This window comes from Amborella trichopoda, chromosome 13 (assembly GCF_054954075.1).
Source record: "Amborella trichopoda isolate Santa Cruz 75 chromosome 13, AtrichopodaSantaCruz75HAP2 v2.0, whole genome shotgun sequence".
In the NCBI taxonomy this organism is placed as follows: Eukaryota; Viridiplantae; Streptophyta; class Magnoliopsida; order Amborellales; family Amborellaceae; genus Amborella; species Amborella trichopoda.
This window is the reverse complement of record NC_142348.1, coordinates 4,608,698-4,730,593: the sequence shown is the minus strand read 5'-3', so window position 1 is coordinate 4,730,593 and position 121,896 is coordinate 4,608,698. Positions and strand designations below refer to the sequence as shown.

Sequence of the window (121,896 nt, the reverse complement as noted above, 5' to 3'; positions counted from 1 at the left end):
ATTAATCATCTTGATATGGGGATGAATGGATATAAAAAATAAATAGGATTTTAAGTCTAAAAAACATAATAGGATTCTAAGTCTCAAAAGTAGTGCATCTTGTAACACATTATCTGAATCATCATTTTTCAAAAATTTAAAGTGTTCATACATGACTAGCACCACTTTTGGAGTTTTAAAGTTCATAATTAGCAGTTGAAATACATTTTAAGGCATTGTAAGAGTTTCTAGCACCTGAACTAAGTACCAACAAGGTTTGGCAGTGCACCTTACTTTTATTGTTTAATGCAAGTGCCTTGTATAAACCACACCCTACCTTGTTAGTGTTCCTTTGAGACATATACTAATTTCACATTCAAATTTTGTTTTAAATATTTCATATTTCATAAGGATAAATTTGTATTTCTCCTCACTATCCCAACACTCTTTTACAATTATATAAAACAAAATTGAGTTTTGAGATGCATTATATATGTAATAATTTAATGGAGTTTTGTCTTAGTTGATGAGTAACATGTGCTCAATGGTTCATTTTAAAGGGAATTGATGATTCACTTATTGTAGGAGTTAGCTGTAGTAAAATAAAATGGAAAAGTACACAAAGAGACCATTTACCTTACTTATAAAAATATTACAATTACTCTTGTCCATCAAATTTCAAATCAAGCGATCATAAGAGTTCCGGGACAGATTCAATGCTCCAAAAAATAATTTCTCAAACTGTGTGACACACTCCAGACCATCAAATTTGACATCTAATAACAACTAATAATTGTAACCTCATTATACTAAAGATAAATGGTCTCGTAGTATACCATCTTAAATAAAATTATAAAAAATAAGCAAATCACTTTTAAAAATTAAGTCGGGGGCTAAATCAACAAACCTTTTAACGGGGTGGTCACTTTCAAAAACTCATTTAAAGTACTTCAAATATTTTGTTAGAAAATTTCATAATTGCCCTTATTTTGATTTTGGAATTCTGAACAATTTAGTAATTTGGCCACTTAAGATATTTAAGGAAGATGACTTAAATACGTATTGGTTTTAAATCCAAAATATGTATAATTTTAAAATATTATTTAAAACAACTTATTGATGAAGCAATTACCTTTAAAAAATCATTTCACATCTTAAAATATTTTGATAGATATACCTAAATTGCCCATATTCCTAGTTTGTAATATGAGCAAGTGAGAAAATTTTTGGCAATTGATTAGTTGAGGCGAATAAGTTAAATGCCTCCATTTTTTATGGGATCCAAAATCAAAAAATATTTTTCCAGTAAAAATCTATTTAGGGTTTGGATATACCCAAACTACCTTGTTTCGAGTTTGCAATTTGAACAAATGAAGAAATTTTGGCAATGGGGCCACTTAAGTTACTCAAGGCGAATAACTAAAACCTTTGCTTTTTATAGAGTCCAAACTCAAACTATGTTTGTTAGGAAAATCTATCTGGGGTAAGAACCCGGGACGATGTTAATCATGTCTTTTGACTAATGCAACTTAAGTGAGCAAAAATAAATGTCCCACATATTATAGGTTCCAAAAGGGAATAAGCTTTTAAAATAAAAGGCATTTAATAATGTGATTGGAACTTGAAACAAAGTTATTTAATCATATGATGGATTAAGAACCTGCAATAGGGCCTATTTGAGTATTTTTTTCTAATTATTCAGTTAGATAGTTGATCTAAGGGAAATTATCGAAAATATCATTTTTTCTAGATTATTAGAAATAAACCCTAATTTTTTGACACTTTATTCGTATCCATTTTCACTAATGTTTACAAATTTTTGACAAAATGCCCTCTACAGTAATCTTAGATATGTGAAAGCATCACAATTTTAGTATAACCGTATTTAAAGCGTCGTGATGGGTTTTTCAACTATAATGGTTCTAATTAAACCGAGAAGGGCATCACAGTGATGTGAAATTTGTGATACTTAAGGTATTTAAAGCGTCGAGATGGGTTTTTCAACTATAATGGTTCTAATTAAACGAGAAGGGTATCGCGGTGATGCGAGATCTGTGATAGTTAAGGTAATCATCATAGTTAAGTACTATGATGGTTTTAATGTTGCCCATCATCACGACCCTAATAAAGCTGTGACGACTTAAGCCTCACACCAACCGCTTTTGAACCCTCCACGACCATCGTGGTTATGAGTTAACGGTGATGCCCTCATGGACCTATTACTTTCATGAATGATATTTTAGTAAAAAAAAAAACTGTGACAGGTGGTGAGAAGGGATGGATGGGGTTTTGAAAATTTTGGGATTTTTTTATAATAACCTGAAAAAAAAGGAGATATTTTATTGTTTTATATAATTTCCCTTGATTTAATCACCCCATCCATTCATTTTAAAGAATTACAAAAACAATGTAATAATGAGCGTCAATCAACTCCTTTAAATCGTTTTTCATCAACCTATTTAGAATAATTACAAAGAATATTGCATCTAACAAAGTCTGAAAAAATATCCAGTGCCATCTAATACTTGGTTTTTAAAAGGGGAAAATTTCTCCATACCCGCTATTTGTAGGTTTCATTTCACAATATATTGTCTGTGAAATATATTACTGGCGTAGTACCTTACTGCGTAATACATTATCTGCAACTGGATTGTCACTGTTTGGGTAGTATTTAGATGCAACCTAGGCAATACATGGATTGTCACTGTTTGGGTAGTATTTAAATGAACTTCAAAATACATTGTTATTATTTGGCTATGTTCAGAAGAAATATGGGAAATGCATTACCAACATTTTTTTTTTCTTTTTTGGCTTTATACCCAAACAATGGTTGGACGTACAATCCCTATTAGTATGTAGCTTAAATTTTTTCCGTATTAGTATGTAACTTAAACTTTATAATTGCCTTTGCGTCTTAACACTTTGGAATAACATACTTTTATTATGATAAGCCATCATATTTTTTATGTTTTATACCCAAAACATGGTTGGGCGTACAATCCTTATTAGTATGTAGCTTAAATTTAGTCCCTATTAGTATGTAGCTTAAACTTTATAATTGCCTTTGCGCCTTAACACTTTGGAATAACATACTTTTATTATGATAAGCCATCACATTTTTTATGTTTTATTTTCTTGTGCTAAAGCCTTTCAATCATCTTTATCCAGAAAAACTTCCATGAGCAAATTCAAAAGAAAAAAAAAAAAACTGGAGAAATTTGCCTAGTAACACTTTATGACTAAATGAGATTTATTGGAGGAGAAATTATGTTAGTGCATTGGAAGAGAAATTATGTTAGGGTATTGGAGGAGATTGAAGATGTAAATTAATTTTAAAAAGTTATGAAAAAAAAAAAAAACAATTAAAGCACATTGATTTGGCGATTATGAATGAACTCAAGTATTTCGAATTTATCAACAAAAATAAATAAACAGATTGATTTTAACTGACAACCCAAATTTGTTTATTTTTTTTGGAACAATAGCCTACAATTGTGGTTGCATAACCCAACAAATAAATATTGGATATCTAGCAATAAACAATAATTAAAAAATAAATATTGGATATCTAGCAATAAACAATAACTACAACTATAGTTGAAGAACATGATTCTGCCGGTTTTAGCGCTGATAGGTTTTAGCAGCTAGTTAAAGAAAATGGGGTTGTTATGTGATTTTTGAGGTTTAAATATATATGCCATTCGGTTAGCAAAGGAGCGATTGGTTGGTTTGCAAAAGAGCGATTGGTTGTAGAAGATGGAGCTGCAGCTTTGATTTTTGAGGTTTAAATATATGTGCCATTCGGTTTGCAAAGGAGCTGAGTTGCCGCATTTTAGGTACGAGTTGAAGATTTTTTTTAGTTTATTAGGAGGTGAATCATTAGATTTTTGGGGCTAGGTAGAAACACACCTTGAAAGATTTCCTTGATTACGGAAGCTAAAGATTTGCCCAGATTACGATTTTTCATCATTTTTGGGGAAATCTTGAGTAATTTTTTTTTCATTTTCTTATTACTAAAGTGTACCTAAACAAATGGAAATGTCATATTTTTGGGTAATCTGTTTTCATATAATAGATTTATATGTTCCCAAATAGCCCTTAAGTTTTAAAAGATATATTGGGCATAAAAGTTATAGATTTTATTTTTTTTTAACCCTGAGCTAATTTAAATATATTTTTTCAGGTAAAATAAATTTAAAAAGATATAAATTTTTTAAAAGCCATCATCCCAAACATCTAGAGAGAAAAGAGCTTCATAGAATTGTAGGAGGCATAAAAGTGTTTGGAGAAATATGAGAGGAGAAAAATTGTGAAAGACATTGAAAAGATAGAAAAAAATACTTTTGGGATATATAAGTGAAAAGAGAAAGGATCTAGGTTAAGAAATAATATATTATGTATTTTAATTTAGTTTAGGTTAAAAAATAGGTTAAAGGATAGGTTTAAGTAGCGTAGAATATATCGTTCGAAAATTTGATTTATCCAAGGAACAGCCCTAATTGCATGCGTTGTAGAGGGAGAGAGAAACGGCCTCGGGGCAGACAGAAAGCCATTGAGCTGGCCTGCAATCAATTACAGGAGCCGAAGAGAGAAAGGGGGTGGAATTTTCCTTTGGAAGAGTAGAGAGAGCGGAGTGTGGAACACTCCAGAGAGAGAAGAGTGAGCAACCTTTTATTCGGTATAAGTATAAATAGAGAGAGAATACTGTAATCTTCCGCTCGTGCTGCCATTGGAGTAGAGCTAAGTTTGCCATTTGAGTAGAGCCAAGTTCAATGATGGAAAACACGCCCCCCTACACAGAGCTCTATGCTCTGTTACATATATCGCCAGAAGCTTCAGACGAAGAGATACGAAAAGCATACAGGCAATGGGCTCAGATTTATCACCCAGACAAGTACCAGTCTTCCGAGGTATCCTCCGTTCACTGTAATTTGTATGATATTGTAATGTTGGGTTTTTCTATTTGCATGTAAGAACAAATGGAAGAAGACGTTGGGTTTTGTTATTTGCTAAAAGCAAGTGGAAAAAGAGATCGCTTTTACTAATACAGAAGAAAAATAATGATGGGTTCGTTTTCTTATCAAACAAAAACTGAAGAAATGATAATGTAAAAGGAAGGGATTGGATGATTGGACTTTGGTTTTTATGTAAAATGATGGGTTCTTTTTTTATTGTTATGTCTTTGTTATCAGTTCTGATTCTGATTGCACGCTTTGTTATTATTGTTGGTACTTTTATGTTGTTATTGTTGCTTGTAGGCATAATCGACAATGCGTGGGTTCGGATATTTGCTCATGTGCTTACATCTTTTGCAATGCTTTTAGATGCTCATTTGTGCTTGTATGAGTTCATGTGTTGAAGTGCATAAATGCTAACCTGTTCAAGCTCCACTTAGTGTTTTTTGTATTAGATTCTACCCAAGTTCTATGGATTACTTGTTTAGTGTCATCTCTAGTATTTAGATGTCTTATCACTGGTCTGATGTGATGGTATTAAGAAATGAGCCTGCAAAAATGGTCATTGATTTGAGTTATTTCCTTGGTTTCAGATGAAAGATATAGCTACTGAGAATTTTCAACGAATTCGCCATGCTTATGAAATTTTATGCGATGAACATAAAAGGCAAATATACGATATTTATGGAATGGAAGGAGTAACTTCAGGTTTGGAGCTTGGACCAAAGTTGAATAAACCTGAAGAAATCAAGGAGGAGTTTGAAAGATTAAAACGTCGACGAGAAGAAGAAAAGGCATCCGCTCATGTTCAGCCTTCTGGTTCTATACTTGTAAATTTGTCTTTGCCACAGTTTCTAAATGGTGGTGGCATCTTGAGAGGGTACCCACCTTTCCATTTTGTTTTCTTTTGCAAGAGCCGTTTACTTCTTTTGGATATGTGGTGATAATTATTTGAAAGTAATGTTTCATCATGAACTTTGGTTTCTATGCTGATTTGATTACATCGAGCATATAAAAATGAAATTGGTCACATGGAAGTATGGATGTGGTCTTCTGTTATCATACTCGGTATTAGTTGCTTATGTTCTTTAGTTGTTTTGTGATGATATTTGCATGTGAGAACTTGGTTATGCATCAATGCTAGTTGTAAACGACAAAGTGCTATGTTGCTATATAAGCTTTTTATCTTCAAGTGTTTGCTTGAATTGTTTCTTCAACTTGAGAGAATTCTCTTTAATTTACCTTCCTAGGGAGTGCCTAGTGTTCTGGTTCTTTGCAGGCTAACAGTTTCTCTCCCATTATCAGAAAAACTATCGGTTTCAATCTCTTCCCAATCCATCATATGACAGAATAACAATGACTGCAAAGTGCAGTCTCAAATATATAAGACAAATATTGTTTCCCAAGGTGGAAACGTGGCAGTCAACAATTTCTCTCTCATAATCAAAAAAAAAACTACAAGTTTTTTTCTCTCACACATCCATCATATGACAGAATGGGAATGGCGAGCGAAGTGCAATCTCGAATATCCAAGAGAAACACTGTTGCCTTAGGTGGAAACTTGGCGGTCAGTGGAAATTCCGGTGGAGGAGGTGCAACGGCTGTTCTCAGGCACCAGGCTTCTTCGGTTGCTTCCATAGAATTCATGGCTTCTGCTGGTTTACGTTCCCTTCTCGGGATACAAACATCTCGGTATGGAATTTTGTTTTAGGCCTGAATAATACGATCCATAGCATCATCATAACCCCATGGTATGAAGTTATCACCATCTTATCAAGGAATTGGACAGTGATGGAGGGGATCGGGTTCCACTATAAAGTTCAATTCATGAAATGTTCTTCCGTATTTTTCTTGTCATCACTGCCCAAACAATTGATTGGATGATGATAAACCATACGTTCATGTTTGCTAGTATAAAATACATGGATCATATATTATCCTTTTTTTTAGTTTTTTTTTTTTGTTTGATGGAGTGTATTTTTCCTTTCTCTTACAAGTTATATTGCATACGTAGTATATATAGTACAAATTGGTTTATCCAAAATAGGTAGCCTATGTAGGTATACAGCAAACAGCTGGAGTTTCACTTTATGTTTCCTACAATAGTCGGTGGGAATTAATCATAGCTCCCAATGACTGAACATTCATCTGGGTGCAATTTGTCTTCACCATCCATTGTTGAAAATAGATGGTGGATGCCCAGATGATATCATATGCCACTCTCAAGTCATGTAAATTAAAGATAAAGGTACAGAATGTTGTCAGATTCTGTGGAAATTTTTTAAATTTGTGCATTTGGTTAAACTGTTTATTTGTTGTGTTGTTGATTCAGTCATGTATCACTTCACTCAACTGCTACGAGTGGGATCACAGTTTCTCTGAGAGATGGTTCAATCAATCTTTCGAACACCTGGACTCGTCAACTATCTGAGACATCCACTGGAAATGTAAGGTTTCTTAATGTAGCACCTGGACTTAGTTTCAATAATTTTTCCATTTTATTCCGTTGATGGTTTGTAAATAATTAATGTACTTTTAACCCTCATTTGATAAAATATCATATCAAAGAATGCACATCTGCTGCATGCTTGATTAGGTATATTTATATGCGTGTATCATGTGCATGCTTGTGGAGAGATCTTGTGGAGAGTTTTTTTTCCCCCCTCCAACTGTACTGTTTTTTAACCTTGTCAAGTATGAAGGAAGCTTTAAACGAACCTATTTTGCATGTAACATGCGAAATATGGCAAGAATATGTTGTGAGCTTTCCTTTATATTTGGGTCAGGTTAATCGACAATGTTACTTGTGAAATAGTTGACTCCTTTTCTTTCCAGATACAACTCATTTTTGGAGTAGAACCAACTATAGCTGTTGGATGGCAAAGGAAGGAAGAGAAAAATTCGGCTGCTGGGGAGTTGAAGGTAGGAGATCTAGTGTTGAGCTTAATGAGTCCTTGTGAATTGTGATCACTTAAACAAATATTATGTGTTTTCTTTTTATCTTCAATCTTAAATAACCTTCTAAGCCCATCATGTACGGTGCAATATTATGGTTCCCCATACATATCGAAGCTCAAATTATCAAAAAAAGAAATAAAAAAGATGTGGAGGCTCTTAGCCACCAACAGATGGTGCTGTACCTAGATATTTGATTTATCAGGTACACATGTATAATGACGGCGATGTTGACATTGTTGAGGAGTTTCCTCAAGATTATGAACTTGAATATGAAGATACTTTGGCCACCATGGAAATTTGACAGTCTTTGACTTGTTTGCCTTGGCTTCACATTATGAGTGATTTCCTTGCCTACTAGTTATGAAGAAAGATTTTTTGTTTCGTGACTTGTACAAGGAAATATATTTGTGTCGTTACAAGTGATAAATTTATTTGTCATGTATGCTCAAGGTTATGTGGTTATGCCAGCCATGTGTTCTTTGTAATTGAGCTGAATTTTTTTTCTTTGGTTCTGTAGTTTGGTACTGGTTCTTTTGGAGCATCTGGACATTATACTCGTCACTTCTCTGCCAAATCTCATGGTAGAATCGCTGGTAGAATTGGAAGGTTGGTGATTGCACTTTACTTGATATCCAAGTCACTGAGTTCATGAATTATGGCTATCAAAATAAGTAGTGTTTTGGTAGAAGTATGATGGGTGATGTTTGGTTTGAAACCCATGTTAATGTTGTTTGGGAAATTATGCTAATATCCCCTAATTTTGCGGTGTTAGAATAATGTCCTGCATATGTTACATTTTAGACTAATGTCCCTTTTTTCATGTTTTTCTATTTTTTCTCAAAATACCCATGTTCAGAACTATTAGTTCTAAACCGCTCATTGTAAGGAATCAAAGCAGTCAGAACTAATAGTTCCAGTCTTCCAGAACTCATTGTTAGGAATCAAATGGGCTTAGACTACTAGTTCCGAAATTGCTCATTGCAAGGAATCAAAGTGGTCCAGAACTATTAGCTCCTTACTGCTTATTGTAAGGAATCAAAGTGGTTTGGACTGTTAGTTCCAAATCACTCATGTAAGGAATCAAAGTGGACCGGACCTAATGGTTCCTGATCCATTTGATTCATTACAAAAAATATTAGATCAAAGCTCCTGATCAATTTGACTCCCTATAAAAAGAATAGATCAAAGGGATCTAGAACTATTAGTTTCGAATTACTAACTGGAATTTCATTGAGCATTCTGGTACTAATAGTTCCAAACCACTTGTAAAAGATAAAAAAAGAAAAAAGGACATGGAAAGTGTTATTTTTTTAAATATTGCTAATTATAAGGGATATTAGCTTAAAATCCTATGTTTTTTATCACCATCTTAGCTTGGGACTTGGCCATATTTTGAGCCGAATTGTCTTGTAAGAGGCATTTCAATAATACGAAATGCGTGATAAAAAAAAGAAGAAGATTTGGCTGAGTTACGAGATTGAAATATCGCTGTCATTGGGTCATCCGGATCAATTTGTGGGACTCATTTGGATTTCTGTATATTGTTATCAATTGCTGAATTCTATGCACTTTTGCATTTTTTCCTGATACATATAAAGATGATTATCATGGGTAAGAGCTTGTGAACCATTTGGTCATATTGGAAATAAGCAATTGCCTACCATGGTTGCTTTATGCTAGCTATTTTTTTGAAGAAATTTGGGGTACATTGACGCCTAATATTGTTGAATGTGATAAAGCTGTGATGAGAAAGTTATTTTATGTTTGCTAGATTCAGTCTCTTGATTTTGGTAGTTGCTGGTCCACAAGTAGATTTTATCTTTGAGTCTTCAGTTCCAAGTCTACTAACTTAATGGTAATCGCCTATTTCGACATAGCACATTTGCATGTTGGTCAAGTTAAACCTATGCTTCCCATGAGGCCTCATTGCTGAGCATTCGTAGATGCCTGTGGATATTAGGTCTTCAATTTTAGGCGTTTCTATGTTCTTTAACTTGCTATAGACTTCCAACATATAGGTCAACATGGTGACAACATTAGCATTATTATTTTCATTAACAAAATTTAAACTTAAAACTTAGTATTTTTTGTTTGTATATGGGCTTTCCTATGGAGGCATTTGTTAAAATATTGAGTCATCCTCCTTAATGTCTTAAAATTTTGCCCTGTTCTTTCCTTCGTAGATATACTTGCTTATGTTTGCTCTTACTCTTTATAATGTTGTCTCCTTAATAGAAGTTTATTGCCATTGTATTTTATCAGTTGCATTACTCATGTGTCTCACATGACATCCCTCATGCTGCAGTACTGCTCTTGAATTTGAAGTGGGAGGTGGCAGAAAAATTTCGGATTATAGCACAGTGCGGATGGTTTATACTATAGGCATTCAGGTGACGTTATTTTATCATTTATGTAAGTCCAAATGGATTTTGTTATCATGCATCTTCTCTTCTGTATGAATCCAATTTTTGTTGCATGGGTTGTTGATTATCTTGTGCATTTCCTTCTTTCTTTCTTTTTCTTATATGTGAGATATGCCTACTGTATTAAGAACCAAAAGGTTCATTTTGTCAAACAACGTAAACTTTGGATTGGAAAACTATCAACTACATGGTTTGATTATATGCTTATGGTTACCCGGAACATGTTATACACAGTTGTCTCTTTGTATGCTGAGATTAGTTCTCTGTGCTATTTTTAGGGCATCTTTTGGAGATTCGAATTACATCGTGGAGGCCAAAAACTCATTGTTCCTGTAAGTTTTTTTTTCTAAATATATTTTTGATTTTTTATTTTTTTGGGCATTTTATGTATGTTCTTTGTTTAGATTTCCTGCTAACCTTGTGTTAAACTGCCATTGATTTTTATTTATCGACAAGCAATATATATATATATATATATATATATATATATATATATATGTATGTGTGTGTGTGTGTGTGTGTATAGTTTGCATATGCTGTCAACATTAAAACAATCAAAGTAAGGTGCACCTCCAAACTGTATCAAAAGATGTAATTTTGGTGTTGGAAATTCTTAGGATGGACTGAAATCTATTTTCACATCTAATTATGATATTTAAAACTCCAAAAATGATGCAGATAGAGCAAATATATAAACACTTGAAAATCTTGAAAATGAACGGTCCTGATAATGTGTTTCAAGATGCATTATTTAGAACTTGATAATCCTTTTTTTTCCATATACATATGATGCACTATTTTAGGACTTGAGATCCTTTTCATTCCATATACATGCGTATCGAGGTTGAGATGATCAATTGGAGGGTTTTATAGCGTTGGAATGACCTTTTTTGATGTGTGTTCGAGGCGTGCCTCACTTCTACAGAATAAGGTTGAAAATTTATATAAACTTTTTCATACACACACACACATAGCCTACAAGCCTTGGAACAGTAGAGGCCCGACAATCTAGATTGCAGCTCTCAGTTTTGACGACCTGTGTTGCTTGTTAGATTTTTTTTTTTCTTTTTTTGTAGCCACAGTCATTGGAACATTATAGACCTGACGACTTGAACTGAAGCTTGCAGAAATAAACAGCCTGTTGCGTGCTAGATTTTTGCTTTTTCTTCTTTTTTTTTTTGGGGAAAGTAGGATACCAATCGTCAGCAAGTTTTATACACATGCATATTCACTTGAATTAAATTAAAGAAATGGAGTGCCATTTTTGGTGAATGTAGGTCATATGGATTGCCTCGTGTCCTTCACTTTGGTCAGTCCTACAAGATGAGGTACCATGGTGCATGTTGTTCGTAGACGACATAGTTTTGATCGATGAGACCTGAAACGACGTCAACACAAAGTTAGAATTTTGGAGGGATGCTCTAGAAAACAGAGGTTTTAAAATTAGCCGGACTAAGACAGAGTATATGGAATGCAAGTTTAGTAATAATAGGAGTAGAGATGAGGAAGTAGTTAAGATTGACGACCATGAAGTACCAAAAGACCCTACTATTGATATCTTGGGTTGATAATCCAGGAAAATGGGGAAATTGAAGATGTTGCACACAGAATTAGAGCTAGGTGGGCAAAGTGGATATGTGCAATTGGAATTTTATGTGATCACCGCATACCAATGAAGCTGAAGGGAAAGTTTTATAAGACAACTGTGAGACCAGCTTTGCTATATGGGGCGGGATGTTGAGCGCACAAAAAACAATATACTCATAGAATGAGTGTAGCGGAGAGGAGGATGTTGAGATAGATGAGTGGCAAGACAAGAAGGGATAAAATTCGAACTGAATGCATTTGGGAAAATTTAGGCTTTGACACCAATAGGTGATAAGATGAGAGGGAGTAGACTTAGGTGGGTTGGTCATGTGTGACGCTGACCCAGTACAACACATGTTAGGAGGTGCGAGTTAGTTCAAGTGGAATTCAAGTGGAAGGATTGAAAAGGGCAAGGGGAAGGCCCAAAAGGATGTGGTTGGAAGTAGTCCGAAAAGATATGAGGGCTTATGGCTTCGCTGAGGGTATGGCCTTAAATAGAGCAAAATGGCGAATCAAGATTCGTGTAGTCGACCCAAATTAATTGGAAAAAGGCTATGATGATGATGTTGATGATATATATATATATATATAGGGTGAGGTTTTTATAAGTGGCCCCCTTAATCTATACAAGTAAGAGGCACCTTTAAATTTTGCCAGAAAATGGAGTTATAGTGTCGGAGACCTTACAATTGCTTGAAAATCCATGTTTAACCCTAATTATTAAGTTTGAAATTCCAAAAATGGTGCAGATCAAGCACATTTATAAACACTTGTTACAAGATGTGTTATTTTTAAGTTTTGAAATTCTTTTTTTCTTTATATCCTTACATCGCGAAGTTTTGATGATCAAATAGAAGGTTTTCCAATTTCGAAACACTCTTTTCTACTGATTTTAAGGTGCCCTTACTTTTCTTTTTATCCTTACATCGCGAGGTTGAGATGATCAAATAGATTTCCAATTTTGAAACACTTTTTCTATTGATTTTTAAGGTATGCTTTACTTCTATAGTATAAGGTTGCAACCTTTACCTTGTATAAACTTTCTCTATATATGCACACACACGCACACACCCCTTACTTCAATGTATATATGGGCCTTGAAGCATATGGAATAGTATCAAGTAGGGCTTTAAAGGTGTTGGGTTTCGGTTAGGATTACCCCAACTGGATCTGATCCGACAAGGTCTAGCTTAGGATTACCACAACTGGATCCGATCCGACAAGGTCTAGGTTAGAATTGGACCTAACCTGTTTGATCAGGTCAGGTCAGGGTCATAAATTATATTTAGTATGATTGATATATAAATCTATGTTTTATATAATTTTAAAAATATGATATTATAATATATAGTAAATACAATTATATATATATATATATATATATATATGTATATATATATATATATGTATAGGGTTTTTCTAGAGTTAACAGCTCCTCCAAATGCAATGGTTCAAGTTAGAAGGGGTTGTGATGGGTGTATTTATCAAAACAAGCATTACTTTTTTATTAAAAAATTATTTAAATAGGTAACTTTACCATCAAGCAAGGGAAAATTTGAAATTTTCACAAAAGTACAATGGCATTTTAGAAGTTACTGTCCTGAAACTTAATTTGTAGAGTGCCCTTGTCCTTTAGTTAAAATTTCAACTTTACCCCTTATAGAGATGACAAAAGTACCCTTTGTTTTATAGTAATATTTACAAAATTGCCCCATAAAAGTAACTTTTTTTAAAAAATAGACTACAAAATTAATAAATCAACCCTTCAAAACTCTCTCTATCTTGACCCTTTGTAATTTGAAGGGTTGTGAAGTTTAGATTATCCCATATATATATATATATATATATATATATATATATATATATATATGTATACAGAGGCTAATCTTTCAGGTTGAGACCACCGGTCCTGCAACTTTTATTGCTTTGATAAAAATATTTAAATGTTTGAAATGCTGCTCGATACTTTCAGAAAATATTAAAACATCATCAATATAAACTATCATGAATTTCATATAAGGATTAAAAATATTAGTCATAATATTTTGGAATTCTGATGGAGCATTCTTCAGCCCAAAGGGCATCACGTTCCATTCATATTGTCCGAAGGGGACATTGAAGGCAGTTTTATATTTATCTTTTTCTGCAATTTGGATTTGCCAGTATCCAGGCTTTAAATCAAATTTAGAAATATACGATACCAAAGTACACCAAGATCTATTCTGAGCAACTATTTTCTACTATATTTAGTAGTTAGTACACAAACTTTACGAGTAAATAAACAACTAAACAGATAAGCAGTAATACGGGAGATATATCAATAACAAACCAATTAACGTATGTAACGTTTCAAACTTTTAAACAGAGTATTAATTTAACTTGCATAAGGTAAAAATAATATACTCACATAAGACACTTGCAATAACTAGAAGAGAACTTCCACTCTTCTGGGCAGTAGCTCGGTAGAGTGTTCAGGTTACAATCACACATTAAGAAACTTTACAATCTCGCAAAAGAAACTCGGTGTGGCTAGATACACCACCCGATATACAACCCGATATACAGTAGTAAGGTTACAGTGAAGTGGCAGAGAGTGAATAGTGAAATTACATAGAGTGAATAGTTACAGAGAGTGAATAGTGAAATTACAGAGGGTGAATAGTGAAATTACAGAGAGTGAATACTGAAATTACAGAAAGGGTATCGTGAGATTTCAGAAAGATATCGGAGAGCTGACTGAGAGTTGATTATATAGAAAGTGGTTTGCAGTTAGAGTGGTTGTTGCAGACATAGTAAGAAAACTTGAAACGGAGAGAGAGAGAACTGAGAGGTATCTTTTAGAAGAGTAGAGATTCGGGAATAGCCTGAAATATCAGAGAGAGTTCTGAGAAAACTTTAAAGAGCAGAGCGGAGAGGGTTGCAAAGTGGAGCTATGATAGCAGAGAGTGAGATCTGGGAGAGCTTGAAGAACAGAGAGATATTTGAGAGAGCTTTGAAGAGCATAGATATCTTTGAGAGGGATAGATAATATAGCTTTGAAGAGCAGAGAGATATTTGCAAGAACTGTGTGCTGAAAGAGCTAAGAGCCACCTGAGAGAGCTAAGAGTTGAGAGACTGAGAGAGAGCTGAGCTAAGAGAGCTTAAAGCTGAGAGAGAGCTGGGAGACTAAGAGAGAGCTGAGCTAAGAGAGCTTAGAGCTGAGAGATTGAGAGAGAGCTGAGCTAAGAGAGCTTAGAGCTGAGAGAGAGCTGAGAGACTGAGAGAGAGCTATACTAAGAGAGCTTAGAGCTGAGAGAGAGCTGAGAGACTAAGAGAGAGCCATACTAAGAGAGCTTAGAGCTGAGAGAGAGCTGAGAGACTGAGAGAGAGCTATACTAAGAGAGCTTAGAGCTGAGAGACTGAGAGAGAGCTATACTAAGAGAGCTTAGAGCTGAGAGAGAGCTGAGAGACTGAGAGAGAGCTGAGAGATTGAGAGAGAGCTGAGAGACTGAGAGAGAGCTGAGAGCACTGGGGGAGATCACTAGTGGTCACTGGGGGAGAGCACTTTCGGATGCTTGCCACTTCATCCCTCCCTCCTTATAGGCGTCGGACTTCAAAGATTATTAATCTTCTTCATAAAGATGTCAGCAGCACAGTGAAAGGTGAGGTGACAAAATGGTGTCGGCAGCACAGTGAAAAGCCGAGGTAACAAAAAGGTGACTGCAGCACAGTGAAAAGTTGAGGTGACAAAAAGGTGTCGGCAGCACAGTGAAAAGCTGAGGTGACAAAAAGGTGTCGGCGACATCTGGTAATAGTAAAAGGCTGTCGGTGGTCAAAAGGTCTTTTGGCAGCATTTATTCGGGCTTATGAAAAATGAGGTCGCGGTTGTTGGAGCTCACAATCTTCATTTTCTGGTGTATAATCTTCCTCATTTTGTGTAGAGGCAGACATGGCTTCCTCTTCTTCATCAAAGATTTGTAAGAGCTTCTTTTTGAGTTCCTCCTTACTAGCTGCAGGGTGCTGTTGGCGCATTTTGTATATATAACTGGACATATTTATCTCTGTTTCTGGAGATGGGACCGGGATTTCTTCATTTTAATATTTTCAGGATCTAGGGCTTTGTTCTCATAGACGTCCCACCACTTTATATATATCTATCTTCCCAGGTTGGGAATGTATTCCCAATTATGAGTATAGTCATCAGATATTTGGTAAGACCATTTCATAATCCAGGGTATTTAGTATACAGCCATAAAGTACATATGTATATCTATTTTTGTATTATTATTGTTGTATTCAATAAATTTCCTTTGAGAAGCCTGTATTTTTGGGGGCAATATTTCTGTCCTTGATCCCCAAATTTGGAACCAATTTTTGAACCAATTGGGGAATCCCCTATTGACGGTATTTTTATTTGAAGGAACCATGTATGGGAGTTATTGTTATTTTGGAAATAAAAGACCTCGTGCCTTACTTTTATATAGTCAGAATATCTGAAATATTTATTATTAAATCCTTCAGTCTGTAACCTTCTGGGTTTTATCGGGTCCTTGCCCCACTCCTCATATGATATTATTTTCCATATTTGGAATTTGGAGTAGGCAATTATATTAGTATTTTTCCTATAGAAATTGACCAATGTAATTGATCCTGTTTCTAAAAAGATGGCTTCAAACCATTCTCGGGTTTTATCATTATTGGATGGATGGAGGTGTTTATCCAGATAAATATTTGCTATTTCATATGGGTCTCTATTTTTATGAATATCCTCTATTATTATTGTAGCTATAAAGGAGGTTTCTATGAACCTCGTCTTTTCTCCACCCGAGCTATTAAATATTGGGATTGCCTCAGGTGAGAAAGTTATTTCTTGCGCATGCTTTATAGCTAGCTGATTTGGGGTTATTGGTGAGGTCATTAGAGTTTTTCTTGGTATTGGAACTATGTCCATTTTCCCCTTTCCCTTACTTGGTATTATTCTCCTGTCCTCTCTCCTGTCCCCCCTGCAAAAACTCACAGGTTAAAAAGTCAGGAAGATAATTTGTATGTCCATTAACATGTTCAATATCAAATTCAAAAGAGGATAAAATGCCTTGTCATCTTGCAAAAATCTGTTTTGAGACAAGGTTTTTAACATCTTTATTGAGAATATCTTTGGCTGCTTTGCAATCCGTTTGTATAAGAAACTTTTGATTGAGTAAATCACTTTGAAACTTGGTAACATAGTGAACAGTGGCTAAAAGTTCTTTTTTAACCGTAGAGTAGTTTTGTTGTGTCTGGTTCCATATACGGGAAGTAAAACGAACCAACTCTTCTTTATTTGAAAGCTTTTGTTTCAGTATTCCTCCCAATCCAATTTCAGAGGCATCACACTCGATTATTTTAAAAGCAGTAGGATTTGAGAGTGTAAGACAAGGTAGTTCTTTAGCTTTTATTTTTATTTTCTTTATAGCCAGTGTATGCTCGTCTATCCACTTTGGTGGATTCTTTTTTAACCTTTGGAATAAAGGCTTAGCATCAAAGGCTAGATCTTTATAGAAGTCTGCAATATAATTAAGGCACCCCAGAAATCGTTGAAGGTCAGTTTTGTCAAGAATTACATCTGGGAATTTATCAGCGAATTCAATAGCTCTATCAATAGGGATTATACTGCCTTGGAAGACATTATGTCCTAAGAATCGTATTTTTGTTAGACAAAGGCTAATCTTTCTGGCTGAGACCACCAGTCTTGCAGCTTTTATTGCTTTGATAAAAATATTTAAATGTTTGAAATGTTGCTCAATACTTTCAGAAAATATTAAGACATCATCATTATAAACTATCATGAATTTCATATAAGGATTAAAAATATCATTCATAATATTTCGGAATTCTGATGGAGCATTCTTCAACCCAAAGGGCATCACGTTCCATTCATATTGTCCTAAGGGGACATTGAAGGCAGTTTTATATTTATCTTTTTCTGCAATCTGGATTTGCCAGTATCCAGACTTTAGATCAAATTTAGAAAATATACAAGCATTTACTAATCTATCAAGAAGATCCTTTTTATTAGGGATTGGATACCTTATCCACCGTAACACTTTATTGAGAGGTTTGTAGTTTATTACCAGACGAGGACCCCTCTTTCTTTTTCTGATGCTTTCTCCACATAGAATGCTGACAACTCCAAGGAGAAGAGCTTTTCCTGATAAGATTTTTTAGCAGTAGATCATCAATTTCTTTTTTGCATAGGCTTGGCTTTAGTGGGTATCTTTTCTTCATGAAAATCATCTTCATAAGGAAGATTTATAATATGCTTTTTGCTTTCCCAAAAGGCGTTTGGCAATTCAGCACATATTCCACTTTCTATTTTATTTTTAATATTCGATTATCTTTTTTTTTCTGGGATTGACAATTTGTCTTCAATTATTTTATATTTTAGTTCTTCTTTGAGATATAAGAATTTTTCTTTATTTGAAATTGTTTCCTTGATACTATTTACTTCTCTGACTTTGGGTTTTTCAATAAACTCAAACTTTACATTATGGCCTTCAATATTAGCTTCAATTGCTGAGCTATCTATTCTTAATGGATATAACATATTTAGAAATGGAGTTCCCAATATTACTGATTGGCTTAGTCCTTTGACCATGATGAAAGGAAGCTCAAAACAATTTCAATTATTGCAGACTGCAGTATTAGAAAGTTTATAATTTATGGTTAGTCTGCTACCATTTGCTGTATTCAGAATTTGTGTTGTTTTCGTAAAATATTTGGTAGGTACTAATCCTTCATTTATGCAATTTAGATCAGCTCTTGAGTCTATTAATGCTAGGGTTTGAAAGCTGTATTCTTTATGTACTATTATTTTTACTAATGTAAACCATTTTTGAGTGATTATTTTATCGAGTAGGTTTACATAATTACCTGTTTGTATTGTGCTTGAAGATTCTAGTTCCTCCTCTACAGGAGATAAAGGGTTTTTATATTTATTTATAATATTATCAAATTCTAATTCTTCATCAGAATTTTCAGGGCTATTTTCTTGATGGTTAGAGACTAGTTCTAAATTCTGTATTCTATTTTTTAAACTTATTAATTCGTTTCTTACTTCATTTATTTCTTGCTTTAGTTCGGATGTGGATGGTTCTCTATGGATATTATTTTTATCTTCAACCATCCTTAGGATTTTGGCAAAATTATAGTCTTCCTGTGTGCGAACAAGTGGAGGAGGCTTTTTATTTGCTTTTGTTATATTAATGTATTGTATTTGAGCTTCTTTCTTAGCTTCAGGATCTGTTATTTTATCTATAATATCAATGATTAAATTTTCTTCTTTAGATAGCATATTATAAAAGAATTGCTACTATCTTCTGAATCTGAACTGCCAAGGATTAAATTTTCATCCTCTAATTCTCCAACCAGTTGATCTGTGTCAGAACCAGATAGACTATCAGACGATTCTTCATCTATTTGTAATATGTGAAATATTTGGCTTTTAATATTGTCTTCTATTTGTAAGGCCCTTATTTTCTTTTTTATTCGGCATTTATTTTTGAAATGTCCTACCTTTCCACAGTTATAACAGACAGGTAATTTTCTCTTCCCTTTGTACTTTTTAAATTTATTCTTGGGAGAGAATTTTTCTCGAACAATTGTCTTTTTGGGATTTGATTTGTATTTCTTATACCTATTTTTTCTTGTATTTGTGTCTTTAGTCATGGGCAGAGTATTATATCTGAACTGTTCACAGAAGTCTCCTAATTCTTTCCTGCCAGTCATTTTTTGTTTTTCTAGTTGCCTTTTTAATTTTAAGTTTGTACAGAGGGCAAGACCTTCTGCACATATTTATGCAGATAGTTCTCCTAATGTATATAAGGCATATGGGATTATTCCTCCATGTTTATTTTTCAATCTTGTCTTGACCTTCTCGGCAAAAAGATGGGGTCAACCAGCTATGACTTTTTCTTTCCAATGATCTGATTTGCTATCTTCTATGAAAAGGAGCCGAGAAAAGAATACATCCTTATACCTTTTATAATGTGATAATGTTGGGCATCTTAGATTAGAGAGGAGATCTTCTGACCTGGCATCAAGTAGTGCAGTACTCCCAACAAAATGAAGGGTAATCGTATATGTTAGGGTGTTTACTGCATCACTTTCACTATTAACTATATCTTGGCCGAACTCATTTTTTATTGTCCATTGCCTTGTGGCAGCCAATATTTCTCTTTTTGTATTTTCATCTATATGAAAATTCCACCATCCTCTTAGCCATCCTGTAAAACCACAAATTATGGCCTTTGCTATTTCCTGATCATGATTTCCACTTACTTTTCACGCTGTTGCGTACATAGTCATATGTTTCATAGCATCCAGTATTTGATTATCCGACATTCCATCTATATTCCAATTAACTATTGTTCTCCCTGGATATGACACAGTACTAGTGATTAGATCTTCTTAAAATAGGATGTCTACAGAGGTAGGCCTTGGGTAGTACATTATGGTCTAAGAAGTTGGCCTAACCTTTCTGTCGTAGTCTATTCTATTTACATTCAGGCTTTCAGTTTTAAAGGCTTCCTCCATTTGTTGAATTTCCATATTAGTTAACTCTTCTTCTTGTAATACCATGGCATCTTGCTCAAAAACCTTTTCTTTTCCTTTATGCTTAGCTTGGCTAACTTTTTTACCAATTCGTCTATTAATTCTTGATTTTCTTCCCTCTTCTTTATGCTATCCAAGCTGAATTGTTCCTTACTGAGCTCTGGAGGAGGTTTAAATAATACAACCTTTTCTTATTTATAATTATTTTTTCCTGGGTCTTATTTGGAGATTTTCCTATCATATTTTCAATCCTTGTTGTTTGTTTCCCAATGGTTTGTAGGCATAGATTAGTATAGTTATTTTGTTCTATTATATGGGGTGTTACATCTATTTTATGTGTATGATGTTCAGTTTCCTTTGGAATTATTTTATAAGGAGAGGTTTTGGTTTCTGGCTTTTCTTTTAATGCCCCTTTTAGCTGAAGGCTTTTTTCAGGAGGATGAATACTCTGTATTTCTTCTCCTTCATTTGTATAGAAAGTTTGGTATTGGTTTTCTATTGCATTTATACCAAACTCCGGTATTGGTATATCTTTTTCTTTCAGGGTACATCTTAGGCAATCAAAGAATCCTATGTTCTGTTTATTTTTCTTTATAAATTATTAAATCTTTTATGAAAGGCATCAAGCAATTCTTAAGGGAATTCTGCTAAATACTAATTTCTTGTTTCTCTATTTTCTTCCAATAGGAAGTCATTCTTAAGTCCTTCTATATCTATTCTAAATTTTTCTTCTTTTTGAAGAGTAAGTACATTAAAATCTAGATCAGATGGTGTGGGTTCATTATCAGATGAACTTGGTTCATAGACTCTGTATACGGGTCTTTGGATATTACTATTTGTTCTTGCTAGCCCATCTAGTATAGGTTTCTGTGGTATGGATGAGGTAGAGTGTCTTGAAGGTACAGTATGTCTAGAGGGTAACCGAACCGGTTCTTCAGATAGATTTATTCTGGTGCGTCTATTTGTATTAAATTGTATTTCGATATCTCCATCAGGATATTCAATAATCTGGTCAGCTTCTCTATTGGCTGGGACTCTAGACTGTTGGTTCTCATTATGTAGGGACCAGCTTTCTGGAAGTGTTATTTGTGACCAACTTATAGACTTAGGTATGACCGTATTTGATTTTTCCACATTTGTCTGGAAAAATACTGTTTGTCCTTTAGTGTCCATATGAAGAGCATTCGGACATAAAGTGCTCATTACCTTATAGCATATTCTATATGCCAATTCTATATTTTGTGATCCAGGGTTCATATCAAACCCTTGGATTTTTAAATTTAAGGTGAGAACCTTTAGAAGGTTAGGGTCTGTTAAAGAGACGGAAAAGTTTGGAAAACAGTTAAAATATATAAGACCATTATACAAACTAGACTCTACTATTCCTTAAAGAGAATCTGTAAACTTATTATGGCGATCATCCCTAAGACATAACAAGATTGAGTTATTTAATCCTAACCTAGTTAGAGGTTTAATTGCTATTTGTATAAGACCTATGTGTAGATATTTATAATCCTTAGCCTTATGATTTTGGATTAGTCTATTAGAGAGTGACTGGAAGCTTTCCTGATTACTAGTTACAGACATACTTTGCTCTACTGTCTTAATAGCGAACTAGACTTAAATTCAAAAGTTCCTTTTTTATAAATATCTGTAATTGGTACTTTAGGAATATTCCAATTCTGTGTTTGTCTTTCTATATTTTCTATGGTTACTTCCTCTTTATTTTTTACTCGTAGTGTCCTATTGGATGAAGAGGCTGTTCTGCTGGACAAAGTCCTGATAAGTCGACCCTTGCCAGTTACCTGGACCTGACCTGACTTGGGAAGGTCTAGGCTGGATCTAGGTCTGGGCCAAGATCTAAATGGGGTTGCCTCCAGGTCAAGAGGAGCTAGACCTGGCCTACTGGGTCCAGATCCAGACCTAGGTCAGCTGCCCATTTGAACTAAGTGTAGGTGTGGCAGTCTAGATTGACGCTCACAGAAATGAATTGATAATGTGACATGTTATAAATTTTTTTTCTCTAAAAAAAAAAAGGAGTTCGAAGAACTCCGAATTTTACACAAGTGCACGCCTCATCGAGGTGCGCCGCATAAAATAAAAAGATTTTCATACACACAAAAAATGTAGGTCAAAATTTGTCCTCCATTTTCTTTTCACATCTAATGACTTGGAGTGTTGTTATTTTTCATCCGAAAAGTATTGTCGCGCATTGCATAAATGTCCTACACACACAAGCGATTGCCTAGGTGACCACGTGAATTTATAGTTGATTTACTAGGAAACATGCATTGGTTGCTGATTGCTTTTTTTTATAATTCGTGACTATTGATTTTTCTTTTTATCAACAAAACAAGCTGATGTACTTTTAGTTGGAAAGAGAATAAATTAAAAAGGGGTTGAATAAATGAGTCGCTTGCTGGAGTTGTTCTAAAATACATGGAGAATGTGATGCATCATAATGGTTATTAGTATTCTTTGAACTTTGTATATTATGATGCCACTGTTAAGGTTTTAGATGGCATGTTGTAATTATGGGTGCATAGATCCACTTTCCAATCTTCCATAAGTTGTGGCTTCTCTAAAAGGTCAGATAAGAATATATTTATAGTGACAGCTTTTTGTACCTACTTCTCAAATGTAGATTAAAATCCACAATTTACCTTGAGACACAGCCATAGATCTTTGTATACCTCCACTATTAGCAATAGTGCTTAAACCTTGGAGTTTCTGAATTTTGTCTGATGTTTGTCCTCACTGTGCTGAACTTTCTGTAGTAAATACTGTTGCTTGTTAATCGTTTTAGAAACAAATCTAGATTAACCTAAATCATGGGAAGTTACTCTATTTTGGAAACTTTAGGCTGAACATGTAAAAAAGAAAAAGACAAAAAAAAGTGGTTGAATAATTTAGGAATTCAATGTCAATATTTGTGAAGTTCTGGAACCTCCAAAAAATCATAGTGCTTCAAAGTTGTATGAAAACTGCAGATATTGGAAACCAATGGTTTTGAGGGCAAAAGAAAAGGTTTTTGCCTTTCAAAATCTATTTGCCGATTTTAGGGGGAAAGTTGTACATGGGCTGCATGTCACCTTTAAGGCTTCTTTTTGTCCTTCAGGATTTAGGACAAAATGGTTCTGAAGAGAAAATTAAAATACCACCTTACCTCAATGCAAATTAGCACAATTAAATTTGGCCAAAGAGCGTTATTATGGACTCTTTAACCAAAGACAGTTTACTTCAGCCTGGACCTGGATGTGTCTCAAAGAAAGGCGGAGAATTTTTGAGGCACTTCAGTCTGGGAACCAGCCAATATTCTTTGGCATCTTCTGCAGAAGCAACACAATAGGCACGGTCATAGAAACCACCCTTGGAACAACAGTATATTGATTGTTCTAAATCTTGAGTTAGCTCACCAATTTTTGGCTTCTCTCTCATGCCATCATTTGATCTTCATTACCACCCACAACTTTGGTACTCCTTGTTGCCCTCCTTTGATACTATTTTCCCATCCCTATAGTTAACATAGAAGCCATCTATTCTGCCTTTGTGCTCTTTCCATTTCTTTCACAATTTTCTTACCAATGTTTCTGGCTTTAATCGTACTTCTTTAGTTATTACGATTGTGTCTCAACGTCTGCAACTCTAATTTGCCCTACCCCTAGTATTTCTTTCCATCAGAGCAGAAGAGACCCCCTGATCTGCTACTATTTTGACCTTCATCTTAGAGGTTAAAGAAAATCAGTTATCATGTTCCTAGGTTCCTTGAGTCACTTCTCTTGCCTCTTCAATTTCCTCAGACTCCGAACCTCCTGAATATCTTGTCTTCATTAGTCTCATCTAAACCCCTTCTTGTCCTTTCTTTTTAGCCCATTCATCCATACACATGGACAAATAAACTACCACTGTTATTTATGTTCGTACCACTGACCGTTTCATTCTGAACACTTTCACCTCGATGACTTCTCTCTTGCATCACTGCTCAAAGCCACACTATTTACCCCATCTTGTCTAAGTCTTCCGCCACAAGTTCTAAGAGTTATCTCCTACCCTTCTTATACTGATTAAGTCCTACGTCATTTTAATAGTAACTTTAGAGAATATCTGCCGTACCCCATCCCCTGAGGTCATTCAGGGACCGCTCTTAGACATTCAAATTCTATGGACTGACTTAAGAAAAATATGTATGATTCACTCTTCTTATGTGATTAGATCGCTCAGGCTTCTCTAATTCCTCACCTGGAACCTCTTATTGGAGAAGCTTATGGATTTTGGCTTCATGGTTGTATGTTGTGATGAGGATCTTACTTGGTATTGATTATGAAATGGGTTGGCAACAAATACTGGTAAGATCCTTGGTCGTTTGAGGCAATAATCAATCAAGATACAAGCAGAACTGTTGAGGAGTTTGTAAAGATAAAAAATTTTAGTCAGATGTTTACTGACCCATGAGCTTCGATTTGGTGGTTGGTGGGCGACATTTCATTTTCTTGGAGATTCAAAAGTAAGAAGGTTTTGCTTGAAGCCCTTCCATTGCAATAAAGTTTAGCTCTGTCATCTATTTAAAAAAAAAAAAAGATTTAGTTAAATTTCAAGCAAAGGTATTTACATGAGCTACTTTATTTTCTTTATTTTTAAATTGATGAAGTGTGGGCTTATGTCTTCTAATCTCTAATTAAACCAATTTCCTCATACTAGTTCATCTTGACATTTATAATATAGTCATTACATGGATATTGGTGGAATAAGCTTTGTTTTCCACATTGTGTCCTTTATTTACTAAGTTATATATATATATATATATATATATATATATATATATATATATATATATATGGGAGTGGATTCTGTCAGCCCACGGGCTGACTGCTACAGTGTCAGCCAATGGCCCAGATTCAATCTGGGCTGATCTGACGGTTACAATTTCATTTTGTATTTGAATTTCTTTTTTACAAATCCAAATCACTTGAAATTTGGAACGTCTATTCTTCAAAAATAGAAGAATCTAATAAAAATATAAAGCAAATAATTCGCAAAATATAAATTGATCAAAATACCCCCGAAAATTTCGGGGGTATTTTGATCAATTTATATTTTGCGAATTATTTGCTTTATATTTTTATTAGATTCTTCTATTTTTGAAGAATAGACGTTCCAAATTTCAAGTGATTTGGATTTGTATAAAAAAAATACCGTCAAATCGGTCTAGATTCAATCTGAGCCATTGAATGACACTGTAGCTATCAGCCCTTGGGCTGACCGGATCTTTTCCCTATATATATATATATATATATATATATATAGGAAAAAGTTTATATAAGGATGCTACCCTTATAATGTAGAACTATGGATGCCCCGAAAAAATTCATCGGAAAAGGTAGTTTTAACGTTGAAAAACCCTTTGATTGATCATCTTGACATCGAGATGTATGATTATGAAAAATAAAAAGATTTTAAGTCTCAGAAATAGTGCATTTTACAACATATTATCTACACCGTCCATTTTCAATATTTTCATATGTTTATAGATCTACTTGATTTTAACCATTTTTGAAATTTAAAATTTTATAATTAGATATAAAAATAGATTTTGAGATAATCCTGATAACATTTTACATCAAAATTATATACCATGATAAAATTTGAAGGGCATTGTTCCTCTGCACCGACGGAGGCGTTTGTATGCCAACTGCACCCATATATATATATATATATATATATATATATATATATAGAAAAAGCTGAGATTAGCTCACTAGCTCATATGAACATCTGAGCCCAACGACCCAGAGTGCTAAGTTGATCTGACGATCATGGATGTCCAGTAGTGTTTGAATTTTATTTATTTCTCTACAAATCCAAATCACTTGAAATTTTAGGCTTGTGTTTATAAAAAAATAGGTGAATCTTCGAAAAATATCAAAAAAAAAAATTTACATGAAATAAATTGACCAAAATACCCCTGAAAAGTTTCGGGGGGTATTTTTGCCTTTTTTTTAGGGAATAATTTTTTTTATATTTTTATTAGGTCCACCTTGATGAGAAGAACACACACCTAAAAATTTCAAGTGATTTGGATTTGTAAAAAAGGAAAATTCAAGTACTACCGGACATCCGTGATCGCCATATCGGCCCAGATTCAGTTTGGGCCATTGGGCTCATATGAGCTACTGCGCTAATCCCAGCCTTTTCTTATATATATATATATATTTATATATATAGGAAAATGACTCTGTGAGCCAGTGGGCTCACAAGTAAAAATGAGCCCAACGGCCCGGATTGAATCTGGGCCGATCTGACCATCATGGATGCCCGATAGTGTTTGAATTTTAATTTTTTTCTACAAATCCAAATCACTTGAAATTTTAGGCATGTGTTCTTCAAAAATAGGTGAATCTTCGAAAAATATCAAAAAAATATTTTACATGAAAAAATTGACTAAAATACCCCCGTAAAGTTTTGGGTGTATTTTGATCAATTTTGTTTTTGCGGATTTTTTTTTTTATATTTTTATTAGTTGCGGCTTGATGAGAAGATCATACGCTTAAAATTTCAAGTGATTTTGATTTGTAGAAAAAAATTAAAATTAAAATACTACCGGACATCCATGATCGTCAGATCGTTAAATCTAGGCCATTGGGCTCATTTTTTCTTGTGAGCCCACTGGTTCACAAGATCATTTTCTATATATATATATATATATATATATATATATATATATATATGGGTAATGATTTCATGCAACAGTTGTATAGTAATATAATGCAACAATCTTCAAAAACCATGTTAGGACCATTTGTTTGATCGAAATTTTAAAATACACACTCTTTTCATTCTAATGAACAGTCACCAAAAAAAAAAAAATGAAACACAACCTAGAAAGTATTTTTTTAGCCTAATTAACATGGGCTGTCCATTTTTATAAGATGCTTAGATCTAGGCCTTAGAAGAATTTTTTCTTTTCCAAATTTTTTTATATGGTTTTATTATCATTAGATGAACAATGTTAAAAGGGAAAAAAATGATTTTGAGTTTGTAAAGGCTAAGATCTTGAAATTCACCAAATGAATTGTCTAGATTTGTTGCTGGAAGGGACTCATTTTGACCATATCTAGGATTTGAAATGATTTTTTTTTTTTTGGGATTGATTATTAAGATGAAGAGAGTGTGTGCAAAATTTTCGGTCATACAAATACCACAAACATGGTTTTTTAGAAGTGTGGTTGCATTATATTATGATACAACCGTTGCATTAGATCACTGCCCTACATATATAGCCCACTAGCTCATATGAACATATGAGCCCAACGACGGTCACGACCTCATTTCGTGTGTGAATTTTATTTATTTTTGTACAAATCCAAATCACTTAAAATTTTAGCCGTGTGTTCTTTTCATCAAGACGCGCCTAATAAAAATATAAAAAAAATTATCCGCAAAAAAAATAAATGACCAAAATACTGTCGAAAACTTTTCGGGGGTATTTTGGTCAATTTATTTCATGTAGAATATTTTTTTGATATTTTTCAAAGATTCAACTATTTTTGGTTAACACACCAAAAATTTCAAGTGATATGGATTTGTAGAAAAAAATTAAAATTTAAACACTATCGGACATTCGTGATCGTCAGATCGGCTTAGATTCAATCTAGGCCGTTGGGCTCATATGTTCATATGAGCTAGTGGGCTAATCCCAGCTTTTTCTTATATATATATATTGGGAGAGTTTGAGGTCAGCCTGCTAGCTAACAACTACAGTTGCCCAACAGCCCATATTGAATCCGGGCCAGTCCAATAGTCACGATTGAATTTTAAATTTTAATTTTTATGTACTCTTGGAAAATAGGCGAACCTAATAGAAATATTAAAGCAATAATTTGTAAAAAAATAAATTGACTAAAATACCTTTGAAAGCTACAAGGGTATTTTGATCAATTTATTTTTTGCGAATAACTTTTTCAATATTTTTATAGGGTGTACCTTGATGGGAAAAATGGATGTTCCAAATTTCAAGTGATTCCTATTTGTAGAAAAAAGATTAAAATTCAAATACGAAATACAATTGTGAACGTAAAATTGGCTAGATTCAACCTGGGCCATTGGGCTTACGCTATTCCATCAGCTAGTTTTATATATATATATATATATATATATATATATATATAAAATTGAATCTGGGCAAATTTGACGGTCACGATCTTATTTCGAATATAATTTTAATATTTTTTCAATAAATCCAAATTACATGAAATTTGAGGTGTCCATTCTTCTCATCACGGCACACCTTCTAAAAATATTTTAAAAAATAACTCACAACAAATAAGTTGACCAAAATACCCATGAAATGTTTAATGGGTATTTTGGTCAAATTGTTTTTTGTAAACTTTTTTTTTGATATTTTTATTCGATTCTCATATTTTTAAGAAATAAACGCTCCAAATTTCAAGTGATTTGGATTTGTAAGAAAAAAATTAAAATTAAAATACAAAATGAAATCGTGACTATTAGATCAGCCTAGATTCAACTTGGGCCGTTGGGCTATACTGTAGCCGTCAGCTAGTGGGCTGACAGGATCTTATATATATATATATATATATATATATATATATATATATATATATATTCATTAAGTAACTTCAAAGGAACTTGTTACCGTTCCTGCCTAGGTGTTGCTTGATCTTTACAAACCAAACGCCTGCAATTTGTCCTATTTAGAGTTGAGTTTCTGTGTAGTTTCCCTATGTTTATGCCATGCAACTGTTTTTCTGTTTATACTCAAGATCTCCATTCTGACACACTTTATGGTTGTGAGCAGGTGTTGCTTTCAAGGCATTTGAATCTATTTTTTGCAACTGGAGCATTGATGATGCCTTCCTCGCTTTATTTCTTTTTGAAGGTATATAACTCGCTTGCCTAGCTGTAGTGATTGGAATCATGGTAGTCTGATTACATGATGGATGTGTTGATAGATTGATACCCACCAGTGCACGTAATGACCTAGTGGTGGATACAGTCTCTCACTCAATCACCATCCATCATTTCATTGGATGGTGATGACCCCAATGGACAATGGTTTTCCATGGTCCAAAGATTATAGATAGGGGGCTTTACCTCAATTCCACATGTTATGATGCACTTTAAAATTTACCCTTGTATGTGGTATTTTTATGTTATATGGCAGACTTTGGTTGTCAAACCGTATTATCTTAGGAGGGAGAGAAGAAAAGCTCTAGAAAAATGCCAAAGTACTTCAGCTCAGGTAAAATAGATTAGTTCTAAATAATACTTGGCCTTTTACTTCAAGGATACCTATTACTGTTATTATGCATGTCTCTTTTTCTTTTTCTTTTGTTTTCCCCCAAACTTGCATTTCCATGGAAAATGTTGCGTCACAATTTCGCTCCTGATTAGAAAAACTTTATTGTTCAAACTTCAAACTAATGATAGTGAACTGGGTGGTGTTGTATGTGCATGAAAACCATGTTGATCTGCCTAACATATCTATGTAAAAGACTCTTTTCTGGTCTGCATTTCATGTCACATATTAAAAACTTTATTCTTTTTTAGATTTTATGGACATTTTTCACATTTGTCTATAAGAAAACTTTGAGGTTTCCTGATTTGATTATATTTTTATGCTTTGCTATGCCATAGAAGCAGTTCCACAGACAATGACGAGAAAGTCCTGGAGTAACTTCTGACATTTCTCCCTTTTTGTATCTTTCCATGGATAATGACCATAAACTCCCACTCCCTTATGAATCAAAATGACCCAAAATACCTGCTTTCTTATGTATGAATTTTGGAGGATGACAAATTATTCATGTCAAAATGACTCAAGATTTTTTACAAGAAAATATTCATTACCGCTTCAAAAAATGATACGGACATATTAAGTATTGGTTATCTTCAGGTTAAGGAGGCGAAGGTTGCAGCTGAAAAAGCTCAGCAATTGTTGCAAAATGTTGCCATTAGAAAGAAAAATAAGCAGTCAGAAACAGGGGGTTTGGTTATTACAAAAGCAATATATGGGAACCTCAAAGCTTCCAAGAAAAGGAGCGAGCAAGGTGGGGAAGAAGATGATGAGTTGGTCTCACAAGTTATTGATGTCACCTTGCCTCTTAACTTTTTGGTGACTGATAATGGGCAGCTCAAGGTATGCTCTCCTCTTTCCCTTCAACTATTGTGAATTTATCTTAGAAATTACTGCATGGATGGGTTTATTTAGGAGGAGCATGTCTTCCAAGCAAGCTTAAATATGTAGGGGATTGCTTCCTTTAGTGTTTCTGTAACATATGAACTTTTCTCTCTAATCATTGGGTCCTCTATTTCCCTATTTTTTCCAAGTATACTATAATCCAATGGACTAGGAACACAATTACCTGTTGAGTCATCACACTCACATTGAAATGGTGGAATGTTATAAGGAGTAACCAAGTTTGGGGCCATTGTCAGGATTGGACTCAAGGCATACGTGGCCAGGGGATGCTTCCCTATTGGTCTACCAAAAAAAAACACACACACACACACACACATTGAGGCCATGTTCTGGATGGTTCCACTCTCTCTCTCTCACCATCCATCATTGCAATGGACAGTGGGGACCAATAGCAAAAGTATACTTGTTTGAATTCCTTAGTTCATTGTATCCCAAGTTTGAATCTTACCACTGCACTACCCAAAAGATAAAAAAACATAAAATATGCTGTTATTGTCATTTCTTATTTTAAAGCTTCTTATTTGTTTTTTATTGCATTTGCTTAGCTTCACGAGGGCATAAAGAAGTCCGGTATCATGGGGTTCTGTGATCCGTGCCCAGGAGACCCGAAGCAACTGCGAGTGGAGTACACTTACAAAGGAGATAACTATGAGGTTTGTAACATCAATACCTCTTATTTAGAAAAGCTTTTATTCAAGGGAAAGTATACCATACACCAGTGGTGCATTGTATATGGTACACAATGGGTTATGGTTAATATCCATAATGACCGTGATGCCCTTGTTATGTGCCGTTGCCCATATATAGGTGGTGTATGATATACCTATTTGCTTAAATAGAACATACTAAATCTGAATAAGATCAAGGATTTCTATTAGGATGGCAGATCATTTTACAAATAATTGGAATTATTTTAGATCCTCAGGACCCCAACTTAACTTCCAACTTTTGAGCTCACAGGTTTTGTTCTTCAATTCTTCTTATGCCCCTACCGTCGGTGCATTGCATGAAATTTAGGATTGAGGAGAGTTTTAATGTTTAGGTGGTTCTTGACAAAACATTTGCTCGAGAAAGAATCGATGTGGCTCGGTTGGACGAACTATCCCCTACCCCCTACCCCCAGCTCAACCTAGGGGAAATGCCAATGCTATTATTATATTATTTTTATTGAATTTTGGCTGGTTCAGCCGATCCAGATTGCCGACTTGGCCAATCTGGGTCACTACATCCAGACAATCCAGGTTTTTAAACACTGGAAAATAATGTTTTTCATTTTCTTATCTGCAGGTGATTGTTGATGACTATGGAGAACTGTTTATACCACAAGAGCATCATATGGTGTGAATGGTGTTTCGAGGATCACTTACCAAAAAAGAGTGTTGTTTCGAATAAGGCCTTTGAACACTTGTAGGTTGCCTCAACAAATTTTGCATGCTAGGGCATGTTGGAGAGGGCCCTTAGATATATATTCTAGTTTATTTCGATTAGAAAAAGAATAAATCTAAATTCTTCTTAAATGAAAATTTAGGCAGATATTTAGTGAGAGGACATCGCAGAACCATCCCCTCTGTTGATGTCAAACGGTTGAGGGCTTTATATACCATTAGGGCAAGTGGGATTTTACCCCTTAGGGGTATTAGTGTTACTACAGTTCTATAATACATGTAATACACAGAATGGGCTTGTAGTTTGAGGAATCTTTCAAGTTGGGATTTGTACTTTTTTTATTAAAAAGAAAGTAATATTAAAGAAATGAACTTGAGTTCTTGAAAGTCTAGATCCACCATTCAATTAAATGGATTGCCTATGTGGTAAATGGTTAATGTGCTTTATCTGTTTTTATGCGTTTTGTTATAAATTATTATTATTATTTTATTTTTATTCTGCTCTCTAGGTTGATGCGTAAAGTTTGGAGTTCAGCAAACCCCATCTAGGTGGTATCGACTAAAGCTATAATGTAAACCCTTTTATTTTTTAGGGTAATTCAATGGGGAAGACATGCTTTATCCGTTTTTTCAAGTAGATTAGGAGTGTTTAACTTTTTGAAGGTATTTCTAAGGTGGTATTAGTGGTGAAAAGTCTTATTTCAATAGGGATTGGGCCTTTACTTTTTGGTGAGAAAGGAGTCAGAGACCTCCCCAAAGAACTCGGTAAACTACTGCAAAGGCTCAAGCCATTTCTGTAATATAAACCCTTTAGTTTATAAGATGTTTCCGTTTTATAGGAAATCTTTCCATGTTTCCTTACCCTACTGCATAAAAACATATGTACTTCCCTTTATCCAACCGTCCATTTTGAATGGATAGTTGAGATGGTCTCAATCACAATGCTTCATCTCTGCATTATTTTATTTTTAATTTTTTTTTCCTAAAAATTAGTTTGACACCAAATTTTTGGCATTCACTCCTCTCTTAAACAAGCACTTGTAAAAAATATAAAAATAAAATAAAATGATCAAAATACCCCTGAAAGTTTCAAGGGGTACTTTGGTTATTATATTTTATTAAAACATTCTTTTTAATATTTTTTTTAGGTGTGCACCATTGAAAAGATGACGCGTAAAATTTCTTATTCATACAATTTTTAGAAAAAAAAAAACGAAATAAGATACATTGAGGCATCAAACTAGTCAAATTAGATCAAACGGTTATCTAAATTGGACGGTTGGATGGGGAAGAAGTATATATGTTCTATGTAATGGGCGGTTGGATGGGGACGAAGTATATATGATTTATGTAAGGGAAGTATGGAAACCTTTTCCTTGTTAGTTAGTACTCAATTTTTGTGCTTCCAATGCAATATCTTTTTTAGTACGTGCAATGATTAGTGCATTAGGTTTTCTGCATGCTGAGCAGGGTACTTCATCTAACTGGAATCTTCAATAATGTGGGGAGTTTTCCCATGGGGTTTGAACCAAAATATGCCCAATTAAATTCTCCACCTTCTCATTAACAAAATTTGATAGAAATAAACCCCAAGTTGGACAGACTCTCAATAGAAACTGACCTTAAATGTTTCAAAGGATTTATTTATGTCATTTTGCCCTAAATTTGTTTCCCGTTCTTCATAATTTCAGGGAAACCTGCCAAACCCATTTGGGCCTATGAAAATCCTTCTACCTTGGTATGTGTGAAAATGCTTAGGTAAAATTATTTTAATACGCAAGAACTCTTCCATACGATTAGGTGCAAGAGTTTTTCACACCAATTGATCGTAATGTATTTTTTCACACTAAATATCAGCCAATTAATGTGAAAAAATTTCTACACCTAATCTTTTTATGTGATGATGCTTCCACAAAAATATTTTCACACGTACCAATCATGCCATTTAATGAAGGAGAACATTTTTAGGACAATAACAAGAAGAGATAATTTGAAGAAACCCAAGCCTTGAGAACCCGTGTGCCTAAGCCCTAGAACTAGAATGTAAACCCCTCTTTTTGCTTTTTATATTTGTAAATTGGATGTAAATCGTAATAGGTTTCTCAAGAGTATCCTGTACACAAGTGTATACATTTTTCTTGCGAATTTGTACTGTGATTGTGTGTCTATGGTTTGTTGCCTTGATTGGACTCCCTTTCATAAAAATATATTCAAAACGCACTTCCCCCACACGTTAAATGTCAAGCACTAAACACCGGCTGCCCACTATGAGCTACTCAACAAAAATAAAGAATTGTGCTTCAGTAGGACTTGGCGTTTCCCTTTCTTGTACTTGCCCCTTTAAACATCTATGTTAGATTTAGTTGAAACAAAAATAGCCTCATTTATCATTTTCATCAAAGCTTTTCTCAACTAATTGGTGTCAACTACACAAATACTGGTTCGCCATTCTACTCTAAGAACTATACACTCAGTGAAGCCATAAGTCCCTATATTTTTTATTACTACTTTAAACTATGTCTTTTTGGGCCTACATCTTGTCTTTTTAGAGCTTTTCACTTGAATTAACTCGCATCTCGTAATAGGTGTTGTATTGGATCTGAGCCGTACATAACCAGTCCACCTAAGTCTACTCTATCTCATCTTATCGCCTATTGGTACCAAACTTCAATTTTTTTGAATGTATTCATTTCGAATTATATCCATTCTTGTCTTGCCACTCATCCTAATTACACCTATATTTTCCTAAAAAGATTGAGGGTAATCATAGTGCCACTCATCTTAATTACACCTATATTTTCCTAAAAAGATTGAGGGTAATCATAGTAATTGGTAAAAGGGAAAAATGGAGTTTTGAGATGCACCTTGTATAAGGGATCAAAGTGGTATCATACTCGTCCCTTTTGAGGTCACCCTGTTATGCATTACGAGAATGGTTGACATCATACTTATCCCTCTTGGGGGTCATTTAGTAAATGAAATTTCTTTAACTTTCAAAAAAAAAAAGAAAAAAAAAAAAGGTCGGTGGCTTACGTGAGAGAGGAATGCCCTATTGTAAGCATGACCTTCACGAAAGTTTATATAAGGTATCAACCTCGTATTGTAGAAATAAAGTACATTTAAAGAATCCATCGCAAAGATCGTTTAGACATTGGAAAACCCATCAAATTGCTCATATCAACCTCAAGAGGTATAAATATGAAAAAAAATAAATTTCAAATCCTAAATATAGTATATTTTGTAACATATTATCTGGATTGTCTATTTTCAGGATTTTTAAGTATTTATAGATATGGTTGATCAAAACTATTTTTGGCAAAATTTTATAGTTAGATGACAAAATACATTTTTAGGTCATCCTAATAAAATTTGACACCAGGATTACATCTCTCGACAAAGTTTAGAAGTGCGTCTTACTTAGATTGTGTAAGGTTACAACCTTATGCAAATCATGCCCAAATATATATACTGAGATAATCGGGTACAAATTCCTAGCACCTATTGCACTCCTTTCTATCTTTAAAGCCAAACAATATTATCTTTCAGCAGCCTCATCATACTATCTATTTACTCGCTCAAGTAAAATCTCATTTAGGAATAACTTTAGGACCCCATATTTTGGGAGTGTAACCTCTTCAACCCCTAGATTAACCTCAAGCAAAGAAATTTCCTTGCACCCTCTATGCGTTGAGAAGAATATTGCCTCAAGATTGAATGGAGAAAGTCTAATTTTTAGAGGGTGAAATCTGTGTTAGGAAACTTAAAATTCAGCTTTTTCTTTGAGAATAATAAATCCTAGGGATTTCCAAAATTCAAATTAAAAAAATCCTCTCTTCTTACCGAGGGAATAGATATACTATGCTCTCTTAAGAGCATGGTATACGCGCTCATAAAAAAAGTAGTGCCTACCTGTCTTTTTCAATCCCAAGCCTAACCCTGAGAGAGAGAAGATAAATACAATAAAAAGGGAAAAACTCATTATTAGAGCAAATAAAATTTTAGAGGGGGAAAATGGTGGGGGAGTCCTGCTTACTAAAACCCCTTGCCAAAAGAAAGGCCTAATAAACAAAAAAAGGTGGTGGAAGTAGAAGTAAAAAAAGAGGAGGAGAACCAAAGAAGATAAGCGGAGCAGCAGGAGAAAGTGCTCCCCTTATCTGTGTAACTCTCCCATGTTATTCACCCCCTTAATCAATATCTCACGAAAAACACCTTTCTCTCTTGTATCCCCATGTTGCCTTTACAAGGAGCTATCGCGTAGCGAAATATGTATATAGCTTTCGGACCAAATATCGAACTTTTGGTTTGTATGTGCGAAGAACTGGGAAACAAGCAAATAAGCCAGCACCATAGATACAAAAATTAAAAGTCGTTCATCTCGCCTCACAGGAGAGCCAAAAAAAAAAAAGCTACCAAGCCAAGGCTCATACATAGGGAAAGCAAAGAAACTAATGTTACATAGACGAAACATAAGTTTAGAGATATTCAATAGTTTGAACCTGAGACCTAGTGCATGTGATAGCCAAAACTTGTAATAAATGAAGAAATATACTTATTTGATCAATTATAAGAAACTATTATATTATTAAAAAAGACTAATCTATGCTGGTGAAGCATCATATCGAGCATCTGCACATTGATTCGATTTTGAGGATTGCCCCATGCTGTCCTTCACAAACAATGACTCAAAACTCAGTGTATCTGGCTCAGACTCGAGCTGGTTACTTGGACTTGGTAGGCTCAAGTCTAGAACCAAACCCATGAAAATCAGCCAGAGTCGGAGTTTCCCAACTGCGACAAATAGTCGCACAAGGAGCTCACAAAATGGAACAAGAGAACAAGGGTGGAAGTGCCTCCAATGAGGAGGAAAAGTGCCCAAAAGCAATCAAAGTTGAGACTACCATCATTGCTTTCATCAGATGTAATTGGTCAGAGGATAGCCACTTCCTTTCCAAAAGCATAATCTCTCCACTTTCTTTCATCTCCAAGATAGCTTTAGAAATATCAGTGGCAAGAGGGGATCCTATGGGAAAGGCCTGAAACATGTACAACTGTGTAGTTGTCATATAAAAAAAATGCAGTTATTCATGCTTGTAATGCTGAATAAAAAATGGGCAATCAAAGAATGAAGCAAAACAATGTCCTAGGGTGAGATTCAAGCATTGCAGTTGAAAATAGTGATTGTTTAGGTTAGAAAAGGCCCCTATGTCTCACCTCTGTTTAGCTAACAAATCAGCCTTGGCATTTTTCCCATCTCAACCCAATATTCTTCAAAGTCTAAGGTGCATGCCTCCCTCTCCCTCTCTCTCATGCATGCCTCTCTATTCAGAGTTAAAAACTGAACACCTCTCTGTATCTTATGCACGTCTCTCAACTCACTCTTTCCTCGACATTCCAAAATAGATTCAACCACGCACATACACTGCTAATATGTGATAAGATGCTAACAAAGAATAATAACAAAAAATTGACCAGATGTTTGAAACTGTACAAATTACACACTTATATACTTTGCCAATGCCACCATCTAACCATTAACCCCATTTAATATCCTCCACCCCCTTCTCTCTCTCTCTCTATATATATATATATAAAATGTAAGGTACTACAAAACACCTATAGGCAAAAATGAAGAGTGATTCTACTTACCTTCATCATTATCCAAACTTCATCGTATGGTCATAATTGTCCGGTAGTATTTTAATTTTCATTTTTTTTAACTAATCGGAATGATTTGAAATTTGGAGTGTGTGTACATCTTAGTGAGACGCACCTAATAAAAATATTTAAAAAAATAATTCACAAAATATAAATTGATCAATTATAGGGGTATTTTGATCAATTTATATTTTGTGAATTATTTTTTTTCATATTTTTATTAGGTGTGCCTCACTAGGATGTACACACACTCCAAATTTCAAGTAATTTGGCTTTGGAGGAAAAAAAATAAAAATTGAAACGCTACCTAACTACGGTAACCGTGCGATGAAGTTTGGATGGTGATGAGGGTAAACGAGATCACTGTTCATTTTCGCTTAGAGGCGTTGGAAAAAGTTATATATATATATATATATGAAAAATATGAGATTAACCCACTAGCTCATATGAACATATGAGCCCAACGGCTCAGATTGAATTTGGGCCGATCTAATGATCACGGATGTCCCGTACCGTTTGAATTTTAGTTTTTTATCTACAAATCCAAATCACTTAAAATTGTAGGTGTATATTTTTCTCATCAAGTTGCACTTAATAAAAATATAAAAATAATTATCCGTTAAAAATAAAATGATCAACATACCCCCTAAAACATTTCGACGATATTTTGGTCAATGTTTTTCATATAAAATATTTATTTGATATTATTCAAAAGTTCACCTATTTTTGATGAACACACACCTAAAATTTCAAGTGATTTGGATTATAGAAAAAACACTAAAATTCAAATACTACCGGACATTCGTGATCGTCAGATCTGGGACGTTGAACTCATATATTCATATGAGCTAATGGGCTTATCTCATCTTTCCCCATATATATATATATATATATATATATATATATATATATATATATGAGATAATCTAAACTTCACAACCCTTCAAATTACAAAAAGTTCAAGATAAAAAGAGGTGTGAAAGATGAATTTATTAATTTTATAATTTATTTTTTAAAAAAGTTACCTTTCTGGTGCACTTTTGTAAATATTACTACAAGACTAAAGATACTTTTGTCATCTTCATGAGGGGTAAAGTTGAAATTTTAATTAAAAGACAAAGGCACTCTACAAACAAAATTCCAAGACACTAACTTCTAAAATGCCATTGTATTTTTGTGAAAATTTCAAATTTGTCCTTGTTTAATAGTAAGTTACCTATTTAAATAATTTTTTAATAAAAAAATAATGATTGTTTTAATAAATACACCAATCACAATCCCTTTTGTATTTTGAAAGGTTGTTAACTATAGACAAACTCATATATATATATATATATATATCCATGACTGTTTTGCCTAAAAATCACCACAGACCTATAGGAGCCGTGGCGGTCCCCGTATAGTAGTTGCGTCAATTTTACGTGAAAAAAATATTGTCACGGACATGCTATAACTGTGACGGTCTTTAATCCACACCGTCCGAAAAAATCAAACAGCGCCGAACCTATGGGCGAAAATACTGCTTCGATAACAATCTCAACCACCAGCCCAGATTAAATATAGGCTCGATCCAATGGTCACGATTTCATTATATATTTGAATTTTCTTTTTTTTTTCTAGAAATCCAAATCACTTAAAATTTTGAAAAAACTAGGATAATCAAATAAAATAATAATAATAGTAATAATAATAGTAATAATAATAATTAAATAATTAAATAAATTAACCAAAATACCCTCAACTTTTTACAGGTATTTTGATTAATTTATATTTTATGAATTATTTTTTTATATTTTTATTAAGTGTGCTTGATGAGAAGATTGAATACCTAAAATTTCATGTGATTTGAATTTGTAAAAATAAAAATAAAAATTCAAATACGAAATAAGATCGTGATCGTCAGATCAGTCCAGATTCAATTTGGGCTGTTGGCTGAGATTGTGATCTAAACAACATGGCTGACTCTATCATTAAATATATCAAAACTTTCACCCACATTACAAAAGAAATCACACCAACAATGCAGCACAAAACTGTCAAAATTACTTCGTATCATATACATATGGGGGTTGGAGGCAAGGGGTTCAATCTACTTGATAGATTGCACCTGCATTAGCATTAACTCCATCTTATTATATCAGGCAAAATAATAAGAGACAAATTAAACTTGGATATACAAATAAATAAGGGAAACGCATCATACAACAATGGAGTAAAGTAAATGGTTACGAGATGGGGCATCAAAAGTCCGCGACGAGTCAATGATGGAGAACAACTGTACCCATGTGAATATCCCAATGTGCCCCTTATTGTTAATCTCCACCGTCTTGCCTTGACAATGGATGTTGGATGCCATTTTGGGTATTATATCCCGCACAAAATTGGTGTATGATAATGATTCTTCCCAAAGAAACAACCATATCATTTAGAGACCTGACCGGAGCAGGAACAATACCAGTTGGGTTTTTTAAAGCCCGATTCATGGCGAGGAAAAAGTGGGCTTCAAAATAAGTTCACCATTTGAGGGATCAAAGTATCCATCAACTTCTGCCCATGAGTACTCTCTCACTGAAACAGGCTTGCTGAGAAGCTTCACCCCTTGTTTCCAATATTTCCGAGCTTAAAAAGAAAGAAGAATTTCTCTAAGCCTCAAAATGAATCACCACAAATAAAAACATACACCAAGTAAAAAGAACGTTTGACTTTGCTAGAGCTGTTTGTGCCTCCATTGTTCATCGTCTCTTTCATATATTTCTTTATGGCCTAAATTAATTTTTCCAGATGTTTCTTAGAGAGGAACTGCTTGGAAGATTTTCAAATTTCAGTTTTTATCAAAAGTTCTCAAAAAATATCATAAAATTTGAAAATAAAAAGGATTCTATTATGCCACTATAAATTTCTATTTGAAAACCCAAAAATAAAGGGAAAAAATATAACATTTACCCCACATTTCTCAATTATGTTCTTCAATCAACTTATATTATCCTTACATTTTATAACTAAAACTATGTTTTTTAAGTTTGTAACATATTTCCCTCTTAATACCATGTTTATATTTAGGCATAGAATGTTATCAAAATAATCGGAGTCAATGGACTCCAAAGAATCTGTAAATAGTGATGAAAACATTAAAAAAATAAAAAAGAATTGCATGATCTTGCAGATTTTAGAAAAATTTCTACGTGCCTAGATTGCCATTAGAAATGAGCCCAAAGGTGGTTCACCTGGTCCAGTTGATATGACAATTGTGTTGCTTGAATCCATGACCCAATCAATCCAAAGTGCAAATCCATGACAAATTCCATTCTTGTTGAATTGAATCTGCATAAGTTGGATATCAAACTTAGGATATAACAAATTCAGTAGTTTATGACCGATGTATGAATAGAACCATAACGAAAAATAGGATTCAATCAGATACCTTGGTTTGCCCTGAACATTTTCTAATTGGCTCTAAGAAATTGAATTCCATAACTGTAAACACCTCAGCGAGTTCCTGAAAAGTACCCCACGTTGCAATTTCAACAAGGAGTTCCAAAGAGAGGCTTTCACCATTTCAAAGAAATTCATCACAAAATAAAAGTGAAAACTGAGCCTCAAATGTCTTCAGTAGTCTTTTTTAAGCAAAATTTTCTCAATCTAGAATTCTCTCAAACGACATTGTAGTCTTAATACCCTAAACCTTAATTTTACCTCAGTCTCGCCGCATTGCCAAATAAAAAAAGGAAGCCAGGGACCTTCCTCTGGCGCAGGTAAATCACCACAACCTCCTAAAGTCTTATTTACAACTGAATGATCAAACCCTTCAATGCTTCCAAGACATCGACGGCTTCTCCATAAATCCTGTATAATAAGGCCAGCCACAATACACTAAGAAATGCAAAATCAAAGGAAAAATATCAGGACAGCACCAGGAGCTCAAGCATTTATCATGCAGGTGGTCCAAAGAATTGAAATACCATCCTTATTTTTCCAAAACAAAACTTTCAGACTGGGTAGAACAAGGATAAGTAACTCACTGGAAGAAACATTGCACATGCTTTTAGGATTCCTTTACAGGGCATGATCACAGCATCTTTGGATAATATTGGATCCAATGTAGTCCTTTCCTTCCTTCACAAAAGAAGAAAAAATTCAATGCAAAATTATTTCCTCCCTGGCATTTGTAGAGCCAATGATAGAACCCAAAGGCAGTAGATAATATAAATAAAGCTAATCAACTTAGGAAGCAAGGTTCTTAATGCAACACATGCTCTTCTTTGCCAGTTCATGAGACTAATTTTTCTATATTCCACTTACTTCTCTATAAGCATGGAAATTTTTTCCACAATTGACATCATATTCAAGGGAAGGGAATCCCATTCTTGTTACGAATAGAACCTAAAAATTTGAGTCTTCATCTCATTTATCTCCAAGATAAGACGTAGAACAATGTTGGTCAATAAATGAATTGATGCTCTATATAAAATTATAGCCAAAGTTCATGACAATAGGAAAACTCATGCCTCTCATCAAAAGACCAAGATAAGCATTTCCATCGAAAAACATCAAAATTTGGTTCATGCCCATGGTGTCTCACAAGCAAATTGTATTCTACAATTCATAACGGTGAGCTGGTAGTCATCTACAAATTGATTTCGAAAAGACTCATAAGCATGTGGTCTACCATTATCTGGAATAATAATAAATGGATGAAATTGTGTAGAGTCCAGTCATGGGATTGTTATTTGTTCCCACTTGTTTGCTTTTTGCACCCTTGTTTCTGCTATTACCACTCAAATTTCCACTCATGTACATGCGCAAACAACAAAAACATGGGTGCAAACAACAGTTGCTTGCCAAGAGAACTGCATACTTTTTGTCCATAACTGATGGATTCTCCAGAAAATGCTTCATAGAATAGAAAGGCTCAAAACTTTCATGCTTGAATATTGGTTATTAATAAGAGAGATGCGCCTTTATTTACCAAAAGCGTAAATTCTGCCAAGGAAGACTCCCTTCATTTCCATTATAGAAAGGTTCAGCAACTAACAAGTCAACCTGCCAAGGACAATGTGAATTAACATCCACTCTCATTGTGAGAATCCAAATATTATAACATATTTCTAGGATCACCAGGATCTATCAAGAGAAATAGTCAAGGATGGAGAAGGACTAACACAAAACGGTACTGCGCAATGAACATTAGGCAATGGCCAACAACTTGGGAATGATCTTCAAATAATACAGATAAAATGACACAATTATAGATGTCTTTAAGGAATAGAAAAGTTTTAATAAATTAAGATGATACAAACTTGGAATCATTCATGCCCCTTTGAATAATGAACTATTACTTCTACGAATAAATATGAGACTAGAAACAAATGACGGGTTTCACTCCCTAACAACTTGATGTACAGATCCTTCCCATATATGCATGGTCATCTATCAAAAGAAGTGGAGGAACATTTGTTTCAGAGGACTCCAGGAATTGTGTAATTACATTTACAAGAGTAGCATATTTAAATTTCTAACAACTTTGACCGACCCACTTAACACGGATGGAATTACCTTTCTCTGATCAGTATCATCCATTGTCAGGCTAGAGGCCCTTTTGCCAAGAACTTTGACACGATCGATATCAATGCCATTAGCCTTTGCAACAGCATGTAAGTATTGGCTACCCTTCATGTGAAGTCCAGGAAGCATTGAAAGAACATTTGAACTTGTTGAAAGCGAGGCAGTAAGAATTGTCCAGAACACACTATCATCTGCAACAACACATAATGGGGAATTCTTTTTCTGCAACTGCATGAAAATCCACATCGGCTATTATGCAGGAGCTACACTGAATATAGAAAAATAAAAAACGGATACTGAACAGAATTTGGTATGAATATCAATAAACAATAACACTATTGAAACCAAGAGAAAAAAAAAAAATATGGAGAGCAAATTTAGAATAGTACGTTACTAGAAAATGGGAGCAATTGCAGCAAGAAAATATAATCCTCAGTAGTTAACCAATCTTCTCTAATCATTACTTCATTTTGCTCTTTCCCCCACCCCCTCCCCCCCCCACAAAAAAAATAAAGCCAAAAAAAAAAAAAAGGATGCATCACAGGAATATAAAAGAATCAGACAACATTTTGGAACAAATAAAATGGAATCCATCATATGATGATTTAATATACTCACTGCCTTTGTTGCAGTAGTTAACATGGAAAGTCTCCAATCTTGGTCACCATATATTGCAATCCTTTCCGGTGAGAGTACTAATGAATTGTCTCTAATATGAAAATTGCAAGGCCCCAACTCTTTACTTGGTACACTAATTTTCCTGAGATTATACCGAAAGCTAGTTTTTTCATGAATGGCTTGAATAAGAACTTGCTCATTCTTGGATACAGGCATACCCATCCTTGGACAGACCCAAACACACTGTTTCCAATGATCACACCAATCAGAAGCACCAGGAAAACCTCTGAGAACTTCTGGATTGTCACAAGATGAATTTATCCACGAGGGCGCTGTCGAATAGAAGATTGTTCCATCAGAATCTAACTGAAGCACCCACCTGAAAATAGGAAAAAATAAATCTGGCTTCTTATCATAAAGTATTGATAGAAGAAGCAGCTCCAGCTTTGTCAATAAGTGACCTTACCACGAAATAACGGCATGAACATTGCCGTCACAATTCACTTTTATCTTCACCTCATTCTCTGCATAGCTGTCAGGCCTTCTCCAAAAATCAAAAGTAAAAATCTTGTACGGTTCTGAAAGCTGGATCGGTATAGAATTGATAGTTAATAGAGAACCCACTTCCTTGAACAACAGATTCACCTCAGTTTTAGTTTCATTACTCACCGCTTTGATATCTTTAGATAATGGACTGCAATGAAATGGGTATTGTTGTGGTTTGACATAGATAGCTGTCTCTAATCCAGTGGGAACTAGATGAATATCATCTGAGGCAAGGGCTTCATTACTGTATAAATCATGCATCTTGTGTAGAAATGCACATTCAACTAACTGACAACACAAAAAGTAAGAATATAAAGTTATGAAGTCAAACTAAGAAAAAGTGTGCAACTGTGTAACTGAAACCAAAACGCACACAGAGAGGGACTTATATCAAGGGAAGCACAAGGATTAAAAGATAAATAAATAACCAATGTACTCTAATTGTAGTTCTAGTACACCTGGCCATAGATAGTAGCTCGGTATGGAACAGTTTGGGGATTTGATGTTAACAATGTATCATGCGCATGTTGCAGAGTTGGTATTAGTCCCTCACCAAGTAATTCTGAGTCCAATATCTCACTAACCTGTGCACATGATATGCATATTTGCTCATTAGCTAATCAAAATTCATTATAGTATACCTTGGTAAGGAATGAATTTCCGACTTTGAGTTTCATCATCAAATTTCCAAACATGGCCCTTGGCCGAGACGAGTAATGCAGCCAAGTCCAAGTGGACTCACCCGTGTCACGTACAACCAGAAAAAGGTCAAAAAAATGGTAAATGTTTTTTTAGAAATAGTTAAATATATGGATAAAATAAAAGAGGTAACAGAAAGCATTCAAAGACAAAAAAGATGAAAAATATCCATAAAATATGGATTATCAAAAAAATTTGATTTAGATTTTGAATATTTCAGAAAAATATTTTAAAAAAGGAAAACATAAGAAAGTTCTCAAATCACCTTAAAAACTACCAAAATCATCTAAATACTTATTACAAACATAGCGTGTCCCGATTTTTCTACATTTTTTCTATTTTTTATAATTTTTACAACATTTACAAGTGTGGGGTGAATTGCAATGGAACTTGCCCCTACTCGGCCTTGACCATAGGGCGAGTCCAACTAACTCACTTGAGTCCGAGTGGATTCATGTTAGTCTGGAATGCTGATACCACCCATGTCACAATTTTTTTCCCGCACATTGTGATTTAATGAATGCCATAAAAACAAATGTGATTCACCAGAAAAAGAAAATGCAATAACCAAGTTCAAATTTACACAAGACGCAAAGGCCAATCTTCCTTACTAATATATTTGCACGTAAACGGATGTCTACACCAACTTCCAATTCATCGGAACGTTTGTGAATAACACGTATTTGATTCTCCATACCGTTGGCACGCAATACTTTCTTCATCAATTTCACCATTGGAAGATAAGCTTCACAAGCTGTTACCATTCCATGTGTTGAGCTAAATTCTGATTTGTCCAATTCATGCATTGCCTTTGATGCCATCATCGACAGCAAACCAGTTCCTGCTCTGTGCCAACATTGCTTGAGTTAATGAATAGGGTATCACAAAACAACGATAACAGCGTTTCAACAAAGTATGCTATGAAGTGAAGAATCTCACAAGGGTACTGTAAACATTATCTTTATACAGAGGACACATAAATATCGTAGGAAAAACTGTTTTGTCGAAAAAAGGTCCTTGAATTGCGAAATCAAGATTAGTAATCTTTGCTAAAGAAATGTAGTAAACTTGAATGAACTACTCCTACTCATGTGAGTGGAATGCCAAACAGAATTACATTGCAAACAAATGAAAATTGATAATAAAGAATATAATTAACAATCAAACATATGCATTTAAACTTTAAACAATCCACACACCACAGTAATATTAATGGTGGGAGTGATGTTATTCACAGTTAACCAAGTTGATAGAAGTCTAATAGATACTAATCAGAAAAGCAAATTTTCATTGTAGATAAACAAGAGAATGCATGTTTTCTATTTTCAGGAAAATTCCAAGCGATTTCTAGACTGCCCATGTTTTATGCCTAGAGAAAAACACCAAGAAAACCCATAAAGAGAAAGAAGAATATGAGTCACAAAAACTAAGCGTACAGAGAAAACACTTTACAAAACACACCATAGAGAGAGAGAGTACCCAATATCGAGAACATGGCAAGGCCTGGTAATGGTCTTCTTGATAGCTTCATGAAAAGCCCTGTTCCTACGAGAATCGTTGAGCATATCGAGATACGAAGTCGAAGAAAGGAGAGACTTTGGTTCTTCTTCCTCTTCAGCTTCTGAAACAACAACCCACTCTATGTTTCCACTCAAAGGATCCATTTTTAGCTGGAAAACCCGCTTGCTTTCATGACCCATCTTCAAGGTCTTATTGTGGTAGCTTCTTCTGAAAGACACAGATGAAAATAACTTTCCCCAAGCAGGAGAAAAAACCTTCTGATGGAAAGTTACCAAAGCCATGAAAGAGAGAGAATGGGAACAATGGTTAACGGCATGCCGAGAGCCATTGTTTAGAGAGAGAAAGTTGGGGGTGGAGGTATGAGAGTGGGAAAAGGGAAGATGGAATGGGTCAAATGGAGGTCGGTCTTTTTGAGGAGCATTTTGTCGAGAGAGAAAGTTAGGGTACCAAAGAATGAGAAGGGGGCTGTAGATCTTGAGCCTACAGGGCAGTAGCAGGCCATTATACCCTGTAACAGGGGCCACGATAATATCAGATAGGAGATTTGAGGGCGGCAACCGGAAAGTTTCTCGTTAAACTTTAAAAATGGTTAAAATCAAGTAGATCTATGCACATATGAAAATCACGAAAATTGATTGTCTAGATAATGTGTCGTAAGATGCATTATTTTTGAGATTTAATATTTATTTTTATTTATTTTTTATTTTTTTCATATTCATATATCTCATTATCTTGATGATCAATTAGAGGGTTTTTCAACATTAAGCAAACCTTTTTTGATGAATTTTTGTGCAGATATGTAATTCTACATTTTAAGGTGGCAACCTTATATAAATTTTTTCTTTTATAAAAAATTTCCCATTTTATAGAAATTTAAAGCTAGAAATTAAAATAATATTTTTTTTCTTTAAATTTTTTTAAAAAAAATATGTAAAAATTCTAATTTTTTAAAAGGTACAGTTGGCATGCAGATGCATATGTCGCTGTAAAGATAAGGTGCACCTTCAATTTTTATCATGGTATATAATTTTGATGTAAAATGTTTTTAGGATTATCTCAATATCTATTTTTATATCTAATTATAAATTTTTAAATTTCAAAAATGGTTAAAATCAAATAGATCTATAAACATATGAAAATCTTGAAAATGGACGGTGTAGATGATAGTTGTAAAATGCACTATTTATGAGACTTAAAATATTTTTATTTTTCATGATCATACATTTCGATGTCGAGATGATCAATCAAAGGGTTTTTCAACATTAAAACTACCTTTTTCGATGGTTTTTTAGGTGCATATATAGTTCCACATTATAAGGTTGCACCTTTATATAAACTTTTTCCCTTTTTAAAAGGATGAAGTTGTTATTAGGCCTAGGCTTTACGAAAATAAAATAAACCCTCACATCAAATCTTCATCCAAAAAGCACTTTCGGCATCCAAAATCTTTATGATGGCTCTAAAATTAATTTCCAATATCGACAATAAATTTGAAACACCAAAAAATAGTATAAGATCTTGCGGATATGTTAACAATTATTTTTAGGACAAAATTGATGGTTTGGATGATTTGTTGCAATATATACTAATTTTAGAATTTAAAATCTTAATTTTTTGCACAACCATAATGTTCAAGCTGAGATGATTAATTTAAAAGTTATTCAACACTTGAATTGCAATTTTTTATGAGTTGTGAGGTGAGGCTTTACTTATTTTGATAGGGTTGTAGCCCCATCAAGCTATTTTTCCTTTTTATAAAGATATTAAAATAATCATAGTTTTTTAAATTAATATAAATATTTTTTGGAAAGTCTCTGTTACATATCACGTGGATGGTGGAAGGGTGTACAAAGCACACCCGACTAAATATTGCTACATCCAATTGCCACAAAAGAGTTTTGTAGTTTATTTTGAAATTTTTATTTAAAAATAATAGTTATCTAGAATTTAGTTATAGATATATTTTTATGGGAAAAGTTTATATAGAGCCGAGGCTTTAAACCATCAAATTGGAGTCTACTTCAAAAATTTCACTAGTTTTGATGCCCAAATATCCTCAAATTGATCATCTCGACATCAAGATGCATGGATATGAGAAAAAAATAGACTTCAAGTTTTGGAAATAGTGTATTTTATAACACATTTTTAGACCAACAATTTTCAAGATTTTAAAGTTTTCATACACCTGTCGATCTGGACTATTTTTGAAGCTTTAAACTTTATAAATAAAGGTGAAAATATATTTTAAGGCTATCACAAAGATTTTCAATATTGAAACCATATTTCTGAACATTATTTGAAGGCAAGCTCTAATTTGATTGTTTAGAGCCTAGGCAGTATACAAACCACATCCTATTTTTATATGGTGAATCAAAACAATATTATAAAAATATTTTGAGCAAAATAGTTGACCAAAAATACCCTTTAATCATTTCAAGGGTATTCTAGTTGACTTTTTTTGTATAAAATAGTTTTTATTATTTTAATTTTATGTGCTGTATAAAATTCACCTATACTCAAATTTTTAAATAAATATTATTTTTTAATAAAAATAAAATAAAATATAGAAATTTTGCTGGCCATTGGATGAGAGTAGGTTAATCTGAAGCATTCAGGTGTCCATAACATGTGGGCACAATATCATCCCATATATTTTTTTATTTTTCAAAATAAAATGAAAAATACTTCTTCTCCATATTCATAGTTTTAATGCCTTCATTTTCAAACTTTAACATTCCTCCTTGTCATTCATTCAGATATTTCCTTCACTGTTCACATCGTTCATAGTTTATTGAAATCTTTCTGTATTCCCAAAAATAAAAAGTTCAAGGTTAAAGTAAGGTGCATCTCAAAAATCCTCTTTAGAAGGGAGTGTTTCAATGTTGAAGTAAGGGTTTTTTTTGCAACATAACAACCTCTTTTGAGGTTTGATCCACCCCACCAATTTAATTTTTTAAATACTAATCTAGTATAAACCTATATTTCATGATTAAGCTAACCTAAGGTATGACTTCGGGGAAATTTAATTACATATCACCTCCCTTATTTAAACTTTTTTAATAATACCCTTGTTTAAATTATACATGTCTATTTGAACCATATGATATAAATAGATGTAGTTTCAGTCATAATGTCACAAGTTTTCCTCTATCTGTAAGATCTTATTAGACAAATTTGAGTAATGTGTTTTTTATTACTTTTTATAGACCACATTTACACTAATTTTGGAACGTGCCATAGGAGCACTGTAAAAAGTGCTGAGAAATTACTTATGATAAAATAAAGTGACTAAAATACCCCTAAAAGTCATATTTATTATTAATATTGTAAGTTAAAATCATGCAAAGTGCATATTTTTTGGATACTATATTAGGGATTGTACACAATGAGACCATTTACCTTTGTTACAAATGGGTCACAATTACTTCTGGCCATTATATGTCACATTTGATAGCTTGGAGTGCATCACGAAATTTGAGATTTTTTTTAAAAAAATTTGAGTCTAATAATAATACTCTTATAACCACCCAATTTAAAATTTAACAGACAATAGTGATTGTAACTTCTTTATATCAAAAGTTAATATTTGTATACTTGCTTAATATAGTAAAGTATAAATAACATATGTTATATATTTAGGTGCATTTTATATAATATTGCAAGCTTACTTTGTATAGATATAGCTGTAGTGCTCTATACCATCTATTTTAGTTAAGTTATACGTATTTTATGATCATATAAAAAAATAACACTTATTTTAAGAGAGCATTAAGTATACACCATTCAAACAAAATAGACGATGTGGGATTATCGTAATCTTATTTCTACAAGTAAAGTTGTTACTTTAATTAAATTTTGTTCCTATTTGTTTTATGATTGTAAATTATATAATATTGCAACTTTACTTGTAGAAGTAAAATTGTGATGTTATGTACCATTCATTTTAATTGAACTACATAGATTTGACATATTTTTTATAACAATACCAAAAAATGACATGTATTTTAAGATAGTATCTTACCTACACCATCCAAGCGGCATGTCTTAGGACAATGTCATATCCAACTAACAAGTCCTTTAAAACGATACAAAAAAGTGACATGTCTTTTAAGATAGAAGAACGTCGGTCAAACAAGGATAGACGGAATCAAACCGTAACTTTTCAATAACAACCCCATACATTTTAACTATTTAAAAAATTTCATCTATTTGATATAATACGGTATAGGAAAAGCATATAATAGATAAAATACATAACAGGATCGTTTATCTTTGGTATAAGGTGGTCACAGTTAATCTTGACCATTGGATGTGAAATTGGGTGGATGCATTTATTTCATTGACTAAGCTCAAAGTTCAAAACAAATTTTATTGAACTTCGTGACACATCCAAACAATCAGATTTCACATTGAATAGTTATAAGTAATGGTGTCTTCCTTGTACCAAAGGTAGATAGTCTCAATATATACAATCCCCTATAGTATATGCAAATATTTTATTTAATATTTTTTTGGAATATCAAATCCATGATTGGTCGATCTGGAATTAGCCAATAGTAGGCGGGTGATGTAGCCCATTGGTCAATGTGGTTTAGTTCTAGCCTCTCTGCCCTTGTATAAATTATACATGGCTCCCATCTCTAAGGTATCCGATCTAAATAGACGGTTGGGATATTTTCAATCACAATAGCACATCTTATTCTTTAATCGTTTGATCACATTTGAACGACTATGAATAGTCTATTTTTAATTAATATTTATAAATAGTCTTGACATAAAATTTGTGACATGCTTCTGTTCTTGCGAGTGCACCCAAAAAATATACATTAGTATCTCCAATAAAATAAAGCGACTAACTCCTTAAAGTTATGGAGGTATAATATTTTATATTTTATTTTATTAAAAACATTTTCGTACATTCTTTTTAAATGCACCAATAAGAATAAGGCACATCCCAAATTTTGTCTATTGTTAAGATAATCTATGAAAGCTATAAACATAGAAAAATTAGGCTACCAGATATAGCTAATTGGCAGTCAGATCACACGACTGCAAGAGGGGACATGTACATGGTTGATCATGGGTAGATACCCATCGAAAGTGCCCTTATTTGTAGGAGTTTTTAGACCCTCAATTTTTTTGAAGGGATAGATTTGAGAATCATAAAATGATTTTTTTTTTTTAAAAATAATCATCTAGTAATGTTTATGTAGTTCTAAAAATTTTAGATAAAAAAATAATTCTGTCTAAATAAGTGTTTTGGGTGAGGGAGTAGATACACAATATGTTCCCACAATAACCTAATGGACCCGTTTCCTATGAGGCCAAGCCTGCATACATAGAAATAAGGGCCTCTTAATAAATCTATTTTTGAGATGGATTTTAAGATTTAATTTTTAGGACATGTAATCTCTAACACAGAGATCATGAATATGAAAAAATAAATAAATTTTAAAAACTAAAAATAATAATTCTAGTAAGAAAACATTTGGACCGTTAGTTTCCCTTGTTTTTAGATGAAATACCAACTTGAATCCATCTTTAGGATTGATGCTTTACACTTTATGGACTCCATATGTAGAAATGTGATCCAGCCCGTATAAAACCATTTTCCTAACATAATATAAATTCTTAAAGGAAAAGTTTATATAAGGTTACAACTTTAAAATGTAGAATTACAGATGCACCTCAAAAATCCATCAGAAAAAGTTGTTTTAATGTTGAAAAACCCTCATCTCGATATCGAGATGAATGAATACAAAAAACAAGACTTAGAGTCTCAAAAATAATACATCTTGCAACACATTATCTAGACCGTCCATTTTTAAGATTTTTATATATTTATAGATCTACTTGATTTTAACCATATATTGAGTTTACAATTTTATAATTAGACATAATAATAAATTTTTAAATAATCTTAAAAATATTTTACACCAATAAAATTTAAAAAAACGCCTTAATTAAATTATTTAAGGTTGCAACCTTTTAGAAACCACACCCATTCCTAAATCCAAAATCTATAACACTAAAAAAGGATCCCGGAAGGGATAACTCATACAAATCTATGTGTCCGTAGAATCTGTCCTAATTAATTGCCCTTTTTCGTTTTTTGAAGTTTATACCCTTTTCTTTTTTGTTTTTCCTTTTACGCGGGACTAGCTTCTTCTTCCCTGTAAACCCTACCAAAACCCATGCTCTGCTCTTCCACTATAAGAAGCCTTTTAAATCACAAACCCTAGAATTTTCCTTCTTCTCCTTAACCAGAGGCCATGATAATGTGCTGTTATTTCATTGTGTTCAAAACCCTAGAAATTGCAATGCACTTGAAGTGGGGAAAAAAGCAAAAAGATCAGTCTTTTCTAGTTGGATCTTTTTGAAAATGAATCCGAGTAGTCCTGGACGCTTAACTAGCCGTTTCTCCTCTCCTAATTTTTTTAAAGCTTCGTCCTTTGTAGGGCCTGAAAGTGAGTAATGGAGGTATTCTTGTGCTGGTCCTGAAAGTGAGTAAAACCATGGTTTTTCGCCGCCTGGTTTTGGTGAGATACAATTTTGTGGTTAGTAATTATTTTCTGAACCTTAATCCTTATTCTTTTGCATTCGTGGGTTTTGTTCCTAAACCCAGAATAGTTACAGCATATACTGGAACTCAGAGATTGATAGAGTTTAGCTCTTATTCTTTGAAAACCAATTCTAACCCGTTGAATTTATCAACTGATATAGACAAAGAGTTATTGATCAAAATAATTGAAGAAGAGCATTGGGATGACCCAAGAATCAAGGTTCTATTAGGTTCAGTTTTAGCACCAATTCATTTAAGTCATTTTTTAGTAAAATTAAGAGATGAGGCACCATTAGCACTCAAACTTTTCAACTGGTTCAGCAATCAAACTGGGTTTCAGCATACTATTGAATCTCGCTGTATAATTGTTCACATATTATTTAAGGCTAGAATGTACCGCAATGCCCATGAGAATATCAGGACTATGCTCACTCTGAACCCTATCCAACTATCAGATATTGATGTCTTTGATATATTAAGATCAACCCAAAGAATGATTGGTACAAACCCAATGGTTTTTGATGCTTTTTTTGGAGTTCTAATAGAAGAAGGCTTACTGGAAGAGGCAACTGACTGCTATTATAGGATGCGGAAGTTCAGGATTTATCCCAAGGCTCGATCGTGCAGTAATCTTCTCTATAAGCTTTCAAAATCATCTAGAGGTGATATGTCGAGAAAGATATTTGTGGATATGATTGCTGCTCGAATAACTCCCACCGTTTTTACTTATAACATAGTTATTGATGTTATGTGCAAAGAGGGGGATTTAAGGACTGCAAGAGCCATGTTATTGCAGATGAAAGAAATGGGTTGTTCCCCTGATATTGTCACTTACAACACCTTAATTAATGGCTATGGGAAATTGGGTCAATTGGTAGAAGCGACCCATGCTTTTAGTGAGTTGAAGGAGGTGGGCATTAAGCCGGATGCAATAACTTACAATGCCCTTATAGACTGTCATTGCAAATATAATGAGTTGTGCAAAGCTTTTGGTTTTTTTGGTGAGATGAGGAGGAATGGGGTGAAACCCAATGTGGTTACTTTTAGCACCTTAATTGATGCTTTGTGCAAGGAAGGGATGATGAGAGAAGCGATTAAGTTCTTTGTGGATATGAGAGTATTTGGACTTCTTCCTAATGAATTTACTTATACTTGTTTGATAGATGGGTATTGTAAAGCAGGTAATCTGTTTGAAGCCCTAAAATTGGTTGATGAAATGGTTCTAGTTGGGCTTAATCTGAACGTGGTGACATATGCTGCCTTAGTCGATAGGCTATGTAAGGAGGGAAAGGTACTAGAAGCCGAAGAAGTTTTTAGGGCAATGCTCAAGTCCAATGTGGCTCCTAATTGTCTAATTTATACTTCCCTCATTTATGGGCATTTCAAGAATAAGAATATGGAGTTGGCTATGAAACTTTTCAATGAAATGAGAGGAAAAGGCATGAAGCCTGATGTGTCATCCTATGGAACAGTTATATGGGGACTCTCTGAACATGGGGAGCTAGAAGAAGCTATGATTACTTTGGGATCAATGGAAGAGATCAATCTGAAGCCTAATGAAGTAATTTATACCTCTCTTATGGATGCATTTTTTAAGGCTAAAAAGGCCCAAGAGGCTTTGAAACTTCTACACAAGATGTTAGATTTGGGCATCGTTCCATCCATTGTAACTTATGGTGCATTGATTGATGGGTTGTGCAAGGAAGGTTCAATTAGGGAAGCAACGTACCATTTTGAGAGGATGAAAGATTTGGGTTTGGTGCCAAACGCCCTTGCATACACTGCTCTCATCGATGGGCTTTGCAAAAGTAACTGCTTGGAAGAAGCTGAAAAGCTATTTCAGGAAATGATGGAGAAAGGTGTAGCTCCTGATAAAGTGGCTTATACTTCTCTGGTGCATGGCAATGTGAAGCACGGAAATCTTCAGGGGGCTTTTAGCCTTCGTGATAGAATGATTGAAAATGGTATTGAGGTGGATCTTCATACATACACATCCTTGATATGGGGACTCTGTGAAGAGGATCTAATGGAAGAAGCAAAGGGTTTGCTGGGTGAGATGATTGGCAAGGGTGTTAGTCCAGATATATTCGTTTATAATTGCCTGATAAACAAATATTGCAAACTAGGGAATATGGTGGAAGTCTATGAGTTGCAGGGTGAAATGAGGAGGAGGGGATTGGTTCCTAGTAATGGTGGTTCTACTATGCCTGATGAAGGGATGGGGTAATGTCTACTTCATGATCTGTGTTGAGGTGCCTACTCAATCGAACTTAATCTCGCGTCTTGCTTATTTTATTTTATTTTCTCTTTTATAGCAATCTCTCTCTCTCTCTCTCTCTCTTTCTCTCCCTCTCTCTTTCTCTCCCTCTCTCTTTCTATCTGTCTCTTTCCCCCCTCTCCTTTTGTTTTGTGTTTCTTAAACTTTCTATAACTAGTGCTTTGAGACAAAAAATGGGACTGGGTGTTTCCTTGGCATACTCTTGATTTTACATTAAATAATTATTATTTGCAGGTTTTGGTTAATACGCACGTGAGTGGTATGTTGGCATTTTTGTGTTGAGCAAATTCGGTTCAGCTTTGAGGGACAAAATCTACCCTTGTTCAACTGGCACATACATTCATGGGATGATAGCCTCTTCTCAGGTACTTCCCTGATTTTCCTATAGATGAACTTGTTTTAACTTGCTTCACTGATCCTGAAATTCTATCCACTGTGTTTGGATTAGATTTGAATCATTAACTGTATCTCAACATCCTCATCATCATCATCATCTGCATCTGAGCCTTATCCCAACAATTTTGGGTTGGCTATATGAATCAGCTGTATCTCAACATCCTTGTTTTAAAAAGTTGACTATTTTTTTATTTTTAACTATGGAAAAGGACATATTTTCTTTTCAATATAAAAACTAAGCTTCTATTTTGTAGCCAGGCATGGTTGAAGGCCTTCATCACAACCATCGTCAAGGATACAAATTCTGAAAAGAAATTGCATTCTTCATTGGAAGCTTTTGGCTGCTTTCACTAGTTCTATTATGTGTTAACAGAAATGCAATTGTGATGATGATTATTTCTCTCACAAACTTGCATTCTCGCCATGGTTGCATATGTTTTGTACAGGTTATGTGTAGCTTAAGGTGTGCTTTTCAGTTTATATAATCACGTTGCGTGTTTCTTGTTTGGAAAGTATTCCACAATTCATTGGAGTAGCATGTAGTACTGTCTGCACTCCATAGGGACATCACCATTTTTCCCCAATGACAGATGGTTGAGATTAACTGTACATCGTGCATGTTCCATTAGGTCTAAAAAATGGTTAACTCCATTGTTTGTCTCAGGAATGAATGGAGGACGCGCCTTTGGAGTTTGTTGTAGCTTTTCACCTTGGCATGTGTGTTATATCAAATTTGGCTACATAATTTTCAAGCCGACGTTTAGCATTGTAAACTTTTTGGATAATTGTAAAAAATTTAATATTCAAAATAATATTTCAAACTCTAGAAAGCTGCAGTCGAGGGCCAGAAGTAAAATTTTGCCGCTTCAGATTGAATATTGGATAGACAAAGATTATGTTTTTGAAATTTCAGAACAGAAACATTGGTAATTTTCATGAATTTTATTTTATATTTGGACTTTTTTTTTTCCCTATTTACAGTAAATGTGGACCAAATTTCGGCTAATTTTGGTATGGGATTCATTTCATTTTGTTCTTATACACACTAAAACATGTCATGTTGGTAGTTGGTGTTCATGTTCTACATATGTATTGGGCCTTTTCAAATTCCTGTTTATTCTTGTATCTCTACTCTGGTCGAGCCCATTCTTCTATTGGATCAAAATTTTGTGTTTCCCGACTTTCATGCCTCTAGATGAATGACGGAACAGATTTTCTTATGAGCAGCATTTTTTTTTTTCCTTTTCTGCTTGTATTGTAAAGAATTTCATTAAGTGAGAGAAATAATTGAATATTGCAGTGTGAAGAATTGACTATTGCAGTGTTTTTATTCCTAGCTGTTTAATTTCTGGACATTAGGATAGGTTAAGAGAGAGTGGCTCCCAGTAAACTCGAACAAGAATGCTAGTAGGTCTTTGCTTGGTCTTTTATTGGATAACCTTATGGACCTGAACTTGCCTTCCTAGTTGTTGTGAAAATTAATTGCAAAGAGAGACAATTGAGTCATTCTTAGGGCCCCAATAATTAAAGAGAGGTGTGATTAAGTTGTGATCTTGCTAATTAAAATGGCCAAGTTTTGAAGGAAAGAGTTACAAGAGGAATGTTATGAGTCCGTTTCACTTCGGCGAATCAGCTGAAGTCTTTGGCTTTAGCTCCAAGGGGAAGTGAAGCGAATCGCACCCCTGGTATTTTGAAAAAGTTGCTAGTATTTCAAATATAAATATTTATAATTTGGTAAATCATCTCTAAAATATAGAGATTTTTGGAAAAAGTTCATTTTAGTCAAAATTTTTGAAAATCGACTTTATACATGGAAATATTTTAAAGACTTATGTTTTAAATTTTAAATTTTTATTTTTAAAAAAAATTCTCTCAAAGAATTATTCTGAAGAGCCGAAGCACTTCTCTTTTCCAGCCATAGCGAAGAGCCATCCAAAGCATTGAATATGAAGACAATGTTACTACCCCCTCCCCTCCTCTTCTGTTTCATTCTCATTATTCTTTGGTTGCAGTGAGGAAAAATTGAAATGGCAGTCCACGGAAGATTTAGTTTATAGCGGAACGATGAATACTAAAACAACCAAGTTAATAGTGAAAAATGAAAAGAGAAAAATGAGGGAGGCAGGTTAATATGTCTTCCATCTTGAGGACTGTTGCCTGCTTTTTTAGGCCTAAAAAGTAAATTCTATGAAATGGAGAGAGATGAAAAATCTAAAGCTAATGGGCTAATGAAGTTAGTGTGGTTTGGTTGACTCTGACCCCAAAATCGCTCCTCATCTGGCCCAGGTAATTTAATTAAAGAAAAAAAAACATATATCTGCATTCTAAGACTGGTCTAATTCTTCCCTCACCACTGAACACAGACTGATCATTTCATGAATGATTATTGTCCATCTTGAGGCTTGGAAATAACAAATTAATTGTTCCTGGATGGCATGAAACTGATGAATGGGTCTAGTGGCTGAGTTCTCACAAGAGTCATAGCTAGTCAATTTGAAATATGCCCTATGTCTGCTCTTTACTATTTAGGATACTATTCCTTAGCTGTTTAATCACTGTAACGGACCGTAGCCCGGTGCTGGTCCTGCCTAAGCAGGGCCCCGGAAGGGGTGGCCTGGAAATGGTCCTAACCTTTGGCTAATGCACAAAGTGGCTGCTCTCAGGACTCAAAACCCACACTCTTGCGCTGGCTACCCGAGCCTTTTACCATCACATCAAGTGACGGCACTGTAATGTTATTAATTGCTCGCCATGTTATTAAGTCCAAATTACATAGAATTACAAAATAGATATTTATTTGAGAACATACTTTGTGAATGAGTCGTTCAAGGCTTTGGGTTTTCCCATCCAGTTGATCTTATTTGGACGGAAATTGGAAAATTTTCAATTTGAGCCTGACTAACTTCAGCCCAAGTGAACCATCTCAACTGATCATTCCTCTCTGGAATATGGAATAATGGTCTTTAGTCTGTTGAATGTATTTCTTCTCATTGTCAAAGAGTATTATCAATTTATCATATATGAAACTTTAACTTGGAGGAATTTGGGTATATCCCCTGAAGAATATGGCTTGTGTTAAATGAGTTTCTTACTGATAGTCAGCAATGGGACCACTTATTGACATTTATTGAGCAACCAAGCTAAGGATATCATTAAGGGGACTTCTAGGAAGCTAAAAGTGCAGCCAAGTTTTAGGTCACTTCCATATTTTCTGTCCTGGTTAATTGAGCTACTTTATTGAGACTTAGGATCGCTTTGCTTATAACAATAGAGTATTTGTCCTCTTATTTATTCAGATGTTAGAAGCTAGAATGATTGGAATGTTTAATTGCTTTTGGGCGAGACAGATTTTTATCTACAAGTATTGTAATTGGCCATATGTTTACAGTTTTTTAAATTGCCCCTTATTGTTGGATGGCTTCTTTTCACTTAGGATTATATTTTTATTCCTCTTCGTGCTTCCTCTTTTGACATACAACATATTGTTATCCATATTGACAATTTTGCTGGCGCTTCCTTGTTATTCCTGTTGAACAAATTGCAACTGTCAAGATCTTTGTAGGAGTAATGAACATTATCCGTAGGTATGCTGGACTTTTCAGGTAGCTAATATACTAATTTTGATTAGAAACTGAAACTGATTTTTTTATGATGACAATAAAAAAAGTACTTTGGGTTAGTTGAGCAACTGTATATAAACGATGGTATGGTAAATTCCAAGGTTTTCAGTGCTTATTGATACTTCTCGTTGCTATTATTTCCTTACAGTGAATCACATGCTGAATGTGGGGCAAAACTTGTTGCAAAAAGGTGCTCCAGGAGTCCCAGAATAGGTATTGCTTCTTGAGTGCATCGGCATGTCATTTTCTCCCTTGTCTGAATGTTATGTCCATAGACTTTGTTGGTTACTTCATTTCAAAGCAGAAAATAAGTGACTTGCAGTAATTTCTCCAAAAACTTTGCTTTCCTCAAGCAGGTAAAGTAGAGTGGTTCCCTTTTCTCCAAGTGAACCAGCTCAACTGATCATTCCCCTCTGGGAATATGGAATGATAGCCTTGTCTCTGTTTAATGAACTTCTTCTCATGGTCAAAGAAATATTATCATGTATGGAACTTTATCCCCTGAAGAATATCATTTATTGTAAATGAGTTTCTTACTAATGGTCCAACTAGAGGACCACAACATATTGATATGTATGGAGATTCCAACCAAGCTAGGGATATCATTAAGGAGAGTAGGGGGAAAAAACATAAACAGCTAAGAGTGCTGCCAAGCTTTAGGTCACTTCCATATTGGTTCGTGTCCTGATTGGTTGAGCTGCTATAATTGGAACTAGGGATTGCTTTGTTGAGAAACATATAATGCATGTTATCTTATTTTATGCATATGGTCAAAACTAGAATCATGGGAATGTTTAATTGTTTTTGGGAGAAACAGGTTTTTGTTTATAAATATGGTTGTAGTCATAGGTCAATAGTTTCTTAAATTACCCCTTGTTGCCATCTTTTTCACATTGCCTTCTCTGTTTTTATTCCTCTTTGTGCTCTCTCTTTTGATGTACACCATATTGTTATCTAATTCGACATTCCACAAGCAGTTCCTTGTTATTCCTACTGAGCACATTGCGACTGATCTTTGGACCTAATGGACATTATATTATAGGTATGATGAAACCTTTTGGACAGTTAGTATACTATTTTTTTAGGAAGTCATTTTTTTAAAATGATTATGAGAAAATACTTCAGGTTAGTTGGGCAACTGTATATAGAGGGCACTATGACAAATTCCAAGGTTTTTGGTGTTTTTGAGAGTTTTCATTGCTGTTGTTTCCTTGCTGTGAATCACATGCTGAATGTGGGGCAAAATTTGTTGAAAAAAGATGCACCTGGAGCCCCAGAATATACGTGTTGATTATGCATCAGCATGTTCATATTCTTCGTTCTTCCTTCTCTGAAATTTATGTCCATGGATTTTTGTTGGTTAGTTCATTTTCAAGCCAGACAATAATTGACCGATAGTAACTTGTCTGAGAACCTTGCTTCCTCAAGCAGGTAAATTAGGGTGATTGAAGAATAGTGAAGGCTTTGATGCAATATTTAAAACTGTTTTTCTTTTCATGGATAATAAATTTCCAAAATGACCCTTGTGGTGGTTAGTGGTAATTTTTAATCTAAAACAAACATCTTCCAATAAAGTTTGTATTTAGAAAACCTGGATGACCCATGTGGTTTATAATTGGGCCTTGTTCTTCTCATCCCTGGAACACCTCTAATCGGTTCAACATTTCATTTGTTGCTTCCACAAAATGATGTTCTTGGTGAGTCCTTTAGGTGATGAGTCCAAGTCTCTCGGATCCTAAGATCAGGAGTTAAGAGCTAGTTGAAAGCCATAATTATGTTGAAAGCCAAAATTATTTCCTACTTTTATTTTTTGATAATTATAATAGTGGACTACTGATGGAACAAAAGTTTTTTTTTTTTTTTTGAATAAGGAACAGAAGGTTTATCCTTTTCACACTTATTTAGTCTAGACATAATATTAATTTGGACTTTCATTGTTAATATATTCTTCATGCATAAATTAGTAATTTTAAAATTTCATATTCAAGAAAGGATTCCATAAAGATCTATTAATAACGAGAAGGAAGTATGGTTTCCATTGTCCTGGATTGAAGCGTAATTCCCCCAAATAGAATTAAAAGATCTATTCTTGCTTCCACTAAATTTCAGTCCAAAACTTCCACTAAGCATCATTAGATAGGGTTCATCTATGTACTTGGCAAGTAAAAAAGGGGCTCGATCCTTTTAAGCTTTCCTGTTAGACTACAACTTAAATATTTGAAAACTTCAGGAGAAAATAGTCATTGTTCTTTTTGGATACTTGGACTAGAGATTAGGGATTAGGTTCAAAAATGCTAAAATCTCAATGACACACCTTCTGCTGGAGAGAGAGAGAGAGTCTTTTCAAGTATATTTACACGTTCGGTCATCTTCCAGGTTGGGCTCCCATCAACCTCCTATGAACAGTGTTGATCCCCTCCATCTCCATCACCTATCTCTTCCCTATATTACAAGTTAGCTCAGCCTCCAATTTGTGAATACCAAAGACAGGACTTGGACCAAAAGGTTTGCTTTTTTTGCACCCCCGACCCCAATGGAACAGGACATTGCAAATGTGGATGACATTCTCATCCGTCTCTTGGAAAATTTGTGCAGGTGGAGAAAAATGAAGTATGTCTTTAGGACCACTGGGGTTCATAGAAGAAAGTTACTGGACAAATTGAAGCCATTAAGCATGGGCCAATGAACTCAACAAGACCTGTACTCGATGAACCATGAATTTCTTGCAAGTAAATGATTTGCTCTGATGGTGGAAGAGAACATGGGGGTGCTACCATTTGGTTTTGTCCAAAAACTTTGGTATCTATCATCACACAGCAACTGATTGTCTTCTTTGCCAGCCATACAGTTGACGAGAAAAGGGCTCAGCCGCTTTAGATAAATGCAAAATGCTGCTTATTTTGGTATTTTGCATTACTAAGGGTGGAAAGTGTGTGACTCCGCCTCTCAAACCACTGACTATTGACCAAGACCACTATCACAGACATTTCACCCCAGAGTTCGTTCTAGAAATGCTCCTGAATGCAAAAACTGTTCCAAGTTCAAAGCCTATCGCAGAACTACCCCAGGAGAAAAGGTTTCAATTTGACTGTCCAAAATCTACTTTCAAAACTCTGGACAAAAATATTGCTCAAGAAATCCATATTCAAAGTCTGAAAATTTGTTATACGCATTCTCATACACTGCTCTTTCATGCTAAGTTTAAATAAATGGTTCAACTACCCCATGAATTGCTGATACGAACCAAACTTGGAAAGATTGATGTTTGGATTATCTAAATAAAAGATACAAAGAAAATGAAATCATACAGGGTTTTGAAGCTATAATTTAGTCCGAACACCTGTATTGAACCTTGGGGTTTCAAATTGTCATGTTGTTGAATACCTTTTGCAGGAAATAATTAGTTAAATCTCTTGACTCCTAGACAGGCTCTCCATCTCAGCATACTTACAAGTTCTAGTTTGGCCACAATGCCCAAGTCCACAGTCTCAACCATTAGGCATCTTACTTCAGTGGAGATGAAATAACGATGCGAAAGGGGATTATTACAATAATGCAAGGCATTGCTGCAAACCAAACTGTTATTCTTGATGAAGCGCAAATGGCCAGATGAAGGAGAAAATTCAGGGGAGATAGTTGAGGCAGGTGTCTGATATGGCATCTAGGGTGCAGCTTGACAGTGTTATCTATTAACTATGATAATTATGACCTGGACAACAAGGTCGATTCTACAATATTTCTATATGACTGAGGACAAGGTCAATTTGAAGGGGGAGGGAATGTTGTGATGTCACCTTATTTCTTTCATTTTCTACTGGTATTTCAATTTAGGAGATTAAGAGGATATAAAGTTATGACCGATTACTTCGGGAGATAGGAAAGATAAGGTTTGGTAGTTTAGAAGGAACTAAACAAAGATTTCCTTTGGGTTGTCATTCGATTAGTTTGCTTTCTATTTCTTTGGCAGAAATTGGATCATAAAAGATACCTTATGAACTCATTTGAGAGGACAATGAAGATCTTATTTTCTAGGCTTTAGGGTTTAACCCATTGGAGGTCTTCTGTCCCCCTTGAAGTGGGCTCGTCTCTCATTTCTTCTACTATTATCGTTTACTTTTAGTTCGAAAACTCCTTATCATATTGCCACGAAAGGACATATATAATAGGGATCAAGCTTAAGGGTGCCTGCAAAATGGTCCATAATTTTCACTTTTCTCCTTTTGGAACTTTTAATCGAACTTTTATTAATAATTTTTCAATTGAATTGTAACTGAACATGTAACTAAGAATTTGCAATTGCCTTAAATTACAAAGTCATAAGTGGTGGAATAAGACATTAACACAACTTTTTAACAAAGAAATCGATTTTTGGGAAATTTTAAGATACATACAAAATATCTCCAACATGAGGAGATCTTCTCTTTACCTTTCTTTGCAAGATATTTTTAATACTGTAGTTTGTGCTCAAATGCGTCGTCAGTTTTGCAAGAAACCTAGAAGTTACGAAGTTATACTAAAAAATATAGATTACTATGGTAAAATATCACTAAAATGCTAGACCACTTGATAAAATTACTAAGAAAATGATTGAGGTGGTCAAATTAACCGATTTAGCATTAGAATGTTCAGCATGTACTTTTTTTTTTTTTTTCACTCGAGTACCTCAAAAACTTGTTTTGCATAGATTGATCGGGTCCTTAACTTTCAACAAATAGGGGCATTTAAGTAATTTGACTCTTTTGAATGGCCTATCAAATATTCTAAATATCCCTTAATGAATTTGGAACAAATATTTATTTTGGATTCCTAACACATAACAAGCGGGGCTAGAACTATCATTTGCTCCGAGCTATTTAATCTGATCATCAACAACCCTATCATCATCATCTAAACTTCATCCTAATTATTTGGGGTCGGTTACGTAATGTTGTTTTGCCATTTTTCTCTATCAAATGTTGTACCATCAATTAGATCAAAAGCCACTGTATGTTTTTTCACTATACTAATCTGACAATATTAGCCCTTCATGTTGAGGATAGGATCCGGGAACTCACTTTTTTTTAATTGGAAATCCTAATTGCAAGTTCTTAACCTTGAACTCATTGGGGGTATTTATACAATTTTACTCAAACCACTTAGGTAATTTTCATTGGGCTTGACCAGGAATATGGAAAAGTGGATATATCTTTCAACTCAAAGATTGGTGCATGCTGTTGTAGAATTGGGATAATTCAATCACCCGTTTTGAACAAATCGGGATATCTCAAATCCCACCAGATGTGGTGAGCACTATACCACAATGATTTGAATACTCAAATAATATGCTCAAGATGTAATAACAAGTGCAATATAATTGGAAAAAATAAAAAAAAACAATAAAACAAGCAATATAAAAAATCATCAAAGCACAATACAAAATAAAGTAAAGAGGGACACACACATATACGTGGTTCATCCAAGATCGATTATATCTATGGGCAAGATGACAAATGTGTATTCACTACCAAGAGGAAAACTTACAAGATTGGGGCTATGTAGAGTTACCTCATACAATATCAAAGAAAGCTCAAACAAAAGAACTTCTTACCACAAAACCATATACAATCGACTCCTTCCTTCGATTCACTGATGCCGCAAAGAAATACCAATAAAATGGCTCAACTTGAACCCAAATGGTGGCACTAGGGTTTTGTAGCAAAAAAAACTCCAAATTCTCTCTCTCTCTACGTTTTCCCCTTTTGTTTTCTTCTCACACCTTTTTTCACTCAACTCAAATGAGTTATAAAGCCTTATGAGAAAAACTATTTTCATTATAACTAAAATAACCCTCATCATAATGAAAATACCATGGGGTTATGATTTGGCATCACATCCCAACAATCTGCACCTTGATGCAAAATCACACCTTTGCCTTTTTCCAAACCATCACTTATTTCCGTTCTTGGGACCTAGAAAAGTTAGACTCCATTCTAATTTCTCTACTTGGATGGTCTTTGTAAGCATATCCGCAAAGTTGTCTTCGATCTTAATCTTGACCAAACAAACTCTTCTATACTTGCCGGATATAGTGATATTAAACTAATATGTGCCTTGACCTCTTATGGTGAACCAGATTCTTGGCCCAATGGATAACACTCATATTGTCACAAAATAGTTTCATTAGCTTGCACACAATTCCAATCTCACCTATCAATCCTTGAAGCCACACGACTTCTTTCGATGCCTCCGTTGCCGCCTTGTATCTGGCTTCGGTAGTTGACAATGCTACCGTGTCTTGGAGCCTTGACATTCAACTAACCAGTCCATTTGCAAATCGAAAAACAAATGCGGTAGTCGACCTACCTCTATTAAGACCACCAGCAAAATTTGCATCCACAAAACCTTGCATTTACGTTAAGTCCTGGCCAAATGTGATTGCATAACTAGTTGTACCTCTTAAGTACCGAAGCACCCATTTTGGTGTTTCCCAATGAACCTTTCCGGGGTTTGCCATAACCCTTTTCGATCTTGTACATACCATGACAAACATTAAACTTCCAATTGCATTTGTATAAGGAACCTTAGCCATACTTCTTCTTTCTTCTTCCGTCTTTGGACTTTGCATTGAAGACAATTTAAAGTGAGGTGCTAGGGGTGTCTTTACCAACTTTGCATCTTTCATGCCAAAATTTTCAAGTACCTTTTTTATGTTACCCTTTGGAGATAATGACAAAATTCTATTTTGTCTATCTCTTTCAATTTCAATCCCAAGGATTTACCTTGCGGGCCGAAGATCCTTCATCTCAAATCTTTTGCTCAAAGAAGTATTGAGCTCATCAATTTTGCCTTATCTTCGCACACCAAAAGCATGTCATCCATATATAAGACTAAAATCAAGCATGTACTATTATCAAAGAATTGTAAATAGATACAATGGTCATACTTACTTCTTGTGTACCCAAGGCTCATTATGAACATATCAAATGTTCTATATCATTGTCTTAATGCTTGCTTGAGCCCATATAAGGACTTCTTCAATTTGCATACAAGTCATTCTTTGCCCTTCTCTATGAAGCTTTCTGGTTGTTGCAAGTACACCTCATCTTCAAGTTCTCCATGCAAAAAAGGTGTCTTCACATCCATTTGCTCAAGCTCTAAATCATGCATAGCAATTAACCCATGCATCAAGCGAATTGAGACCAACTTGACTACCGGTGTAAAAATTTCATCAAAATCAATGCCTTGTTTTTGCGAAAAATCTTTTGCCATCAATGTTGTCCTATATCTTTCAAGCGTGCTATCGAGTCCCTTCTTTATATTGAGCACCCATTTACAACCAATGACCTTTCTACCTTTTGGTAGCTCTACCAAATCTTGATTCTTTGAAGGGCCAATATCTATTTTTTTATAGCTCTTTTCCAATGCTCAGTACCATTGTTATCCATGACTTCACGAAATGATGTTGGCTCTTCATTTTCGGCTATCAAAGCATGTAAAATATTTGGATCTACATAATCTCTGTGCCAGCCGAATGCACGAGTTTCTTTAGTAGAGGGCCTATTTGCCAAAGGTACAACTTCATCATGATGGCCATGTAGTTCTTTATCTTGACTTCTTAGTTCTTCATGCTCTTCGCTATGATCAATAGGTATATTTTCATGAGGCATAGTTGTACTTAATGGAAGTATTTCAGGGTTGCTTTCAAATTCTTGGTTCTCTTGTTGCACTTCACGACTGGTGATTTTTTTTTAGGTAATTGGATCCCATAACTGGTACCCCTTCACACCCTTGCTATAACCCACAAAGATGTACTTCTTTTATCTTGGATCCAATTTGTTCATTTGGCAACTTGGAATAAGTGCATATGCATTAGAACCAAAAAATTTTAAATCGGAGTAGTCACTGGGATTTTCATACCATATCTCATTAGGAGTTTTGCTTCCCAATGCTATCGAAGGTGATCGGTTGATAAAATAACAAGTTATTGATACGACTTCCATCCATAATTCTTGTTCTAGGCCAGCATTGCTTAACATGCACCTCGCATGCTCCATCAAAGTGCGATTCATCATCTCGGCCACACCATTTTGTTGAGGATTGTAGGCATTTGTGTAATGCTTAGTAATTCCCTCGATGTTGCAAAAATTTTCGAATTCATTTGATACAAGCTCTCCACCGTTATTGGTTCGAAGAACTTTGATGTGATGCCCCGTAGATTTTTCAACTTCTGTTTTAAAATTCTTGAATGCACGAAACACATTACTTTTGGACTTGAGAGTTTTGACCCATACTTTTCTTGAGAATTCATCAACAAATGAAACAAAATATAATGCACCGCCATAAGATGTAGTTGGTGAAGGGCCCTATACATCCGAGTGAATGTAATCAAGTTTGCACTTGCTTCTATGCTTCTCGATCTTGAAAGGTTATCTATGTTGTTTCCCATAGACACAATGTTCACAAAATTCGGATCCATCAATTTTTAAGTGTGGGAATAAAATTCCTCTTCATCAAGACCTCCATACCTTTATCACTCATATACCCCAATCTTCTATCCCATAAGTGAAATGAAACTTCCTCACCTTCGACCACGAAATTCACTTCATCATCTATTAGTGTGCTTTCGAATAACTTGTACAAGCTCTTAACTAGGATTCCTTTCGTCACAATTAGAGCACATTTTGATACTTTGATAACTCCACCTTGACCAATGAACTTATAACCTTTTGAATCTAGATAAGAGAGGGAAATTAAGTTATTTGTTAGTTCTGGCACATGCCTAACATCATTAATTGCCCGAACAGTCTCATCAAATATCTTTAAGCGAATCGAACCCATTCCAACCACCGTGCTAGTGGAATTATTACCCATGGATACCGATCCTCTTTCACATGACTCATATGAGTCAAATTATGATGTATGTCGGAACATATGATGGGTGTCTCCACTATCAATGATCCAATTTTGATAGAATATTGAATTATATGCCACCATCAATACTTTATCTTTAATGAACCCGGATGTAGACTCTTCAACTTAATTTGCTTCATTTTTAGATTCACTTGGCTTTTCACCTCCCGCATTAGAAACTTTGGAAAAATTCATCTCATTTTTTTAAAACAATTCTTCCTTATATGATCGGGCTTCCCACAATGCGAATACACATTCTTGTTATTGGGCCCTCTAGATTTTGATCGAAATCTTGAATGACCTCTTGAATGATTACTCGATGAATCACCCCGTTCATTCGATCAACCTCTTACCACAAGAGCTTCCGTCTTCGATTCAACCGAACTTCCCAAATATACCTTCTTTTGAAGTTCATCGGCAAGTAGGGCACCACACACCGAGCTCAAATCGAGAGAGTCCTCTTTACTACAACTCAATGTAGTAATAAGGTTATTATAGGATTCTGACATTAAACAAAATAAGGTGACTGCCTTATCTTCATCGTCCATTTTCGTACCAATACTTTCAAGTTGACAAATGATGTTATTAAACTCATTCAAGTGTTCTGATATATTTGTACGTTCTTTCATTCTCAAGGAATACAATATTTTTTTAAGAAAATTCGGTTTGTGAGAGATTTTGTTTGATACAAACTTTTCAATTTTTCCCACAAATCTTTTGCTGTTTTTTCGCCAACAATATTAAACAAAACTTCATTCGCTAAACACAATCGAATAGTGACTTGTTCCTTCATATCGGGTTCATCCTAATCATCATCGATCATATTTACCGGTTTCTTATCTTTTACAAGTAATGCTTTGTGTTGGCATTGACGTACCAATAAATCTTGCATTTTTAATTTCAAAATTATCTTTCCCATTAAATTTTTCTACCTCAAACTTGTGAGATGTCATTTTTTCAAAAATACTACACTAATTCCTTTAACATCAATATCATGCAAATTAATTGGACAGTGTAGATTTTATATAATTCTCGAAAGCGGAGGATTGGCATGATTGATTAGAAATAATTGGACGGTGTAGATTATAGCATCTTAATAAGGATAAACACGTAAATAATTTAAATGATCAGGGGCAATTTCGGCCTATTTCACAACACAAATTAGGGGGTTTCCGTAATTTATCTCCCGCGAACATAAAAAGGAGGTAGGATATTTTCGTTATTTAGAATCAGAGTTAGGAGCACTTAGGTCATATCTCCATATAAATTTCCGGACGAAGCGTTTTTGGTGAAAGGAGAGCGATGGAAGGGTGTTTGTTCTGTAAAATTGCCCGATCTTCCACTTCTACCCCTCTCCTCTACTCTGTCGGTCATACGCCTCTCTTTCTCTCTCTAAATTTTGGGAACCCCCTTCTCTCTCTAAAATTTGAAAACCACATATATATATATATAAATATATAAACCCTCTCTCAATCTCTAAATTTTGAAAACCCTGTCACTCTCTCTCTAAATTTTCAAAACCCTGTCACTCTCTCTCTAAATTTTGAAAACCCTGTCACTCTCTCTTTAAATTTGAAAACCGCCCCCCTCATCCCCCTCTCTCTCTGGAGTTCTAATATATGGAATTCTCATTTTACAGGATGATAGGGTCGTTGCTTTTCATGATAACAACCCCTCGGCATTTTGGTAAATCATATATTTTTGGTTTTGAAATCTTGTTTTTAGTCAGAAGAAACGTTTCGCTTGACATTAGGGAATAACCTAATACTTCCGTTGCGTTACTATTCTAGCTCTGAAAACTGCGGATTTATTCAACAGATGCATTGAATTTGATCCAAATCTTTCCTTTGTTGAATATAGTCAGTATCTAATTTCGTATAGCTAGTAGTTTTTCTTATTGAATTTGAGTTTTTTTCACTTGATTTAAATGGGTTTTTCGATACATATTGAGGATTTAGCTAGATTTCTTTGATAAGTATACAAATTGCTTCATGTTAGGAAATTGCAGATGTTGGGTTAACTTGTAAATGACAATCACAGAAGTGTTATTGTGGCTATGATCCTCTCCTTTTACATTATCAAATTTTGGTTTCATATTTCGTTGTTTGAAAGCTCATTTTCCATGAGCAATCTATTGTTTTTTCTTATTAAATTGCTTTGTTTTGATTTTCTCTTCCCTTTTCGACTTTGTTCTTAGTATAGTCCGTTAATTGAGTTCATCTGTCTTTTAATGATCAGGATTGGGGGAAATGTATTACCTTGATGCTTGGAAATAATAATTTAATTGTTCTTAAATGGCATGAAACTGATCTTTCTCAAGAGTTACAGCTAGTCAATTTGAAATTGGCCTATTTGTACTCTCCACTACTTCTTTCTCAAGAGTTACAGCTCGTCAATTTGAAAGTGGCCTATTTGTACTCTCCACTACTTAGATACCTAGCTGTGTAATGTTATTAATCGCTTGCCATGTTATTAATTGCTAGCGGACGCCAAATAGTTGGGATAAGGCTCAAATGACGATGATGTATTTAAAGTCTGAAGTATACATAGTTATAAAATGATATTTATTAGAGAACATACCTATTAGATTAATTCAAGGGTTTGGGCTTTCCGTCCATTGGATCTTTATTAAAGTGGAAAGTGGAAAATTAGAAATTAAAAGGTGACCTGACCAACCCAAGTGAGCCAGTGCAACTGATCATTCCCCTCTAGGATATGGATTAAAGGCCTTATATCTGTTTATTGAATTCTTTCCTCATGATCGAAGAATCTCATCACATATGGAACTTTACTGAGTCTTGGAGGAATATGGTTATATCCCCTGAAGAATATGATTTATTCTAGATGAGTTTTCTTGCTAAAAGTCTTAACAATAGGACCACCACATAATTACCTTTAATGGGATTCCAACCAAGCCAGTGATATCATTGTGAGTTAAGGGGGGAGATCATAAACAGCTAGGACTGCAGCAAAGCTTTAGGTCACTTGCATATCGGTTTATGCCCTGATTAAGTGAGCTGCTTTGAATTGACTAGGGATTTTTTTTTTTTTTTGGGTTAATTCAGTGGGGATGGGGTCCCTACCCATGGTAGGAATAAAACTCAAGACCTCATGTTGTAGAAACCTGCCTCCCTAACCACCTAGCCTTCAACCCATTCCTAATTGACTAGGGATTGCTTTGTTTAGAAAAGTAGAATGATAGGAATGTATAATTGCTTTTGGGAGAGAGAGGTTTTTCTTTATAGATATGGTTTTAGCCATAAGTCAACAACTTATGTTGGATGGCTTCTTTTCACTTCTTTCTGAATTTTTATACCCCTTTGTACTACCTCTTTTGATGTAAAACATATTATTATCTAGTTTGACAATTTGGCAGCCACTTCCTTGTTATTCCTGTTGAGCACATTGCAACTGTCAAAGATCTTCGGAGGAGCAATGAACATTCTCTCTTAGGTATGCTGGACTTTCTGGGTAGTAAATATACTAGTTTTGATATGCAACTTGAGCTGATTTTTTTTATGATGACAATATAAGAAATACTTTGGGTTAGTTGAGCAACTGTATATAGAAGATTCTATGGCAAATTCCAAGGCTTTTGGTGTTTGTTGACACTTCTCATTGCTATAATTTCCTGGCAGTGAATCACATGCTGAATGTGGGCCAAAACTTGTTACAAAAAGATGCACCTGAGGCCCCAGAATATAGGTATTGCTTACTTCAATGCATCAGCATGTCATGTTCTCCTTGTCTGAATGTTATGTCCATAGAATTTGTTGGTTTGTTCATTTCAAGGCAGAAAATGAGTGACTTAAGAGTAACTTCTCCAAAAACAATGCTTCCCTCAAGAAGGTAAACTAGAGCGATTGAAAAATAATGAAGGCTTTAATGCAATACTGAGAACTGTTTTTCTTCTGATATGTAATAAATTTCCAAGGAAAACAAAATTGGACTGACCCATATAGTGGTCAGTGATAATTTCTAATCTTAAAACAATACCCAAATAGTTTTTATTTTTTTGAGAAAACTAGTTGATCTTCATGTAATTGATAATTGGACCTTGCCCTTCACATCCTTGGGAATACCTATAATAGGATTAAGATTTCATTTGTTGCTTCAACAGGATCATGTGCTTGGTGAATATTTTAGGTGATCAGTCCAAGTCTCTTGGATCATAAAGATGGGGAGTAAGACCTAGATAAAAGCCATAATTATGGCCTATTTCTATTTTTTGATAATTATAGCTTTTGCCAAGCATATATGAGGATCTGGCTTTAGTCTAAAATATTAAATTTGAAAATTTCAGTCCGAAACTTCCACTCAGCATTGTAAGATAGGGTGATCTATGGGAGGTGATCCTTTTAAGCTTTTACGTTAGTAACAACATAAATATTTGAAAGCTTCATGAGAAAATAGCCATTGTTCGTTTTGGATACTGGGGCTAGAGATTCAGGATTAGGTTCAAAAATGCCAAAATTTCAATGAGACACTGTGCTGGAGAGAGAGAGAGAGAGAGAGAGAGAGAGAGAGAGAGAGAGCGTCCTTTCAAGAACATTTAAATCTTTGGCCTGCTTGCAGGTTTGGCTTCCATCAACCTCCTATGAACAGTGTTGATCACCTCCATCTCCATTGCTTAGCACTTCCATATATTCCAAGGTAGCTCAGCCTTCAGCTTTTAATCTTAGACCAAAAGGTTTCTTTTCCAATGAAACCGGACATTGCAAATGTGGATTACATTCTCACCCATCTTTTGGAAAATTTATGCAGGTGGAGAAAAATTAAGTATGTGTCCTTAGGACCCCTGGGGTTCATAGAAGCAAGGAAGTTGCTGGACAAATTGAAGCCATTAAACATGGGCTAATGAACCCTCTATAACAGCACCTGTACTTCATGAATCATAAATTTTGTGCAGTTAATTGGCTTGCTCTCATTTTGAAAGAGAACATGGGGGTGCTACAATTTGATTTTGTTCAAATACTTTGTTATCTACCATAACATAACTTATATTCAGGCAAATAACTTGGAACAAGTTGCCATTGCTTTCCAATGGACTATATAACATATTCAGGATTTTTTTTTCGATCTGACTCCAGGGGTTTAAACACTAGACATTTCAATTGAAAACCATCAAATTTAGTTTTATGGGCTTCAGCCTGATAGTTTAATGCATTATGGGCAGCATCTTAATAGAAACAAACTTCAAACAAGATAGTAAAGTGTATTACTCTTTCCTTGTTGGTAGCATTACTTTCACACCTATAGTATCAGAGGATCGAGTCGGTAGGAGGGAAAAAGGAAAGAGCAGTACACTTTTTCATCTTGTTTGAATTTTGTTTATATTACATCTGATTGCATTCTTTGCCGGCAGTACAGTTCACAGGAAAAAGGGTTGACCTTTTACACAATGCAATGCGGGAGAAGTTTGTATGAGGTACCCACTTTATATTATACAAATAAGGTTACAAATAAGGTGCAGTGGTTTAAAAATCTATATTCAACCTTAATTATAAAATTGAAATTTTATAAACAATGCAAATCAAACAGATCTATATACACTTAAAAATCTTGAAATAGACATTTAAGATAACTTGTTACAAAATGTATTATGTTTAGTATTTAAAATTCTTTTTTTTTCATTATATCCATACATCTCGAGGTCAAAATGATCAATTGGTAGATTTTCCAATATCGGAAGCCCTCTTTTCTACTCGATATTTTAGGTGTTCATTTTTTTTTTATAATATAAGGTTGCCACCTTATATGAACTCATTCAAAATGTTGCTTATTTGTGGTGTCTTGCGGTAGAGAGAACAACTGGTATGTGACTCTAACTCCCAAACCACAGAGCATTGATCACAAACACCCTCTCATGCATTGCACCCAAGTTTCCCAAATTCGGGTGGAGCCTAGGGTGTCGAGGATGCAAACGCCGTTCTGAGTTGAAAGCCTGCTACTAAAAAACCCTAAAAGTAAAATCATCAAATTGACTGTCCAAAACCTACTTTCTAAACTCTGGATGAAAATTGCTCAAGAAATCCATATACAAGGCCTCAAAAATTGTTATACAATTTTCTCATACACTGCTTTTCCATGCTAAGGTGAAAAACGAATTCAACTGCTCCATGAACTGCTGACTGCAATCCAACATGGGGAAAATTGATGTTTGGCTATCTAAATTAAAGAATAAAAAACAAACCGAAACAAAGAACACATAAATCACACAGGATTTTGAAGGCAACAATTAGCCCGAATACTTGCATTGAAACCCTAGCTTTTCAAATTGCAGTGCTCTTCGAATGCTTATCTTTCAAGGGCTTCTTTGCCAGAAATAATAAGTTAAAAGCTCCCATTATACAAAGAGTTTTGCAGCCTGAGTGTGTTACCACATAGGAATAGGGATCGGACTCGCGGGTGCCTGCAAAAAGATCCATAATTTCAATTGAGTTCTCCATCGGATTTTTCGGTTGGATTTTGTAATCATAATTTTCAATAAAATTGTAACTGAATCTGTTGCTAAGGATGTGCAATTGCCTCAATTATAACTCAACTTGCAAGTAATGAAAAAAGACAATATCAAAACGTTCTAACAAATAATTCAGTTTTTTTGGAAATCTTAAGATACATGTAAAGTATCTCCAACATCAAGAGATTCTCTTTCCCAAATTTTTTTCTCTTTCCCACTTTTTATTCCAGCAAATTGTTGAAACTATAATCTATGCTCAAATGCATCTTCAATTTTGCAAGGACCATTGAGGATATGAAGCCACAAGAAATATATGGATTACTATGAGAAAGTACCACTAAAATGGAAAACCACATGAAAAAATCATTAAGTTGGTCAAATCAACCAATTCAGCATTAGACTGGATACTTTATAATGTTCTCTTCATTAGAATATCTCCTCAATTTTATTAAAATATCTCCTCTCAGAAGTTTGAAGCTCCCTGCGTTAACTACCCCAAATCGTCCGAGAAATCGATTCTCACGTTTTCTCTCCCGTCCGAGAAATCGATTCTCACGTTTTCTCTCCCTTCTCTAAAATTCCATTTTTGAGGCTTTCTAGTCTCTCATCAGGTCAAATTCCTTGCAATGACCTCTGCAACGTCCATCATCCCTATCCCTGCTCCATCTGTTGCCAATCTCGCCGAATAGTACAAGACCTCCCTCATTGGCGTTTTCCACCCTCAATGAAACGATTGTAATGACATAGAGAGATGGGCGAAGGAAGTCTATAAGGTACTAGGTATCAAGTGCCGACCACTCTCTAATAGGTTTTTTCTGTTTTCCTTCCCCTCAGCTACCTCTGCAAACTCTGCTCTGAATAGCTCTACCGCGTTTTCGTTCAAGGGTGCCTCTCTTCTTCTCTCCAAATGGTCTGTTGACATCGGCGCTTTCTGTTCTTAGAAATTTTGGGTCACAGCCTCAGACATCCCTCTTCACTCATGGTGTCTGAACACCTTCAAATCCATTAGCAATGCCTACGGCTCCTTCGTCGTTGTTCACTAGAAATCCATGGAAAGTTTACCACTGGGATCCCTACGTCTAATTGTAGACGCCCTAGACCTTCAGAGTATCTCTACTATCCTCTGGCTTGAGGTGGTCGGATCGTCGAAAACTTTTATAGGATTTTCTTATCCTGGTTAGTGGCTTCTCCTCCATCGACTCACTTTGTCTCCTAGCATGCTCATGGATCGGAAGTATCCTCGTTTAACCGCTCTCCTTCCTTCTCCCCTGAGAAATAGAACTAGTGGACCCTTGTATCACGGAACAGACAGCCCCGCAAATTCCATAAGTTTCAACCACCCTATAGAGGCCACCATCGTAATCATGAACCTCCCTTCCATCCACCCATTGCCTCTCCGTCTCACCCTTCTCCCCCTCAGCTTTCTGACCGTCGTCATCAGCTACCACCACCTCCACCACTTCCTACCCCACCACCACACCCACCCCCACCTCTGCCTTCGTCTCCTCCTCTGCCGACCCTGGCTCCCTAGGCCCTGCTCGCAGGTGCCTTTGGAATGGCGTCTGTGACCGTTGACTGTACTGCCACGTGCCTCATGCAGATGGAAGCGGGTCGGGTACGTCCCACCAAACTGCCCCATGTCAGCTTTCTAGAACTGACACGACCCGATTGCCGCTGCCTTTTGCCCTGCCCACATTGTCCACCATATTGCCTTGAGACCACGCGTCCTCATCTTCACGTGCTTCATAGCCCCCCATACCCTCACCGTCGATGCAGGCCATTTGTACAACATACCCACCCAAGATCTCCACACATGTACCCCCTGCTTCCCATCCCGAGAAGGTTTTGCCTCTTACCTCCCATCACCCTACATTCATTCGATTTCGCTCCCTGCCGCAATCCCTTCATCTTCATCTCCCCGAGGGGCTATCCCCATCCTACATCTCCACCGTCACCACCGCCATCAACACATACCATCCCGTCAGCTCTGCATCATCATCATTCCCCCCTGCAACCTCGTCGTGCATGTCCGCTCCTCTTCCTTTGGTTTCCCTCTTATCACCGTTGGATCAACGCGATGCCTCAACTCCCGCCTCCGATATATTACCTCCTCTCATTGACCTTCACTCTGACTGGGAAGCATACCAGGGGACCCTTCAAACATCCCGACAGGAGTCTATTACAACCAGAGTTCCGGCAGCAGAAATCTCTTCGGAAATTATGGACCACAGCAACTTGGTTATTACGCCTGTGCTTATAGGCATCCCGACTGACCCCCTCAGTGGTGCGCCCTCTCTCTACCCCCATTCCAAACTACCTCGCCCAGTGTACTCCCCCTTACTTTTCCCTCTCTACCCCAACCCCATCCATACCCCTTTGCTACTCTTCTTCTCCCTTCTTTTTCGATTTCATACCTTCCAACCTACCCTAACGAAACACCCTTGCCCATAGTTTTCCCCTCTCTGCCACCCCCACCTGCTTTCTTGACTGTTCGTGGTTCCACCTCTTCACCGTCACCCCTCGCTTCCCCTCCGGTCACTCTATCTCCTGCTCCCCCTGTTTGCCTTATTTCACAACCGCCAGATAGCACTAAGGAATCTTTGGTCCTTGACCCAACCCCTTTTTCACCCAATCTGTCTTCCACATCTCAAGGAACCACTCCAGAGCAAGGCCCTAAGTTTTCACTGGCATCACCGTCCACCCCGCTTGCCGGGGATCCTTGTGGCTTCTCTTTGGGAATTTTTCGATCGACTGCGGCATATGGGCTACCTTTCCTGGTCTTGCTGGCATTCCCCTCTCCAATAGTCTCTTCTTCTTCTTACCTCTCAGACACCTCGCTCTCGGTCTACACAATGGGGGACCCCTTCTCCCCTTAGTGGACTCGGATTACGTCAATGGCATTGACCAGGGGCAAGGCCAAATTCAGGACGTCATGAAGGTTATGGGGTTCCCACACTCAGGACTCGACGGACTTTTCTAGGATTTCTTTAAGGCAGATTTGCAGCCTCGTGTTGGGGTAAGCAAGAAGGGATCTCATGAGTTGGCCAATCTGGCTTCTTCGGCTAATTACGACGGACCTTCCTCCTCTCTTCTCCCTTCCTCCCCCATTCTTCATCACCAATCGTCGAATGGGATTCTGGTGAGACGTTCCCTCAGGAACTCTCCTCTCTCTTGTGCCCCCCAATGTTAATCCTTTCTTGGAACCTCAGGGGGCTAGGTCAGGCCCAAAAGAAACAGGCAGTCAAAGACCTCTACTCTCGACATTAACCTCTATTTTGGCTCTCACCAAAACAAAATTACCCATTCCTACCCTTACACAAGTACGTCAAGTTTGGGGACACAGGCCCTGTCAATTGGCAGCACTAACTGCGGCGGGAGCTTCGGGGGGAATTTGGGTAATTTAGGACCCCACGACCCATTCTCTAGATTCCACCCATTTGGCCAGATTCTCTATCTCTATCCTCACGACTAGGATTCCGGATGGACTTCACTAGAAATTCTTCGCGGTCTACCGGCCTAATGCAGATGCAGATAGACCCGCCTTGTGGGAAGAGTTGAACCTAGTAGCCCAGCTCCCTCACCAAGTGTGGTGCATCGACGGGGACTTCAACATTACTAGGTGGTCCCATGAGCGTAATTCCTCTTCAAGAATCACACCTGCCATGTTAGCTTTCTCAGACTTTGTAGCCCTCAACAGCCTAGTTGATTTACCCCCTCAATTTACTTGGTCCAACCATGCCACTAACCCCACGCTCTCTTAATTGGACAGATTCCTAATCTCTCTGGATTGGGAATCCACCTCCCTGGAACCCATTCTATCGCTCTCCCCAAACCCACTTCAGACCGTTGCCCTATTCTGCAAGAAACAAAGCTTGTTGACAGTGGCCCCAAACCCTTTAGATTTGAACTTACTTGGATAGAAGAACCTTCTTTCTTTAATCTTTTCCCGAGTTGGTGGCAGCCTCTTTCAGACCTAGTCGAAGGCTGGGTTGGCTTCAAGCTTCAGCGCAAACTACAGCTTTTGAAGGCTAACCTAAAAAACTGGAGCAGGGATCTTCCTGGCTTCCTCGGGTCACAGAATCCTCCACGCTTCAGGCTATCCAGTCCCTTAACCTTTTGGAAGAGTCCAAATCTCTTTCGAACCCTGAACTCCTTCAAAGGGATAACTTAAGGGTTCAGTACCAATCCCTCCTAAAGAAAGAGGAGATTTTTTGGTACCAAAGGTCAAGGATCAAGCGGTTGAAGGCTGGTGATCTCAACATCGGTTTCTTCCATAAAACAACAAACTGCAGGTGCAGAGACAACTACATATCACATCTCACCGATGGGAACAACGTACTTGATCGATCCTCCGACATCGAGCAAGCCATCCTTGGCTACTTCAACGAACTTTTCTCTGCTCTCCCTAGTCCTCGACCTCCCATGGGGGTCTTTCGAATAAAGCTTCTTGGTTAGAAAGGCCGTTCTCTAAACCAGAAATAGTAGCTATCATTTTTTATTTGGATTCAGATAGAGCCCCTGGACCCGATGGCTTCCCCATCGCCCCCTTCAAATTGTTTTGGTCCTCTTTTAGAGAAGACTTCCTAAACTTCTTCAATGAATTCCATTCCAAGGGGGTAATACATAGGGCCATGAACGTAACCTTCATCTCACTTATTGCAAAAATGGAAGGTGCTACCCAACTCAAAGACTTTCGCCCAATCAGCATATTGAACTCCACCTATAAAATCCTAGCCAAAGTTTTAGCCTCTCGGCTGAAAGAGGTCCTGCACCTTGTTATAACCCCCACTCAAAGTGCATTTATCAAAGATCGTCAGATCCGGGATGGGGCCCTTGTGGCCCATGAATGCATCCACTCAAGACATTTGGTCAAGGCACCTGACATTGTAGCCAAACTTGATTGGGAAAAGGCTTACAACCATGTAGACTGGGATCTACTAGAAGAAACTCAATCTAGGATGGGTTTTGGTATTAGAGGCTCTGGATGAGAGCTTGCTACTCCCATCCATAGTTCTCTATAATCATTAATGGAACCCCCAAAGGTTATTTCCCTTCTACTAGAGGGCTCAGACAGGGAGATCCCCTCTCTCCCTTCCTCTTTGCTATAGAGGCTTAGCATATCAATTTCAAGAATGTACTCAGCAGGACGCCTGCATGGCTTCTCAATTGGTCCTCAGGCCCCCATGGTAACCCACTTACAATACACATACAACACTTTGGTCTTCTGCAATGCTGACCATGCTGAAATCAGAAACCTCTTCCTATTCCTCAGGTGCGTTGACTTTGCAATTGGCTTCAAGTCAATTTCGATAAAACCAAGACGATGGGGGTCAATATTGATTATAACACCCTCTCGGACTTCGCCTTCAGCTGGGGCTGTGGGGTAGAAACTCCGCAATCTAAATACCTAGGCCTACCTCTTTGCTTAGGCAAACCTAAACAAAGCCTCTGGTCCCATATAGTAGACAAGGTGAATCGCAGACTAGCCGGTTGGAAAGGGCAATTACTCTCTTCGGGAGGAAGATCAACTTTAATCAAAGCCACTCTTGCCAACATTACGGTATACCAAATGTCTATCTTGCACATGCCCGTAGCTGTTTGCTCCAGAATTGAACAATTGATGCGGAGATTTTTCTGGTCTAGCGATGACTCAAGTAATAAACTCCATTTGATTGCCTAGGATAAACTTCATCAGACCAAGAAAAGAGGAGGCCTGGGAGTCAAGAATCTCATAACTCAAAATACGGCATTGCTGGGTAAATGGTGCTGGAGACTGTCTACTTTAAACAATCAATTGTGGATCGAGATCCTTAGACACAAATACCATCTCCTGAATTCTCCTTGGCTGCCACACTTCAGAACAAACCAGAGGTCATCTGGTATTTGGAGGTTTATTTGCTCAGCTTTCTTTGCCTTCAAATCTCGCAAAAGATTTCACCCAAGAGAAGGCAATCACATCCTTTTTTGGCATGACCTTTGACTGGGTCATACTCCTATTAGGTATAGATTCCCTTAGCTTTTTTCTCTGGCCAGAAATCAAGAGGCTACGGTAGCCCAAGAAATGCTTCCAGTAGGTTCATCTCGCTCTTGGAACCCTGTTTTTAGAAGACCTCTCACGGAACTAGAAATTGGAAACTTTGCCACCTTGTGTTCTGAACTTCAATCTTGCTTCCTCTCCCCATCGGGTCAAGATCGAATTATGTGGTCTCCGTCCCCGAGGAGAACCTGCTTCGTCTCCTCTTTCTATCACAGTCTCTCCCCCACCAACTTTCCCTCTAGCTCCTAATGCTGTTGCAGCCAAAGCATGGATTTCCTTCACCCCACCCAAAATCAAAATCTCCATGTGGTTGGCCTTCTCCCAAAGAGTCCTCACTGTTGATCAGTTGCAAAGAAGAGGGATCCGAATTCCTAATCGATGTGTCATGTGCCTCGAAGCTGTAAAGACCAATGACCATCTACTGCTCCACTGTCCATTTGCCTTTAACATTTGGACCTCCATGCTCAATCTGTTCAAGGTGCAATGGGTGCTACCAGAAGAGGTGACTTCCATCCTCAAGCGCAACAACAGAATTTTCAGGGGGGAATTCTCAACCTGCTACAAAGTTTTCAATAAGCTCAAGTCTATGGCAATTTTTTGGGTGACCAATCATCAGTGTTTCAAAGGAGTTGCTGCCTCGGCTTGCAGCGAAGATTGGACAAATATCCTTCAACTCCATCAATCGTGCCTGCAAAGGGCTTCCTGATGGAAACCCCCTCCTCCGGGCATCCTAAAACTCAATTTTGACGGGTGCTCTCTTGGTAACCCCGGGCCGTCAGGGATAGGAGCAATTCTTAGAGACCACCTCAGTACTACTGTGGCTACAACTTCTAAACACATTGGCCACTACGACTCAACGGAGGCTGAAGCACTAGCTCTCCTGGAAGGTCTCAAACTCACACAACCCTTACAACTGCAATTGCTTGCAATGGAGGGAGATTCCAAGAACACCATCACCTGAGCACAATCTCTTTCTTCCTCACCCCCTCCTTGGTTTCTGACACACGTCTTTGACGAGGTTGACAATCTTTGCAAGAATATGTCCGTCGCATGGATGCATACTTGGAGGGAAGGAAATCAGGACGCTGACACCCTGGCTAAAGAAGCAGCGGCAATAGCTAACGTTTAGATCTTATGTTTTGGCTTTTTGGCCTTTCATTGCATTTTGCGAATCAACCTGTTTTCCTAGGTCGTTGTGCCACACTGTAACCTCTTAAAAGAGGATTTTGATTCTGCTTTTTGCCTCCTTGAGTATCCTCACTTGTGGATTGCCAAGGATTCTTGTAATTTTCTCTCACATATATTAAAGGTTAACATTATAAAAAAAAAAAAGGCCAAAAGTGCCCCTAATTTGGGTCCTAACATTAAACAAGTAGGGCCATTAAAGTAATTTTTTTCATTAGAAATCCTTGTTTTGGGTTCTTAACCTTAAATTTGACTTTAGCCACTTAAGTAAACCCAAATTACTGAAATGCCCCAAGTTAAGGGTTCCAAAATCTAAACAAGGGCAATTATGGCATTTCTAAAATATTATTTTTTAGGAGGTAGCTATGTGAAGGGATCTCATAGTAAACCACTCTAATATTAAATTTGTTGATTTGGCCACCTTAATGATTTTCTCAAGTAGTTTGACCATTTAGTTATATTTTCCTATATATTTAAGAAATGAAGCTTACGTAATCTCTTTCATATTTCTTTAATAGAAAATAATAGTTTTCGTTTCTTTTATTTTTTTTCTCGTTTTCGTATTAATCTTATTTTTACAATTCAGTTCCTTTTCGTAAATCTTTAGTTTTACTCAAGAATTTCTAGAGAAAAACCAAAACTTTGAAATCTCTTGAGAAATAGCCTCCTAGAACCTTCCTTTATGATTGGCATGACATTATATCAAAAAGTGTGTTAGTTATGGTTGTTGGAAATGCATGTGATTCCAATCATTTCAGGAACATGAATCATGAAATCGCGATTGACCACAAAGTCAAAATTGTAGTTCATAAAATGCATATCACATGAAGTGAGATTTGTTTTGAAATTGATATCACATGAAGTGAGATTTGTTTTGAAATTGATATCACATGAAATGAGATTCTTACCATTTATGAATCACATCCTGATCCAACGGGAATCGATGTGTTGACACCGTTTCGAGTATCATCGATCAAAACTGTCATCCGCAAACAATATGCACTACGGTACCTCATCTTGTAAGTGCATAGTTAAGTTGTCCATAGCTAAGACAAAAAGGTATAGGCTCAATGCTAACCCCTGATGCAGGCCAATTGTCACTGAAAATTCACTCATCTCTCCACTAGTTGTTCATACACTTGTTAGTGCTCCCCTATACATATCTCCCACCTTTTGAGACTCCTTTTTCTTTCAGCACCCACCACATCAAATCTCTAAGCACAGCTTTCTCTAAATCAATAACGACCATGTGGAGGTTTTTTCCCTGTCATAAATTTCTCAATCATTTTCCTAAGCAGGAATATAGCCTCGGTTGTTGACTTCCTTGACATAAAACCGAATTGGTTTTTTGATACACTCGTTTCATACCTTAGTCATTGCTCAATCACTCTCTCCCACAGCTTCATAATGTGGCTCAAAAGTTTGGTCCCTCGATAGTTCGGATAATTCTGTATCCCATTTATTCTTGTAAATAGGTACCCCAATACTTTTCCTCCATTTGTTTGGCATTTTCTTTATTCTCAACACCTTATTGAACAGCTTGGTAAACCAGTCAATGCCAATCTCCCCCATGCACTTCCAAACCTGTCGGAATACCATCTGGTTCCAATGCCTTTCCTATCTACATCCTCTTCACAGCTTCTTCCACTTTTGATATTCTAATCCTACGAATGTATCTATGACCTCTGCCCTCATTTATACTAACGGTTCCTTCTACAACTATGTTCCCATTGTGTTCGACATATAATAATTTTTTAAAATAAACCCTCCAACTTTCATTGACCTCATCATCCTTCACCAAAACCCTTTGATCGTTACTCTTAATGAATTTAATATAGTTTAAATCCCTATACTTTTTCTCTCTCATTTTTGCTAATTTGAGGATATCTATTTCACCTTTTCTTGTTCCCAGTTTATTGTATAGATTATCATATGCCTTAAGTTTAACCTTACTATTTGTTTAACATTTTTCTCAGCCTTTTATATTCTTTTAAGTTTTGATCATTTTTATTATATTGCAACGTTGTATAACATGATAGTTTTCCACTAATGGCCTTCTGAACCTCATCACTTCACCACCAAGTTTCCTTCTCGGAATTTTTTCTCTATAGATTCTCCTAAAACCCAAAAGGCAAAAGGCAAAAGACTAGAGGTTTTATTTTATTTATAAGCAAGAATTCCCCAGTATTGAACTCCATATATTGAGTATGTTTACCTAGGACTCCCCTATCATCAGAATCAATGTCTTAACAGCCCTCCCGTAATTTTGGCGTCAATATATTGAGTGCCTTTTATCACAATTCCCCACAAATATTGGAAATAAGGTCGACTACCCTTACTTAAGTACTTTCCTAGAGTTTATAGATAGAATAGTGAAAATAAAATTACTTTATTTATTAATAATATATTTTAAAAATAAGACATTTATCAGAAATTCTTGAAATTTAGGAATGATGTAAATTAGAATTTGTTGACACCCATAGAGTTTTTAGATACTCATCATGTATTAATTAGTAAAAAGTTTTAGGTACCAAAACTTTTAAATGGTGTTTAAAAAATTCCAAAGCGGATAAGGCTTGGATGATGATGTTGATGATGATGTTGATGATGATGTTAAAAAATTCCAAAGCATTCCATAGAATTATGGCAATCATTTTGATGTGGTGGATCTAAATTCCAAATATCTCTTATTATTATTCTTAAAAATTAGAAGCGAGGTCTCATATTGGTTGAATCACAGTCTTGTGCACCTATGAATAACAAAATTTGGTGGTGGAATCTAGATCCAAAGATATCATAATGAGATTCAGAAAATGTGGAATCATGATTCCTAACTTCCAGGAATCGGGATTTATGGAAATTCCTTCATAGAAATGCAGGATGGTGATTCCGAACTGGAATAGCTACATAGCGACGACGATTCTGGTAACTATAGCATAGATCATGATATACAAGTGAAAATACCTCGTCTAGAAAGTTCCTAGAACAAACTCTTAGAACATAAAAGGCTCAAAACCCATGCTTTTACCTCAAGAAAAGAAAACTACTCGAGTCTTTGTCGAGTTTGTTTCTTTTGTTTATCTTCCTTAAGATACCGCTGCTTCCTGTCTTCTCGTTGCCTCTTCTGACTCAGCTGCTCATCTTTTGCCTTCTTTGCCTCAAATGCTTTTCTTTTCTCCTCATTCTTGAGCTTGCGCCTCTTTATCTGCAAAATATACACAAAGATAGCAAGAGATTTAGACCTAAATCCGTTAGTATGCAACATCTTTTCCAAGTGGAATCCCATCCCATCCAGTGAGCCCATACCAATTTAATAGTACGACTGGAACAAACCTAAGGGTCCGGCATTATTTATCTTAGAATCAAGATAGGGATTGAGTTGTGGATACCTTTTCAGATCTGATCAATTGCAAGTGCTGGACAAGAGCGTGAACTTTCCTTTCATGAGGCTCCATAACCACCGCTCGGAGGCTTTCAAGTGATTGACGCTTTTGTTTTGGGGTATCCTTTGGCTTTGAAGCAAATGGAAGAGCGGCTTGCAAGGCCGTGGGAATCTTCAAGGGGTTGAACTTCTTTGGTTTTCGCTCAATTGGCTGTACACAAGGATAACATTAACATTGTCAGTGCCAGGGGAAAAATAAGAGAATTAAGTTAAATAACTAAAATAACAATATGAAATGCATGATTGAAGGGCACGCATTTTAGAGAATCAAATCCTTCAAATGCCATCACCAACCCAAAGAACCAATCCCAAAAATAAGATTACTAGGCCACAATAGAAGTTTTCATATCCAAGTACAAAAAACTACAAATGCATTATAAATGAAAATATTCGGCATTCATGCACTTCCAAATATTGACACTTCATCAGGATTAAATGAATGCCGATATTTTAATTAATCATTTTTAAACAGTCAGATTAAGTAATCACACACTGAAAAATGTGTTTTTGTGTGGATAAAGCAAACTTTTGGATGATATTGAAAAGGAGATCACAAGCCAATTTATAGTTGAGATAAGATGATCTTCAAATCGACGAGTAAGTTTAAAATACAGAATGACAAAATAGGAGACAAAAACTGACCTTATAGAGAGAGTCCTTATTTAAAGCAACTGGAAGGTTGTGCTCTTTCCTTAATTCACCAACCGTCTTCATGCCTTTCCATGCACGGTCACGAGGTTGAAGGGCCGATGTCACTGGATTGAAGAAACGCGGTACATCTACTTGTGTCCAAGCACGAAGGAAAACAATATCACTCATCAGGATTTTGTCCTCAAATGTGCACCTTGCGCTTCCATCTTTACCTTGGCCTGCTTTCACAGCCTATATAGGAAAGAGTTACAAACAAAACAACAAAAATTGTTGGAATAAAAAAAAGATGTTCATTGTAAATTTCAAAATTGTTGAGGCAAGTCTGTCTATTATCAACCTTATGCGTTCGGCTCATGTATACATAGCAACAGGGTAAAGATACATTTTTCTAATACACCCATGTGATTAATAAGCAGTTCTTGCTGACATTATGATCAGGGATATTCTTTCTTGGCAAAGTCAAAATTGAAATCATCACAAACTTAATCAGAAAAAGGGATACAAGTATAAGTTTTCTGAATATTAGAATCAGTATCATGATTCTCTAAATTATGAAGCCATAGGACAGCTGCGAAAAGAAAATGTAGGCTAAGTTTATTTTCCTAGTTTATCATGCTTACCTTCTTCACTTGTCCTCTTATACCACTCACTGTCCGTATCGAAGCACCCTCAAACCTCGCCACCTCAAGAGCCGATGTAAACATGTCCTTGATAAATGCCGTATTCTTAAATATTTTGTAAGGGTAACCAACAAGCTTAATCTTCTTTACTATACGTGCAGCATGATTGAACTCTGATACAACTGCTGTTGCTGTTATCCGAAACAGATCCTGAAGACAAACTTACCCCATTAAGAGATCAATCAACATCAACCAAAACCCTCACCTGTTCTCTACTTCCCCAAAAATACTATATACCGAATTCGTCTTTACCCAACTTTGCACTGTTCATCAGGGCCCATTAATTTGGAAAGGATGCTTAAACAGACATGAAGGCAACGGTAAGCAAACAAAATCGGTAAAGACTGAAACAATGAACATCATTTAACCACAGTCACAAATCCCTAACATGTCAAATTTCAATATTCAAATACGTTCTATGTAAGAGTGGGAATTGGTTCAGGTTGACCCATGGATCTGACGGGCCAACCGGACTAGGACCGGGTCTGGACCCAGATTTTGGGTTGGGTTTGGGTCCATTTGACCTTGACTAGACCCCAATCGAGTCTGGGTCCTGGTCTAGCTTAGATCTTGTCATCGGTTCAAGTCCAGGTCATGTTCAACCAGACCCAACCCAAGATATATTAGTATAAATACACATTACTAATATTATTTTGTATATAGTTTTTATTTATAGACCCGGACCCGACTCGGGTCCGGGTTCGGGTCCAGGTTCAACTTCTAACTAGTTTGGGCAGGGTTCAGGTCAGGGACCCCACCTGATCCATTCCCACCCCTGGTTCTATGGATGACAAATATATAGATTTTTTGCTATGTTATTTAAAATGAAAGCAATCATAACTTGTTGCTTCAAGATGGCCTTAATTGGTATTGGGATGAAAGGTAAGTCTCAGTCCATAATCTCCCCCCCCTACCCTCATAGATCTATTTGTTATTTGTTTTATTGATAACTAAAGAAAAACAATAAAATCATGTCTCATGGTTCATCATTTTGATATAAAAAATTCAAGGGCAAGTCCCAGTACAACATTTACTAACTCTCTAATAATTTCCTTTCCTGAAGCACAAACTGAAAAAAGAAATAAAAAAAAAAAAAAAACAGTACCCAACTAGTCCAATTAAGACCCTCTAAGCTTCTAAGCCACCTGGAGTAGAAGAGACAGTAAGGATCAATCAAACAATCAACTTCTTATACATTTTTAGAAGTAAAGGAGACCAAATGTATCCTAAAAGCAACCTTACAAATGTCACATCCCCTCAAATTCCTTCCAAAAACAAATTCTTCATTGAATTCTTTTCCCAATTTTTTTAATTTTTTTTTTTAAAGGGTGAAAGTAACACATGGTTATGGCATATATTTAATACCTGATTTTCTGATAAGTTCTGAAAGGCAACAACCCCAGCATTTGGAGGTGCAAGAGGCCCCCAGAACATGGCAACACAGTGCATATGTTCTGGGGTGTACTTAAGCATGCGATGCCGGCCATTACGGTCCTCAATGGCATACACTGGCATTGTCTGGTAACGCCTCCAACCAATTGAAACAATAACAGGGTCCCTAGTCTTCAATACTTTCTTGTACCACCTATGACGTTTTAGTCGAACCTGAATAGACAAAATAATTAGTGAGAGAAGTCATTTCTGTTAACAAGCAATTAATATAAAGCAATAGTTAATATAAAAACAAAACTAAGACTTCATCCCCCAGGTTTTTTAGATGCAAATATAGTAAGACCTGCATATATCCAACATTTTCTTCACCAAGGCCGATCCCTCCAACAAGAATAGGGTGGCAAGGATCAAAATGTTCAACCATCTCATATTGAATCCCATGGACCTCCAATCTCAGGTATGATCCAGTTCTGAAACCCTCCATCTCAAGCCGAGTAACGTCATCAAGATCCTTCAGCTCAGCCAAGTTCCTCTGCTTTTGGAGTTCAATCTCTTCCTTCAGCTGCAAATAATAGTAGACAAGTAAAGATGCTTTCAGCAGTTCCAAGTAAACCCGTGATATCTAAGTAATTTTAATCTAAATCCTACAGTAAAACCATGCTCTGATTTTCAAGAAATTTACCTTGTCTAAAAAGCCACCATCTTGGCCTCCATTTCTATGAAATTGGGGATCCTTCTTGCCATCAGTTTCTTCATCCATTGGTTCAGATTCATCATATGTGGTTCAAAGCTAAGGTCTTATTAGAATACATTGCCAAATCTTTTTCTAAAAAGACAGAGAAGTTGAAGGACAATTTGAGTATCAGTTGGGACTCTCAAGCAAGTAAATTTTTCACTTTAAAACTTTTGGTTTTAACAGGAAAATGGGAGGAAATATTTCTGGAGAAAACAAAAATCCCTATGCTAAACATAAACTTCATTTCCCTGACAGTTTATGTAACACATCTTTGGCAAATATGCCAACTATATTTTGTATGAAAATACAAAATCTTTATTTGAACATACAATTTTTAATATGAAAAATAACTTACTTGCATATATTAAAAAATATATACAGAAGTAAGGTCTCATAATATTGAACAAATTACATTGTTCTCAAATCTCACAATACTTTCACAAAACTAGAGAGAGAGAGAGAGAGAGAGAGAGAGAGAGAGAATTATCTATACGTTTGAGACAAGTCAAATATGTCTGCAATATACCCTTCCACTATTGCAGATTTATAAGTAGAACTTATCAAAAGCTTCCAAACAGCAGTAAGAGAATGTTAAGGGAAAAGGATATTGAGCATCAAATTTTGCTCGAAGAGCAAGCTTTTTAAGCCTTCGCTCCTCGTCTGCTAAATCACTCCCTTTTGAAACCTTTGCGTCCCCCTCCAGATTAAGAGTTTCTTGGCCATCATATTCCTCTCCGGTTTCCAAATCTTCAAAGTCTCCATAAATGGCAGCATCTTCATCACCACTTCCTTCCACTTCTTGACCCCTGCGAGCAGCTTTGGCCCAGTCTCCAGTGACAAAACGATCACGAATGGTTTCAATGATATCTTGGTTTGACCAGTCATCACGCAGCACCTGATCTGCACCTATTTTGGAGCAATCCTCGGCATTGAAGTTATCAACATCCATTCTCTCACTAGATTTCTGTAGATGAATAGTGTGTTGTCTTTTGATCAGCAAAGTCACATGCATCTTTAAAAATGACACAAAGGGAAGGGACATGTTGAAACTTCTGTCATGGAATAGGTCAGTTTTTGTTTGCAGGAGGGAGGTTCAGAACTAAGACTCTCCCCTACAAACCGAGTGTCTCACCATTAGGGGAAAGTAGCTGCTGAAACCCTAAACACTTGCTTCACCAAGAGGTAGGTCAGCATTTCCAGGGTCACTTTGCTTATAGTATAGTTTCCCATTACAATATCACATTTTGTATTCTAAGCAAATATAAAACAGCAACATGCTTAAAATGTGAATCCATCAAACACATTACTGCTGATGATGAGCAGCAAAATTTCTTCGGCGTGTTTGTTTGGCAGAAGTTTCGGCTTCAGAAGTCGAAACTTATGAAAGTATGTGCTCCATGGGGGGAGACGGAAGGAGCGGCTTCCTTTTTCCCATCTTTGGAACCGCCTCCATGGGGTGAGATCAAAGGAGCAGCTTTCATATTTCCCCCAATTTTCGGAACTATGGAGAAAGAAAAATGAAAGTGCCCCCCCCCCCCCCCCCCCCCCCCCACAAAAAAACAAAAAAAACAAAAACAAAAAACAAAAAACAAAAAAGAGCTAAAATGTTCGGAAGTTCCAAAACATATGCCAAACACACGCACCCTTCATATGCTCAAAATTTTGGCGAAGTCATGAATGAAATGCATAGGCTTTGTGGAAATATCAATATCATTTTGGTACCTTCCCTGTGATACGCAACAATCTATTCATGGTATTAATGCTAGAGACATTTGTCACTGTCCATTTTTTTTCCCTTCAATACATTTTATCACTTAGATTTCTTGAAATTTTTGTTAACTTTACCTTTTCTAGAAACATTATAACCCAATGTCTACAAGCAGTAGAAATTTGAATCCTAGTCTCGTATTTGACTGCTAATGACGGGCAACAATCCAGTCAATTCCTCTACCTCAGGAATTCAACCATTCAATTCATTTGCTATACTTATGTCCAGACCATTTTTTATTGGTACCAGTTATTTTTCTAATCATGGATGGATCAACCAACTCATCTGTTATGGTTCTTCAAAACTACTTCATAAGCCACCTCATAACTTAGCCATTTTGGTTTTTCAAAACGAATAAAGCCAGCTAGCTAACAACCTGCTAGTTATGATCAATGGCATGTCATCAATAAAAAAAAAATGACATTCCCATTCATAACTCTTGAATTTACCTTGTCACTGCTTTCTTTCGGTTTGAAGAATTCTTCATCCTCACTATCATCACTGTCACCACTCCCAAGTGATTCCTGAACAGTGTTTATTGATTTTGATGAATGCTTTCCATATACAAGTTGCATAAGGTTAGTAGTTTGTCTTGAAACTGCTCTAGAGACCAAGGTCTCTTTCCACTTGGATGCATTTCCGATCCCATCATCAGTTTGATCTAGAAAAAAAAGTCACCGAGAACAAACCAACCTCTTTCAATGCTGAAGGATTATTGAGGGGAAGAAAAAAAAAAGGAAAAGAAAAGATCCACATAAGAGAATAACAGCAAAAAATTTCAGCCCCACCACTAATCAATGCCATGAGTCATTCGGCAAACACCAAGTCTAACTAACTTCAAGACATTGAATTTGAACCATCAGTTTCACCTCCACTTTGCACTAAACTTATCTTTTTAATTTTCTGATCTATCATCAAGTTTGGTTTGCGACAAGATTGCCAAGGTATTGACTTAATGGACTGATAATCCATCCATTCAAAAAAGTTATGAACCAATGCAAAAAAAATAACTCCTGGAAAATAATTCGAAAAAAATTCAAAAACCATTAACGTGCATCTACCTAGAAAAATAATGGAAGAACCCCTTCACAAAACTAAGAAAACATGCAATTTTCATGAAACGCTGTTGAATACAACTGCACATGGACGTGAAGAATATACCTTCTGACTTCCAGTCATTTTCAGTCTCCTCTGGGTCATCTGAACCCACTGATAAATCGCTATCTACATCATCTTTATCTGAACCCTACCACAAGATGAACCATAGGAAGGTTACCCCTAAAGAAATGAGGACATAACTCAAATAAAGCACCATTTTAACAATTGTCAAGGAATTGAGTTAATATGACAAGCAAGTAAACAACCCAATGGAACTATTAACTTATTTACAATTTACAGCCCACAATATGTAGCAAGTGTTTCTTTCTTGTCTAATAAATTCTTATTAGGGAGAGTGTATCATTTTGTGCCATATTAAATTGCTAAGACAATTGTAAGCACAACTACAGGTGGGATGGCACAAGAATGAAAAAAGGACAGACATCTAGGCCTAAGGAAAAATCACAAAGGCACTATTGATATGAGTCCAAAAGATGGAAAGCAAGTAAAAAAGAAAAGGCACTATCAAATACTAAGGGTATTTTACTTCACGACGAAGGACCAGACTAGATGTTGTGCGGTGGGTAGGTTGTGGGAAACATGTATATATAATCTGTCAACAAACGAGCACATAAATTCCCAAATAAGAACTAATCACGAGTCTCATCCACCATGTTGTCTATTCATAGGTATCTAGATACTTCTAAAACAGAGAAAGTATGCGTCCTCATAATGAATTTCATCTTGGGAACTATAAAAGATCTCTATGAGACATGAAAACTATAAATTTTCACCACGATAGAGGAATATTCAAGATTTTGTTTGGTTATCAAAAAACAAAAAGAAGAATCTGCATTCTGAATGTTGAAGATCTAGTACAAGGATTGAAATGTAGTGAAATACCTGCCCTTCATCACTTGCAAAGACAGCTCTTCTTCTTAACCTTCCATTTTGGAACTCAGTTACTTCCTTTACGTCAGAGTTCAAAGCCTTAGCAGATCCCTCATCTCCTTCTGATGATTTGTTACTTTCATCATCAGACTCATCTGATTCATTTCCTTCAGTCTCCCTTCCGCCTTGCATGGTTTCTTTATTTAAAGCCTCCGTGACATTTGCCTGCTCAACATCATCTCCCTCCAAGGAGCTAGTTGATTCCTCACCATTCTCACTTTGAAAATAGAAGTTCTCAGATTCATTTTTCATGGTATTATTTGAATTGTACTGGACTTCTGATGAGATAGAAGGCTTCCTACTGAAAAGGTTAATGAAACTTTGTTCTAATTTCTCATTAATTGAGTATTTTGTTTTCTGAAGTGTTTTGACCAAGTCTTCACCAACATCACGGCCCCTTGCTGGAAAAAAGACAGGAGTACATGTACATAAAACACTATGTATAAGAAAGCAAAAAATAACGCAACAAACTATTTATTACACTGCAAACTTAGAATGCCAAACTATGTTAACTCAACATGGTTTGATCTTTTTTCCGTGTAATTGAACAAGATGGTGGTCAAATATCAGTTGAGCTAATGAAATTGTTAGATCCAAAAAAAATTAATTTAGGAGAACTACTACTCCAACCTCCTAAGAACATATACAGTCCAAAGTAACATCAGGAAAGATTGAACCACAATTTGTGTCTATGTAGGCCATTACAGACTCAGCACCTAGCAGATGCTTTGGACATTAGATTGTTAGAAGTAGTAAGAGACATGCACAGTATAAAGGGAAAGTATACCACAGCCTCATGGACTATGGAAAACACAGTCCAATGACTACATTTCTCCATGGTTCCTGACTACAATATACTTTCCCCAGCAACAACACACAGTGCTCATACCTTTGTTGGTAGCTGCTCCATCATCTCCATCAACTTTGGAAAATTGAACCATATGATCGTTTATGTTTATGTAAACAGCATCCTTGTCATAAAGAAGATCTCCAAGATCAGACATAGGTGCATAGAATAGCTTTTCTTTTTCACGCAAACCCTTTTTTTTGGCAACAGAAGGTAATGGGCAAGGATCAGCTAATGCTGTCACACTATCTAACTGGCAGTCCCCAACACCAGCAATATGGACCTAGATGGAATCGAATATCAGTTTGTGGGAATCACGAAGTATAAAAGCGAAACAAATTAACAGACAAGGAAATAAACAAGTTGTCACTGAAGAACATCTAATAATAGGCAATTATTAACAACACAATGCAAACCCTCCAAAAAGACTTTCTCATCATAGGCCACCATAAAATATAGGGTTACATTAACCAACTATGAGAAAAACATAAAAGGGCCATACTAAAAAGTTCGTGAAATAGTTCAGTAAGGTAAATCTCTGGTATCTCCATTAAGACATCTGCAATCATGGTCAAAGTGAAGATCAGCCATACCATGTAATCACCGAGAGAGTTCCCACCAACAATCGGCGGAATAAAACGTAACAAAAGCATAGACGCCTCCATAATTCATATGCATATGGAAAGTCAGGTCATCAACACAAGTACTTCAAGGTCAAGTGGTCAACAGTGTACTAAGATTATATGAACCACTGGCCACATATTTTGCATTTGTCACCACATTGCATTAAACAATTAGAGAAAATGCTAGGAAAACCGTCAAATCAAAAGTTTTGCATAAAAACTGACCTTTGTGCCTTTTTTTAAATTGCAACCACGCAAATAGCCATACAATGTTATGTTCCTGTCGCATTTGTTATCTGCATGGACTCTTTCTGGAGGGGTAACATCCTCAAAACGGTCTACCAATATGTAAGGATGTGAAGTTCTCCAAGACAAAGGATGAAACTTCATAACAGAAATAAACCTTGCAAGATTGTGAATTTCACGTTTGGGGTACCTGGAAAGGATGTTGTGCTAAATAAAGGACAGCGCACATTGAACACAATAAATTCGGAAAGGGAAAACGCATTTCATAATCCCATGAAGTGAAGAAAATCCACAAACAATCGTTGTCATTGCCACTTGTTGACATGGATGGTGATGGAGAGATGATGGGACCCACCATTGGGGTCATATCCTTCTCTGGTAGCCTCCACTCTCCCTCCATCTCCATCCATCATTTCAATGGACACTAATGACCCCAACTGCCAGTGGCTTCCACAATGTTTTGGATCATATTGCACTTTCCCTTTTGAGAAGGAGCAATATTTATTACAAATATTTGAATATGAATAGAGCAAGATGCTCACCATTAATGTGATAAAAAGCATGACAATATGTAGTCGATCAAATATATAAGGTCACTTACTTTCCATGAATAAGGCCTGATAAATAGAATAGCTTAGCCCCATCATATATCTCAGTCCAAAACCGGTGCTTGAGACGTTGCTTCGTTTTCCTCAATTTTTTTACATCTTTGAATTTATCAAGATGTGTGAGAACCCCCATAACCCTGGGGAAACCATGGACTTGCAATATATTAAGGAACTCAAAAGTTTCCTGCAAAAGCATGACACCCCAACCACAAAAATATAAGCTATTGACACACCTCTAGAAAACTTAGACTGGAACAACATAAAAGCAAAAAAAGGGACACAGGCTAGTTTTTACACCTCCTCTTTTAGTATCTACACCCATCCATACAATCCCACCATCCATTTTAACAGATAAATCTGATGGATCTGACTTGTACAAATAAGTACAGCTAATAGAAATTTGGCTGAAACCAGCCACCAAAAGGGATATTTATACTATAAAAAGAGAAGCAATGCATCACTGATCCGTATGTTTCGAATTCCAATAATTGCTAATTATGACACTCACCATCTCAAATCCGTAACTTCCATCAATAAGAAGTAGAGCAAGATCAGCAAACTTTGCAGCATCGATCATGCCATTTATATCATTTGGGCATTCCACAAATTGGACTCTCCGTTGCTTACCTAACACAAGAAATCAGGCAAGTGACCTAATTTAGCTAAAAGATGACCAGGACATCTCAGATCAAAGCCCAGATCATGAATGACACATAATTGCTTTTAAACAGTGGTATATCATAAGTTTTTAAGAACTACGCAAGGGGAAATAAACTATGATCAAATGTACTATGGCAACCCCAGTCCAATGCCATCATCACTGTCCAATTAAATGATGAATGGTGGAGGCTGGGAAGATAGGATGACCCACAAGAACGAGACCATCCACAATGGAGAGTCCTACTCTTCATTATCGTCCATCATTTCAATACATGATGGTGATGAACCAATGGGCCACAGCCTTCCAAAGTCCAATGGGTTATAGTACACATTTGTTGCTCCTACTTCCTCCACAATGAACTACACAACGTGGTAATCGTGAACAGAAGCTAGTTGAATTGTGCATCACGAATGACAATGAACCTGATACAATGGTGATTGGACCTCGAACATCAGATAAATTATGCTTGGTATAATGCTTTACAAGAGATTTTATCAACAGACTCTTCCCAACCTGTAATCAAACATACAGGTGCATTCTCATTAGCGGTTTTTTTAGGCCTAAAGCAATAGATGACCATCAAACCTTATAATTTACAAAGACAACAAGGTAGCATAAGACCAAGAAGAAGCGATGTAAAAGAAAAGAAAACCAAAAAAAATAATTACCTTTGGAGGACCATGCACCACGACAACGTAAGGAGCTGGTTCACCTGTAGAACGATCGATTACAGGAAGATGAAGCCTTCGTTGTTCTTTCTCTGATGCGTGAGATTGCAAACGTTTGGCCTTAACTGACGACCTAAAAGCAAATGCCTGACAATAACATAATTTATCAGATCCATAACGAAACTTCCTTCACTGATGACCAAAAGCAATATGTCATATAATATTTTTCAAAGGTCAGAACACAAAGGGTTGATGAAAGAGGTAAAAAAACTTCAGAAATAACAGGCTCAATGGCCCCCTCTATTCAAAAACCAGCCCAAATGACTTAAACAAGCCCAAGTAGATCGATTGGTGTATACCAACTTTTTACATCACATACCAATATACTCGTAAACTCGAGTTTTATTTTAATAAAATGCAGTTAACCAAAAAAAGGAGTTGTAGGCAAGCGGTGAGAGGTGGATGTCCATGGATGCTTATTGTACCCTGAACATGCTAGGCAATGCAATCTATGGAATTACCAAACAATGAAATTAAATATATTATTATAATTCTGTATAATTTTTATTTTTTAAAGTTGTTTATTTCTGTAAAGCCCAGCACCCCAAACAGCCAATCCATAAAAATAATCTACCATTATTAAACAAATGCAGACAATTCAAAATAATCTACATGTCCATGATGACAGCACAACACAACACAATCCCAAAACTCATAAGAGTGTGCACAATTTCAAAAAAAAAAAAGAATTTACCTGCATTGGAATTTGTATGTAAAATCCGTTTTATCATGCATAAAATTTTATTGCACACACTAACAAAAGACCGACCTTAGGATTGTGTTTTTCATTAGCAATCCCCCGCTTCTGCTTGTCCGATTTCTCTTTTTTTCTTGCAGAGGGACCCGATTGACGAGATCTGTGAGTCTTGTGTGTCTGCTCCTCAGAACCAACTGCCATTGCTCACACAATCCTGCAATTACAGCATGTAATGGCATAAAGAAAAGCTATTTATTTTTTTGCAGTAATGATTGGTGAACTAAAGCAATTTGATGTCAGCTTAACATGTTCGATGATAATGTGAACTTCTATAAATCCAAAATATATGAGAGAGATTGAGGTCTCTATTGTTGAAATTAAATATGGGTAACTGACAGTTTGGAGTCAATCCAAGTAATAACTATTTATTGATTTAGACATCCACCAGTATAGTTTTTGAAAATATCAGATCCCTATACCATGTACAAACTACTTAATTTAAACATCCTTCACTGCACTTTTTGGAGAAAAATATATCTCTGTGGTTTTTTAACCAAAAAAAGAATATAACACACTGATTGATGACGCAATGAGAAATATTGCCATTAAAATTTCAAATTGTATTTGTCTTAATTGAAATTTGATGGCATTTGTTGTTTGGGGGTGTGTAATTGACCCATTCGAACTACATTCGGAAACTTGTTCTTTGATTGTCCATTTTAAAATTATAATTCTATCTGTCTGTAATATCTGTGTAATGAAAATTGAAAATTTATCCAATCTGCTGCACAAACTATATTCAATTCTTACAGATGGTTTCTCTCTCTCTCAACTGCCACTTTTCTTACACACACGCCCCTTACAGCCAAATAATCATTTAAGATTATCAGGTGAAATATATAAGTGTGAAGTGCATCCACTAAACTAACAAAATACTACCAAAACAAAAACAAATAGGAACAAGAGGAAGTGCCTTTATATTAGGCATGTATAAGCAACATAGAGAAATACAAATGTATGGATAAAATAATGCCGAAAATATTTGATTAACAAAATAGAAAAGGAAAAGAAAAACAAATCATGCAGATTAATCCCTCTTGGAAATAAATAGGTCGAAGAGTATGGGGAGCATGTTCATTATGCTCTCTTGGGACATCTACTCGCTAATCCCAATCAAAGCCACTAAGAACCAACCACCCTGGTTTACTTTCTACCAATAGGCTTGAACTAAGACCTAGCCCATCCCCTCTATAATTCCAGTTTTTGGTCCCTCACCTCCTGGACAGACCACGACTAAATTTTGCGGATTAGCTAAGGGAACCCCAACTAGCAGCTTAGAGACAATGAATATAGACACAATTCCACCACAGAGGCTAACATTCACAAGAAAAAAAATGGTTCCATCTTTGAGACAAACCTTCTTCCACTTCTTGAGGGGGTGTTATTAGCTTTGCCGGCGAGTCCTTTGGGCACCTGGGTTTTCTCAATCTCCAATAAATTGTGTTCAAAGGAACACAAGTTACTCTAAATCTATCGTTTCTTATGCAATACTTGGAACGCACCCAATCAATATAAAAGGCCAACTGACTAGTTAACCAAGTGATGCTTTGATTCACCATTTTCAGAATTACTTCCAGTTGACTAAAAATATTTATCCTGGAAGATATCAACTCATACAAATATGTATGGCCATTGCCTTGATGACATTTTGGCATCTTGTTCCCATTTCTCTTTCAATCAAATTCATGTTTTTATCCAAAAAAGCGGAACACATTACACTCGCAACAAACAAACACCATTTAGATTTTATCAATTTCAAGAAGAATCTAAGGAAATGCAGGTACATGAAAATGAGAAGATTTAGATATGATGAGAGCTAGCATCCATAAAAGACATAATAGCATTATCTGTGGATTAGCTTCCATATGCAAAGCTTTAATTTTTTTATTTTTTTATTAGAAATAGGATAACGTTGAAGTTCTAACTTGATTAAAACTATTTTTTTCTTTTATGAGCTTGGATTAAACGTATTATTGTTCCACTCTGCTTACAACCCGTTCAACGGATCCATGTTAACAGTTCGACATCAATAAAAATCACAAGAAGCCATATATTGCACCACTAAAAGTCCCCAGAGAGAAGAGAATACGAAAGAAACAAAATGAACAGTTAGAATCCATCATTAAACCTAGCCAGGCCAATGTTAATAAGTCTTCAATCACCGGCACTCGTAAAAGCACATGAAATTTCATGGAGATGAGAGATAAAATCTAACAAAAAAACATTTTAAACAGCTACACGAGTTAAAATAGCAAATAATCACAACAGAAATTGAAACCCAAAATTTCCACTTCAACTAAACAACACAGAAACCCCATGTGAGAACATTGCCACGTAGACCAATATGTTACTGAGAAAAATAAGGAAACCACAAAGAACCTGCCTTCCTCTTATCTGTCTACTTCTTTCTTCCTCTGCTTCCCTTTCTTCGAGAGGAACTGCGGTGGGATGGTGAAGTAGGGGACAACAGGTTAGAGAGAGAGATAAAAGCTTTAAGAGAGAGAGATAAAAGCTTTAAGAGAGAGAGAGATAAAAGCTTTAAGAGAGAGAGAGAGGGTCAGAACTGGTTAGAGAGAGGGAGACCGGAGAGCCCGCGCCGGTTTTTTGCCCTTTCAAAAAAAGAATTGCAAGAAAGAGTCCGGCGTGGATTTTGACGGCGATCGACCGTCCAATTGAGAAAACAAAAAAGTTTTGATATGGCTGCAGCCCTGCCAAAAGAAGAAAATTGTTTTGTAGGAACCGCATTTCTACACTTGCGGTCCCTGTTATATAAAGCAAATAAGTGATCCATCTAAAAAGAATTAAAATCAATGATCCAAATGTTTTTTGAATAGAATTATAACTATTAATTTTTAATTTTTATTTATTTTTCATATCCTTAAAAATTAGGTCAAAAAAACTTATCTTAAAAATAGATGTTTAAAAGGTGACTCATTTTTACATGGATTCACACAAATCGTATCCGTCTCAAAACTCACCGCATTGAAAACCTTCAATAGATCATCTCGACCTTGATTATTATAATTATTAAAAAATAAATATAAAGTATAAAATAACTAAAGCGGCAGCCTATTTAACCTTCCATTCATTTAGACGGTGATGATCGGTTAAGATAAGTCAACAAGGTCTATTGATTTGGCCCACATCCTGAAGATGGAAAGTAGGGTTCAACGCAGTTGTTTTTGCCTTAGATCGAATCAATTAGGGCAATTTGGTTAGGGTTTAGCTTCGATGTAACTGGGACTTCAGAGATTTAGGGTTCAAAGTCAATGAGAAGGGGTTTAATGCAATGGTTTAAAAAACGGATCGGTGATCCGGATCGGGCTTCCAAAAAATCGATTTGAATCGACGAATCGGCGATCCGGATCGGGAATCGAGTGAATCGGTCGGAATAAAGCTTAAAAAAAATTCAAAAAAATTATTAAAATTCATTATAAATATTGTTTTTTAGGAAGTCAATAAAAAATGAGGGTACTCCATTAAGAATTTTCATGTTTTTGAATGAATATGCGAATATTGATATGTTCTTTCCCTGCATGAACCGCCATTCAGCATTTAATTTACAGTATTTCGTGCTCATCCCTACACTGTTGCTGTTGGGACTCGATATGTGAATAATATGGCTAGGATAGGGTGGCCTCAGAATCATCATCTCTCTTGTTTTCTCTTTGAATAATATGGATTAAAAAAAAAAAAACAAATTTTCAAAAAAATCGATCATGGATTAAAAAAAAAATCACAAATTTTCAAAAAATTCTATCATGGATTACAAAAAAAAATTCGACCATGGATTAAAAAAAAAAATCACAAATTTTCAAAAAATTCAATCATGGATTACATAAAATTCGATCATGGATTACATAAAATTCGATCATAGATTACATAAAATTCGATCATGGATTACAAAAAAAAACAAACAAAAAAAAACAAAAAATTCAATCGTGGATTACAAAAAAAGAAAAAAACAGTTCGATCATGGATTACAAAAAATTCAATCATGGATTACAAAAAACTCTATCATGGGTTACAAAAAAAGCAAAAAACAAAAAATTCAATCATGGATTACAAAAAAAAAAACAAACATTTCGATCATGGATTACAAAAAAAAAACAAACATTTCGATCATGTATTACAAAACATTCGATCATGGATTACAAAAAATTCTATCACGGGTTACAAAAAAAAAAAAAAAAACAAAAAAATAGATCATGGATTACAAGAAAAGAAAACAAACATTTCGATCATGGATTACAAAAAATTCTATTATGGGTTACAAAAAACCAAAAAATTCAATCATGGATTACAAAAAAACAAAAACAATTCGATCATGGATTACAAAAAAATTGATTAAGTATTACAAAAAAATCTATCATGGATTACAAAAAAAAAAAATAATAAAAAATAAAAAAATAAAAATAAAAATAAAAATAAAATCCGTACGGACTCGCCGATTCACTGTTCGGAATCGCCGATTCCGACGATTCACTGTACAGAATCGTCTGATTCTCTCTAGAACCAGACGATTTCCGATTTTTTAGACGATCCGATCCTCTTTTCACGATTTTCGAGTCGACTCGACGTTTTTTAAAACGCTCGTTTAATGAGATGGTAAGGAGAAGATCTAGAGAGTTAAGGGGTTGATGGGTAAAGGGAAGAGCACCATAGCAACGCTGACGATGGAGCAGATGGTCCTGTGGCTTTTGAATTAGGTCAATTTTCTAATCGAAACTAGAGTATTTTTTTCTATTTTTAATAATGGGAATTCACAATGTCATATACGTAAATTCTAAAAAATAACATTGGAAATAATGAAAATAAATCAATTTTTCTAGTTTGACCGTTTTTCAAATAACAAGCGATAAAGTTTTCATATGCAAAGTAAATAATAAAGAAATAATTTATCCAATTATGTAAGGGTATGGTTTCGATAAGGCTGCAACTTTAAACAATCCAATTAAGGTGCACCCTAAAATTTATCATAACATGTAATTTTGTTGTAAAAAAATCTTAGTATTATCTTAAAATCTATTTTCATACCTAATTAAAAATTTTAAATTCCAAAAATGGTTAAAATCAAGTAGATCTATAAATATATGAAAATCTTGATAATGGACGGTCTAGATAATGTGTTGCGATATGCACTATTTTCGAGATTCAAAAACCTTTTTTTTTTCATATTCATAGATCTCAATGTATATTGATTAGAGGGCTTTTTCAACATTAAAACAATATTTCCGATAGATTTTTGAGGTGCATCTGATTCTACACTTTATGAAACTGAGGATAGAGAAATGTCATTTTTCATAATAGTGAAAACATTAAAATAAATAAACAATATATCTTTGTATGGAAAAAGTTTATATAAACCTTGAAATGTAGAATTACATATGTACCTAAAAATCCATTGGAAAATGTTGTTAAATGTTGAAAAAAACCTCTAATAGATCATCTCGACCTCGAGATATATGAATATCAAAGAAAAAAAAGATTTTGAGTCCCATAAATAGTGCATCTTGCAATACATTATCTAGACCGTCTATTTTCAAGATTTTCGTATGTTTATAAATATGCCTGATTTTAACCATTCTTTAAATTTAAAATTCTATAATTAGATATGAAAATAGATATTGATATAATCCTAATAATTTGTCACCAAAATTATATGTTATGATAAAATTGGGAGGTGCCTCAAGACTTAAGGGGCAAAGTTTCTATGTGTCCTAAGACTCACATGTAGATATGTGGACCCTCTTTTTTGTCTATTTTTTAGATAATATATAGTGTCTATTATGGACATCATTAATACGTGTAAATGAAAAAATAAATAAAAGCTAAGAACACAATTTTTTGGAAAAAAAGGTTTCAAATGTTTGACTTTATTCTTTAAGAGGGACCACAACTTTTCATCCATCTTAAAGATGGATATTTGATACCTTGGGGGGATGCAAATGTAGAAATGCATCCTCCAAATCATAGACAACTTTTGAGAACTTGAATGCCAAAACAGTTATAATAAGATTCATTTTATGTTTCAACATTATTGAAATAATTACATGAAAATATTTTATTTTGAAAACAATGACATCCAAATGAGAAAAAATGTTTTTTCAATTAAATATAAAAGTTTAAAATATTTGGAAGACAATAATGCTCCAATTAGACATGTTAACAGGCCGGACCCGTGGGTTTTCGAGCAGGCCCAGCTCAGGCAGTGAAAGGGGGCGGTCTTTGGTAATTGGTGTATTTTTTTTGGTTGGGCCCATGTAAGCCTTCCAGCCTGATTTTCTTTTTTTCTTTTCTTTTGTAAGCTTTAAAAATAGAAATTTTCCTACATTTATAAGAGGCCTGGCCCAATTTTTTGGGTTGAGACTAGGCTTAAATTTTAGTTTTTTGCTACATTACATGGTTTCGGGCCGGGGTCAGGCATAGCCCAAATCCCGCCCATCACCAGCCCTCCAATCATATTAGGTACTGAAGCTCTTAAATGCATAATAGGAGTCGCATATAAGCTTTTTAAGGCCTACAAACCATTAACCTAGTACACCATAGGATACACTAAACTATAGTCATATTCAGATCATAGTCCAACCCATAGATCCTAGAAAATTCAAAAAATCCCATCGAAAACCCATCTTAAAAATTAGATAAAAAATAGCCGGCTTATAAGTGAAATGAAATGATAATATATCAATATTGCCAAACCACATGAATTGTGATCCGATATAGCAATTTTCAATCATCAAAATCACAATCTTGAGGAATCTACACCAACTTGGGTCGGTTGCCTATCATGCCAAAGCTTGTGGCACACCGTACATCAGATATGTGCCACAAGTTGTGGCACAAACAATTGTCGACTCCTTGTTGGTGTAGACAGCCGCCTCACGCAGTTTCTAGGTCGTCTCTACCTATAAAAACTCATATTTTCAACCTCCCAAAAGAGAGATAGGGCCACACATTCCCAATAAACCCTAATTTTTTCTCTCCAACCAAATCCTATTCCTTGTCTTTAGGAAGCCCAAACTTGAGTCCCAACCACCTTAGTCTTTAGCAGTCATGACCAACCATTGGAGAGAAGAAAAGCCTCATCTTTTCATCACCTAAAGCATTAGGCCTTTGAGATTTTCACCAACTAATTTATTTAAAGATCAAAGTCACTCATTCATTTCATCAAAAGAAGTTCATTTGGCCATCTAAAGTTCTGGCCTTTACTTTGGGTTCCGAGCTGTGAGGCCCAAGTCAGTTTATAAGTTTTGTTCTTTTGCTTTATTTCAATTTTAGTTTTGTTTTATCATTTCATTAAGTATTTTTTCATTTATTTAAATATTTTATTCTACATCGCTTACTTTGATGCGATTTACAAGCAGGCCCTACCAACAATCCAAAAAGGATAGGATCTAGTGTGAGATTAGATCACCTTTGGATTGGAATTTGACTAGACCCCCAATCTACTTGATTTCAAATAACTAGTGAAGAGAGGATTTTGCTTTTAGTATCGTGTGAGATGGGTCCCAAAGCAGTATGCACAATGTTTTAAACCTTAGCAATTCTCAATCGAGATTGTGAATCTACCAAGACCGAATCAGTTATAATATAACATCGGTACCAACCCGATTCCCCATAAAACCCTACTTTTCATATATATTTTTTAAATTTATCTAATATTTTCATACCCCACCTCACAAACCCTTGTTTTAAATTTTATTATATTTTTTATATCATTTTAATCACTAATTTGGACCAATCTGGATTGCCATATCTACAATTCAACACATATATGCGGAAGGAGTGATCCACCCTACAAATTCGGGTTTGATTTCAAGTGATTTAGGATAATATCATGATGGAACACATAACTTCTCTTGATAAAGAAAGAAACGAGGATGTGACATTTCAGGTGTTCTTCTTTCTCCCCTTGATTATATCGTAGTTTCATGTATCAAATTCAACTCTCCTAGATGCGTGTGAATTTGAATTCCTCATTGCGATTCTTTCCCCCCTCCACTTACTCTAAAATCTATTTGGTTAAAACATTTATTAGGATTTTTTTTTTTTTTTTTGGAGGATTGTATACATTGAGACATTTTACCATTGGTATAAAAAGGTCCCAATTGTATGATTTTATGCAACCGTTGTAAAGAGGCAATGATTTCATGCAACCGTTATACAGTAATATGATGCAACAACTTTAAAAAATCATCTTATGGTCATTTGTTTGATCCAAATTTTGAAATATATACTATTTTCATTCTTATGAACAATCACAAAAAAATAAAAAGTTAAAAACAATACCTAGAAAGTATTTTTTTAGCCCAATTAACATAGGCCATTCATTTTGGTGAGATGCTTAGATCTAAGCCTTAGAAGGATTTTTTCATTTCCAATTTTTTTAGATGGCTTTATTATCGTTAGATGGACAATGTTAAAAAAAAAAAATGATTTTGAATTTATAAAGGATAAGATCTTGAAATTCATAAAATGAATGGTCTAGATTCATTTTTGGAGGGAACTCATTTTGACCATATCTAAGGTTCAAATTGAACTTGTTTTTTGGCGGATTGATTATTGAGATGAAGAGAGTGTGTGTACAAATTTTGGGATCATACAAATACCACAAATATGGTTTTCTATATGTGTCATTATATTATACTATGATACAACTGTTGCATTGGATCATTGCTTTTACTTATAACTGTCCAATGTGAAATCTGATAGCTTCGGTGTGTCGCAAAGTTCAACAAAATTTCACATCCAATGGTCAAGATTAATTGTTATAATTTGGTATTGAAGGTAAATAGTCGCATTATATACTTCTCATTTTCTTAAAAACTTTATTTTCTCTGAAAGCCTTACTTTTTAATTTTTTGTAAAGAAAAGTTATATATCCCTCCTAAAAATCTATTTTATTTATTGCCAAAATCCATTTCTTTAATAAAAATATCAATAAAGAGAGTAAATATAGAGATTTCTAAAACAAATACGCAAAACTTGAGATAAATTTAAGGAAAAGAGTTTTCTATGCTAAATAGGCTCCATCATAATTAGTAAAGTTAAAATAGCAAGAATCCATCAAAACAACTTACTGAGATAAATATGACATGTATTTAAATATTTATTTTTTAAATCTAAAGCAGTTAAAAATAAATAATGGCGAATATGCTGCACTAGTTTAGTGAAACTTTATTAAAATATTTATTCGTTATTATAATACTTAATCTCCTTATTTATGATTTATTTGCTATTCATTTTTCTTTTAACAAACCCACGTAACAAAAAATAATTGAACGTTTGAGCTATTCTTGGCATATATCCTATTATAAGTTTTGAAATTATGGTAAATACCACAAAACATTTGAATTGTATTGCAGTTAGAGATATATTGAAAGAGATCGCAAACTGAGAATAAAATATGCTAAGAGAGATGGTTTATAAATTACAAGAAATTATAGTAAATAAGAGAAAATAAGAATAATTAAAACATAAAAGTACTCTTTATATAACAATATTGAAGATTTATAAAGTAAAAATAAGTATAATATAAAGAAAAAGTTTATATAAAGTGTGAACCTTATACCATACAAATAAAGTGCAATTACAAAATTGACTCTAGAAGGTTATTCCATTATCCAAAAACTTACCATTGATCATCTCGATATAGAGATGTTTGGGCATGAGAAGAACAAAAAGAAAGAAAAGGATTTCAAGTCCTAGAAAAAAGTACATCGTGTAACACATCATCTATACTCTCCATTTTAAAAACTTTTTAGTGTTTATAGATCTGCACTATCTACATCAATTTTCCAGCTTTAAATTTTATATTTGATTTGAAATATAGATCATTAGGCCATCATAAGGATTTTCGTCACCAAAATTACATTTTTTACCAATATTTAGAAGTGCACCTCATTTTAATTGTTTAAGATGGACATCTTATATAAACCACACCCATAATAGAATGATAGAGGTTAAACATGTATAAAAGTAATATTAAAATTTAAAAATTAATTAAAAAAATAAAACATTTTGTCTTTTATAAATTATCATCATCACCGTAGCTTTTTACCAACTACTTTGGGTTACCTACAAGAATTTCCATTGAGCTCTAGCCACTTTTGAAAGAAATACTTATATGATCTTTTATCAAGGAATACATTTTTTTTTTTTTTTTTTAAAATATCACCTACAGGTGGTCTTTATTATAATAAAATAAATTTCAAAATAAAATCAACATAACAATAAAATCAAGATTTTATCAACTTGATGCCATTGAAACAACTATACACTGTACTGTAGAATAAAATATAAGATTTTAATAAACAAAAAGGAAGACTGCCGGAAATTACCTCAACAAGGCTTATTACACCCTATATCGAGTCACCACCATTTGATGGCGCAGGATCAACGGTTTAGCTTCAATCTCGAACCGGAAAAGCAAATTTCGGCCAAGCCACACCAATGGAACATGAACCCCTTTGATCGCAAACTCAAACCCTAGGTGAATTCTTTTAGCAACCTAGTTTGAGAGAGAAGGATTCTCCTTTTGCTAAACCTTAAAACACTTAGCCGTAAATCCATATTTTAGAGATAAGAGAGAATAACTCAATAACTCAAATCCTTAGGTTCATTCACAATGTGTAAGAGAGAGATCAAACTTTATTAAGAGAGATATATAGAAAGATAAGGTGTAGATATTTTTTGGTAGAAGAACTCCATAACTTAGACCATTAGGTTCATTCACAATGTGAGAGAGAGATCAAACTTTCTTAAAAGAAAGTGGTAGAAAGATAAGGTGTAGAGATTTTTTAGTAGAGATAATCATTTTTATAGGCTTTGAATAAGGTTAGGGTTTATTGGGGTTTTGTTTGGCTTGCCTCGTATTGTGGGGTGAGAGATCCTAGCCAATCTATCAACATTATGGAATATGCATTAACCATTATCTCCCTTTCCTAGACAATTTTCCCACCAATATATTTAAATAAAATAAATATCATGCATTCTATAAAATTATATGATCCATATCACATATTCCATAAGGATATGTCAAATAATATCAAGTAGATAAATACTACAAAATATAAATAAAATAAGATCCACATTAATTCAAATTGACCATATCTCTTTAAAACAAACTTGCTACAAAATAGATAAAACCATGGTCAATATATTCCTTTCAAGATTTGACCACATGCCACAAATCAAACTAACATTATCTTAAAAACAAACAAGAGAATCCAAAGAGGGTGGGGCGTGTCACCCTTTTGTGGCACATGTGGGCCCCCACCCACATGCCACATGGTGGGCCCATATACACTATATTCCCCCATGGAATATTATAAAAAAAATATTATTTTTTAAATTGAACAAAACAATTTAAAATATACATTTGAATTTTTATAACTTTGTAATAACAATAACTGTATTTTTATAAGTCCAAAAATCTCAAATCAAATATTAAGATATTCATAAAAATTCAAATAATAAAACTAAAATCATTTCAATAATAAAATGAACACAATTAAATTAATATGCTTGAAAAATGATCCATATGGTTTTAGGAATCCAATATGTAATAATGGGGTACTTCACCTTCAACTGTGGACTACAGACCATACTAGCTTTATCAAACCGACCCAGTGTTTCACATGACCCAGTCCAAACAGGGGCTCATTAGCGGGTCACCAAAGTCAGGTCGATGAATCAAATGGTCGCAATCCCAGTCTGTGGATATAGGTCCTCCCTTAGAGATTAGTCAAGGTCACCACGACCTGATGCGACCACAGCTCTATGGCGCATGGGGATATCTCTCGTACATGCATACGCTGCACCCAAAGGTGGATATCTGGCATTCCCGAACGATCTATCAATATGCATGCCGTGTGATGACACATGGATGAGGCTTTGAGTCTCATCTCTGTAGGCCACCATCACACACAAGGGTCACACAGTCAATCGCTTAACTCATCCCGGCGTGTTCTCCGACCTCATCAAGAGTTAACCCATAAACCCTCATCGGTTTGTTCTTCATGTATGAGTAACATGTGTTTTTTTCAATTGACTGCCCTAGATCGTTAAGCACAGTTTGGTGTCAGCAAACTATCGTTTGTTTAGTATGGTTCACGAGGTACCACACTCCAACTGAGTTCATGTTTCACTATATTATTTCATTTTACAAGCACCCATAACGCTTTTAAAAGCCATATAAACCGAACAACCTTTAGTTTTTCATAAATTACAAATATTAAAAAATATTTTGAATATTTGATTTTTGATAAAAAGGGATGGATATAAACGAATAAACGAGATTGCTTGTTGGGGCGGCAATGGATCCGGGGACCTGATGACTAGACACGGCCTGGATTTGGGTATGGGTCAAAAAATTGGACTCGACGGGTCAAGTTCGAGTTAAAATCTTAGACCTGAACGCCATTCACGTCCGCTTTATGAAAATATATTAAAATACATAGATATTTTAATTTTTGGGTAGGGTCTAGGTCCAGGTCTAGGTCCCACATTATATTTCGAGTCCGGATCCCATAATAAATTATTTGGATCCAAGAAACCAAACCCAACCCGGCCTGACCCGTTGCCACCCCTAATTTTGCTTGTCGAACCCCAAAAATCTCATGGTCTCCCTCTCTCTGTATATATATAAAACGCATCCAAAAAATGATCTTTCTCTCTCTAGACGCAAATGCATAATAAGATCGAAAAATGAGAAAAAATCTATCCTTGTGTGTGGGATCTGTGAGGCCACGTGGTATTTCACAATACAATAGCAGGGCAAGCTTACTTCAACGCACACCTCAAAGAGTTAAAGAGAGACGTGGCCTGGACTTAACCTGCTTCTTCTCTCTCTGTCAACCTCCAGAAAGTGGAATAAATAGTAGAAACCCTCTCCCTCTCTCTCATCCTCAGTTCTCGATGGAGGGAGAAACAAGTAGCCGTTAGGATATCATTCATATTACCTCTGGTTCTGGGAACCCAATTTCTCCATTTACCGGTAAAATTCGAATGAGATTCATGTTCTCTTTCTTTTCCGTAAGTTTGTTTTTGTTGATATGGGTTTGTTCATTGCTCAGTAATTTACACTGATATTGCATCTCGTGGTATATACTCTGCCTCTCTCTATATCTCTATTTTTCTCTCTCTTCACGTACTAATAATCTTCTTCTTATTGTCGATGGTACTATCCTGTAGTTTTGTATTTGCGAATTTCTGCTGAGGTTTATGGATTTTATGGTATTGGGAAATCTCTCTCTCTCTCCTCGCATTAAGCTTCATGGCCTTTCCAGTTTGGAGCGAAAACAGTGTAAATTGTTGGGTCATCGAGAATAATGAAGCTAGCCATTGAATACACTACTCATAGCTGCCATTTGGTTTCACCCATGAAAACAATTTTTTCCGTCACTGCTCTCATAAATCATTGATTTGGTGGAAGAGTAATCTCTGAGGTTATGAATTAGAGGTAGAATCATTTTTTAATTCTTTTTGTAGCCCGGTTTTCAGTGGAAGCTTGGTGGAAGAATCAGCCCTCTGCTTTGAGGCATTTGATGCCTGGAACTTCAATAGTTGGGTTTATGTGTCTCATCTTCATACACTTCACCTACTTTTGTTTTCCCTTTGATTTGCAAGCAGAATGGGAGCCGTTTATATTCAACAATGTCGCGATCAAGATATTATCATATGTCCATTTAGAAAAGTAGTTATTTCCATTTCCGCATTCAAAAAAGACAAAAAAAAGAAAGTTGTTGTTTCTTTTAAGTTCTGTTGCTTTCCTATTATTTGCAAAAGTTGCTGATTCATTCAAGTGTGACTTAAAACAAGCTTAACATTATCCATTATTAAAAAAAAGATTTGTTATTGGATAGTCAGAGTAGCTTAATTCATCTATGCACGCATACTTGCTCTTCAATTTCGTTAGATTCTCCACATTATATATATACACTTTTATCTTGTAAATTCAATTTAAATAATTGTGTGTAATGTACTATGCATTTCAAATTTAGCTGCATGTGGGTTTTCAAACTTGGTGCCACTGCCTCATTTTTTGTAATTTTATGGGTTTCTCTTTTATGTCAATAATGGATGGTTCGTTTCATTTGTATGTTATCATTGGTAGTCCTCTGAAGTTTCTTTTGGTGTATTTCTAAGTTTTTGTATCAGAACCTTCAATCCTCTTTTTTGTTTCAAGTTTTTTGTGCTTGTTGAAGCTAGTAATTGTGTGTCTTTAGTCTTGTACCACAATGGTAGCAGGACTGGTTATTCTTTTGTTCATGAAGTATCAGTTTGTTCATATTGCATCTACAGTTGTAAATTCAAGGAAGTTTAAAGATTTTCCATGCAGGAAGTTAAATGTGTAGTATCAAAGTATAGAGTCTTTTCTTGTTGATCACATACATTTTATATGCTTTTAAATCTCAGAAGATAGCTGGACACCTATTTAGCAAAATCAGTAAAATACTATCCGTATTGCGACTGTGAATTAACCCAAAATATTGTCATATATAATTTAAAATAGGCTAGCTATTATCCTTTTGACGTTGTTGTTGTATATATTTTAAAAAATTCCCGAAAGGATTCAATGTTCCTCAAGATAAGATCAGTTTACCCTCACTTGATATTCATGCAGTTTGAGTATAAGTTATTTGACATGCTGATCCTAAGAACACATTTTTGGAACATATGCCTGATTTCTGAAAATCATTGATAATGACTTTTTCCTCTCAAGTATCCAAAAATTATGTAAGTCTATACCGGAAAAATTCTAAACTTTTTTATTATTTAGGACTAGAATTAGGTGTTTGGAGGTACTTGTTCCATTTGAGAAACTTCACTAGATGGGGAGTTGGCCAGATGTTAGTTCACTCTGGTTCAATGAGGGATAAATTTTCACCAAATGGCTGTATTCTTCGGCAAGGAGAAGTTGTTTCTGTCTCCAAGGATTCCCAACATCTAGGAACTCCTTTCTCAAGTGTCTTTGGTGGCATCATGCATGTACTAGTGCATAAGCTAACCAATATATTAAAGAGGCCTATTTGGCCAGAACTCTTATTTTTTCCTTTTCTTTTGAGGGAAGGTGATAGTTACTTCTTAGAAAAAAACAAGAATGTACATCAGCAGTAAGAGATGTCGAGATGGCATCTCAATGCAGCTGCTAAATTCAAAAGAAACTGAGATGGAACAGATAAGAGTCACTTTCATTAGCGCTACATGGTTCATGGTCAAATATGCCCCGCCAACGGACACGTAAATTAATAACCTCGACGCTAATTCTAATGTCTCAATTCTTCTATGAATATCAGGTAAAGCACAAGGTAAAAGGACTATGTAATCAAGCCTGTTTTATAATCTCTATTTCATGCAATAATTGGTGGACTTATGATATTGCTGTCATTCTTCCTTTATTTTTGGGATTCATTTTGACCAATTATATGAATTTTCCTTCCAGCCTTCCTTTTGTGCTCGTTTAGGCTGAACTATGTAATCCCCCTGAACAAAACACGTTTGTTTGGGAGTTCCCCTTTCAGATGGATTAAGAATATTGGTAGAATTTAAGTACCACGCTGTCGTGTCCCTTATCGTTTGCTCAATTTCACTCTCTTTCCTTGAATCATTGCAGTAAAGGTCACGGTAACTAAGCTACGTGGTGTTCTGTTGAAAATGGCTAGTTCAACGGCATGTCTGATTTCATCAGGCCTATCTTCCTGCACCAACAAACACAGCTTGGACAAAGAACTTTATGGAAAGCAAAGGGTTTCTTCCACAGGCCGCCCTTCCTTGGGTGTAAATCCTATTACGACTATTTATGCAAGTGCTTCTTTGAAGCACAAGAAGCATGAAGGAAGGAGAGATTTTCTAAAATTGCTTCTTGGTAGTGCTGGGGTTGCTCTGCCTGCTGAGGCAGATGACCAAAGTGTATCCTCCTCTAGAATGTCATATTCAAGGTTCTTGGAGTACTTAGATAAGGATAGAGTGCAAAAGGTTGATCTTTATGAAAATGGTACCATTGCTATAGTTGAGGCAATTTCCCCTGAGTTAGGCAATCGGATCCAAAGAGTACGTGTCCAACTACCTGGTCTCAGCCAAGAACTCCTTCAAAAGTTTAGAGAGAAGAACATCGACTTTGCAGCTCATAATGCTCAAGAAGACTCGGGTTCTCTTCTATTCAACCTTATTGGAAATTTGGCGTTCCCTCTCATCCTCATTGGAGGGTTGTTTCTTCTTTCAAGAAGATCATCTGGGGGAATTGGTGGACCTGGGGGTCCTGGCTTTCCCCTTGCCTTTGGCCAATCTAAAGCCAAGTTTCAAATGGAACCCAACACTGGTGTGACATTTGATGATGTTGCTGGGGTTGACGAAGCTAAGCAAGACTTTATGGAAGTTGTTGAGTTTTTAAAGAAGCCAGAGAGGTTCACTGCAGTTGGGGCACGTATTCCTAAGGGTGTTCTTCTTATTGGTCCACCAGGAACTGGAAAGACTTTGCTTGCCAAAGCAATTGCAGGTGACGATATTTCTTTTTCTTAATTTTCTTTTTCTTTGTTTTATTGAAGTTAGGGGAAGTGTATCACAATGAATTATGCCAATGTGGTGAAATCTACCGTCCATTCCCTCTGTTGGATCAGTGTAGATTAACTGGAGTGGGCCTTATAAGTATGTTTACTCACACATTGTTATAACAGCCAGCGGTTCTAACCTTGGAGTGCCATATACCATAGTTTAATGATATTTTTGAAGTTACCCTAGTTTAATAATATTTATGCATTGGAAAGTGCACTATTATCCAATAGACTATGGAAAACTAAATTCCATTAGGATTTCATTGTCCAATGAAATGACGCAAAGTGATGGAAAGAGTGGGATCCACGACTGGGGCAATGTTTTATTATGGCGCCCCCTTCCTCTTCTCCCTCTCTCTTACTCTCTCGCCATTGTCTTATTTTATTACAATTCATCATTTCACTCTATGGTGATGACATTGGCATATGGTTCTAGTCCATCACTTCCATCATTTCTGTAGTCCATTGGCTTATGATAAATTTTTTTTCATTGCTATGTCCAGGTAATGTTTTGTCTCCTTGTATGATGGCTTCTTCTCTCATCAAGAAAATTAAAATTTTGCAGGTGAAGCTGGTGTGCCTTTTTTTTCTATTTCTGGGTCAGAGTTTGTTGAGATGTTTGTGGGTGTGGGTGCTTCTAGGGTCCGTGACCTCTTCAAGAAAGCAAAGGAAAATGCTCCTTGCATCGTGTTTGTTGATGAGATTGATGCAGTTGGTAGGCAAAGGGGGGCGGGAATTGGAGGTGGGAATGATGAGAGGGAGCAAACACTCAATCAGCTCTTGACTGAAATGGATGGTTTCGAAGGCAACACGGGTATCATTGTGATAGCTGCAACTAACCGTGCTGATATTCTTGACTCTGCCCTGCTTCGTCCAGGGCGGTTTGATAGACAGGTTAGTATATGCCTTTCTTATTCGTGTGTTCTTTTCAAGGATTTAAGTTTTTTTTTTTAGCATTATCAGTTAAATATTGGCCTTAAGCCCGAACCTCTAGAGTGGCTGACATGTGTAAATTGTCTGCATACCTTAGATTGTGTTTTAAAATAACTAAACCAAAAATGACGATGTTATATATATTGGCACATGCATACAAATATGTATTACAAATCGCTCCATAGATAGATAGATCTATCGGTAGATAGATAGATACAATTGAAACATGTATATGCATGTGCATAAACCATACATTCTTTCAAGTTATGGTAGATCCATATTCCATGTTTTGAAGCATGGTGTTCTAGTTTCTTTCTTTTTTTTTTAAATACTTTCTCCTCGTGTTCTTCTTGGTCTTTATAGAATAGTTCTGGTAAATTATCAATACTTGGAATTACTCTGGTGTACATGCACTACAATTCATATACCTTCTTGTTGCAGGTGACTGTGGATGTTCCTGATGTGAGAGGAAGAACTGAGATATTGAAAGTGCATGCTAGCAACAAGAAGTTTGATGGTGATGTTTCATTGGATGTGATAGCCATGAGAACACCTGGTTTTAGTGGGGCCGATCTTGCAAACCTCTTGAACGAAGCTGCAATTTTGGCTGGTCGTCGTGGGAAGACTGCAATTTCCTCCAAAGAGATTGACGATTCGATTGATAGGATAGTGGCTGGAATGGAAGGAACTGTTATGACTGACGGGAAAAGCAAGAGCCTGGTGGCATACCATGAAGTTGGTCATGCAATTTGTGGGTAATTTACTCACTTTTTTCTCTGCCATGGTCTCACTCTTCATGCATGTCTGTGTGTGTGTGTGCGCGTATGTGTGTGTGTGTGTGTGTGTGTGTGTGTGTGTGTGAGAGAGAGAGAGAGAGAGAGAGAGAGAGAGAGAGAGAGAGAGATTGCTTTTAAAAGTGGACTAAATGTCCCTGTTTTTTTTTCAAAAGTTGACGGAGGCTTATCTGTATATTAGATCTGAGAATGGACATAAGATCTGCTGGCTGTCTACCATATACAATACGGAACCTGTATTTGATGATCTTCCTATTTTTAAGATGCCACAAGATGTGAACTCTGTTATTTGTAATGGAACTCACAAGCTTTGAAAACCCCAGCTAGAAAAAGACAAAAGAAAAATCAGTTACATGGATGATATCTTTTATGACTTTTACCATTACTATGTCTCAGATCTTAACTTCTTGCAGAGTTTCTACTAGTTTCTTTTTATTAAGAAACCTTTGCTCAAAGTATGATAGATTCATATGCATTTTTTGGCAATATAGGGATACAACTAATTTTTGTATGTTTGTCGAAACTTGTCGTTTGGAGTGGGACTAATAGGGATTTGAATGCTGTGAGTTAACGAATGCTAATATATAATTTTTTTTTTTCCCAGTACTTTAACTCCGGGACATGATGCTGTTCAAAAGGTCACCCTTGTTCCAAGGGGTCAAGCGAGGGGCCTTACTTGGTTCATTCCTGGGGATGACCCAACATTGATTTCAAAGCAACAATTGTTTGCAAGGATTGTTGGGGGCCTCGGTGGAAGAGCTGCGGAGGAGGTAATATTTGGTGAGCCTGAGGTCACTACTGGTGCAGCTGGTGACTTGCAGCAAATAACTGGTTTAGCCAAACAGGTAAACAAGCCTTTTCGTGGTACCAATGTAGGCAAATATGGTGTGGCCATTTGACCACTGCAACAGTATAGTATGGTCACAGGACTCAACCCTGTCGCATCAATGGGTTGGACTATGATGGGCGGGCAGGGTCCTACTACCAAACATGTTATTGATTCAGTTGTGCATCCCTCCTTCCTCCACTGTACAATCTGTTTATGGGATGGGGATGACTCCTATGACCCACTCTGCCATGGTCATATGGGTCATACTATATTTAATAGTCTCGGAATTCTACTATTTTGAAATTGAGAAGAATAGAATATACACAATGCAATGTGCTGTGAGCCATTGTCCATTGGGGTGATGACCATCTAATGAAATGATTGTTTGGTGATGGACAAAGAGGGGATGCCACCGTTGGGGTCACGTTCGCCATCAGGAGTTATTATCTTACCATTACCATCAATCATTTCAAAAAGAGGTGCATTTCAATGGACATTTGTATATATGCATGTAGATAATTATTGATGCGTGTGAGGTTTGTTTCTATAGAAAGTGCGCATGAGGTGTGTGACTATGTGAGCGTGTGTTCATCATGGGTGAAGCTTTTGTTTGGAAAGCTTGGGAATCTTAACTTTACCGCATCGCAGATGGTGACCACGTTTGGGATGTCAGAGATTGGCCCATGGTCTCTCATGGACACCTCTGCTCAAAGCTCAGATGTGATCATGAGGATGATGGCAAGGAATTCCATGTCGGAGAGGCTTGCAGAGGACATTGATGCAGCTGTGAAGCGCATTTCGGACAGCGCTTATGAAATTGCTTTGGATCACATTCAAAACAATCGTGAAGCCATTGACAAGATTGTGGAGGTCCTTTTAGAGAAAGAAACCATGTCAGGGGAAGAGTTTCGAGCCATCCTATCAGAGTTTGTGGAGATCCCTGCTGAAAATAGGGTCCCACCATCGGTGCCGACCCCAGTTGCTGCTTAATTTAACAGTTATCAATAGGAAAAAAGAACCCACATACCAAAAATTGAAGAAAAAGTTACTGTTAGACCAAGGAAGAAAAATATGGAGAGGAAATTGCCTGTATCATTTAACCAGTTAAACTTGTATGTTGTCCATAAACTTGATCACCATTTTCATTGCCTGGGACATGATGCATGTCTAATTGATGCAATATGTATACTGTTTGTGGAGTCAATTGTAAAATTGATTATGTATCTTTCTGAGATTTTGGGTGACATATTGTTCTACTTTGCAATAGTAGAACTTGTGGCATTGTTATGCAAAACTGGATGGAGGTCAATTGGCGAGGTTGCCTGTCGCTGGTTGAACCATCTACTTGCTGGTTTGGCTTGGGTTCTAATCAGTTTCAGGAACAAGAGAGGGAATCAGTCAGATGCGGTTTTCATGGTAGTTTTGGTCAATTTTTTGAACCTCTGTTAATTTTAGTAAATATTTTAAGATTTCTCAGGTTTTTGTAAAAACTTCTAAAACAGGTGTGTGTCTGCAATTTTGGCTCTTATAGTAGTCAGGACTTGTAAGAACCTAGTGTGTTCTAGATGGATTCTCTCCCTCCTATATTAAGTGTTTTCTCTTATCTGTGCGTCTGTCAAATTGGGGTGGCCTCTGAATTGTTACCTCAATGACAAGCAAGAAGATCCCTTTACATCAATTCCTCTCCCTCAAAGAAGGGAACCTAATTCCCTTCTTTTGGTCCCCTTTCTACGCCTCTCTCTATCCTCTCTCTCTCTCTTTCAAAATACCGGTCCCTCTCTCCACCTACTCCTCTGTTTTCCTCAAATTGATGTGGTTTTTCAGCTGAATTTCTATGGCATATCATTCCTGATTTCTCTTTAGCTTGGTTTTTGTCATTCGAAAGGTAATCTCAGCTCTTGCCCTGAGTTAATCAACTTTGTTTATTAATCTCTGCATGAATTTCTGAGTTAATCAACTTTGTCGTTTATTTTATGCATGAATTTCTTAGCTGCTTGGTTAAATTTTATGGCCATTATCTCCTTGTTTCTCTTTTTCCTTTTTTCGGGCAAATATATTTCTCATTTTCGTTGATATATCCTCAAAAGTCATTTTTACACAATAAAATTATTTTGATTGTATGGTTCGTATACTCATCTCCTGCAGGAGCATATACTGTTCATCTACTCTCTCGGGCAGAAAATCCACTTAGTTGGATTTTTGGGATAAGAATCACTAGATAATTATTTCCAAAAGACAAAGTTTGAAAATTTTTTAAGGACGGTTTTGGTTCAATCTCGATACGTTACTTTTTTCAAGTGCATGGAAATTTTTTGCTTTTTTGAGTTTAGCCTCTTGATTAACGACGACGTTGCATCCACAAAATTTGGGATCCTAAAATTTCTCCTAAGTTGGGTTTTATCCGAGGGAGTAACTGGATAGTATGCTCCCTCAGAAGCATGAAATCTTTTGGCTGTTGTATTTTGTTTATTTTGTTATTCCTGAATTTTTTTTCTCGTCGACTTGCTACTTTTTGTTGCAATTGGTTCCTTCTGATTATGAACTTGGTTCATTGATTATGTAATTCGTAGTCCCCTTCTACTCACTCGTGTATATTGAATATTGATTATGAAGTAGGTATATTTCATTTTAGATCAGTGGTCTTTATTTCTTAAGAAATTTTCGGCTAATTAAGTAAGAATATCTGGGGAATCGGACGTGAGTTTTCCTTGTTAGTTTTGTTTTATTTTGTTTATTTACTTTTTTGGCATGTTTTGTCCATTGCAATAAACACACATGAATGCCATACATACCCAATTTACAGAAAAACGAAGAAGTTGGATGGTAAGGATCAAAAGGGTAAAGCTGCCGCAATGACAAATGAGTTCACCAATAGAGAAACACTTCCATCAAGGAAGTAAATCTCCTAGAATAGTAAAGTCCAAGATTGTTTTTTTTTTAATATGTAAAGTCCAAGATTGTTTTTTTTTTAATATGTAAAGTCAAAGATTGTTGTCCAAGCTATACATGGGAAGAGAGTTCATTTGCATGTGAAAACAAAAATTAATGTTAATGGGAGAAAACCTCAGGGTAAATGAAGGGCTAATTTTTTTATTTTGCGCCAGTAGATTCTGTAATTTCTGCAAAACACTTTGTGTAAGAGCCTTCACAAAATACTTACCCAAAAAAAAAAGAGCCTTCACAAAATGTTAGTGACAAATCAAACATCAAAATCAACAACTAGTTGAGAATGCAATTATTCAAAGGTTGAAATCCTGTCATCTAAAAGTAGAGAACTTAGAAATTTCTTCTTCTTGTTTGGCATATTCTAGATATGGATACTAACTGGGTTAAGATTCCATGTACAATGCTAGATGTAGTGAAAGCCCATACCTCATTTATAAATGAGGAAAGTGATCCACTTGCTGCTGTGTAGATGTAGGTATAAAATTCCCCATGGATCTAAACATAACATGGTTATCTAATTTGCAAGCTGTTCTTCTGTCACCCCAATTCTGTACTCAACTGAGAAATGGGCTTGTGAGTTGGTGTATTTACTCTTGATTTCCATAAGTCAACTGATTTCCTCTCATTGAAAGGAACATAATGTACACATTCTAAATTTGGTCAAAGGACCCAAATCACAAATGATAAAAGCACTTACCATGACAAAGGATTATCACTATGCAAGAATGCGAAATTTTAAACATGTCTTCTTTCAAAAATTTGCTTTTCTTAATAGCATGAAATCAAGAATTTTTATGTGTATCAAAATGTTAATTCTCTCCACATGTTAAAGAGATTTACAAATGAAATTAATCCTTATTACATCTCTTTGCAGACTTTGAGCAAGAGAATGGGTATGAGCATTTAAGAAGAACTACCTCATGGTATAATTTATTCTTTTTCTCATTTGAGAAGGGGAAAACATTTCAGTGAAAACTTGCAGGTAGAGAACCAACATCTCCATTGTAGTGCAAGTAAGTAGCATTAAAAAGAGAAGTAGCATATACTACCCATCTTGTCCTTCAGTATGGAGGATAAACCAATGCCATCAGCAAAGTTGATTAACATAGATGGAAGCACAGAATCAAGTATTGAGACCAGTGAGAAACGTTTGGATTTCTATGATTTTGCATGCCAGAGAAAATCCGATAGCTTCCTCACTCTGACTGTTGAAGAGCAACATCATTCTCAAGATGTAGAGAAACAAATGTCTTCATCAAAGTTAAGTTTCCAATCTTTGAGAACAGCTAAACTGAAGTTTCAAGCCTCACTAAAGAGGCTTGTGAGGAAGGACATTCAACTAGTTTTTGAAGGGATTCGCGATCCACAAGAAGAACAGAAGGTGCGATCATTTCGAGAAATACTTTTATCAGAGAACCTACTTCCTGAAAATTTTGATGATTATCATACCCTTTTGCGGTAAGTTGCTAAGAAATAAAGTTTGTACTTGAATTGCTATCCAAAGTAACTAAAAAATAAAAATTGCATGTCCTGTATAGTGTAGTTTCATAATCCAACTTAACTACGTTTTTCATACAGAAGGATGAATTGAATAGACTTCTGTATTAATAGCAATATGCCTATCTCATTGGATCTTAATAGTAGTTCTGTGTTGTCATATTTGTAACTTTTTTTGACAATCATTTCTCTATCCCTTTCATCCAGTTTTCTACGTGCTAGACGTTTTGATGCACTTAAAGCAAGAGATATATGGTTGAACATGTTGAAGTGGCGCAACGAGAATCATGTTGATGCACTGGTTGAGGTGGATATAAGCCATAAATATTTGGAAGAACTCCGAAGTTTGCACCATGTGTGATAATAATGTTTTGGTTTCAAAAAGACTTTATTGATATGAATAGATTTGATTCATTAATGATTGAGAAACTTAAGTCTATCTTAGTGAGCTCTTTTATTTGAATGTTTCTTGCATGAAATTTTTTATTTTTCTTTTTAATTTTTCGATATAATGCATGAACATGCCTTAGCATTTTATATGAAACTATATTCGCAAAGGATCCTTTGTTTATCATTTCATAATTTTCATCACCAACCAAATCAAGGTAGGATGTCATGTGAACCATTATACTGCACAACAAGAAATGTTTTAGACACTAACTCAGTGGTCCATTTTGTACACTGACTTGACTTGCAGAATCCCAAGTTGACCTAGCCAGTAATTTTGTTCTTTGAAAAAATAATAGCATATCTGCAGAAATTAAGGGATACAAAAGGTATGAAAGTATTAAAGGCATGCACGTGTTGTGGAAAGATGATATTCATGTGCAAGATTATGCATTCGAACAGGGATTGTGACATGCATGTATTTGATGTGTATTCACTGTATGGTATGGCTTATTGTGATATGGAACACATGAAACCACAGCTTCAAATATACATGTAATCCAATCCTAAATAAAGAGACATACAGTTAGTAACTCTATGAATTTCCATGTATAACTTATGGTTAAACATGCTAACATTCATAATGATCTGAAAATTATCTCTC

The 121,896-nt window shown here is 35.5% G+C and overlaps 7 protein-coding genes and 1 long non-coding RNA gene across 37 annotated transcripts in view; 5 read left to right on the top strand and 3 right to left on the bottom strand.

The window, feature by feature from the left end:
- The first annotated feature begins 4,454 nt into the window (after positions 1–4,454).
- OWL1 (DNAJ heat shock N-terminal domain-containing protein) lies at positions 4,455–32,461 on the top strand. Its single transcript, XM_006838092.4, has 13 exons — positions 4,455–4,889; positions 5,528–5,814; positions 6,429–6,626; positions 7,267–7,381; positions 7,770–7,856; positions 8,410–8,498; positions 10,198–10,282; positions 10,594–10,647; positions 29,286–29,366; positions 29,652–29,729; positions 30,384–30,626; positions 31,235–31,342; positions 31,977–32,461. The coding sequence occupies exons 1-13, from the start codon at positions 4,752–4,754 to the stop codon at positions 32,031–32,033; spliced, it is 1,620 nt and encodes a 539-aa protein (XP_006838155.2). The 5' UTR covers positions 4,455–4,751; the 3' UTR covers positions 32,034–32,461.
- A 3,918-nt stretch (positions 32,462–36,379) lies between these two features.
- Positions 36,380–37,869, bottom strand: LOC148778953 (uncharacterized). The gene is made up of 2 exons (XR_016048075.1): positions 37,286–37,869; positions 36,380–37,107 (listed from the first exon to the last, which is right to left on the bottom strand). It is a non-coding gene; the product is annotated as an uncharacterized LOC148778953 (long non-coding RNA).
- A 1,972-nt stretch (positions 37,870–39,841) lies between these two features.
- On the bottom strand, positions 39,842–47,331 carry PRMT7 (protein arginine methyltransferase 7). Of its 4 annotated transcripts, none has more exons than XM_020663933.2 (13): positions 46,634–47,331; positions 45,766–46,000; positions 44,914–45,039; positions 44,579–44,743; positions 44,376–44,494; positions 43,910–44,288; positions 43,283–43,519; positions 42,696–42,769; positions 41,749–41,842; positions 41,423–41,599; positions 41,151–41,225; positions 40,954–41,050; positions 39,842–40,348 (listed from the first exon to the last, which is right to left on the bottom strand). In XM_020663933.2, exons 1-13 carry the CDS (start codon positions 46,954–46,956, stop codon positions 40,209–40,211), a joined length of 2,241 nt encoding a protein of 746 aa, XP_020519592.1. In that variant the 5' UTR covers positions 46,957–47,331; the 3' UTR covers positions 39,842–40,208. The 4 variants fall into 4 exon arrangements, with proteins under 4 accessions (XP_020519592.1, XP_011621365.2, XP_020519593.1 ...); XM_011623063.3 differs by having other exon boundaries at positions 41,423–41,572; XM_020663934.2 differs by having other exon boundaries at positions 45,766–45,995; positions 46,634–47,324.
- Positions 47,332–52,827: 5,496 nt separating this feature from the next.
- On the top strand, positions 52,828–63,577 carry EMB2794 (Tetratricopeptide repeat (TPR)-like superfamily protein). 8 transcript variants are annotated; one of them, XM_020663927.2, is made up of 6 exons: positions 52,872–55,489; positions 55,750–55,880; positions 59,680–59,744; positions 61,908–62,036; positions 62,127–62,607; positions 62,960–63,577. In XM_020663927.2, the coding sequence occupies exon 1, from the start codon at positions 53,191–53,193 to the stop codon at positions 55,462–55,464; it is 2,274 nt and encodes a 757-aa protein (XP_020519586.1). In that variant the 5' UTR covers positions 52,872–53,190; the 3' UTR covers positions 55,465–55,489; positions 55,750–55,880; positions 59,680–59,744; positions 61,908–62,036; positions 62,127–62,607; positions 62,960–63,577. The 8 variants fall into 8 exon arrangements, with proteins under 8 accessions (XP_020519589.1, XP_020519583.1, XP_020519586.1 ...); XM_020663926.2 differs by having other exon boundaries at positions 62,956–63,577; XM_020663925.2 differs by having other exon boundaries at positions 62,925–63,577.
- Positions 63,578–69,647: 6,070 nt separating this feature from the next.
- On the top strand, positions 69,648–73,497 carry HINT4 (histidine triad nucleotide-binding 4). Its single transcript, XM_006838096.4, has 6 exons — positions 69,648–69,785; positions 70,060–70,106; positions 71,797–71,873; positions 72,059–72,125; positions 72,996–73,073; positions 73,185–73,497. The coding sequence occupies exons 1-6, from the start codon at positions 69,723–69,725 to the stop codon at positions 73,276–73,278; spliced, it is 426 nt and encodes a 141-aa protein (XP_006838159.1). The 5' UTR covers positions 69,648–69,722; the 3' UTR covers positions 73,279–73,497.
- A 922-nt stretch (positions 73,498–74,419) lies between these two features.
- LOC18428800 (P-loop containing nucleoside triphosphate hydrolases superfamily protein) lies at positions 74,420–99,983 on the bottom strand. Of its 2 annotated transcripts, XM_088856395.1 has the most exons (20): positions 99,674–99,983; positions 97,303–97,444; positions 96,474–96,620; positions 96,228–96,318; positions 95,653–95,771; positions 95,138–95,328; positions 94,516–94,726; positions 93,710–93,950; positions 92,773–93,221; positions 91,933–92,017; positions 91,221–91,432; positions 89,612–89,967; positions 88,950–89,046; positions 88,611–88,829; positions 88,241–88,480; positions 86,816–87,025; positions 86,187–86,426; positions 85,492–85,695; positions 85,131–85,307; positions 74,420–74,832 (listed from the first exon to the last, which is right to left on the bottom strand). In XM_088856395.1, exons 2-19 carry the CDS (start codon positions 97,429–97,431, stop codon positions 85,146–85,148), a joined length of 3,603 nt encoding a protein of 1,200 aa, XP_088712521.1. In that variant the 5' UTR covers positions 97,432–97,444; positions 99,674–99,983; the 3' UTR covers positions 74,420–74,832; positions 85,131–85,145. The 2 variants fall into 2 exon arrangements, with proteins under 2 accessions (XP_088712521.1, XP_006838161.3); XM_006838098.4 differs by lacking the exon at positions 74,420–74,832 and having other exon boundaries at positions 84,953–85,307.
- A 10,148-nt stretch (positions 99,984–110,131) lies between these two features.
- LOC18428801 (ATP-dependent zinc metalloprotease FTSH 2, chloroplastic) lies at positions 110,132–117,627 on the top strand. Its single transcript, XM_006838099.4, has 6 exons — positions 110,132–110,290; positions 112,910–113,791; positions 114,412–114,740; positions 115,221–115,534; positions 116,178–116,418; positions 117,051–117,627. Exons 2-6 carry the CDS (start codon positions 112,951–112,953, stop codon positions 117,390–117,392), a joined length of 2,067 nt encoding a protein of 688 aa, XP_006838162.2. The 5' UTR covers positions 110,132–110,290; positions 112,910–112,950; the 3' UTR covers positions 117,393–117,627.
- A 385-nt stretch (positions 117,628–118,012) lies between these two features.
- The window catches only part of LOC18428802 (phosphatidylinositol/phosphatidylcholine transfer protein SFH11), a 9,986-nt gene continuing 6,102 nt past the window's right edge, over positions 118,013–121,896 (top strand). For 4 of the 19 annotated variants that reach the window (XR_016048074.1, XM_088856386.1, XM_088856387.1 and 1 more), the window contains exons 1-2: positions 118,899–119,018; positions 120,223–120,729. Coding sequence is in view for 14 of the 19 variants with exons in the window: in XM_088856386.1 (XP_088712512.1) it covers positions 120,415–120,729 (315 nt within the window). In the remaining 5 variants the exon portion in view is untranslated. Of the gene's footprint in view, positions 118,288–118,898; positions 119,019–120,222; positions 120,807–121,052; positions 121,201–121,896 lie in introns of those variants that run through there. The other 15 variants (XM_088856388.1, XM_088856381.1, XM_088856377.1 and 12 more) reach the window with 10 other exon arrangements.

Bases quoted from the DNA above. Each gene is read 5' to 3' on its own strand.
- OWL1 (XM_006838092.4), top strand. From the start codon at position 4,752: ATGATGGAAAACACGCCCCCCTACACAGAGCTCTATGCTCTGTTACAT. The intron at 4,890-5,527 runs GTATCCTCCGTT...CCTTGGTTTCAG, and splicing joins ACAAGTACCAGTCTTCCGAG to ATGAAAGATATAGCTACTGA. The intron at 5,815-6,428 runs GTACCCACCTTT...ATCATATGACAG, and splicing joins GGTGGTGGCATCTTGAGAGG to AATGGGAATGGCGAGCGAAG.
- PRMT7 (XM_020663933.2), bottom strand. From the start codon at position 46,956: ATGGCTTTGGTAACTTTCCATCAGAAGGTTTTTTCTCCTGCTTGGGGA. The intron at 46,001-46,633 runs GTACTCTCTCTC...ATGTTGGCACAG, and splicing joins TGCCATGTTCTCGATATTGG to AGCAGGAACTGGTTTGCTGT. The intron at 44,289-44,375 runs GTAAGGTCACTT...TCCTATTTTCAG, and splicing joins GTTCATGCCGTTATTTCGTG to GTGGGTGCTTCAGTTAGATT.
- EMB2794 (XM_020663924.2), top strand. From the start codon at position 53,191: ATGGTTTTTCGCCGCCTGGTTTTGGTGAGATACAATTTTGTGGTTAGT.
- HINT4 (XM_006838096.4), top strand. From the start codon at position 69,723: ATGGAAGGGTGTTTGTTCTGTAAAATTGCCCGATCTTCCACTTCTACC. The intron at 71,874-72,058 runs GTATGCTGGACT...ATTTCCTGGCAG, and splicing joins CAATGAACATTCTCTCTTAG to TGAATCACATGCTGAATGTG. The intron at 73,074-73,184 runs GTAGCTCAGCCT...AAATTTATGCAG, and splicing joins GCACTTCCATATATTCCAAG to GTGGAGAAAAATTAAGTATG.
- LOC18428800 (XM_088856395.1), bottom strand. From the start codon at position 97,431: ATGGCAGTTGGTTCTGAGGAGCAGACACACAAGACTCACAGATCTCGT. The intron at 96,621-97,302 runs GTCGGTCTTTTG...TGTTATTGTCAG, and splicing joins ATGAAAAACACAATCCTAAG to GCATTTGCTTTTAGGTCGTC. The intron at 95,329-95,652 runs GTGAGTGTCATA...ATGCTTTTGCAG, and splicing joins GAAGTTACGGATTTGAGATG to GAAACTTTTGAGTTCCTTAA.
- LOC18428801 (XM_006838099.4), top strand. From the start codon at position 112,951: ATGGCTAGTTCAACGGCATGTCTGATTTCATCAGGCCTATCTTCCTGC. The intron at 113,792-114,411 runs GTGACGATATTT...AAAATTTTGCAG, and splicing joins GCTTGCCAAAGCAATTGCAG to GTGAAGCTGGTGTGCCTTTT. The intron at 115,535-116,177 runs GTAATTTACTCA...TTTTTTTCCCAG, and splicing joins GTTGGTCATGCAATTTGTGG to TACTTTAACTCCGGGACATG.